Below are 144179 nucleotides of genomic sequence, written 5' to 3' on the forward strand. Positions count from 1 at the left end.
CACAGCTCACACACAAGGGTTCTTTACAAAGCTGGTCCTAAATTGTTATTAATAGTGTTTGGGACTTTTTGTTTCTTTTGGGGTACTGCCTTTCTAAATAAGACTTTTTCTTTCAAAATTTCAACTCTTCTTTCTCTAAATATATATAAGACCCACACAGATATAAAAGTTGCTCTGCTTAGCATACAAAGATGCACTTAATAACTCTGCAACTGAGGATATGGAGATTTAGCTGCCTGAGTATCTGCATTTTTTTATTATTTGAACAAAAGCCAAGAGCTGCTGCTCCTGGTTTTCGGGTGAGAATGCTGGATTTGTGAGCTAAAACTTGTTGCAATTATTGACTCTACAGCTATCACAGTGCCCTGGAATTTCTTTTTTGCACTATCTAGGCAGCTGAATTTGGGAAACTTTGTCCTAAATGTTGCTAAACTACACTTACAGTGAAAAAATTTTTTTTTTTCCTTTTGCAGTCGGAATACCACCCAAAAATGCTGTAATAGACTGGATTTGATCTTTTAAAATTTTATTTTATAAATGTGAAGAATTATAAGAACTTTTTTCTGACATGCTTTTAGTATAGATCAGGGATAGAGGCCACACTCTTAGTGCAAGTATTTAGAAAGGTTTCAAGAGTTGAAGTCTTTGCTGAGAGTAACACAGCTTGTAGAAAGATACCTAAAGTGCAGGGAAGACTGTAAAGTCCCCTGTGATCCTAGGTATGTTGTTCTGCTAACTAATTGCTCTCATTTCTGAAAATGTATAGATGTCTCCACATGGAATTTTCCCACCTTTACTCCGGCCCTGGACCTGGTTGTGCCTTTCCATATTAGGCCAAAAACTACCAATATCGAGGCCTCTGTTTCTTCTAACTAATGAAACACTTTAAGACCCATGAGGGTCTACATGGTACCAGTTTAAAAGAGATGAAGAGTCCACAGAAACTAGATTTAGATTACTAAGAGAGGATTTAGGTCTTGATTATTACATCATTTGCAGTGGTTCTCCCTTCAAGTACTTGCTCAGATAGAGACTGAGAAAATAATAGAAAAATCATTTAGTGTGCTGTGTTTTAGTGGAAAGGAAAACCTTTGTGTTTCCTTGCCTTGTCTTGTAGAGCCTTTGGTAAAGTTCACATGAAGATGGGGGATTGTCTTCTCTAGTTAATATTTCTTAAAAATCAGCATCTTTTTGGGAAGTGGGTGTCTTTGTAAACCCAGACAGCCAGATAAACTAAGACAACCCAAAATAACAGCCTAGGACTTTTATGGCTATTTCAGTGTTAAAATAAAATAGATTAACAAAGCTTGTCTTCCTTGTTGGCAAAGAGATTTTTAGTGCTTCCTTTTTTTTTTTTTCCCCCTTCTTCTCAAGCCTATCACAAAGTTGTCTTCCCTTCGGAGAGTGAAAATATTTTCATATTTTCAGCATGTTCTCAGCAGTTGCTGCCAAAGTCTGGGGTTCTTTGACTTCATACTTCTACTTATGACATATCTCAGGGGAGACTTTCTAGCATGCCTGGGGTGAAAAAGGCACCGGAGACTCTGGCAGCACAGTGCGTCCTGAGGGGAAATTTGCTGTGTAGTGATAAGAGAACAGTTGAGGAAATAGTTTAGATACTGACCTTCAAGTTAGAATGAAGCAAAATCTAGGATAGCAGAAGAAAATCTAGTAATATGAAGGAAACAAAGAGTGAAAGATGTTTGAGACAAGAATTGAAAGAAAATTATTGTGAAGTTTTTGAAGGGAAGGTTTTGAACAGACCCAAACTGTTGAAAAGCTAGTTCAGCAGTATTTTGTGAAACTGTAGTGGAAATAGAGGTTCATGAGCTGTAAGTCTGGCTTTCTGTGGGACTCCACCTCACCCAGACCCAGTCCAGATATGTGTGGAAACATCTTTAATCTTCCCCCATGGCTGGTCCTATCAGAGGTCTTACTCAGATATTCACTTATTTATTGATTACTAATGTTCTGTTTTTCAGATTAAATGCACTCCAACATCGTTTGCAACCACTTTTTATGTCATAGAATCATAGGATATCCTGAGTTGGAAGGAACCCACAAGAGTCATCAAAGTCCAACTCCTACCCCTTCACAGGACAGTCTCAGGAGTCACACCATGTTCCTGAGAGCATTGCCTAAACAATTCTGGAATTCTTTCAGGTTGATGCTGTGACAAATTTACTGAGCAGCCTGTTCCAGCTCCCAGCCACCCTCTGGGTGAAGAACCTTTTCTAAGATCCCATCTGAACCTCTCCTGACACAGCTTCAGGTCATTCCCTTGGCACAGAGAAGAGATCAGTGTCTGCCCCTCGTCTTCCTCTTCATGAAGAAGTTGTAACTCCAGTGAGGTCTCAGGGCTGAACAGATAAAGTGACCTCAGCCACTCCTCAGTGGCTTCCTCTCTAGACCCTTCCTGTGGCCCTTCTTTGAACACACTCTGATAGTTTAATGTCTGTTTTACACTGAGGTGAGGCCACCAGAGCAGAGCAGGACAATCCCCTCCCTTGCCTGGCTGGTGATGCTGTCCCTGATGCCCCCAGGACAGGGTTGGCCCTCCTGGCTGCCAGGGCACTGCTGGCTCCTGTTCAACTTGCCATGGACCCACAGCCCCAGATCCCTTTCCATGGCACTGCCCTCCAGCATCTCCTTCCCCAGTCTGACATTAAAAAATGTCTCTTGTTTGCCCATCTTTAAAAATGTCTCTTGTTTGCCCAGATTTAAATGTGCTACGTTCCTAAGTGTTTGAAAACCATTATAGAGTATCTGTGAAATAAGCATAAAAATGTTTAAAAAGAAATGAAACTATATTATCGTATTTTTTTTCAAGTACCTGTAGACATACTTGTTCTGCCAGATTGAAAACTGAGTCTGTCCCAAGCCTTTATAAAGTAGATTTTGAAGCTCAAATATGTTAGTTTAAGGACAGTATTTTTAACACTTCTTTTTATTTTGCTCAGATCTCTATCTTTGAAAATATTTTATTTGTTGTTTTTCACTATAATGGGTTGAGGACTTAAATTTTCATATTAGAAAATGTTTGCCTGATTGGGGTAATATTTCAATTAGTCAACTACTGCATTTTGCATTTCAGAAGAATGCAACAGTTTCCTTTTCTTTGCCCTACTCAGTTTATTTTGCAGTTTGCAAACACATTTTTTTCCAAGTATCTTGTGAAATGACACCAGAGTAAAAAGTGCCAGAAAGACATCAGTTTTGCAGAGTTAAAAGAGTTTTTATCTTCCTTTGGTGATTTGTTGCCATTCTTGAAAAAGTCCTTTTGGAGTTTTGTTCTTTTGATGTAGAGATCTAGATAAAAAAAAAAAAAAAGAAAAAAGAGAGATGTGTATTATTGGTTTAATATGTACACTCAGGCCTGATCCAATACAGAGAGAAAGAAAAAGCCTTCCATTAGCTTTTATGGGCCTGATTTGATGCCCTTTAAACATTATCATATCCTCCAGTGCAGCAGCTGATAAATTGTTGTTGATTGTGGCCTTTGAAAATGAACCATGCTGGATTTTTTACCACTTCCAGCAGAATCCCACCAAGGTAATCATTATGTACAAAGCTAAGTAAGAGAAACACTGGTTCTGTAGCATATTATTTATGTTTCTCCCCTGTCTCCCAGTATCTCTTTCATTATACTCCCTTTCCCTATTTATTATCTCTGTAATCAGATTCTTTCAGTATGCATAACTCGTTGGAATACAGTTGGTATGAAAGGCACCATAGGAAATAAGGTTTTATTTCATAAAGAATTGTTTTTAAGTGTTGGACATATTGGCCATTGATTTCATTTTTATTGCACTCTGAAATCATAAGCCACTTGAACAGTAAACTCATATCCTTCACAGCAAATAAGCAATGAAGTAGTGAATAATAAATTTTTTATTTATGTTGCTCCCTGTAAATTCCATCTAAGCCCACTGGGTGAAGATTTAATTTGCATTGCACTGTGAAGCTAGCAGTTGTACATCCCTAATCTATCAAAAAATAAATATTTGTTTTGCTGCATTTAAAAACACAAGGAAAAGCAGGGAACGGTGATCCTGTTGAATAAGGCTCTTCTTTTTGTTTTTGAGATAAATTTTACCCAGAGACCCTACTACGGACAGATATGGTGAGTGTCATGTTTATGTTTTATGTGAAGGGGGATGAGAGTAAATTGCATTTAGGCATCTAAGGAAATGCTTGTGGATTGACAGACTGTTAACTTAGGTATCCATGTTGACTAGCTTTGGCAATGAGGGTTGATGTGCTTGCTTTGCAGATGACACACAAGTATTAGAGCAGCCTCTTGATTATTCCTGTCTCAGACATTAGACATATCCACCACATAGGAGCCTTAGGAATTCGAGTTTGTTGCCAACACTCAGATGGTATCTTGATGTTTGTAAAATGAAGTATCATTCTCCAGCACCCTCCCTTTCCCATCCATCCTTCTCTTCCATGGCTCATTTCCTTCATTTTTGCTAGCAAAATGACCCAGGGTTAATCTGAGCTATTTTTGTTTTGTTTTATTTTGTTTCAACAGACAGTGTCTTATCCAGCCTTTTTTGAAAAGCAGATTGAGGAGTTATTGTCAAAATAGCTACACAGACAGTTCTAAAGGAATAAGAAGACAGGAAAAGGCACACACATAGGATCAGAAAAACTAACTGAAGATCAGATGTGGCAGTTTTTCAGGTACTGGAATCTTCCCACTAAGCTACAGGCAAATGCTTGTTTTAACCCAAGTGCTTATATTCAAACCTTCCAGTGCCTGTTCTGCCTTTAGATCTCCTATTTTAAGGATGAGGAACTCTGTAACACAGGAAACATTCAGAGGTGGCCTTTATGATGTCTTAAACCACTTCAGTGGTACAGATGGAACAGAAGCACCCTCCAGTCCTAGAAGACCCCAGAGATCTGGATTCCACCAAGCAATTTTGACCCTGCCCAAGGCTGGGAGGGCTCCAGGTCATTTCTCCATAGCTCAGTTCTCTCACCACCTATGTGGGTGCAACCCCTTCCTAGTAAAACACTTTCAGGGTCACTGAGGGTGGCCTAAAAGCTGGGGACTGTCAAATGGTAATGCAGCATGAGAGCGTGTCCAAAATATTCCAGTGACATTGCAGGTAGGCACTGAGCATGAAACAGCTCTATGAAGATGGTGTGAAACTGATCTGAGGGAGTTTCCTTCTACTGCCAAATCAGACCAAGTAGAAAGGTTCTTCTAAACACAATATAATGTGTATAACAATTCCCTTTCTTTCAATGAACTGACCCTATATCTATCATCTCTGATGCTGATAGGCAGAGCTAGGCTCTTGGTAGCTTGTTCTTCCTGGTTCCCAAAGGATATTGGTGTCATCACATTGAGATTTTCTTCCATGGTTGCCTTTAATACTCATAAGAATGATAGAGAACGCCCCTCTCAGTCCTGTGAGCCTGTTCCAGGGCCCTTTTGCACCCTTTTTTGTCCTACAATACCATAGGTGCTTTCCCTGAGACATGCAGTGTGCTGAAGTAAGACTGTCACTGAAATACAGGGGTAGCTCATGAGCTTCATTACCATATATTCCAGCTACTTGTACTAGTTACCTTCACTTTTATAGGCTTTCCTTCTTGCTGCAAAGGCTAGGATCTTACTTATTTTCAATAGAAGCTGCACTGTGGAATTGATTTTATGCCTCTGGAGCATAGGGCTCTCAGTGTGGTATGGTAATATTTACAATAAGGGTTGAATATTAGGTACTCCTAAAGAAAAAAGAAGATCAGATCAATTGTTAGTTTATCTGGGGAAAGGACTCTCAGTGACTTCTAGTTTTACTGGTATAGATTCTCCACTTGTGATCATTTGTTGCTAAACCTAACCCCTCTTCCAAAGGTTCCTTATTGTTCATCACTACTTTCAATTTTAAATACCTAACCTCCACTTTGAAATAAGATCAAGGCTCAGATCTTACTTCACAGCTTCTCTATCTTTGTGCTTCTTTTGGCCTCTCAATGCCTTTCCCAGCCCATTGCTGTTGTCAGCTGCTGTCTTTTTCTCATCTGCCATGGAAGAGTGACTTCAACAGGCTGAATTAGCATTGAAGTGCATTAGGTGAGTGCCTCCTCAGCACCTGATATGAAGTTCACAGAAAAGGAAATGAAAACTCTCAGTTCTTCTAAATATTCTCGTGTGCCTTTTTGAAGGGGGTGTACATCTTGTACATCTTGATTCTGTTGCTCACCAGCTCTTGGGCCATTGAGGGTTTATTGCCCAGGATCCCTTGCTGACATACACATTTTCCTTGAATGTTGTAGCAGAAGTTAGGATGCAGTTTTGCTGATTAAGCAGTGGTATTGAGCAACAATAGCACTATACATAATCAGGAGTATTTTTCCAACCAGCAGCTCTTGGCAGCACAAAGCCCCCTCTCATCAGGCAATGTCTATGGATATGTGGAATACAAAGTCAGGCTGTGTGCAGGAGCTGTTTAATAGAACAGCACCGAGCACTTTACCAACCATAGACAACAGTGGAAAGGGGACCAGGGCATGGAAACTCAGACCAAGAACAAAACTTAGCTCTTGAACACAGGGACTGAATCTTCTAACTGCTTGTCATGCAAAGACCTGTTCAGTCCAAGCAGTTCCCCTGAAAATGTATTACTGCAAGTGTTCTGCCACAGGAAGAATATGTGTCTGTCCTATTTACCAGATGGTAAATTGGATACAGCACAGCTTTCCATCCTTCTGTAGTAGGCCCTGTGCTACAGGAGAAAGGGTTATCTAGTAATGTCTGTGCAGAGATTTCTGAGAAGTCAGCTCTGGTGTGATGGAGGTTATAGGGCTGCTCAGAAGTACTTTTCACAAAGAAAACTGATCCATGGGATGTGCAGGGGTATACTATAATGCCCATATATAATAACAGCAGGTTTCCTCATATACCCCACACAAATCTCTTTTTCCTCTACACAACTGCTGTAAAAACTTTAAGAAAGGAGATGTTTTTTTAATCTGAATCTGGGCATAAATCTGAGACTGAAGACTTCAGAGTTACCTTCAGAACAAATGCCATTAAATACCTCTTATTATTTGATGGTCGCTTTCCACATGACAATCAGTCATACTTCACTTTTTTCTGCCAAAGCTAGACTGGGGGCTGGGTGGGAGGTTGTGAGATGTCTTCTGGTTATGGTCTCAGCACATCCAGCTGAGTGCCATCAGGTTTCTTTGAGGTTACATTGCAGTGATGAGGGGATAACCTGCCAATGTGCTGTTTCCTCCACAGGGAGTAAATGAGATGAGCACCCACAGGGGAATTAACATGAGATAACCAAAATAATGCAATTCCCTTCAGTGACCCTCCTGGCAGCCTTCTTCACACTGTGATCTTAAACCAGTGCAGTAAAATTGTGCTTAGCGCTGCTTTGCTGTAAACAGTCTGCTGTCCTAGTAAATGAGAACTACTTTAACATGCCTATCCTTGGCTGAAATACCTGCATTACACAGAGAAATTTGCACAAGCTTGGCTGAAGACCATCTGTGTGTGGACAAATCAGGGCAGCAGGACCTCTTTGAGTCCGGGTACGGTGTGACCATGCCGTATCTTTGCTCCTCTGTAACAGCTGGGCTCCTCTAGGCAAAACATTTTCCATGTCCAAAACCCCATCTGCATTCCTGATCTGTGACAGAAACTTCCATTTCCATATGCATGGGTTTACACTCAGATTTTTCTTTGTTGCTGATCATTGCAGCACAGAAACAGATGCAAACAGCAACATATTCATGATCGTAGTATCTGTGTACAGAAGGGCAGGAACCTTCTGCTGCAGGACAGGGATGCAGCCCCAGACTCATGTCTGGTATCTTTAGGAAAGCAGTGAGTAAAGAAGAGGGAGATTTTTCCCCAGAGTACTGAAGCTTCTTTTCACATACATATTCCATCAGTATCATTACCTGCTAGCTTAGCATATTTAAGTTACTAGAAATTTAGAGAATATAACATTGATTCACTGACAAAGACACTGACCAAAGATAGGGTCAGTCAGATGGAGCCAGTACAATTAATGCAAGAAAGTACTTTTGTCTTTTATTGCTATCATATGCTGTTCTTTGTGTTTGAAAGAGACTGTTTGTGTGTGTCTGTGTCTGTGTGTGTCTCTGTGTCTGTGTGTGTGTGTATGTCTCTGTGTCTCTGTGTGTCTGTGTGTGTATTTTTATCAGCTTGGGTGTAGAATAAAAGTAACTTCATTCCCTTGACAAAAAATATTAAACATCTGACAAAAAGTGTACATTCAGCAATTGCATTCCACATCTATTTTCTTTGCCTTTTAAATTATTTATACAATTACACCCCCATAGCTTCATGGTGCTTTGCACTCAATGAAAAAGTTTCTCTGTGGATAGGGTTCACTCTTTTGTCTTTGTCTTACCTCCTATATGAATTGGAGAATCTAACATATAAAATACCATGCAACAAGAGAAATGGCAACTGATTATACAAAAAAAATTAGACTTTTATTACATGAATACCTCTAAGATAAAAATAAAAGGGTTTATTTCTGCAGCGGGAAAACAGAGAAACAGAGAACAATAATATAAACACTGCAGAAAAACAAAGAAATAGATCATATTCCTAGGCTTGCTCTTCTGATTAATTCCTAATAAAATACACAGATTTTTCTGTATTTAATTCTGGACACAACGTGAGTAGCTTTTCACTGATGAAGTCACAGTCTGATGGCCTGAATTTAAGAGAATGGTGGAATCTGAATATCTAGCATCAGTTGTGAATCAGGTTATATGCAGTCAGACAAAACACACTGGTAACATAAAATTATAGAGGTAATGAACTTGAGGCTGCACCTTGTCCTTATCAACACTGATGGCAAACTTCCCACTGGCTTTAGTCTAAATTTTTGCTTGTTTATGAGGCTGGATTATTATTAACTTGAAGCTATGTGACAGAAATGTTGAGAAGGCAAAAAGAAATAACAAGGACACACATTTTAACAGGAAAACAAATCATTATATATTCCATAGAAAATAATTTGTGTTCTTGAACTGTAAATCATCCTTGGAGTTTACTCTTTTGCAGATTTCTCTAAAATCAAACATCAAGAAAAGATTTACATTTTCTCTCTAGGAACTTCCTTGTTGCATTAGAGAAAATTAAGTCTGAGTTAAACCAGAAATTTGAAACTAAGCACTGACATTTTGAAAAAGGAACTTTGGTTAGTTTCAAAATGTTGTTTTGAAAAATGGAAATATTTTTTCAAAATTGGTATTTTCCCAAGGGTGGATGGGACTCTTTAAATTAGGAAATGCAGGAAACTTCTCCTCCACTAATTCATCTACTTGACTTTGGAATTTTAGAATGAAGCTGAGGCAGCTCTTTGAAGAAAAACTGAGTGTCTATAAAGAAGAATAAACTCCAGTGTATCTCTCCATCTGCACAATATTATTTCATGTCATATATTTTCTGCATTTTGCAAAGCAGGAACAGAAACAGACTATACATCTGTGCTATGCTGTATTAACCTGAAGATACACTGATTTTTGCCATAGTGCAAACAAGAACTAAAATGGATTTGTCCAGTTCACTGTAATGTTTAATAAACCACTGAATAGGACTTCTGCACATCCAGGGGAGGTAGATTAAAATATTCACCCTACAATTTTTTTTTTTCCTAAATGTTCCTCAGGGAAGTACCAGGACCTTCTGCTGCTCTTCTACATGTCCCAGGCTGCCGCAGTTGTAGCTGTGTCACTCACGTGTCAGAGCTCTGAGGTCTAACACATATCTGCTCTTTCCTCCTTCAAGGCCATTACTTCCCTGCACTGTGTCTGATTTTCTGCAGATTTTCCTGAGGTGAAAAGAACTCATGCTCCAGACAAACTCTGTCCCCTTGTGCTGGATACAGAGCAGATACTAATCTTGGTAAGCCTAGAAGCTCAGCTCTAATGTCCAATACGGTAAGTCAGTCTCATCCTGTTCCAGTTTCATAGCTAAAGATTTGGAATTGACCTTACATGATAGTTTTCATCCGGAGGAGCCACTTGTTTCAGCTGGGTGCACTAAGGACATGCCTCAGATGACCAAAAGCAGCCAGACAAGGCTGGTGATAACAGTCTGCCAGAGATGTGCTATGCTTAAACTCACTGTCCCAGCCTCAACACTCACAGAAAGACACTGGGATTACCAATGGACTAATTTTATACACACACACACGCACGCACGCACACACACACCCCCCCACCCCTATTATTATAGGTATTATTATAATTATTTATTATATCAATATATATGTAATTAAAATTACCGTCTGACTCAGTCCTTCACAAACCACACTGTTCTGTGTTTCACCTCCTCCTAGTTTTGCCCTAGTAAAGAGATGAGGTAGCCATCAATCCTGGCTTTCCAGCCTGCTCCAGTGTCCTTCCCACCATACTATGCCAGGGTCTGCACCAGGCTTAGGCCACAGCATAAAGGGTATGTGCTCTTGCTCATTTCTCTGCTCTTCAACACCCTGCCCCTGAACTTCAACTTGCTGATAGAAAATCGCAGTCTGTCTCCGTATGTTCCACCCAAATGTTCTTTACAGTCTGCTACAGCCAAGAAGTCAGTACTGATTCTCTGGTGCACAGGAGAATCCAAATTTCCCCTGGGATAACATGTCACTTGCTTTCAGGTATTAGCTTGCAAGCTTTGCACTGTCACAGCATGAAATCACAAGTCTGGACCTTATTTTGATTTTTTATTAGTAGCTGATTGACACTGGTAGCCAAGTAGAAAATAAGACTGTTATCCTGGAATACAGTGAAAAGCAAATGGAGTTGCCAGTTGCTGCAGATACCTCAGGTTATCTTCTCATTTCCTCACAGAATGGGAGTAATTTTTCAGGGTTTTGCTGTCATTTGGCCATGTGAGCGAAAGCAGAGTTAGTACAGTCACATTTGGCTGTACGGGTGCCAGACAGGGCATTCCAGCTCCAGGGCCACCTTGGATGAGCTCAGCACAGCCCTAGGGTGTCCTGTTTCTTCATCACTCATTCTCATTTTTTGGATTATTTTATTTATTATTGGAGGTGCTACACAAGCACCTCCAATATAAGGAAGGCTTCTCTTGTTGTTAAGTGCTAAGTTGTACTGGATAAGGGAAATCCCAACACCTGCAGAACCCTTCATTTCACATTCCCTTACTTCAAAGGCATGTGAGGGAGTGTGGTTGTGTGTGTTCTGTTATAGCATACACTCTTCTCAAATGCAAAAAGATGTTCCTGGGATAACCCCAGGAATATAAGTTTGTACGTGGCTATCTCCTTTGAAGAGGGTTTTTTTCAAGTAGGACTGCCTGTAAAGATAGGAAAAGGGCTAGTGGTTTTAAAGTGAAAGAGGGTTAATTCAGACTAGATATAAGGAGGAAATTTTTCATGCTGAGGGTGGTGAAACACTGAGACAGGTGACCCAGAGTAGCTGGGGATGCCCTATCCACAGAAACAATCAAGTTTGGTTGTATGGAGCTCTGAGCAAAATGGTCAAGTGGAGAATGTCCCTGCTTATGGAGGTTTGACTAGATGACATTTAAAGGTCCATTCCAGCTCAAACCATTCAGTGATTCTGCAAGTTTTTTTTCAGGATAATTCTTTTGGAATATGTATTTTATGCTTCCAATGTATTTTCCATCGTAACACCTATGTCAAGCAAGCAGTCATCATTGGGTTGTGCGGGGGTAGGAAACAGGACTGAAGAATCCCCTGAACTCCTGTCCTCAGAGAGGCACTGGGGAATAGGTAAGTCTGTGAATGTTCAGAAATAATATCATTTGCTTTATAATCATGTAAAAATACCCAGCTGAATAAATTTCCTTCCCACTGATTGCTGTCTGCTGTTGGATTTTTTTAGGATTTATGCTGAACACTTATTTTTTCCTCCAATTTAAACTACAAAAAACCTGAGTTTTAAAATTAAATCCTTCATTCATATGATTGTGTAACTCCTGGAGCTCAAGTTTTATAATGCAGAAATTGTTACCCCAACTGTTTCCCTCAAAAAATTGAGGGATTCAGAGCTCCTATAGCTTTTCAATAGAGCTGCAGTTTAGAGCTGGTTCCTTTATCTTCATCTTTGACTTGCTATCTTTAGCACTCTCCATAGACTTATTTCATGTCTCTGATCTTACATACCCTGCACACTTACATGCTTGGCTCTAGTTTTTTACCCTTTCCTCTTCACTGGCTCTTCTCCCTGACACTCACTTTCTCTCTCTATCAAGATACATCCTCTTTTGGAGTGTGCATCTCAAATCTCCCTGTTTGTCATTATTCTAAACCCATTTCAGGCCTGTATCCATGTACTTTTATCTTTGCCTTGCAAACAAAGCAATTTTTGTCTTCTCTTTTAGTTGCTTTTTTCTTTTCTTTTATCTTCTGTATTTGTGCAGTTTATCTGTTTATAGTCAAGGCTGTACTAAACACTCTTGCACTCATCTCTGATGAAGCATTTTTTTACTCTCTGGATGATATAGCCATATTCTGGTGTTGTGAATGCTATTACCCCTTTCTTGCATGCAGCCATCACTAATAATTTTTTGTTGTTGTTCCTTCCTCCTAGTGATTTATGTTGGTATGCCATTACCTTGATTATGCATGGATGTCATTTTCATACACAATTTAGTGTAGAACGGCTTTGTTCATTTCAAAAGGGGAAAAATTTAGCTGCACTACCCCATCTTTGACCATCCTTTCTCTGTCCAATTGCATGGGAGCAACCATCACAAAAATAGTTTTGTACCTCAGACTAGGCTGCTGCACTGCAGCGTGGAGGTCAGGAAGGACAACATCAGCTGTACCTACCAGATAGTGCCAGGCATGGAGGACTGTAACCTTCCTTTAATTTATTTACACAGATAGGAGTCAGCTGAAGGTCTCATTCCCTTTGTTTCCAAAAAGTGCTCTGGAAAAGCAATTTCCAGATTATAACCTGTAGCTGTCCTTCAATTTTCTAATGATCCACTCATTTTCCATTTTTGTGCAAGATTTTTTCTGGAACTTATTTCACCAAAGTTTTCCTCTGTAAAAGCCTTTGTATCCTAACATCTTCCAAGGTAGACTCTCACTCATAGAATTATAAAATTACTGACGTTGGAAAAGATCTTTAAGATCAAGTCCAGTTGAGCACCATCACAATGTTCACCATTAACCCTGTCCTCAGGTGCACAGTCACATGTTTCTTGAAGACTTTCAGAGATGGTGACTCCACCACCAACCAGAGCAGCCTGTTCCAATGCTTAATACTGTTTCAGTGATGAAATTCTTCTGATGTCTGACCTGAAAATCCTCTGGCACAGCTCAAAGCCATTTCCTCTTCTCCTGTCACTGGTTTCCTGGAATAAAAGGCTGATCCCCACCTGGCTATAACCCCCTTTCAGGAGGTTGTAGAGACTGATAAGCTCTCCCCTTTTCTCCTCCTCCAGGCTAAACAACCCCAGCTCCCTTAGTTGCTTCTCAAAAGACCCTTTTGTGCTCCAGACCCTTCCCCAGCCCCACTGCTCTTCTCTGGACACTCTCCAGCACCTCAGCATCTTTCTTGACCTGAGGGGTCCAGAACTGGACACAGCACTCGAGGTGTGGCCTCACCAGTGCCCAGTACAGGGGTATAATCCCTGCCCTGGCCCTGCTGGCTGCACTATTTCTGATGCAGGCCGGGATGTCCTTGGCATTTCTGGCCATCTGGCACATCACCCTGGCTCATGTTCAGCTGCCGTTTACCAGCACTCCAAGGTCTTTTTCCACCCAGCAGCTTTCCAGCCACTCTTACCTCAGCATTTAGCACTTTCCGGGGCTGTTGTTACCCAAGGGCAAGACTTGGTTTACTGAACCTCATATAACTGGCCTTGGGCCGTGGACCTAGCCTGCCCAGATCCCAAGTGACCCACCAAATCTTAGACAAGAGAGCAGTCCCTTAGGGCTGGATTGTAAATTTCCAGTCTAAGCTGAGATGAATGGAAAGAACAGCATCACTTTGTGTGGTGGTCAAAGTTTAGGCTTTATCCTTACCTCTTGCCCCTTCGTTTGCTTTGGAAAAGCTGATATCACTAGCCTACAGAATTGCACCGCACTGTCGCCTGCCCTTTTACTGTCAGTCCCCCGACAGCGGCTGGCTTCTACAGGAATGGGAGGCACTAATTTTTCTCTGTTCTACTGCTATCCTTTTTCTAAGTCACCCCTTTGCTTCTCGTAGTGTGGGGAGAATGAAGGTATTTTTATTTTCTTCACCCACTAAGTTGGAGCAGTGTCAATTTAGTTTTCAGACAGCAGGTCACACCAGCTGACGAACAAACCCCAGTGATCCCCTACAGCTTTCACAGGCCTGCACTTTGACATTTGATTTCTGAGACTCCCACTGCAGCTGAAAAGGTCTGTTTACATTTTGTTCCAAAGAGCTCTGTATGACATTCAAACTATCTTGTGTACATACAACATGGGTGGGGAATTTAATTGTTTATAACATGGCTAGCTATTCATAAGTGTTTAAAGAATCCCTAGGCCAAGCCACCAGAGTATGGTTGCATTTCTAAGTCCCATTTGTTTTTAAAATCCTTCTTCTTCATATGAAGAAAACTAAGCACTGTTTTTATCACCTAAACCAATTTATAGTTTTGTTTTTCTAGAGTTCATGAACAATGGGTTTGCAAATAGCAAGAGAAGTGGTTACAGCATGTGATTTTAACCAGCAGCTGAGCATGTCTGGATGGTTTGTCACAATCACAGCAACACCAGCTCTACTGCACTCAAAGGTGACAGGCCAGCAGGGTTCTGATGTCTGTGCTGTCACAAGTGCTTCAAAGTTAGGGGCCAAGAGAACAGTTCCAGCACAGTTTGCTATTTTTTGGTGTGGGTTCTGGACTCTGGTAGTGAGTGGTGCTGCAGTGCCTCTGAGAGCCACAGCCCGAAAGCCAGAGTGTTCTGGGGAGATCAGAGACAGAACACTGGAGACACTGTATTCCTGCTGTGCCTTGTTGGCTGTGCTGGACAGAAAAAATAGAGAAAAAATAGTAGGTATTTAAGAATTAAATTCTGCATAAAGTCAGCATTAGATTACTAGTGGGAGGAAAGGTTAGAGTACTGTATTTCAGCAGTACATATTAATATAATATCTATCAAAATGAAGATGAAAACATTTTAAGCTCTTAATTTTACATTCCACATGGGCATTACACAATAGACTAGGTTAACTGAGATCTTGACAAACTTACAGAAGATGAAAATACATAGAGTTTATTGGTCAGAGAGGTTTAAAGAGTGAGCCTCTTTAATAACTGCCATTCTACTGCATGTGGAGAAGACAACATTAGGTGGATCCACGTGGTGCTCTCTCAATACCAATTGCTTTTCAACAAGAAAATTGGTACAGGTACTCTGGGATTGGTACAGGAATAGGAGTAAATCAAAGAAAACTCTAGGAAGATACAGAATGGTACTCTTGAGAAAAGATATTTAAATATGACACCAACAAATCAGCATTCAATACATTTTAAATTGGCTTAATCCAAGAAACAGTGTGATGTCTCACAGATATGATACTCATGATGCAAATACTTCTATTTCTGTCAACAGAGTGCATCTGGAAGTCCCTAAAGATCTGATAAGATTTTATGGGCATAACTTGCTTATTTCTTTCTTTTGAAAATATTTTTTCCTGATGGTAGAAAAAGGGAAAACACACATATTCTTTCACCATGTAAAATAAAAAAAAAAAAATAAAAATTTGTAATGTTAAATATAATGTTAGAATGCTTTTAAGTAATAGGAAGACTCAGTCATTGTTTTCCTCCTGGATGAGTGAGAAAAAGAAAGCCTTGATAGCTTTGAAGAAGGGTATGGAAAATACAAGCTACAAAAGCACTGGAATCTTATTTCATGAGCAGACTGTCCCTTCTCCCCATACTCCTATAAGGTAATGTGCTAGGGCCAGACCCTTGGTCACTGTGAGAGGCACTGTTTTTCTGAAGCTTATGGAGCATCCTAGGAGCTGGCCTGACCTTAATCTACAAAGGATCTGACCTAATAAATTACAGAATATAATATGGCTGATGTAAATGGGATGTATATTTTAAAATATTAATATTTTTATATAATTTTTGGTCCTCTGTATGTTTGGCAGCAGCAAAGTGACCTTAGGAAATGTGGTTGCAAAGCAAAGATACAGGTGGTATTTGTTTCTATGGCAGATGAAACAATGAGCTTAGTTACATAGCAAAAAATTACTTGGTATCTCCTCTTAATAAAATCCCTGGATTTCCTGCACCCAGTGTCTTAGAGATTTTTCTCTTTTATATGGAGGGACCTTTAGTAACTAGAATAAGAGAAATACAGCTTGGTTTGTTACACTTGATCAAGAATTATGTATATGCCCTTTCTCACTGCTCTGTCTTGAGCCTGATGTGAAAAGTGATCCTGAACTGAAAAATAGTACTATAAACCCAAAATAGCTCTACAGAAATGGGTAAAGATAGACAGGTTACTCTAAGCTGTTGTATTTTCCCTTTCAAATTGTGTAAAAATCAGTATTTACTTCCTTCTACAAAGAAGGTAGTTTATCTAATATTTGATAGAGCTCATTTCTTACTAGAATATAAACATGAAAGAAGCAGTTATCCAATGTAGCACAACAATTTTTCTGGCTATTCTTGTTCCTTCTGGAAGTTTTATCTGGACAGAATTTAAAAACTTTTGCGCAGTTTTAGGATCTCTTGGAATCAGGCCTCATGAAACAGCAGACCTGGTGACACTCATTGAGTATCCACATCCCACATGCTTTTTATACCTGTGCAGAGCAGGCACTAGACCATGCACACAGGGCTTTGTTTCTGAAAGAAAAACCTGGTCAAAGCCACAGCAGTACCACTGAAATGATAATCTTACAGAGTACTGCAATTCAAAACAATTTTAAAAAAATGTGGCATATAGGAAGGAAGTCTCTCAAAAACGTGAAGTTTTCAATTCCTATTGAAATTTTTTTAAAAATTAAAAACAAGCATTATTTTATTTTTCCCTTTAGCTCTTTATTTTCAACATTACAGCCGATTTTGTCAGCCTTAGGCTTAACATCCTTGTTACAGCATATCTGTGCAGATATTAAAACTATTTAGAAAACCCTAATAATCTTAGCACGTGCACCTGAAGAAATAGGGCAACCTTTAGGGGGCTGGGTCAATGGCTTCCTCTCTCCTGTCTTGTAAGCCAAATCATAATTTGTTGCTTCTTAACTTTTTGTTAGAAAGTAAATTTGATGGGTTCTTACAGTGTCTATATCAGGTTTCTGGTCTCACTAAGATTACACAAGAGTTTTGTTCTTACACAAGAGCAGTGTAGCTCAGATACCATCATATTCTCTGGAAGCTGGATACAAACTCCTACATATGTGCATAGATCAGAATACAAAGTGGTGTTTCCCAGCTGCTGCCCTTTTTTGCCTTGAGCAGGAACAGAGTGGTTGCAGCCTCATGTATCCCCATGCATACAGGTATTAAAAATCATGCCTGAACATCTCAACATTCAACTGACAAATGCAAAATCCACTAAATTCACTAAAAGGTTTTCAGTTGACTTTACCAGCTTTGGTTCCAATCCGGTAAAGCAAATGTATTAAAAAGTTTTGCAGAACCATGTGGTCTAAGTTACAAACAAAGTGTCTTATTTGTATTAGATCCCTACTAAAAAATGCTAAATCAGATGCAGAATTCATATTCGAGTTACAAGCTGAATATACCATTCTGTTCCCTGTCTCTGATAGAAAACAAATTGGTCTGTTCATTGGCAAGGAGACAGCTGGCCAAATTAATTCATAACTTCAAGTCCAAAACCACTCTCTCATAGTGACTTTGCCTCTGCATTTGGGATGCCTTTCATCTCAGCAGTTAGTAACAGTGAAGCCAATGGTAAGGTGTTCAGCCTTGAAAATGGGGTGGTAATTTTAGGAAAACAAGCTCAAGATGGACTTTGGGACAGGAACACAGTACCCTACATCCCACCCACTCTGCAATATAACAGGACTTTTGAGTGGAAATGCATGTCAAAACTGCCTTGGCATTAGAAAACTGTGCTGGAAAATCTTGCCTTGAATTCCAGCATCAAAGGAAATGGAGATGAATGTACAGGCCAGAAGGCAGCGCAACTGACCAAGACTTGAGACAGTTTTACGTACTCCAGCATGGATGTCACACATGATGTGAGCACACAGCTTTAACGCTGCTCTTGGCCGCACCGGAGCTCCGGGCTAGCTCTGTGGTGCCCCTCCGACACGGGCAGTCGCCAGGAGTGGGGAACTGCAGGGTAAAGGCGATCCCACTGCAGAACCTACAGAGCACCGAATCCTGCCGGGCTCTGCCAGATCAGGTGTCGTGGGTGGTGGTAAAAGGATGATGGAGGAGACTCACTCGGCTGTACTTCCCAGGAACAGGTTTATTAGGGAGAGGGGATGAGCACAAGGCTCTTGGCTGAGAGAATTCAGGACCGAAAAGAGCCCCGAGCACCTCTGTGCATGGGGTTTTATCTCAGGGGTGGGCACAGTCCAGGGTCCAATGGGAGCTCATGGAGGGAGGGGTAAGGGGAGGAGGTTACAATGTCAGGGACCAATGGGGATACAAAGAAGGCAGGAATACAACATAACAAACAGTAACGTATAGAGGAAGGGATGATATACATGGAAGGAGCTGGAAGGAGAGGTGGGGTTTACGATGATGGATGGGGAGATGGGGCAGGGTAAAGGTGATTGACAGGGAATATTCAGGAAAACGGGGAGGGGTTTACATAACAGACAAATGGAACCAATCAAAGCAGTAAATGGGGGAGAACCAGGAACATACCAAAGAGATTAAATAATAACAATTTTAACAGAACTGAATAAACATTCTACAACATAGCTTCCCTGCACAGAAACCTTCAAACACCTTCAGAGTTATGGTTACATCAATGGAATAGTACCCTCATCCCCTGAAACTGCATTGCAGATCAGCAGCATTTTCCTTGTACTGCTTTGCAGCCCACCAAGACACTTGGAACCTGAAATACCACAACATAGTCATTATAAAAATAGATAAGATAGATGATGATATTTCCTACTCCATAAAGTCTGCTGCTCTATGACTACTCAAGAGTTCATTTGGTCATGTGCTCTTAGAGAAACAAAGAATCTCCCAGATCCCTTATGTTAGCTGCCTGGGCAGTTCTTTTGCCAGTGACTGCACCAAGCAGTCACCCTTAGCAGTCACAGTTGAACTTGTTCCTCTAGAATTTTGTGGAACCTAGATATTACCCTATACAGGTAAAGCAAAAGGAAATTGCTGTTTTGTTTAAATCATCTTTCAGCCTAAAAATAAGAATCATGAGTTTAGGATGAGTACCTCAGTAACCCACTGTTCTCATATTTGCACAAGCAGGGGGCTTTTATAATGACAGGAAAGATTTGAGATCATGTCGAGTTAAGCTTGTGAAATAAATAACACATCTTGTGAAGTAATTAACATTTTTTTTTTATTATCATTATTTTCTTAGTCAAAAAATAAAACAGTTAAAAGGTTTCACAACTTATTCACAACTTGTATTTCTATCCTGGTGGTGTTGGTGCCTTTATGGCTGGACCTACAAGCTATTTTTATATAAACATTATTGCTCTGCTAGGGCAAACACTTAAAACTGCTTTTAAAGATGTCTTAAAAAAATTATGATTTTCAAAAGCTCCTTAGAGGCTTGTCAAGTTGTGAGACAGCTGGAGTTACCTCTATGGTATTTTCTCTCTGTTTCAAAACAACAAATTAATATGTTGAAAGTGAAGTTTTCAGTGATCTTTAGAAAGAGACAGAGGAGGAATGTGTTACATGAATCAGTGATCAAAATTAGTTGGAGACCTCTTATTTTTTATATTCATGTAAACTGAGTGGACCATGTGATACCTACAAGAGAGATTTTTAATTTCGGGTTCAAGAGGTAAACTGGTATATGATGCTATATCCATGGCAATGTGTTAGAACACTCAAGACCACGACAAGTTACATGGCACTCATTCAGCAGTTTTCTCCTTGACTTGGAAAGAAAAATTCAACTTTAAAAACTTTTGCTTTTTCCTCCAGTGCTTATGTTTCCCTTTGGAAGGAGAAGAGGCTGACTGAGTGAAAGTGAACTAGCAGATCCTGTAGTCGTCCACTTCTTCAATAACCTTCCCAGAAGTGTCATTTCTTCTGCAAATTAATCTTTTAGTGCTCTTTCTGGCAAATAAGAAGGGAGGAGTGGATGATATCCCAGAATGTTGTACAGCCCTTCAGAAGGGCCTCGACAGGCTGGAAAAATGGACAGAAAATTTCAAACAGCAGTTTGAAATTGCACCTGGGGAAGAACAACTTTGGGTACCAGCACAGGCGGGGCCCAACCTGCTGGAAAGCAGCTCTTTGGAGAAGGACCTGGGGGTCCTGGTGGATAACAAGCTGTCCATGAGCCAGCAATGCCCTGGTGGCCAGGGAGGCCAATGGAACCTGGGGTACCTTAGGAAGAGCACTGCCAGAAGGTCAAGGGAGGTGATCCTGCCCTGCTACTCAGCTCTAGTGAGGTCTCACCTGGAGGCTCTGCTCAGTTCTGGTCTCTGGAGCACAACAGAGACCTGGAGCTCCTGGAGTGGGTCCAGCAGGGAACTGCAAAGGGTGGTGAAGCACTGGAACATCTCTTGTGAGGAAAGGCTGAGAGAATCAAACCTGCTCAGCCTCGAGAAGGGACAGATGAGAGGGGACCTCATTAGTGTCAGTGCCTGCAGGGAGGGGTCAGAGGAAGGACCAGGCTCTGCTCAGTGGTGCGAGGCAGCAGGACATGAGACAACAGGCAGAAACTGATGTACAGGGAATTCCACCTGAACATGAGAAAAAACTTCTTTAAAGTGCAATGACTAGCACTGGGACTTTCTCTGCGATTACCCACAGAGGCTGTGGAGTCTCCCTCACTGCATTTGTTTGGATGCAATCCTGTGCCATGTACTCTGGACCCACAGTGGTCCTTCTAAGCTGACCCATCCTGTGATCCTGTGATTCTGAAATCCGGATCACAAATGTGGGAAAAATACCCAGGGAAATTATATCCTATGCAAGAGATCTACACCTACACACCAGTCTGTGAAGTTAACAGAGGATACATATTATATTAAATACTGGGTGGGGACATGATACATATCATATTATTTTATTAAAGAGAAAAACAATGAAAGACAATCTTTGAAGTCACTTTTCTTTGAGAGCAGCAGAAGGACTGAAATGGGAAAACAAATATGAAGATACTGCCATGAGCTCCTCAAAGCTTTGTGGATTATCCATTTTTCTTTCTGTTACCATTGTCATGAAAAGACAGAAAACCCATCTTTTTTCCAACTCTTCCCAAACTTACAAATAATAAATATTTAATATTTGATACATGTAAACTTTATGAGTGTCAAATGGAATATCAAGTTTGTAGGACTGCATTTCTTCCTTCTGCTGCTTTTCATTGCATTTACCATAGGTCCAAAGAGCTGACTTTGCAAGAGAACAACTCAATCTGCTGAATCACCAGGAATAACCCTGGGAATTATTGATTTATCTGAGGTGAAAGGGTGAGAAAGATGTATAAAAATATGCTTATATTCTTAGGTGAGAATTGTTTTGAATTTTGGTCTTTGTGCTTCTGCTGCTTCGTTATGAGTTGAATAAAGGACACTATAAAGAGTGTTTGAAATCAAAGCAGTGCTTTCCCCACCTTACCAAAACACATCCAAGGGAGACAAAAGGAGAAGAAAAGCAAAGTTATTAAAACAGGAACCTACAAAACCACAAACAAGTCTGACAGAAAGAATAAATAAATAGCTTTCTCATAAATAACAAGTGTCAGGTTTAGCTCTTATAAGCTACCACATGTGTTGCTGGGCCCCATTTCCAAGGGGCTCCTTTGCTTAAGAATCTTCCAAACTTGTAGTTAAATTTACTCAGACTGGTCTTTGGAGATTACTTTGGACATCTATAGCACACTGACACCCTAATCTATGACCAAAGAGCTGTCAAATTTTTGGCTACAGGAGTCAGAAAAAGTAATACTTACCAAAATAAACTACAGGATTACATTTTAGGATTTGAGCACATAGGCTGCAACATCCATTTTGGAGTGCACACATGTGCTCGCTCCTGATCACATTTATTTTAAATTTAAAAAAAAATAACAAAGTTGGCCCACAAACAGAACACCAATTGTTTATTCTGTGTAATCCTATTTTAATAGTGTAATGCATACTAGTTCTAAACTATAAATTATTATAAATTACTGTAAGTTATTACAATTTATAAATACAGATTTTCTTAATTATAAATATACTGCAAAGTGCGACTAATAAAAAATGTATAGTGTATTAGGGAAGAATGCTTGATAACATGATAAGTACTAACATGACATAAAAAAAAGTGAAAATGAGTGGGAGCAAAAAAGTGAGAAAAAAGTGAGACTACAATGAGGAATGCAATGGTTTACACTGGCCAGATGACTGCAGGGCTATCACCACTATTTTTCTTGTTGCTCATCATCCTCCAATCCTTCGCTTTTGTTCTCGGTGCTTGCCTCTGGCATGCTCGGAAGTCTGGGCCACAACAAGGCCTTTCTATGTTGCATTCTGTTTGTTAATTCTGTTTGATTTGATGGTATATTCCTGTCATCCCCCTGTTACTGTCAGGTAATGGTTTTGCCCAGTTGTCAATTTAGTAAACCCCTCCCTTTGTTCTTGAACCTTCCCTGCCTATCACCCTCAGCCTGCCCCTAGCCCCAGTCAGTCATTGTTAATCCTGCCCTTTGTTCCAGCGTTTTCCATGCCTTTCATCCCCTACTCGAGGCCCCATTGGTGTTGTGGCCACCATCCCACCCATGTTTTCCTCCCATTGGTCCCAAGTGTTGTAAATCCCTCCTTCATCTCCTCCCAGGTTGTGTTCTGATTGGTTTTCAGTTTGTACCCTCCCCTCTTTAAATTTGGAAGCACGGAGCTGTTCAGGGTTCAGTTGCTCTCCTTTCTTACTATTCCAGTCCTTTCCCCTGTCATCGCTCCATTTACCCTTCAATAAAACCTGTTCCTGGGAAGACAAAGAGACTCTGAGCCTCCTCCATCCCTTTACTGAAACCTGTGACGCCTGGGATCTACAGAGCCCGAGTACGAGTAGCTCTGGAGGTTCAGCACGTGGACTGTCGCTCCCGTGCCATTCCCCGCTCTTGGCGCTGCCTTTGGCCAAGTGGTTCAGAGTTAGCCCGAGGCTTGGAAAAGAGTAGAGGGCAGCGTCATTTCTATGTTATCTCTTGGTCTCTGTGCATAGAACTACAGGTCTTGGCTGCGGTTTGCAAGTCCTGGTGGAGTACAGGTAACCCATGGAATGTATTTAATAAAACCACCCTGAAATGTCAAGCAAAGAGATGGAGGGACCAAAAAGCAGCCTGGAATACAGCCAGGAGTCAGGGAGGTTAGGAGAAAGAGGTGACAGCATGTGAATGAAGGTTGTAAAGACTCTTCTCTGTAGCACAGTCATAGCTTGGAGGTGCCTCCTGTGTGCTTTCTGCCAATTCTGCAGAGTCCATATGAGAGACAATGGAGGACAGAAAAAATCTGAGCCCTTGGGAGAAGCTGATGGACTTAAAACTGCCAGTTTGGGTAATAAATATATATGAAATATTTATTCATGTGACAAGAGAATCCGATGCTGTTAGTTTGGTCTTTTCAGTTTTCAGTATTTAATACATGTCCATGTGTAGTATGTCTCTGATGTACAGTTGTTTCCATATTAAGATAAGACAAAGGGCAGGCAGGGATTGTTTTATGTTCCTTCCCCTAAATGAATGAAATTATTCATAGACTGTCTTATGGAAAACATAGAGATAGAAAGAGCCTTGAAGGCTCAGTTCAGATCCAGTCCTAAAATAAGTAGATGGTGTCAGAAGCTAAGAACCTAATAGGATAAACTCATCCCTTCACTGTTTCAAGATCATTTAAATTTACATAAACCTTTCTGTGTTTCCTAATAAAATCCTAAGGAAGAAGCCCTACCAGTTCTGCAGGAAAACTAGAATTTCCATGACCCTTGTCCCTTGAGTTTGTTGGGCAGCCTGAACCTCCTAACCCATTCAGATGTATATTGGCGGTAGAGTATCAGAAACAGGTCTACCCAAGACACTCTGTTTAGTGGAGCCAGAAAAAAAACAGTTTATGCAGAAGAACTATGGCTGTGAGATATTGTCATATGCTCTGTATGCATGTCTATGGCATTTTGTAAGTTAAGCAATTACTTGTTATAAAGATTAGAAGAAGCAACAAATATATTCACTTACAAAACATCACTGGTTTCTAATTTAATAGTAAGATACAAATTACCATTGGTTTGTTTGTTATTGCTATAAAACTAAATGTAACTTGTTAAATTAAAGTTTGCTGGTTTTAAGTGATATTACATTTGTGAGGTTTAATTTTGGAAGCTAGTAAGTAATAGTCCTTCCATTTTCCATAAATTTATAAAGTTATTAAAATCAATAAAAAGATCTTTTCTTCTATATAATTCTATTTAACACATATACAGATTGGTATAACTCTTAATCAGTATCTCATTGAAACTAATACCAGGATGGTGAAATAGATTGAGTGATCATAGCATACTAAAAGAACCTTAATAGGTCAAAAGTTTATGCTTTCTTTTGAGAAGAGCCTATGAAAAACTCCTCACAAAAATCTACAGTGGATCATGAACAAATTGACACAATGCTATGTATTTGGAATTTGTCTTTTAAAAAATTCTGGTTATTTAAGAAGAAGAAAGAAAAACAAAAAAGGAAAAAAAAGAGGGAGGGAGAACAATAATTTCTTTAAAGCTTTAGGTAACGAGAAAATAATCCATTCTTCATAATTATGAAAACATTGTCCCCTATACTCTCATCATAAAAATAATTGTAAAGGTATAAAATAACCCATTTCAACATGCCCCCCCCCCCCCATTTTTACACTTCTATCTCAAAATACTTTTCCATTGCTTTTCTTTCAATCCTATTCTGGACTAAATGTATCCACATGTTGAGCAACTCTGGAAAATGTTATAAATTTACACTCCTCTTTCAAGTGAAGACAAGCTCCAAGGCAAAGACAAGGCTCTTTTACCCCCATGAATCACAGTGGAAAAGCCTGCTAACCTCACTGGCCAGATTCTTCTGCTACCCAGTCTCTCCATCTGCTCACTTAAATGCCCACAAACAGAGGTTTCCTTGCTTCTACCAAATAGTTTTGGGGTAAACATCCTGTTTTTCTTCCACAGGGATTTATTGTAAAATCAGGTGTTGAAAATAAGTGTAGGAATCTATTTTTAACTATGAATGAGTAATAGTCTAGATGCCTACTAAACACACTTTGTTTCTTAGAGGGTTCTGACATGCCGACTTTGAAATTTACAAAAAATAATGAAGTCCTCTTACACTGGACCTCCAAAATCTGAAAGGGACGTTATGGCCATACTTGAAAATTTGGTGTTTTGCATTTATATCTATTTTTACCTTTTCAAGGAAAAGAGGTGACTCTTGATTCTGACACTTGCAAATCACACGTTGATATAACAGGCTAATATAATTGCAAGCTGAATCAAGTTGGTCCTTTTATAGCTTTTAGAGGGGTCTGAGTACATAGAAGTACGAAACACACTCTCTCCTGCCTTCCCAGAACATCATTCCTTGCATTGCTATTGCTGTATGCACATGCATTGCCTCTTAAGGAAGAGAGGTGAGGGGAAAGTTCTCTGTGTTGTATCCCTTTGCTTCACTGAGTAAGAAATGATGTGGACTGAAGTCTGATTCCTTCCCAGAGCTATAGAGCAAGAGAAGGATTGGAATATCCAACCCAAACAGAGGGCTAATATATCCAAATTCATGTGCTGGCTTAGTTATAATCTTCCCTGGTAGAGTAGATAATGCTGGAAAACTGCCTCCACCACCACTAGACTCCTGGGTTTATGGGGTTTTGAAAGACATGTCTCAGTCCTTTTCAACAAGTTTTTACAAACACTGGAGAACCAGGCATCTGATGGATATTTTTCACATCTACATCTTCTCAGGAACAAAACAAAAATCTCATCACTAGTATAGAGATGGGTCTGAGGCTGAATCCAATTGCAGACCACTGATTAAAGTCAAATCCAGACAGAAGAATTTTCAGGTGAGGACAAGGAGAAGCAGCTGGATGAATATGCAGACAAGAGGTATCATTAGTAACTGTGTTTTCCTGGTAGAACAGAGTCCTCCATGACAAAAGTAATTTTTCATCTGTAAGATGAGGATGTATTTTACAAGTTGGTCTGACACAGGCACAAAACTCAGCAACAGTCTAACCTCCCAAAACTCAGCACTGTCAAAAGTTCATGTAACTCTTTACTCATCTTTCCATCTCACAGATCAATGAATAGCAAGGCATACATTTATCTTATAAACAAAACTCTAAGCCTTTATTCTATACACTCCACTAAAATGCTTCTCTTGGAAGAGAGACCCATTCTTTGGACAGAGGTTGCATTAGCAAATGTGTACCAAGTTTTATTAATTTTTAACAGTATGCTACTGGAAGACAACAGGGACTATGCCAATGAGGAGAGTGTAAAATCTTGTCAGTGAGAAAGCCACTGGGACTCATATTGTTATTTAGAGGGAATTCAATAGGCTAGTGGTGGATTACCTTTGTTGGTAGGATTTTCAGGAAGAGCACCTCTCCATACATCCAGAACTTAATATCCTGCTCCATGGCAGCAGAAGGCAAGTTGCCAACTTGCATGGCTGCAGAGATAATCTCCCAAAAAGGTAATTAAAATTTAAAAATCTGTCTGAATCTTATAGCTGCCTGAAACTCAGCGGTATCAACTTCGGTGTTCCAATCATTTTGGCCTCAATACGTCCAACTACAACTTAATCACAGAATACTTTGTGTAGATATGTAAGAAGACAAACTACAGTGGTATTATGAGTACTGCCAGAAAAGAAAGTCATAGGAAAGAAATGGGGGAGTGAAACAAGGGAGGAAGAAGATCAAATAAGAAGAAAAGCAGAAATTGTAATGAATTTGATGACAGCACACTGTACAAACCACAATTACTTGGAGTGTATATAAAGGACAGGCTTTGTTTTTCTCCATCCTTGGCTGTGATCTGCTTGCCATTTTTGCCAATGAGTGAGCAGTCCATGTGCCTTTTGGGCAAATATGGAGTCCAGAGTTTGTTCTCTGCCCTGTGAACTGTAGTTTCACAGCACGCCACAGTTACTGACCCTGCCAGGAATTCCTGCCATCAGTCCTGCACTTCTCCTACATGGACTGTAATTCCTCTGTGTCTGCAAAGGCAGGCTGATAAGAGTGTGAGACAGACATACCACTGGCATCTCAATCACGCTAACAAAACTATTCCTCATCTTTAATCCTGTAGCCTTGAGCATACTCTCCTGGCAATGATCACTGTGAAACTTGGATGCTGCCCTTTCTAAGGGGACCAGGTTTCTATCTCCTTTCCTTGTCCCTGACGTAGGCAAGGGCTGTCCTCTCTACTGTCTCCTGTGAAGGCTTTGATTACCGCCTCCAACTCCTTCATGAGGAGCTTGCAGTGCTTTTACATGATAGGGGCTCAAACTCCCTTCCTCTTAGCTTCTGGCCAAAAGGTCTTCATCACCATTTCCTTGTCTTCTCTCATACCCTAAAAGGGTACAGCTTTCCTTATTTTCCTGTATCAGCATTGTTCCCACAGAGAGACAGTTTTTCTTCTGATCTCTTCCTGGCTTTTCTCCTCATGTCATAAAATTGCAGCATGGAACACATTGAATAGAGTATCTGTTTTACAGATTCACAAGAGACTATGTAAACATACATGATTTATATGGCCATTAAACACACTGAAAGTTATCAAAGTAAACAGCAAAATAAACAAATGAAGCTAATTTCCAAACTGAAGCCCACATAAACCCTCAAGACATAACAACTCTAGTGTTTCAGGGTTTATACTGATCTCTAACTAACCAAGTTAGGATGAGACCTGGAGCAGAGGGAAGATAATCTCTTGTCTGCTAATACTAAGAATCTGCACTTCCTTCTGTCTTTTAAATTTCAGAGATGGGATACTGAACCAAATTGATTCGGTCTTTCATCCCACCAACGTTTCATTGCTCTGAAGAGATGCTTTGGATTTCTTGTTTATCTCAGTTTTTTTTTTTTTCTGGTATCATCAAACTCCAGCACTTACCTTTGCCTTCCTCCCCCAGCCCTTCCCATCTCCTCTAATCTCTACTATATTAGTCTGAGTGGCTGGATAGGTCTCAGCCTCCATCTGGGGGGGATTAAACTTAATTTATCCTCTTAATTCAGCAACAATTTCCTCACCAAATCCTCTTCCTAGCTTCGCCTTCGCCCCTGCAGTTGGCTAGCATTTCAGCCCCATACCTTCGGGGAAAAAAAAAAGAGAAGAAACGCTGGTCAAATGCCGCAGCTCCCTGGGGAGGGCAGCACCGGAGTTGGGGTCCCTCAGGGCAGGGGTCCCCGCTGAGGAAAGGGTGGCACACTGCCCCATGGTACCCAGGGGTGGCCCCTGAGCGCGCTCCCCGCGGGCAGGGCCGGCTGCCGAGTGACCCCGCCGGCACGGGGGTCTCCCGGCAGGGGACGCCGCGACCCCTCCGGCGGGGCTGGGTCTGCCGAGCCGGGGCGGCGGCGGCCCGCGGGGGAGGTGCCGAGCCGTGCCCCGCGCCGGGCGGCCGTAATCCCATCAAAGGGCCGGACCCAGCCTCCTCCCCCCTTCCCTCCGTCCCTCCCCGTCCCTGCCCGGCGCGCATCCCAGCCCCGCTGTCCGCTCCGCGCCGGCCCCGGCTCCGCTCCGCACCGGCTGCCGCCCGGAGGGGACGCGCGGCGCCGGCGGCGCCCCTCGCCCGCGGCCACCGGCCCCAGCTCCCCGCTCGGCCGGGGGGACTCGGCGCACATGGAGGTGCCGGGCGGCTGTCACCGCCGCTGCCTCGCCTTGGTGCTGCTCCTGGCTTCGTGCATCGGGTGTGCGGCCACGCCGCGCAGGAACATCCCCCGCCGGCAAGGTAGGACGGGCGGCAGCGCCAGACGACGGGTGCCCGCCCCGCGACACGGGTACACCGGCCAAGTTCCGCGTCCCTTTAACACTGGGGCTGTCCCGGGTCGGGCACAGGCGGCGGCGGGGCCGGGCGGCAGCTCTCGGTGGGCAGTGGTCCCTGAGGTCCCTGAGGGTGGGCTGGGGTCGGGCCGCCGCCGCCCCGGTCCCTGAGCGCGCCGGGGAGCTCCGGGAGCCCGGCGGGCTCCTCGCCCTACCCCGCGAGCCCCTGCCGCCCTCTCAAGGGGAAGAGAGGATGTCCAGGCACCGGCAGGGACCCCTGAAGTTGCGGGGTCGTGTATGACCAGTTTTCTCCCACGTCTTACTCCGAGTGCCGGTGGGATCTCTAGATTTACAGACCAGGACCTGACTGCAGCTACTGCGGAAGAAATCGGCAAAAAATTTGTCCATTTTTCCCTGGATCCCGTTACCTGCGGTACGGCGTGAGCAGTTAGAAGCCAGGTGAACCTCTAAGCCAGTCAGAGGAGACCTGTCGGGAAGGCTGTTCCGTGGCTGCGACATTTCTATGTGCGGCGGTGTACACATAGACACAGAGTAGTAAATGTGAAAGAAAAATTACTAGAGAAGCAATGATTTTGTCTCAGAAATGTAGCTATCGTGTACCCAGCATGATGTGGTGTGCCTTCTGGTCCTGTTCCTGGCTGAGTGCTGTCTGTGTCCTGTGGGAGAGTTCCCACAGCTGTCGGCGGCAGGTTTGCATGCTGATCAAGGAGGTCCTGCACGGTCCTTAGAGGCTGAAAGTTAAAACCCTGAGTCTGTTAAAACCCTTTTACAGTCTGCAGCATATGAAACAGTAAGGTAAAACGTAAACAATGAGATGAGACACAGTGCACAGTGAAGTTTGACGTTCTGTATACTTTACAAACTGCGGTGCTAAGAGAAGATAACTACGCCCAGGACTGTCTCAAACACTGGGACTGTCCTGGAGTCTTTGTGGCTGACTCTTATCACTGAGTTCACTGAGATCAATTCATTTGAAAATACAAAAAGTTTAGTAAGTTCTGCCTCATCTCATGAAGAGTTTGTAGCTTCAGATCCCTTTTGTATCTATCCCACAGTACTGAAAGATTTTTATTGCTGGTTTTTAGAATCACTATTGTGACTTTTCTTGCTCATTTGAGAAGAAAACAAATACCTGTACAGTTGGAAACTTAATACTTAAATACAGCCTGAGCTTAAAACCCTTACTGGACAGATGGCTAATTTTGCTAGTCTGACCTTGTCTCTTAGGGATCTAGCCCCATGATCCTTGGTTGTCATAATAACCTCCATTAAGTACCAGAGGAAATTAGGCAGACAGTCATTGTGAATGAGATGATTAGTAGCTTGTATTAAGAATGCTGGATATGTGAAGTTGGGGAGGCAAATGTATAAATATTTTAAAGTATTCTTTGACTGTAACATACTGTTGTACTTGTTTCCTCTAGTCACAGCAGAATGGCAGACCTGGAGAAAATATATTTCTGTGCATTAAATTAAAACAGTTTAAAGCTTGGAAACTGATTGCAATGTTGTGAAGGAAATGAATTAATATATTAGTATTGTGTTTACCTTACTTTTGTAAGCACACATTTTATGTTAATGTGTTTAAGTCAGATTCACTGACTGATTCAATCATTCCTTTCTTGCTTCTTTTGCTGTATAAGAAGTAATGAGTTTTATGGGGCAATTTTTTTTCAAAATCTACAAACATTTGAAAATCTACTTGTAGCAAGATTCAAAGAGGGGAATCCCCCTTTTCAGTAGATATCATCTATCTATCTATCTATCTATCTATCTATCTATCTATCTATCTATCTATGTATCTATCTATCTATCTATCTATCTATCTATCATCTATCTATCTATCTATCTATCTATCTATCTATCTATCTATCTATCTATCTAATTTTATATATATATAATTTAACTCCCATCTGCGTTTTGCAGGGAGTGTTGGAACTGAGGACTCCCAAGAATCCCATGACTGGGTCCTTACTATGAAACATTGCTCTCAAAAGACTCAGGACAGGTGAAGTTTCAGGTGGCTGGAACATCTCTGCCTTGTTCTGCAGCATATCATATGCTGGGTGGTTAACAGTAGAAAAGAACTATCATTTACTCACACATCCAAAATGACACATTCAGTGAGCAAAGAAGAGACAAGATAGTAAAAAGTTCTTTAGGATTTTTTTTTCTTTCATTTTGTCCTTTTAATAGTGATAGAAGATAGATTATACAGGAATTTTAACTGAGATGGAAGCAAGAGGTTATATCAAGAGAGAAATCATAAAACTAGTTGGTCTTCATTAACAGAAGCTGACTTGGAGGTCCTGTGGATCAAAACAAAAAAATGGTAAGATGGATCTCCATTCTTCCCAAGTTTCAGTTCAAGGCTTAGCTTACAAAGATCAGTTTTGTAATGCCAAGAAAGCAGCAAAGTCAGAAATCTGTTTGTGAAGTTAAAAATATATAGTAAAAGTCCCCCAAATGCAACTTCTTAAATTAATATTCAGAGTAAAAGGCTGTTGTACTCAAAAACAAGACATTCTGATGACTGCTAAAATCATTTGAACATTTATTTACAGTTACATAATACATTTTCTGGAGACAAGGAAACGGGATGACAGACTCTTTGGGAAGGGCTTAAAACAAATCCTTAGACACCGTGTGGTGAATAGTATAGCTGGGAACAGATTAGCCTGGGATTCTCTATATCTTGTATTCCCAGAAGCTGGCACTCATGCTGCTGCTTTCACATTGTTTTCTTGCTTTTGCCTTCTGCAAAGACACAGGTTTTGCCATCTCTGTTTCAAGTTTCAACTGGTTGAAACTGGTTGAAGAATAGGGAGTCTAAAACTAGCTCCCAATGTGTTACTCTGCTACTAATATAAACACAGTATTTAATTTTAATGGTTGTCTGATTTTAGGGGAAAGAGTTAACCTGTCTTGGGTGCTCACAGAATAAAATTGTTGCACTGTATTGCACTGTGCTTCTTTAGTAACAGTGTAAAATTCCAACGCCCTGTAGAATAATAAAATGGGTAAGTTGGTCTGTATGGAGAATAAAAATAATCATATCTGATGCTTAGGAATGCTTCTTTTATAAATATATTATGTTTGCCAGCTAATACAAATAAAGAATTTGGCTTGTATCTCTTTCCCAGATGTCCATAGCAGTAGACATCACCGGCTTTCTGTCTAAGTGCTGGAGGAATCAGACCAGTTAAAGTCTGAAGACTTTACAAGAGAGTAGCACTCAATATCAGGGCCAGAGTTTCAAAAGAGTACAGATCCTTGGTCAGCATTACAGTAAATGACTTTTTTTTTTCCAAAGGATTTGGTGCTGGGATACTTGAATTCTTTAGAAAATCTGACTATAATAAGAGCTGCTACATAAAGAACACTTCTGAAAGTCTAGCTGTATTTATGTATCAAAAAACTCAGCAGTCTTTGGGAAAGAAGGTGCTTATTTGAGTTTTTAAATATTAAAGTTTTTTGGAACAATAGGATGAATTCTTATTCACTGTCATAATAAATCCCACACATAAAGTGTGCAAGAGTAAGGTTGATTTGCTGCTGGATGTGAAGTGTCTGGGAAGAGGAATGACTCTGAAGCTGAATGATTCCTAATGTGAGGGATGTAGAGCTGTCAGAGACACTACATATCTGTGAGCTAGAACTAATAAAGATGTGAATAATTTATTTGAGGGAAGATTAGTATCATTCTCTTACAATTTCAAAAATGTCTGATGTCTTCAACACCAATAGAATCAAACACTAATTATGTATGTATTTGTTGTTTTTCACCTTCAGATGTAAGTTACATCACAACATTATGTGACATTGTCCTTTTGATTGGACTTGCTCTTGTACCTCAGGGGTCCATGGTAATACTTTCTGATAATACTTTCCAGGGCAGCAATAGGAATGCAGTGAATTAGTCCACTTGAACATGTTACTCTCTGTGTCACTGTTACTCATTTTGAAGTATGTTTCCTGACTTTAGTTAGTCTCACTTGCAGCAAAGTATCTTGTGCCCTTTCCACCATGAAATTTCTATCTTTGTCTGTACAAGGAAACTTTCAGTAAATGTTTTTCATTTGTACCATTTTGCTAATGCCAGTGTCTGAAATGACTATTCAGACTTCCACCAGTGTTCAGAAAGGTAAAATTAGCCAAGACATTCTATACCACCTGCTGGGGCTCAGAGTGATGCATCGGAGAGGAAGGGTTGTTTTGGAGTTAGGGCACTACAGTGATCCTTTGGAAATCTTTCTGCCTGGAGGCTGTCACAGACTGTCTTCGATGGCTTGCCACTCCTTCACAGGAAAAATTTTCATTTTTAAAAATGGGATCAGAGTGTTTTTGTGCTTTTATCCTTTTCCTGACATGCCGCTTTAAACAGTGGTGAGACTCCTATAGGGTGCTCATCACAGCTGTACCCCAATTTTAGTCAGTGCTTCCAGGAAACAGTGATAATGTGTAGGTGATTTTCATGGTGTCTTCTGGTGTGCCTTGCAGAAAAAAAAATCATCTTTTTCTCTCAGTGACACTGGACTAGACACAGCACTGTGTACTGTTTGCAGTTCATTAGAGGTGAACACATTCAGCAGTTACACTCACCTTTAACTTAATGGCAGGGATTCTGAATGTCACCCAAAAAATATCCTGAAGAACAGAACAGTACCTTGTTTTCTTAAACCAGAAAATTTCAGTGCATGATTTCTCTTCAGTGCCCCTCAAACTCATTGATTAACTGAGAGTATACTTGGAAGCTTGCAACTCCTCATATCATGCCTATATTGGAACTCAAAGTTTTGCATGTTTCTATTTATGCTCTTCTAATGTGTTTTTTTTTGCTCTTTTAATGCTCTTTTAAATTGAAAATAAAATTAATTAAAAAAAAGGTGACTGTCATTGCTTTATGTCCTCAAAACAGTACTGATTGGACCTTTTCACAATTTCTCCATCACAAGGAAATGAAACTCTAAAATGCTTGTAGAAAGCTTTTCATATTAAAAAGTCATTAAAGAATATTAAAGATACCTGTAATCTAAGCAAACAGCCATGAATGGGTCTTTGCAGAGTTTATTATCTCATTGTTGAGTGTATAGCTGGGTGCCATATTTATCTATTAATGTGTGATAATATTTATCTATGAATGTGTGATAATGGTCTATGATCACATAACAAAAGACTTCCTAAATCACAGGGACACAGGAGATTGTTAGATATCTGATCTTGAATGAAATTTCTTAATTGTTTTCTGTGCAAACCAATGATCTATCTAAAAAAAAAAAAATCCCACAAACCAAACAAATCCCCAAACCTGTTCTTCATTACTAATTCCAGCTGAAAGGAAATACTTTTGGGTAAGACTAGGCAAGATTTGTTTTCCTTTTATTTTTACTTTTAGTGAAGATGCTTACACATGACAATCAAATGAGTTCATATAACATGACCATCCAAACCACAGCAAAAGATCAACATTACTTTTTCAAACATTTCAGAGCCACTGAGCTGAGAACAAGCACACCAGAATTCATCTTTGAAAGTAACTGCTTCAGGAGGGCATAAGCCACTGAAAATTGAGGGCTTAGGGGGAAAGCTTCAACAGAACCAGGTACCTAACTCAAACCTAGATAATGATACACTGTGTGATGATCCATAAAACTCTGCAGGTGAGAGGTGTATAGTGTGAAATACACCAAGTTCCATGCCAGTTCTTCTGTTGAACATAGGGTAGCTAAACGCAGGAGTAAAGATTACTGTTGAGGAAAGTCCCTCAGGATATTGTCCTCTAATGAAAAAGGAATCCACAAAATATTGATAAAGGGAGGCATTTCTTCATAAAGAAGGGGACAGTTATATGATTGTCAGCAAAAGGGAAAAACCTTTTCTTCTTCTGTCTTGGATCCCTGCAGGTTGATAGCCAAAATGCATTGGCTTTCTTTTCTTAAAAAGATGTCTCACTCAAGCATCACCAAAGTTATCCTGGATAATTTTTCAGAGCTAAGAAATATAAACGATATGCAAGTACTAACATCTGAACATGGCTTTCTGAGTGTATCCCCTTATATGTGTTAATCTTACAGCTAATGAACACTTTTTATATAACTGTGCAGACAGCAGTCGTGTCAAGAACAGTTCTGAGAAGCAGACACGGAGTGGTTCTGAGTTCCCCACGTCCTCAGAGAATAGTCAGTCCAGTATTATTTGCACAGAAAGATCTCTGAAGCTGGAAGAATCCCAGCACAGATTATCCTTCACACCTCTCTCAATTTTAAAAGTGGTTTGAAATTTCTGGCATCTATGAAAATGATGGTATATATCAATACATAGCAGTACATTTGCAACTTGCAAAATTGTTTTTTTAAAATGATTGGAAATGAGTGTCCTATGAGTTTTGATCATACTTCTTTCAAATACAAAAATCATTCTGATCTTTCTGCTGTGCCAGAGGTATTGTTGTACATACAAAGTTTTAAATCAAGACTGGCTTTGTGTTGCTGGGCTCAAAAATCTTCTGATAAAAAATCCTAAGGGCAAAAATTATACAGTATTTCACTCAAGTTTAATTGCTTTTATGCATGAAAAAAATTCAACTAGAATATCATTCTAGGAAAAAAGAAGCCAAACTATGAACAAAACCTGTCAAACTGTAGATGATGGAAAGTACGTGTCTAGGACCAAAATTTTTGTGGTGTAATTAGAGATTGCAGAAGCCAGAATCTGTTCCTTGGAACTGAAATGTGAGGTCTCTTTCATATTCTGCTTTCTAGACAATTACAGGAGAAGGTAACATGTTTCCAAAAATAAGCAGGCATTTTATGAAGATGACTGTTTACAGAGATGTTGGCATTGCAGCTGATACTCCAGCCATGCATGGATTGATGTCCTGCTGGCATTTTTAGTTCCTGTTCCCATTTCATGACGTTCTCGTTCCCATGTGAACCTGTGGTGTGCAGGTTGCTAATGTTCCCATCTTAATTGATCAGTCACAATGGCAGAGTTGAACTTTGCAGCCAAGAACTGTTTCTCTGTTCATGTGTAAAAGGACTCACTCAGTAGGGTGAGGTGGGAGTCTTTGAGCTCTCCTTTACCCCTACAGAGCCATAGGGTCATAGGATGGAAGAAGAAACCTGCAGAGCAATTCTCTCAGGGACTTCTGGACAAAGAACAAGACAGCTCTTAAAATGGGTTTAAAGGGGGAAAAAACCAAGCTATTTGGACCAGCTTGGGCATGATTTGCATGAGGTAGCCCTGGTAGAGGTTTGGGACAAAGGCTTGGACTCTACAGGCTGCAGAAGAGAGTGTGCCAGCGAAGCAGGGAATGCCTTGAGAGGATTAGGGAGCATTAGATACTAACTGTGTGGACATCATAGGTGTGCCTGGGTCATGTGCTATTTTCTCCCTTATGTATTTATTCCTTATGCTGCGATATATTTCCATGTCTCAGTGTCTCTTGCACCAAAGAGGGTTTTGTCCTTCCCTGTCACTCTCATATCCTGCTTCTTGTTACTGGTTCTTTGAAAGCACAGGCCATGTCCCACACTAAATCAGTGCAGGAATTCAGGTTTAAAAACAGACAGTTATTTCAGTCACTTAGTAGAGACAATTAATTTCTTCCAGTTTTACTGATAGTGCTGGTGAATAGAGAGACTTGCTGACTGCAGAAGGTATTGAAATGATCCCATTTCTTATAGAGGAACTTATAGAGTTACCGAAAAAATTCCTGCTGAGGAGATTTTCTTTGGAAGTAAAATACTTGTGGGAATTATACAAATGTATATACATGGTAGAGCAGTGATGATGATGATGGAGGTAGGCTTTTCTCTGGTGTCCTGAGACAGGTCTGGAGGCAATGGACACAAAGGGAAAGCAGGAAATTCCCTTTAACATGAGCAAATAGTTTTTTACTGTGAAGGTGACTGAGAATTCAGCCTGAGAGGTTGTGGAGTCTCTGTCCTTGGAGTTATTCAAACCTCTTTATGCAAAGTCTTGGGCAACCTTGTGCAGCTGAGCCTGCTCTGAGCAGGGGTTTGGACTAGGTGATCTCCAAACATGCTTTCCAGCCTCACTGCCTCTATGATTTTGCAGAGTGTCACAAGGATCTTCTGAAAACATCTGTTTCAGCTCTCAGGTTTAGCTTCCTTTGAGCTCTTCTCCACCCTGTCATGGACTGAAAACACCAACCAACCAACACCAACCAAGCTACTCTGTTTTCTACAGAGAAATAAGTGTTTTCTGGTGTTGTGATCAGTATAAAGTGTTTGATGTGAGGTAGCTACACTTTGTCTTGTGTATCTCTATGAGGCCTGTGCCAGAACCACAGGGATAACGAATCCACACTCTGATTTTTGTGATACTTTCTTGGGTGGGACCAGATCATTGTGTCCATGGATAATGAGCTTCAAAACAATTGCTCAGGACTAGAAAGATTGTGGGGACTCAGTCATGCACATTGTGTCCTCCCCCTGCACACTTGTTTCCTGTCACACAGTTCAGTCTTTAATCTTTTTGCATGTGTGTATGTAATGCATGTGTGATTGTCTGGTTGTAATTTTTTTTCTCTCTGACCATTTTTTAGGAAGTTCCCCTTTAATTATTTTCTTGTACCAAGTAATATGTTTCTTCAAGAGGTCTTTTGTTCTGGGTTTCAGCAAGAAAGAAATGTGTAGTAGGTGAAGTGAACCAATTAAGGTACATCAAGGAGAACACTTTTCAACTATTGTGAGCAATTTTGTCATGGGTTCCACTGAGATAATAAGATTTGGATCACAAACACCTGAAAAATAAGTGATATTAATTGATAAATTAAATATAAATTGAATCTAAATTAAATATAAATAAATTCTCAAGTTATTTATTTGGCATGTTTACAATTTCAGAGACCTCTTTGCTTTACAGAGTGCCATGGTTTGTGACGCTCTTCCTGTATTTGAGGTCCTTCCTAGCACCTCAGATGCATAACCCATGAGACAAAAGAGGCTGGAGGAGATGCCAGGGTATGCTGCTGGAATGCTGGTTCCTAAGCAGCCTGTCCCACTGATTACTAAAATCTATTACACAGACAGGGTCATGTACCCTTGCTTGATTTCAGCTACCTTCTGGCTCTCAAGTTAAATCTCTTAGACACGTTTTTTCGAAGTTATTTGAAAACTGCTGAAGCAGCTGATGAGAAGGCAGGCCGTGGCAGGGCAGGCAGTGTACTGGCAGCAGACAGGGCTAGCTGCAGCCTGCCAGTCACTGGGCACATCCACAGGGACAAGGCAGCTTGGAGCCCAGACAGGAAATCCCAAGCCAGGAAAAATGTTGAGCTTTACATTCAAGCAGTTTGTAGGCTGGAGAAGAGAGAGGTGAGCCTGAGTGCTGTCCCTTCTCCAAGAACAGGAACCTGGCCTCTGCAGACCAAGGTGCTGCAGGGATACCAGGAACTCGGATAGCCATGCCCCAGCACTGGGGCTTCAATGGGCAAAGCACAAGCCTGGTTTCAGAGGAGTGAGTGTTACACTTTGACTCAGGCTTCCGGAAATGCACTGGAAGTTATGCAAGTAGAGTGTCTTGGTGGAGGTTTTTACAGGCATCTATACTTCATTTCCTCTGGAAGTGGAAAATGCTTCCATTAGGTGAGATATTTCACCAAGTTATCCAGGTGCAGGTACAGGTTATGCACATATGCACTAGTCTGAATCAAACCAGCCTCTGATCAGTAATTATTAAAAACATAAACCTGTAAGAATTGCCTAGAGATTGCCTGATGTGCTCAATTTTGCCTGTGGCAAGTCAGATAGATACAAACTAGACCTTTGCTCAGAGGTATGATGTCCCCTGCTTTTTATAACCTTCAGCACCAGGAATTCTCCGAAAGTGTGTCCAGGGCACAACCATCCATAGCTAGAAATTTTAATATATATATCTCCAAAAAGTTTTTTGAAAAAGTAGTTACTGCTTTTCCTTTTCACTCCTGGAAGTCACTACTGCCCTGTGCAGAGCTCCCCTCCTCTCTCCTTCCCTTTGCTGCAGGTGGAGACTTTCTGGGAGCAGAGCCTTGCTCCAGGAAGGAGTGTAAGGAGAGAACTTCCCCTTGCTGCCTTTCTCTTCAGTGATCTGCAGGGCCAAGGTACAGCAGGACAAGCCACGACAAAGTCACCAGTGACATGTTTGTTCTTAATGGGATTCGTGGTGTTGCACTGTAGCTTAAGTTCTGAGCTTTGTTGCCTTCATTCCCCTTCCCCAGGCTATTAAAATCCCAGTGACTGTCACCTCAGATGTCCCTGGGGCAGATAACAGATGCTATATAAGTATCAGCAAAACATCACATGAGTCCAAGCCTGTTATTTATTAAAATGCTGAGAGATTTTTTTTTTTTTTGCCTTCGTTGTGGTTTCTTTTGCAGTATTTTTAAAGCACTAATGAAGGTCAGGTTAGTCTCTCCAAAGATCTGTGCACTGTGGTTTGAATCAAAAACCATGGTGACTCTCTAGAGCTGTGTTACCTGCCATCTCTGCTGCAGGATCTGATGCAGTGGTAGGTGATTCATTCAGAGAAACTACAATCAAGATTTTTGGTGCTTGGATGTTGCTGCTCTGGGTGCAGAACCAGGACAGGCTGGTTGAGATTTTCCAGTTTCAAGTCCTTGTCCTTTGTAGTTGTTGTGGCTGAGAAATTCTTGCTCTCTTACGTACTGCTGCTGGGCAGTGGGAGCTGGAAGAGGCTTCAAAGAAATTTAAAGATGGCATATTTTTTTCATTTAGAATTTCCTGACCTTTTCAGTTTGTCATGTTGTCTTCCTTCCACTGTGCTGTTTGCATAACTTTTGGTCTGTAAAATGAAGGAAGCAAAAAACCTTATCACTGTTTATTGTTTAATAAATAAGAATTTCACCAATATCTCAGTGAGTGAACAGGCTGTTCTACACTTTGTTTCACCTCTTGGAGTGGACAAGCTTTTTTCCCTCAAAAGCAGCTATTACAATGATAAAACGCTATTTTAATAAAATTCATGGTGAGTTCATTTGTGAATTGGTGTACACAAATAATATTTCAAACAGAAGAAATTCAGAGCTCTTTCTGGAAACTTTTCTCTTTTTTTTTTTCCTGAAAACTTCAATTTAGAATTAGTTTGAATAGGTTTTCTTGAGTTTTTTTTCCCCCTATTTTCTTACATTGTATCATGTTAGTAGTGAAAACTAGCATTTCATCATCAAATTTCTCTTGTTTCATGGGACACAAATGGGAGACACTTCAACCTGGAAAATAAGGAGCCCTTCAGTCTGTATGTCCTAGCTGTTACCCACAGAGATTTGGAAGTGAAATAGTGAAATGCTTACACTCCATTCCTCGTCTTCTGCTCTCTTGTTAGGTGTAGTACAGAAAATGTAGTATAAAAGTTTTGATTTTCCAAACTAAAAACTCATAAAGATGAAATTAACCATCTGTTTTCTCTTAAATATATTACTGTATTATTTCATGTGGATTGTATCTGTGAATTATTTGCATATTGTTTCAGGATCTGCAAGTACCTGTGACTACCTGCATGCCTTGATACAACAATCTCTAAAAAGAAAAGATTAAATTCAAAAGATAATTAAAATTCTAAAAGAAAAATTTCTAACACAAATTCTTTCAGATATTCCATTCATCTGTATTTAAAATTTAAACTGTTTTCAATCACTATTATTTTAATCTAATTTAAAATTTGAATCAGTTTTGAAATTTGCTCTGAAATAATAGGACTAGTATTATACACTAGTAGGGATGAGTTTTATCCAATTCATCCAAAGTGCTTTAAATATGAAGTTTATAAACATTAGAAATGTATTTGGTTTGAAGTTGAGGTTTTTCTTCATAACTGTTCACCACTGCAGTAGCATTTTGGTGTCAGTCCATGACTAGAAGGGAGGAAGGAAGAGCTGTGCCTGCATAAGCAGTTTTTTTGCAGCAGTTGAAGGGAAGGATCTGGCTGAAGTCATGAGCCCTGCTTAAGGCCAGCATGGCTGTCTTGGCAGCAGAGGGTGGACTCATTGGAAGTGTTTCTACTGTTTCCTCGAGGTAACTGCACAGAATCACAGGGGCAGAAGTGACATTTCTGCTGGTGGGTTCAGTGATGAATGGCAAAGAGCATCCAGAGGCAGTGGTACATAGAATCATAGAATGGTGGAATTTTGCGGGGTTGAAGGGACCTTAAAGACCATCGAATCCTGATCTCCTTGCCATAGGGACACCTCCCACTAGGCTGGGTTGCTCAAGGCCTTATCTAACCTGGACATGAACATTGCCAAGATTGGAGCATCCACAACCTCTCTGGGCAACCTGTGACAATGCCTCACCACCCTCACAGCAAAGAATTTAATCTCTTCATTGCAGTAAAGGCTAACAACACTGATTGGCCCAGGATGGGGTCCATTCCCAGGAGGCACACATTCTATCCTCTGGCCACCCTGATGGTAGTCCATGGTGTTTAATGAATGGGCAGAGGCTGTTGTATGTAGCAGTGAGAGCCACAATGGAAGTGACATTTGTATTGATGGCATGAGCATTTTCACCATTTTTGTGTTGTTCTGTGAAGCAAAAATTTAAATAATGGTCATTATTTTGAAATGGAAAAATTTATTCCATCTCAGGGAGAGTGCTTATGTATTCTTTAGCTTATTTGGAGAACTTGTTTGGTGACTTCTTTACTGGTTTGTTGGTTTTTGCATATTTTTAGACCTACAGAGCCAAAAACATGTATAAATGGGAAGGAAAGTATCTGTAAGCAGAAAAGTAAACACAACATGGTCAACTCAACATTGTTTATCTATGGATAAATCCTCATTAAGTTCTTGTGTTTGATATACTTTCACAATGTATAGTCAAAATATGTCTGAGAGTGCTCCTACTTGATTGATGGCTTCTTTGCATGGCACTGCAGTCATTGCTTCCACTACCATAAAAGCATTTTGGACAATATCAAACTGTCTGTGCCTGATAGGCCAGAAAGGAGGACGACTGTATTTGTACAAGATGTGTTTATTGTTTATATAAATTGGCTCCTTGTTCTTTGTGACCAGAGCCAATCTCCATGCCTTCTTAGGTATTCACTGGACCCAGCTGCAGAGGACACTGGCAGGGGGATCATCACTCAGGCAGATCTTCAGAACATGTACAAGTAGTGGATGTGTCTCACCCCCCTTGTCTGCAGATTCCCAATCCACAGGGTGTAGAGGGGAGGAGGTTCTGTTGTGGTTTTGCACTGTACGTGGTGCTACCAGATTTACAGAGGTTTCCTGCTGAGTTTTGAGAAGAGTATTTCTGACCCCAGTTGTAGGAGAAGCTACAAATACCCCAAGAGCTTTACCCTTGAAAACTCTTTTAATAGTCCAAACAAGACATTTGATGTAAAGACATAAATGTTTAGATCAGCTTCAATATCTGTTTTTAGTGTGCCTAATACATGATGCTCTGTAAAATCATGCAAAATACATTAAGTTCACATTTATCTCAAAATGGCTTGTCAGTAGAGCAGTGGCATGTGCTTCAGCAGTTGTGATCAGCTGACAGACCACTTTGATACGGTTGTTCAAAAGCCATGACATCTCCTGCAACTCAATGCCATAAACAATGCTTGTGTCAGATCCTGCCGTCACTTTGCCATGGCTGCAAAGGGAAAGTTCAGTCCAGAAATTGACATTTTTTACTTTCTGCCAGGTTGTGTGAAATTTGTCAGGTTGTCTGACAACCAGAAGTGACTCTGAATCCCCAGGTGCACATCACTGAGCTGTCAGGCTGGGAGCAGTGACAGCAGGGGACTGTGGGACTGCCATGCTGCATGAGATACTCCTCTCTGCCTTGCCCTCTAGCCTCCCCAGGAAATAACTCTGTGCCTGGGTCGCAGCTGCCACTGGCTTTCTCTTTCCTCTTGGCTCCTGGTCTGGGCATGAGGCAGCAGGACCCAGCAGCCTGTGTGCCATGTGCCTGCTGTGGTCACGGAGAGGGCAGGATGCAGTGGTGAGGGGAGCGCTGGCCGTCACCTGAGGCTGCTTGCCAGGACAGTGCTACGGCTGATGGTGCTTATGCCTGGTTCCCAAGCAAGTATCCAGCCGTATCCCTGTTGTGTTAGGGGAATTCCCTAACTTCTAGGGAGAACTAAACAGGAAGGATAAAAACATAGGCCTCTCTGGCTCCTTGCTCTTGTTTTCCCTGACTTGGTCCAGGGAAAACTTAGCTTTGTATTTACTCGACAGTGACAATTTATAGGCCAGTGTAACTGAGGTCACTGTTTGGCTCTCTGTGTCTCTTTCATCATCTGCAACCTAGAGATAGTACTGTTTTCTAGGGCTGAGTGAATAATTCATTATGTGGCTCCTTATTAAACAGATGTTGTCTCTCTGCTTGCAGGTAGTCTGCAAATGGATTCCATTTTGTTCAAATTTATTTGTTGTTCCAAATTATTCACCAAATACTTTCAGTAAATAATGTTATTGGCCTATAATGCATTCAGAATATGAATTTGAAGCCTGCCTTACATGACTATTTGTCATTGCTGGTTAAAATTTGTTGTTTAGGCAACTATGCCTTCCAGCAAACTTGTCTCATAGAGCTTCTCCAGAAAGTAATACAAGGATGCTATGAATATGTTAAGAGTGAATGTTTAGGGGGTATTCTTTCCTCCTTATTACTAATGCAGCTGAAATGCTAATTTGCCTTATTGGGTGTTGTGAAGATTGGAAAGCTGTTTTCTGAATGTGAAATTCTTCTTAAGTGGACACTGATACCCCAGCCCTGACTGCTCATTCCTGCCACCCTTTTAGGTAGCAGGTGGTGTATGGTACCATACACTCAGCTACTGCTGAGTGCAGGGCAGGGCAGAAGGTCAGCATAAGAGGTGGTATGTGCTGTGTTTGGAGCCCCTGGAACCAGCAGGAAACCATAGGACTAAGTCCATGCTAATGAAGAAAATGGGTGAAGGCCCAGGGAACATGGCATAGTTTGTCTGTCTTCCACACAGTTGGGCTTCCCTTCCCCAGAGATGTCCATACTGACTTACAGATGTGCTGTGTGAGCTGTGCTGTCTTCCAGACCATTCCTGGGACACCTTCCCAGTAGCCTGAATCTGTGCCACAGACTGTACAAGCAGTATGAATGTGTGAATGGCCCTGTCTTTGGGTCCTGGGTAGTATCCAGCATTTCAGGAACACATTGAAAAGCCTACGAGTTGCTCAATGGCATTGTTTGAAGCACTGGGTGCTCCTAAGCTAAGCAATAGTTTGCCAGCTGAGGAGATGTCCCCCTTTTGTCTCCCTCTCCTTCTGTTCCACTGCTACCTTGGAAGGCAGAAGTGGAGAGGGAAAAGTGGCACACAAGTCCAATCTGAGTAGTGGTCTATGTTTGATAGTTTGGAATAATGGCAGCACAGACCTATTCTTCAAAGACATACATGGCAGGAAGCTAAAAGAGAAGAGTTTTGTCCTATGGCTCCTTATACAATGCCATTTTGTTTTTAGCAGATAGGCTGGGGCCTCCTCTGGATATTCTGCTGGATTCACTGAACTGCACAGCGTTCAGCGTGCAATGGAAGATGCCAAAGCAGCATGCGAGCACCATCACAGGGTACACGGTAAGTGATGCTCTGTGCTGCTGCCTGGCCTCAGACTGCACACACTGAAACCAGTGGGACAGCTCCTTCTCCTGACAAACAGTGCCACTGCCCAGAAAGCAGCCAGGGGACAGTGGGATTGAGTGGATTGAGCTGTAACCTTGAAAAAGAAGCTGTTTGCATTTTAAAAACAAGCTATGATGGGAATTTGGGTTGGATACCAAGGGCCTGCAGTGGATATGGATTGCTTTTCTGTTGTGGTTTTCCTGTAGGGCTCTCAGTGCTCTCTGCAGCTGATAAAACCATAAAGTAGAGCAGAGCAGGTTGATACTACACTGTGCAAGTAAGGGCCATGCAGGTCCTTTGACTTATACTTCCATCCTGAGAATTACTTCAGTAGGAATATCTAAGCCTATAAAATTTCCCAGAGTGGCAGCAGGTACAAGATAAGGAGTGTTTCATGGAGTCTCTTCCTGGATTGGCACTGTACTGTGTAGAATCCCTGGTAACCCACCTACAGCCATAAATACCAAAAGGATGTTTGTTTTATTTCCCTCTACCTCAGAAGTCAGTCTCTGTTAAAGAAGCTGAATGATTTTCTTGTTGTACTCAGCAATTTTATAAAGAAGTCCCTGACCCCCATCAACCCTCTGCCATGTTACCTTCTGCCTATAGGGCAAAACAGGAGGGCAAGGCTAAACTGATTACTGTATTTTAGTGTGCAAGAAGAAGAACAATGAGCACTAACATGCCATTCATTCATTTTTGTTAGGTATTTCTTCAACAGGTATTCCATGGCAATGAGACTCACTCCCAAAATGGAAGTTAGTGGGAAATTAGCACCAAAGATGGGAGATGTTGACTAGAATGTGTTGCTTCCCCCTTCGACAAAAACAACAGAAAGAAATGAAAAACAGTTTGTCTTATTAATATTTTCTGTGGATGGATTTGAAATTTCCTGGAATAAAAATACCCAAAATTCAGTGTTATGTAAAAAGGTGGGAAGGAGAATATTACTGAGTACCTTATCAATAATGTACACTAAAAGAATGACAAAAATACTGCAATAGGTCTTTCTGGTACACATGCTTCTTTATCCCACAGTCTTGTCAATGACACCAGTGCAGCCCAGCTGCAGAGTTCATTTTATTGTTATGGAAGAGCTATGGACTAGAATATAGTGGTCAAAAATTCCAAAAAGCACTTGCTGTGGCCAGGACCTGCCTCAGCTAGGCTCTGTGTGTGGCTGGGTCCACCGTTCTGTGCAAAAACAGAGGTGCAGGGAGTAAGGAGCTTAAGTAAACACTTTCCACCCCTCATGCATGCAGATCAAGCATCTGAGCTCCACTTCCTTTTTTAGGCCTTGAGCTGGTGTGTGGCATGTTAATAAAACCAATGACAAACAGCATCAACAGTGCTGTACTCAAAATGTCTTCACTGTAGTATCTTGCCCCTCTGGCATCTCTGGGTCTCTGTGCACAGGAAAGCAGATTGTCTGTCTCATCAGTCTCCAGTACATGGCAACAGACACAGAGAGATGTTTTGTGGTAGAGCAATTTTTATAATGTCATAATCACGTAATGTAAACATCTGCCTTACATGAAGTAAGGTGTCTGTGTTGTGCAGGCTAGTCCCACAACTCTTCACTGTCCGTGTTAACCACAGACAAATCATGCACAATTAAAATTATCAGCTCAGGCCTGAGCTACAAACACTACAACTGTGTTTCATGTTAGGTAAGTGTATTCACTGTGTGTGAATACTGAAAACTTCTAGCAAATATGTAAGGAATATTAAAGGACTTCAGATTTTCCCGCATTTGAAAGGGCAGGGGATCGTGGGCTCAAATTCTGTTGTCAGTGTGAGAATGATACACTGGTGCACTCTTTCTCAAGTTATTCTGAAACACTGAGTTATTGCTTTAACTGGTTTGGCTATATCTTCTTCCCCAGGTTTTTTACTCAGAAGTTGAAGGTGACAAAGCAGTTAAACAGCTCTCACATGATGTTCCCCTTAGTTTGGATATGATTAGCATGGTGAGTATTTCTTTTCATCAACAATCAGAGCACTGGAGCAGAACAAGCAAGTGGAAACTTGCAACTGTCTCCTTGTTATAGTTTTGTGAAATATGGTGAGGATCCAAGCCCCAGATCTGCTCTGGGTGTTGAGAAAAAGGAAATCACAATGTTTTTGTGTTTGTGTGATGCACTTTTTCTCCTTCTTGTCAGACCATTTTATCATGTGAAACTACTGGGATTTGCTCTCAGCTTCCTAATACTGGCCTTTGACATCTACTAAAATAGAACCTTTAATCTTAAATGCATGCATTTTCACACATGGAAGGGGTGGAATTGCATGAGTCTATGCACATTTGGAGAGAGCTGCACTTACACTGTATGTATATTGCAGTGTCTGACACAGCTGTGTGAATTAACACACACTGGTGTTGCTTCTGTGTGAGACTGTGTCCTCCTGAAACATAGCCACTTCAGTTGCAGTTCTGCAAGTTCATATTCTAGAATATTTTCCCAGCTGCTGGTGTTTATTTTGTTATTGAAAGGACTACTTTTTCTCATTGCTCTCCTTTTTTTTAAAGTTATTTTTTTTCTTTTATATCTTCCTTACATTCTTGCTTCAGGTTTTTTTTTTTCCATTTGTCCCTTCTCTTTCCTCCTTCGTTTTTTCTGCCCCACTTCCTCACTAGAAGCATGAGTGAGGAGGATGCTCAGGTTTCCTGCAGGTTTCCATCACTCTGGTTGTCAATTCTGACTTCTGCAGTATCACAGTGAATAAAACAATATTGCTGTCATCATATATTGTTTCTTTATTCATGCATTGTTTTCTCCCTTCTTATTTTTATCCTTGTATTCCTCTCTCACCTTTTTTGTTTCTTAAGAACTATTCTCGCTAGTGCCAAGAAAGATCAAACAACACTGTTTTGTTTTGTTTTTTTTAATCTTAATCCTAGCAGCAGTACTTCTTAGTACTGGGAGAGGAGAGTGTGTCCCAGTACTAATGCAGATGACTAACAGCCACACAGACTGTAATACGCTGCAGGATTGGTCTTGTTTTAATTCCCCGACCCATTATTTATGGGGTTTTGCTATCACTTTTTATTATGTTAGTTCTTAACAAGTCCTATTTGTTTTTTCCCAGGGTCAACTTGAAGGACAAGCAATTTTTGTAAGTATTGCTTCACATGAAATTTGGTCACAGATGTGATTTAAAGTAAGAATTAATGTTTCTGACTTGGTCTCTCCACAAAAGTCAATCTCAAATGTTGATTCTATGTAGCACTTATACATGATCTTTTGTGGTCAAAATGTAGCAGATATTTGCCTCAAAAAGCTCAAAATCCACAGGTGGGCAAGGTGGACACCTGTAGGCAAAGTAGCTCCCCTTTTAGCAATGGATAAACCTTTTTCTCAGTCATCAGACATATTTATGGATGTCTTGTTTTGATGGAGTAAATCTGTGTAAAAAATGAAATACATCCAGGCAGTGAGGATTTAGAGAAGATGGGGACAGTCAAGTAGTCAGACAGACAGTAAAAGGGAAGAACAGAGTCTGGCAGTTGGAGAGGAGATGATGAGGGAAAAACCTGAGCCAGTCCAGAGAGAGCCAAGAAGGAGGAGGAGCACAGGAAGAGGCCAGCCTTGCAACGCCCAGGAGGAAGGAGTGGGAGACTAGCTACTAGTCTAAAACAAGTTTGAAAGAAATACCAATGCTCTTAATGGCTTTGCAGCTGGTGAATTAATCAGATTGATTATTTCCAGTCCTGCACTCAGTCCAGTCTGCTTCCTGTGAGCAGTAAACAGGTTTAATGTATTGTGAGCAGGAAGCAATCGAGAGGTGCTCAGGTTTGGATAGGAGAAGGACAGCAATTGCAGTGTTTAACTGAAATCCTTAGCATCAACAGCCTCTTGCAAATTTTTGTTTTCTGAGAGCTGTTTTAGGAACAGAGAAATCTCACACAGCTGTGGAGCTCACAGAGCTTTGTGGTCTGAAATAAAGGAAGTTTGGTTGGACTACAGGAGGCTGAGTCCTCAGGATGCACTTGAACCAGGACTATCTGGTTCAATCCTAGCTAAACTGAATCTGGGTTATGGCATTGCAGAGCTGAGGTTCCATGCTGGGCACTTTTTTTTCTGCTTGATAAAAATAACACTTCTGATGGGTACTTGTGGAGAAGTATGAATGACTGGGATTAATCAGCTCCCAGCTGTCATTAATCCTCCAGGAAGTGGTGTTCTGGATGCAATGCTTTCTGTTGTATTCATACCAAGCTCAATAGAAAATCTGCAATAGTTTTGTGGTTAAGTCTGCATAGTTAATGTTTCCATCACTAAGCCTCCTCTCCTGGTGCTGGGTATGACCCTACTGCTTTCTTGGAGGCTTCTCTGGGCCACGTGGGACTGCTGTAGCAAGAGCTGATTTGCACTGCCTGTTTCTGTGCATGTGTATGTTCATGTGTCTGTGTGTTAGCAAAGTGGATAATGTATTATTGTGTATTATATCATCATAAAGTAGAGAATATGTAAATGACAGCTGCCAGGAGAAGTGCAGATGCAGTACCATTTAGTACAGGCAGTTGTTCTAACTGGGTATAATATTCAGGAACTCCAGCACACATAGATAAAAACCAAGAAGAATAATAAAAATTAGTAGACTTTAAAGGTGGGAGGTTTTAGGTTGGGCACAGAGCCCTGGAGAGCAGCACTGCTCCCTGTCAAATCACTAAACATACCAGTACAAAATGGGAAGTGACCAGCTGAGACCAGTAGTTCAGGGAAGGAATTGTTGTCAGGGGAGAGAGTGTCATTAAAACCAGCTCAGTTCCTGCAGCTGTTCTGTAATCCAGGGTTTGATGGTTTTTTGGATTAAAACAAAAATGAAAACAGACATTCTTCTGAAAAACAATTTGTAATCCTCGTTTCTGTGAGGCAGTTTATTGAGCCTCACAAACAGTTTCAACACACTTGTAAGGAAGGCAAGCTGTGTGGCAGGGCAGGGTGAGATACATGGGATAATCTAAGTGAATTTGGCTCCTGTTCCACAGAAAAGGCATCACATTGCCTCGCCCCATTCAACAATGTGAGATTGTAATGAGAATACCAAATGTCATTTTTCAGGATTTTAGCAAGAGAGTTGCGCAAGAAAAGAAAGTGAGGCTGGTGACTATTGAAGCATCATCAGCAGTTCATTATTGAGTTTGGAGTATCAAACTTCAAAATATAGAGCTGATCTGAGTGGAGGCGGGGACTGCAAAAATGATGGGTAGAGCTCTTCCACATACTACCTAAATTCATTATCTGTGAGGCCACTCTGTCTCTTCTGAGAGGGACAGAACCTGGATTTAAGACCTGTCTTCTAAATATAAGGCAAAAAAGAAATTAAATATGTACTCCCAGGCTGCTGGAGAGTGGGGCACAAATTTCTTTTCCAGGATCTGATTTGAAAGTGTTCCTGGTGTGAGGTGGGTATTCCCTGGCATTGCCATAGGTCAGGGTAGCCTGATGGTGGATGTCCTGAATTTTTACTTATTTACTGATGTCCTGACCATTGAATATTAGATGTTTGGTTACAGAGATACCCATGCTGTGTTCCAGGGCCGTGTTCCTGGAGTGTTCATGTGATCTGGCACTGCCAGAAGGAGGCAGGTAGACATGTGTGTAAGGCATGAGATTTTGAGGGCACACACGTTGAACTTGTTGAATACCTTAGTAGGTATTTGTAGGGCTTTGATCTTGATTAGCCAGGCACTCAGTGAGATTCCCTCTGTTTATTTTATTGTAGACTGGAGTCTGGAGGTGATAATCTGAGGCACATACATGAACATCCAAGTCTCTCAAGGGCCAAGTTCTTCAATAGTGTCAAAACAGTAAGACAGATAATGAAAGATTTTTCCTCGTAAGCATGAGTGTAATTAAGAGGAATACTGGCAGGAAAAAATGCACATAGTTTAAAGGCAAAGAGACTGTATGTATGCTGCCTCTCTCTGGACAGTTACTATTCCAGCGCTGTTATAATCTCAGACTTGTTCAGATCATTCGAGCAGATCAAGAGTGAATGTTGGAAAAACAAGATAATGGTCAGGTGGTCCATACAAATAGGAAATCAGTGTTGGAGCTCCAAAACCACGTCCAGAGAAATGACAGATGGCAGGGTGTTGCTGAGCAATGTTGTAGTAATAATGTAAGTTCCCCAAAGAGTTGAGAGGAAGTGTTTTTTTCCAAAAGACAATCAAAAGGAAATTTAGCAGTTAATAAAATTTTGGGATTGTTTACTATTTTAATGCAACTGGAAGTGCAGATTTAAGTCTGTTCCTTCTTTTTTCTGAAGAAAAAAGAGAGCTCTGCATTTTCAAATTCACTGTGACTAATGTGTTTAATATCAGAGAATGAAAACCAGAAGAATAATAGCTGTAAAACAGGGTTTTTTTAAGTTCTTATTTTTCACACCTGAACAGCCTGTGGTATAGAACCTGATATTTCTGTTTCTTTGTAAATGTTGTCAAAATTCATCAATCTGGGATTAACATAGACATTCCAGGTAGGCTACATGTAAAGGATACTCAATTTCTTTACACATGTACACACTCTCCATTAAAGATCAGATCTAAATGTCTGAGGCTGATGCATGCTCTGTGAAGGTGCCAGTGACAAAATGTAATGTTTTGGTGATGTTTCCTATTTTCTGGGAGATTTGAACAGGCTCCTCTGAAGAGTATTCATCAGCCCAAGCTCTTCACATGAAACTGAACATTGCCTCCTTTACTGTAGCTTTCTGTGGGTTAATCTTTCTGTGTTTATGGCAGAAGGACAAATAAGAGAAATGCTCTCTTCAGGTCAAGGCTGTTAGCTGAGCTCATAAAATTGTGAGAGATGATGGGATAGGGCTCTGCTCCGTGAGAAATTAAGGATCATCAGTTCACACTGCATCAAATTGCTTCACTCTCAGGAGGTTTTATGGCCTCTGAATTTAAAAGAGAAATAAAAACAAACAAGAAAGAAAAAAGGGGAAAACACACCAGACTGATACCAAATGCTAGCAGTTGGCTCAAGGGAGGGAATAGTATGTGACTTTGACTTCACCAGTGAAAAAGCTGGATATCAAATGCAAATGATCTGCAACCTTATGAGTTATGCTGAGAAATGGGTCCAGGTCAACCTTGTGGATTCCCCTGAGGCAAAGCTGCAGCTTGAGAGGAAACATGATTCTATTTGTGTTTGTTGTTTCTGAGCTGGGCTAGGGACAGTCTTCCTAGGAGAGTACAGGGAAAGCACCATGTAAGATCCCTGAGTCTCAGCTCACAGCACCATCCCCAGTCATCCAGAACTGCTGTCACAATGTGCTTGTCTGCTCTTGACTTGGCAGGATGTTGTTATTGGCGACCTGAAGCCAGGCACTCCACACCGCGTTAGCGTTGGAGCGTACAGCTGGGCGGGCAAAGGACGCCCCAGCATGCCCAGGGAGGTGACAACTTTATCCCAAGGTAACTCTGCCTGCAGGGCTCTATTGCAAAACTGGCTGGGCCTGTAGCACTCACACCTAACCTCTGCCATGTGCGGTATCACGGTATTTCACTGGTACTTTTCCACAAATGTAGGGTTTTGGAGGGCAAGTAGGCTGAGGGGAGAAGCCTATGAATTTGATTCCTAAGGCTGTGGGTGTTGGAGTTATATGTGTAGCAACCCAGCAGATTGTCTAATGCTATTCCTTTGCGCTTCTTCTTAGATAAGTGCATGCCTCCTGCGCCACCCTATCAGCCCCAGATCGTGGTGGTTTCTGATTCAGAAGTTGCCTTGTCCTGGAAGACTGGAGTGAGTGAAGGAAGTTCCCCCATCCAGTACTACACGGTGGAGTTTATCAGGCAAGTGTGCTAGTGGAGCCTGAATTTCAGTGTTTTGGGGCTTTTTTAACCTAAACTGCACTATTTAAATGCACATGGATATGATTTATTTACTTACTGTCTATCATATGCTTTGTTCTCCTCTCAGTATGTGCTGAATGACCATGGAAATTTAAGGACAAAACCAGAAAGGATCCAGTTTGTTATAAAATCACCAATAAGTTGTACTTTCTGATGGAAGAAAAATAAGATCTGATTTGATCTGTTCCCTCTAATAGCGGCCTGGGTGAATGAAGTTTTAAGTTTCTCCTGTCATCAAATGCTGTCAAACCATGCTGAGAAAAGAGTGTTTGGTAGAGTGGTTTCCCTAGGTTGCTATAGAAAATAATCCAAGCACTGAAAAATCAGTATGTTGGACAGTTTTATCTGACAAAAGTTGTGGAATGATAGAAACATCAATATTAGAAGACACCTTCAAGATCATCCAGCCCAATCATCAACCCAACACTACCATTCTAGTCCCTAAACCACTAAGTCACATCAACTAGTGCCAAACCCAGACACCTCTTGAACACAAAGTTGTTTGGGTCTTGAGCTTGCAGCATTTAGACCTGCTTTGTTATGCTAATGCTAATGAAGTTTACATGAAATGTTGATCTTGCTGTTTAGATTTGGGGGGAAAAGTGGGGTGTTGGTGGGATGCTTTTTTGTTCTTTTATGTTGAACTCTTAAAATTCACAGCAGTAGAACTGAACTGTCAGAAGTTGCCAGTCAAATTGCTTTTATAAGCTGCATAAAAAGGGTCAGGAGGAGGTGATTGTATCTGCAAGCATAAACAAGTATTTGTACTTGACTGTTCATATGCTTGTGGGAGCTAATATCTGCATACAGATCTATTTATTTTTGTTTGCCTCAATGTTTACCCTTACAGCGAATGTAAAATTCACCCTTTTAATCCTTTGAGCGAATACTTGATGACAGGTTTTAGTTGAGGTTCGTGGAAAAGAAGAGAGAATTGATTCTTTAACTACTCTGATCTGTAAAAGGTCAAAAAAAATCGTTCTTCAGGAAAACATAGTCATTTTAAAAAAAAATTATTGTTGTTAGAACAGACAGGAAGAACTTGATTTTCAAAGTATGGGTAGAATCTAGAAGATATTGATATAGCAAAAGAGATACTGATATAGCAAAAAGAAGAACCAGACTGAAAACCTACTTTTTAACTGATGCACTTTGTATTTGGGATGAAATTCCCCGTATTTAGTTGGAGGTCTTCCAATGTTCAATGCACTATGAGGCAGGACATGAGGGCTGAAGATACTTATTTCCTTTGTGTAATGTCTGCTGTAGACCTACAATGAAATGTCTTCAATATCTATTTTTTGAACACAATTTTTATCTGAGGTTTTTGCTCTCTCTCCATCTCTTCTCTCTCATTTGTTCAGTGGATGGGGAAGGGGTTTTGTTGAGTTCTGATTGATTGCACTTCTATAATTTCTGTGCTTTTACTGGAAAGTGGAACCTGGAGGCTTGTGTACACTTCTTCATAGCACCAGAAACCTGCTAATGGAAGAAGTGGGCACCATCATCTCCATCTACCACACTGGAAGTGCACCCTTGAATGTTTTTGTTCAGCCAGGGGGTGGAAAGCTGCTGTTTAGGTCAAAAGATGGGAGTGATTGAAATTTCAGTGTCTCATTTGCTTTAGACTTTGGGAAAGAATTTACTAACAGCAAAATGTTTTGATTGCACTGTTTAGTTTGAGGTTTAAAGCTAAGTTGAAAGTGCCTTTGTTAATTTTGGGATTATGGTCTCTTAGACTTGGAAGCTTGGTTGTATATTTGGAGTAAATCAATGAGCCATAAGCCCTAATGGCAGTTAGAGGTAAACATTTAAATTTAAGTTTCGTTGTCTTTTGCTGCATATAGTTTTAATTACTATAAAATATATTTTCATGAGTTAAAGCTAGTAAACTAAACCAATGTAAAATGAATACAAATCTGTTCAAAAAAATTAGGATTTAGACCTCTTATGCCAAAGAAATACACCATTATCCTGTGATTTTGCAAAATGAATAAGTTCCTAATGCAAATCTGTAATTTTGCTTGGGTACAGCACAAATGTTTAAAAACAGTGACATTGTTTAAGAAATTTCCATCTCCTTAGAATAAGTTTTATGACTTTAACCTTAGGAAAAACATGTTGGGACAAAACACTCCTCTCAGTTACTGAGCTGTGACACTGGGGAAATTCAGTACATTCATGAAAATTCAGTGCATTAGTTGTTTTGAGAATCAAAACAACCAGAATCCCATCAGAACTCTGGCTACCCTTCAGCCTGTCTCTACTCAGGGTCTAAATTTGGTGCTTTATTTAAGGACTTGCCTAAGGGGTTTCCCTGGAGACTTTATGGTTCACCACAGGCAGTGGAGGGCTGCAGGCTGCTTCATATATAAGATGAACCTGATTCAGGCTCTGTTCTGCTGCTCACTAAAAGAGGATGCTAAGGAGACCACAATCCCACTTTCCTAAATGCTGAAAGTCAGGAGGGAGACTGTAGGACTCACTCTTCACTGGATAGTTCATAGGGAATGTGCAATAGAATGTGTTAAAACCAAAATATATAGTGTCTGTCCAACTTTGTAGGCTCAGTGTAAATATTCTGCTGGTTAATGGTAAGAGGTATTTAATGAAAAATTACATTTTTGTGAAAGCCTCTTAAGCGAGACTGTGGACCTAAGCATATGAGCTGGCGTGTTTTTCCTGAAGAGGCTATACAAAATGAATTCTTAAAAATGCCTTGGATATTTTTACTCAAGTACTCCAAATACTCAAATTTTTAATCTGTTGAATGCCTACATGATATTTTCAACTTGGTGACTAAATTATACAAGTTTTTATAGCCATGTAGCAGCTACAGAACCACAAGTGTTTCAGCAGCACATGCCCTGAAACAATCAGGTCGCTTTCTTTTCATCTCATTGGTATGTAGATGAAATCAGAAGCTTTTAACATTAATCTTGGCATGCAAAGGAAATTTTTCAGTATCTTGGTGGTGACATGAAACTTCTGCTGCAATGAACTAGGCAGGTTCTGCTGATAAAACTGGAGGATTTATTAGTATTCAGATATTAGGGTGGTTCAGATTCAGCATAGTGTTGTGCACAGATTTCTTGATTAGTTTGAAGCCTTCTCTATCCCTCCCAGAAAAATCCATCCCTGAATCCATTCTCTGCTGAACTGTCTGTCTCTGGCACTGCACTGAACCAGACAACCATTGTTTGCTTTTGTTTGCAAAGAATCTGTAACAACAGATCTGACCAGGGAGACACCTCCCAGTGTCTCGGACAAAAACTTTTATTATTGCTTCCCTGATTATTGCATGAAATAGGCATATATGACTCAGTATTTACCTCACTGCATGTGAGATTAACTCCTTGAAAAGGTAACTGGCGAAGAAAGAGGAGTGAAAGATTTTAGGGAGGAACTGCTTAACAACATTAGAAGCATCAGAAGAATATTTAACAAGATAATGAGTTACTGAAATTGTCCACTTTTCCTTTCCTCAGAGCTGACCTGGCGTATTGGTTGATATATTTTGTAGAAAGTGTCACAATAATGTGACATGATAATAGTTAATAAAAATAATATGTTATGGTACAGTATATTCTACAAGACATTTTTCCACAGCAAATGATGATGGATTGTAGTTGTCATAATATTTATTATTTTCTGGAATATTTTTTAAAAACCATTATAGACATAAATTTTCCTCTTGAGATGACTACAAATACGGCATGGAAGAACAATCATAAGCCTTAGAAAAATTGGGTTGCCAGTGGGTGCCTCACAAATAATTTCCAGGTGATTTTAAAAGGAAGTTCAAGTGACTATAAAATTGCTGTTCCCTGCATCAGAAAGAATTTCCTTCTTGAACTGAATCAGTCCCCAGGTTACAACATAAAGCAATAATCCAAATTTTTAGGTACATTTGGCATGGAATTCTGCCCTTGTTTTTTACCCATCCAATCCTCTTAGTTTTAGCCATACATTTATTATCTTCAAACCACTATGAGATTCTTTCTGCATAGCATTTTTGTGTTGGAGATGCACAGCTGCAGCTTCAAGAGCAGGCAGCATCCATGGAAGTTGTCTGATTTCCCCATTCTCAGGTACAATGTTTGGAGCTGCCCTGTAAGTTGTTGGCCAGAGGCAGAAAGACCTGTGCTGGGGAATGTAGTGCTGCAGGAAAATGGGAAAATGCTATCAGAATGAGCCCTTCCAGTGTAAAAATTGACAACACACTGGTATACAATGTCAAAAAAAGGGCCATGGAGACAGTTTTCAGCAAAACGTTCTCATCTCAGGGAACATGGGAGCTGGCTTGCCCTGGATGCCGTCACCAGCTGAATCTGTGCTCCTTTCCCCATCTGTTTGCCATGTTTTCATCTCATACTGTTTTGTTCACACAGGGAGCGTTCTGGTGAAGTAGCAAAGGTCAAGTGATAAATCTCCCTCTTTCCCTCTCCTTCAGCTGCAGATCCTTACATGTTTGCAGGCATTTCCTTTATTATAAACTTCTGCAGAAGGAAATGTTGGGAGAGACAGTCAGTGTATTTGAAGCCTAGCCTGCTGTTTGTGTTATCTCCTAAATCTTTTTAGGGCGCAATGCCTCCTTTGGGTCTCTTCATCAAAGGCGTGTTGTTTCCACTTGGGTAGACACATGAGCAAGGTCTGTTGCAAAGAGGCAGTACTCGAGCTAGCAGGAATTCCTTGGATGGGAGTTAGAACCAAAAAAGGATGTGTACAGGAAAATTGAAAACACTACTAAGCAAGCCTTGGAAGGAAGCTATGTTAACAGCTTTCATTTGGAAAACACTATATATTTTCATTTTGGCCCAGGCATCAAAAGCTCAGAGGAGGGAAACAATGGAAAAGCAGCCAAAATAAATGCTCTCCTGTCTACCAGGAAATGGTGGTGAAGGGTGACTTAAGATGGTCTGTTTAGCTATCATTAAATCTTGTGCATTGGTCTGATTTTGTTTTTATTTTTAGCAAGACAATGAAATACTCATGTCCTGTGTGCCACTGTGCACTTGAGACAGGCAGCTGGGAACTGCATTTGCCATGCTGGCACAAAGCAATGGAACCTCAGTGATCAATAAATCTTGTATTGACCACTAAAGGAAAACATACATTAACTTCGGTGTTTCCTTCCAGCTGAAAATAAACAAATACAAAATGCCTGCCTTGTGCTATAATTTTTAATTCAAAGACTGTTGGAGACATTTGCAGCTAGTCCTATGTAAACACTGGTAGATTCAGGGTGCACTTGGAGGTTATTTCCTGTAATAAATATTGCAAGAACACTGGAATAATTTTCTCTGAAGGCCATTTCTGTCCTTATTTTACTTTCATAAACTTTAATTTTAATATTTTGGGTGGCCTAGAGTGAATGTTTACATTATTGTGTTGTTTGTATTTGTTTAGCTTCTTATTTTGTTCTCTCTTTGATAAGAGGCCACTTTCAGAGAGAGTAGAAATGGTGCAAAAGCATAGGAATACTCTCTCAGAGTACTTGAAGCCATCCACCCCTTTACAATGTGCCTGGATGCATGAACTTAAAACACTTGATAACAAACTGCCATGTGAATGGTTATACTGATTTCACTTGAAATATAATGGCACTTAGAGGAGCTCTTATTGGCAGATGGCTTCAAGTATGAATCAGGAGCTAAGCAGGCATTGTCCAAAGGCAGATACAGGAATGTTGTTGCAAAATCCAGGTACATAGTCCATGTCCTCTGCATTATTGTTCTGTGGGCTTTGTGGGCTGTCTGTGTGTGTGGTTTTTTGGTGGTTTCGTTTGGGCTTTTTTGATTTGGGCTGGGTTTTTTGTCTGTTTGTTTTTTTGAAGACTTTGGATCTGTATGTTCCTATGTGAGTGGATTAACCTGATTAGCTGGGAGATCAAATGTCGGATTCTCATCTTGCTAATGCTTGTATATGTTTGAAGGGACTTACTGGCATTAGAACACAAACTCTTAGAAATAAATCAAGATCTTCCCCTCTATTACAAACTATTGCTTAGACAGCCACATAGGGAGTTTAGAACTGTGGGTAAGAGACCCCTACTTGAAAACTATGAATCCAAAATCCACAAAACAGATAAACTTCACTGGATTTGTTAGTTTGTCTTCTAAATAACCTCTTGGCTTTATAAGCAAAATCTGAGTAATTTGGTTTGTATGATTGTACAGTTTTGACATCACAGGCTTCACAGCTTGGTAATGGTGGGTTGCAGAGTCTGATTCTTTAAGAGTGAAGGGTTTCAGTGATGATTTAGTAGACTGCTGTCTCATTTATTAGTATATTCCCTACAAAAGTATAAATGAAGCTAATTTATACAGCCAGCTTTAATTATTTAAGATCTGGTCTTTGTTTGATCCTCAAGGCCAGAGCTTGACAGCAACTGGACGGTAATAAGAGAGCAGATCCAGATGGAGTCCATGGTTCTCAAGGGGCTGCTCCCAAACACGAAGTATCAGTTTGCCGTCCGAGCAGCAAACTCCTTTGGATCCAGCCCTGCCAGTGCACCGAGTGATGTCATCCGCACATTCAGTGAGTACAACCTCCCTCCAGTTACTAAAGATAAACCAAAATTAAGTTTATCTGTAAATAAAGTGCATCTGGGCTAGCTGTGGAGGCCTGCTGCTGGAAAGAGTTGCTCTCCAGGCACAGTCACCCTCATTCTGACACCTCTCAGTCCTGTCTGAGGAGCTTGCAGCAAGCACCCTGAGAAAGTCAAGCCACGAGAAAAGATTTGAAAAGACCCAGACAGCATCACATTCATGCCATTTCTTTGCTCTGGAGGTCATTGATGGGTATTTTTGGATCGCTACTTTCTGAATTTTGTGCTGGCTTCATGCAGAACTGATAAGTGAATATCATGGGGAGAAATGAGAGAGACAAGTCTATTGTTCATTTTTTCTGTTCTTTGAAGCTGAACCTTATATATTAAATTTATAATTTCAGGTATTCAGAAAGACCAGATCAAACTTGTATGGTTTTCTGAGGAGTAAGACTCTTCAACTATTTAGCACAGTCACGAAAATAATGATATAAGGAAGTAAGCTTATGTTAGATGAACATGCTGACATACCAACTTGTTAACTATTATATTTAGATTTGTATAGCAATATAGACCATGCACACTGCAGTAAGTGTTGGTCCAGTTGCTGCAGGGCTTCCTCAGGATGCAATCCTCTGCCAGTACTGGTGTCTCTGTAAGCTGACTTTGAGGAGCTGCTGCTCCTCATCACACATAGGGGAATTTGTTCCTCAAATTCATAGCTTGTGTGTGAGAATCCCAATCAAGCCAACACAGAGCATATTGGGAATTGCACAAATCACATCTAACAGCAAAAAACCCAATGTCAGAAAGAGAAGCAATGGAGGAAGCACAGCTAAAGCCAGCAAGGTATGGCCGCTAACTGAGCTATATCATTAATGTTCTAAACTTTTTATATAAAAATGTATATCAGTACTTTTAAGTGCTTTTTTTTTTTTTTTTTTTCCCCTCACTCTCTCAATTGCAAACCATCTTTAATCAACTAGTGAAAATGAGCAGCAAATATTCAGGTAGGACTGTCAGCTCTGCAAGAAAATTTTGCATCCTGCAAGAACATAAACAACGTGCTTAGTGATCCACCAATTTAACCTGATAAATATTTTTTTTCTAAACAGCCTCTCTGTTGTGGAATCCCTTTTTTCATTGACTCTTTCATGGTAATTTCCATTCATTTTGTCTCTCTGTCATAAATTCAGTCACTTGAACAGTTTGCATTTAGTTTGCTATGGCTGCTGAGCTCATAAGTTTAACTTCTGAAGTAAATGTTTGTGAAAACCTCGTGCAGTGTAATCTGGAGTTCCTCGGCCCATGGATCCCCCAGGGTGAGCTCCTGCTGCTTCAGGCACACGTGTGCTCCTTGGTATCTTGTTTATCTTTAGATGTTAGCAGCTGCATCCTTTGGTCTGAAAAGATAAAGTGTTTTTAGCTCTATTAGAAGGGGTGGAATGGTCTTCATGCTGTGCTTATTACTGCAGTACTCCAGGGAAGGCTCTTTGCCTTGGAAACTGCTCATTCCACAGAGGTCTGCCAAGGTATCTCTAAAACATGGTTTTCTGTCATTAGAGCTTGGAATCAAATTCACATCTGGTGTGTATAAGCATTGATTCCTGGAGCATTCATAAAGGACATAAGCTTGGTTCTCTATGCCTGGGTCAGATCTGAAAATTCAGCATATTATGCATTTTGTACTGCTCCTTGAATGGGCTTAAAAGTCTGTGCTGGCCCACACAAGCCAGCAGGTAGGCAGATGGGTGCTGCAGTGCAGCAGAGGTTGGTTTCCCTGCTCCAAGGGCCTGGCAGTGCTTGGTAGAGACCCTCATGACCAGGCAGAGCTCCTGCAGGCCAGGGCCATGTCATGCCTGTGATGTGCTCCAGCCCTGCTCCAGACCACTTGTACTTGGGGCTATTTTGGCACTCTGGACTCTTTGGCAAATGCAAATGTTTCTCTTTTGCCAGTGTGCTCTTTGGAAATAGGCTTAAAAACTACATATAACCACTATGCATGGAAACCTGCATTACCTTGTGGACACCTGTCATCACAACAACCAGATTTGTGTGGATCAAGGAGTGTTGCTCAAAAGTGTCAGTGATGCATGCCTTTAAAAATAAATTATTTGGGTTTCTGAAGGGAGGAGAGTAGCTGAGATGATAGGCCAGCTGATAGCAGCTCTCACTTGTCTTTACTTGTGATGTCTGTGTAGGAGACTGATGTTAACCAGACACATGAGTATACTGTGCATTAGTAGAAAAGCTAAACTTTTGTTGGGAGAAAATAGTTCTTCATTAAAGCTGTGTGTAGCCGGAACATTTATATTTCCCCAAAACATTAAAAACCTCTGAAGAATGATTTAAACCACAGACAAATTTCAGAAAGAAACAGAAAAAAACCCCAAAAAACAACAAACTACACTGTGCTCAAGGGAATCCAATTAAATCTCACTTCTAATTCACATTATATATCTGAAGGTACCCTCCTGCTTCTAGTAGCCAGAAAGCCCAGTGTTTTGGTCCAGTTAATCACTCACTTCAGTTGCTCAGGTGTTCAGCAAATTTGAAGTCCTCAAAGTTTTGTGGTTTTCAACAGTGACTGCAGGAGGGCATGTGCATTCACAGACACCTGATAGTCCCCTGGGGCTGTCTCAGGTACAGTGATGTATCTCAGGTGGCACCAGTTGCTTGACTGTCTCTAAGTGCCAGCAGATACCTCTTAGTCACCTCGTGCTTTTGAAAAGGTGTCAGACATTTATCATCTCTGAAACTGAAGCACCTTTATTCTTCAGAGTGCACTTCATAAGAATTAAAACCTTCGTTACTCCTGTGGTTCCTCCTCCCACCTAAGCAGTGAAACATGCTACATGACACAGATTTCTGATGCTATTTTCTGCCTGCCTATATATTCTTCAGAAATACCTGAAATATCTCAGAAAGCTGGCAGAAGTTCATACAATGTCTGACTCTTTTGCATTACATTTAGCTCAGTGTTTGCATTTCAAAAATTTGTAGTTTTACATTTGTCTATGCTAAATGTTTTATGGCATGACTTGACATAAGTAGTGCTTTTCTGATGTTTATTTTAATTGATTAACGAATTCCCAACATTACCTCAGAAGCAGAAGACCTTCAGGGTCCACGAAGTCTTGCACAGATTCTCTTGCAGCTCTTGTAGGCAGGCTGAGGCAGAGATGAGTCCATGTTACTCCGGAATGTTTTCTGTTGTGATTTATCTCATTCTCACAGGTAATTCACTCATTTTGTTTTTAAAATGGGGGTGGATTTGCAGTTCTCTTGACTACATTGTCAAGGAAAGCATTGTCTTTGTTTTGCTTCACTAAAGGGAGGCTGACAGTATCACCTAATGTGACAGACCTCCCGAGGTCCTTGAAAATACAACATGTGGCCTTGATTATAAGCAGTTACCCCCTTACCTAGTAAAAAATGCATGCTTCTTTAATTGCTCCATTTTCAGGGAGGAAAGAGAGGGCAAGTTTCCCCAAGGGTTCTCATTTATTTGTGATTTGGTTTCATTAATTTTTTTCTAGAGGGAAATGATGCAATAAATCAATTTTTTGTTGCCTTTCTTAATTACAGTTGCACATGGTGGGTATTTCACCTACATGGTTGCTGGGATTTTGTTGTATAAAATCTTTCAAAATGTCATGGACAATTCACTGGAAAATAAAAAGATTGCACATACTCAGTTTAGAAACAACAAAATAAACTGTCCCAAAGAATAAAACAAAAAAAAATTGTCATCACCTGCATTGCTTAAATACACTTCATCTGCTCAGGAAACAGATGGGGTTTGCACTGTGCCTGCAAGGTCACCAACCTTGGGCTTTGCCAGACCAACAGAGGAAGTGTCCTCTGTTAAAAATACCCTCCTGCTTGTCTCCACAGCAAACGTGACAGAAGTGACTGCTTAAGCAGGGCACATCCCTTCCTCTGGTCCTGGCTGTCACTGCCAGAGTCACACAGAGCAGGGCACTGCCACAGGTGCTTGTGTATTCTGCATGGAGCTTGAATGTGTCAGCTGAGGCACAAAAAAAGAGCAGTCTCTGGGGCCCAAACCTTGATTTAAATGGTGCTGATGCGTCCTGGAGATCATAAATGGAGACGGTTTTTCACAGAACTGTTTCCCACACACCTTGAGAGACTTTACAAAAGCAGTATTGGTAATTCTGGGGACAGTGGCAAAAAGCAAGAGACAGCCCAAGTGACATGCAAGTTCGCACTGTGAGTCACTGAAAAGCACAAAATGACTCTTAAAATGCTCCTGATGTATTTTGGATTAAGAGCTGTGGGAGGTTCTTTTAGTCTGTCAACACTTCCATTCAATCTGTCTGTGTTAGAGAGCCCCCTGTTCTACCTTCTATACTCTCTCATGTCTCTTTATCAGTATAATGATGGCAACCTAATTAGCAAAACAAAAGTTTTTGTGGCTTTATATTTGTTTTGAGAAAGATTTCTTTAGTATAACTTAATCCCTAATTGTTTGGAAATTGGCTATCTAAAGTTCATGTCCTCCACAAGTTCTTCAATTATTTGCAAAAGAAGGATTATAGGACCTGGTAGAAGGTCTTAATCAGACTTCATCTTCTTGTACACTAGAACACTGATTTAATTATAAATAGTTTGCTTATAATCTCTGCAGTCATTGTTTTGGTATTTGCAGAGTACCACTTTGCTTAATTGTCCCTGATTTACCACCCATTACATGATGAGCTCTCCATGAAAGCAGCACAGATGGGCTGATGTGGAGGTTTATCTACAAAAAGTCCTGTTAATTTCTCTGCATCCTGTTTTGTAGTTATATTGCATCACATCACATGTGGCTATCATGTTGTGTCAAGTGAGCAAAAGCCAATTGTTGGGAAGAAAAAGGCAGCTGAGTAGCTGATACATCATCAGTCCTGTGTGTACTCGCCTGTGTAAGTTCAGACACAGTCAGGAGTGAGTGCATCCAGCAGCTGGATTGCTCCCCAAACACATTACATGTTACCAAAACTGCTCACAGATCAGCAGGTAGAGAAATGTAGTATGTGCTGGCTGAAATCCAGATAGCTAGAGTCAAGAAGGGGAAAAATTGGAGAGTTAGAGACCTGTGGATATTAGGACACGTTCTGAAGTCACACTTACTCCGGTGACGCCAAACTTACATAGTGAATGTCTTTGAAGAGGGGCCTCAAAGCAGTCTTTCTGCCAGACACAATAAGCCGTACCTTCTTTGTTCTCTCTAGGCTCTAAATGTTGTACCTGTTCAATAATGTGAAAGGAACCATTGTCCAGTTTGAAATAGAGGGTACATTTCGTCTCCCGAGGTCTACTGTTGGAAAAGCATGGAACATTTTGATCTGCAGGGTGAAAGAGGAACACCTGCTGTTTGGGGAACTGCCAGTGTCTCCTAAGCTAACCCATCTCATTGTATGCTGGTGGTTAATGTATTTTAGTGATAACCACTCAAATCAGGAGAGTTACATTTCTGTGAAGCTGGCATGGTATTAAAATCATATCCATACATGCAATCAAGTCTGTTTATCTGAATATGAATACAAGATCTAACATTTTCCTATATATGGATATATAGATACTTAATTTTCTGCATTGCTTCACTCCTGCCATCCTTATCAAACTCACATCCCACTAAGGCAATAGAACGTTTGACTGAAAAGGGATAAAATTATGACAGCATTTTGACCATAACACATGTTTATTTTGTAGTTTATGACTTCTAAGTTAGAAAATTGAGTTTGTGCAACACAGCTTGTTTGGTTACAGATTAGATTGTTTCCCCTGATACACAGTGAGTTTTCCTTTCTTTACTCCCAAATTATCTTTATGCCTTTCATTACACTTAGGCAAATTACACTTTTGTACATTAAACTAACAAAATTAGCTCTGAAATACTTTAAGACATATAATATAAAGGCAATAAGTAGAAGTATTGGAAATGATACAACTTCTAAAATTTTTAACTAACTTTAGTCAGGGGTTTTGTTCATCTTCACCCTGGGGATGGGAATAAAAGTTTCTTTTTAAGATACTGTTCCCTGGGCAAGGCCTGATGAGTTTAACATCTTAATGGACTGAGAGCTGCCAGAAGATGCACAAGAAATAAACGGCCAATAACAAATATTAATGCTTGATCATCCTCCCTGGTGTATATCTCAAAAAGCTCACTGAAAACACATGGAAATTTAGTTTACCTGTATTTTCAGTGAAACTTTGTGAACAGTGTTCAGTGTGCCCAGGTGGCCAAGAAGGGCAATGGCATCCTGGCCTGGATCAGCAACAGTGTGGCCAGCAGGAGCAGGGCAGGGATTGTCTCCCTGTACTCTGCCCTGGTGAAGCCACACCTCGAGTGCTGTGTTCACTTCTGGGCCCTTCATCTTAGGAAGGATGTTGAGATGCTTGGATGTGTCCAGAGGAGGGCCTGGAACACAAGCCCTATGAAGAATTGCTGAGTGAGCCTGGGTTGTTTAGCCTGGAAAAAAGAAGGCTCGGGGGAGACCTTGTCACTCTCTACAACTCCTTGAAAAGAGGTTTTAGTCAGTGGTGGGTTGGTCTCTTCTCCTAGTGTCCTCACTGACAGAACAAGAGAACATGATCTTAAACTGCACCAGGGGAAATTTAGGCTAAATATTAGGAAGAAATTCTTCACTTAAAGAGTAATTGGGCACTGGAATCATCTGCCCAGAGAGGTGGTGGAGTCACCATCCCTGGATGTGTTTAAAAAAAGACAGGAGTGGCACACTGCCATGGTTTAGTTGATAAGGCTTGATGATCTCAAAGGTCTTTTCCAACCTTGTTAATTCTGTGATGCTGTGATTCAGTGAGCTGAAAATTGCTGCAAATGCTGGAAGCCAAGTTAATGCTGCCCTCTCCAGCAGTGTCAAGGTGTGAGCAGGATGAAGCTGAACATCTAATGCACAGCCACTGGCTGCCAAAAGCTCAGGATGAAGCTGAACATCTAATTCCCAGCCACTGTCTGCCCAAAGCTCATTGAAGTGGATGATGGGTGCTAAGAGCATTTTATGAGAAATGAATGGCCACAGAGGTCCTGGCTGATTCCCTTGGTGAGGAGTGGGAGAGATATGTTATCTGGATCAGTGGTTGCAATGACAAAGGCTTCTCCATGAAGCAGGGTGTCCTGCCTCACAGATGTGTGTCTGCCTTCTGCTCAGCAAGGGCCATTCCCGCTGTCGCCCCCGAGGAACTGGAGAGAGAAAGTGCAAATTCTTTCTCGGTTGCATCGTTGATGCAAACTTGAGTGTCCTGAACTCTGTCATAGTGAAAAAGGGTGAAAAGGGCATTCTGGAGCTGGCTGACTCAGTCCTGTCATCTTGGTCCCAAGAGGACCAGCAGAAGCCACAGGCTGTGAAACCTGTCTAAGAGGGATAACTTTTGCCAGTATGTTGTGAGGAAGCCTCTGAACAAAGCGGGGCAAGTTACCCAGAACCAAGGTTCCTAAGATCCAGTGACTGGGAACTCCTCGAGTGCTGCAGCGTAAGCTCAGGCATAATGCTCTGAAGAAGCTCAGAAGAACAAGGAGGAAGCAGCAGAATACAAAGCCCTTGGCTCAGAGAATGAAGGAAGCCAATGAGAAATGCCAGGAGCAGGTTGTGAACTGGAGCTGGCTTTCTTCATTGAAAGCTTCTATGTCTACGTCTGAATCAAGGCAGAAGCAAAGATATTGTATGTGATATTATAAAGATATTGTACATGGTATTACCAATAAATCCCTTTTGTGGTGAACTTTAAAAAAAATCCCAACACTAAAACCAAAGTAAAATCATCACAACATAGGACAAAAATGAACAATTTAAGCAAAATGTGCTCCTTGATCCTACACCACAATTATAAGAAAAATTCCCGATGGTCATTTTACTCTATAACACTTAATACTTTTCAATACTTATTTTGCCTGTTACTTCTCCCAGTTAGTATCCTTACCTCAAAATCTTCATGACTGTCCTCATTCTTTAGTAGGAAGAATCTGGGCAGATGCAGGCTCCCACCAAAGCCACTTTCTCTCTCTCTCTCCTCTCCACAGCTGGACAGAGTAGAGAAAATTTAACGGAGGATTCACAGGTTGAGTTAAGGAAGGACCTGTAAAGACTACATATCAAATATTGTCATGAGAAAAACAAAATCAACTTAGAGATAAGAACTGAATTTTTACTAACAAAACCAGAGCAGGTTAATGAGAAGTAAAACAGGTCCTTAGAAACACCTTTCCCACCCTATTCCCTCCTTCCCAGCTCGACCCCCTTCCCCAGCAGCACAAGGAGACAGGGAGTGGGGGTTGTGGTGGGTTCATCCCCTGGTGCTTCTCTCCCTGCTGAGGGAGAGGAGTCATTCCCCTGCTGCACTGTAGAGTCCCTCCCACGGGAGACAGTTCTCCATGAACCTCTCCAATGTGAGTCCATCCCATGGGCACCAGCTCCCTGCAAACTGCTGCAATGTCAGTCCATCCTATAGGCACCAGCACCCCTCAAACCGCTGCAGTAGTGGGTCACTCTTCCGTGAGGTGCAGTCCTTCAAGGACAGGCTGCTCCAGCCTGGGAGCAGGGCCCTCTTCCCACAGGTCTCCCACAGGCTCCCAGGCTCCTCTCAAGCACCCACCTGCTCTGGTGTGGGCTCCTCCAGGGGCTGCAGGTGGATCTCTGCATCCCTGTGGACCTCCCTGTGCTGCAGCAACAGGGGCTGCAGCAGCAGGGGCTGCAGCAGCAGGGGCAGCAGCAGCAGGAGCTGCAGCAGCAGGGGCTGCAGCAGCAGGGGCTGCAGGGGAATCTCTGCTCCGGTGCCTGGAGCACTTCCTGCCTCTCTTCCTTCACTGACCCTGTGTCTGCAGGGCTGTTCCTCTCATGTGTTCTCACCCCACTCTGCTCTATCAGGAATTAAAAATGCACCACAAACTTTGTTTTCATTTCTTCATTAATACATTCTCACAGAGACATTACCATTATTTCTAATTAGCCCAGCCTTCACCACTGGCATGTCCATCTCTGAAGCCACCAGGGACTGGCTCTGCCACCACAGTAGAAGCTTCTGGCAGCTTCTCACAGAAGCTACCCCTGTAGTCCCCCCACTAACAAAACCAGGCAATGTAAAACCAATCCAACTGCATATCATATTTGAAATGCACATATTCATGGTTTTAAACACTGAAATTCTTTTGTAGAAATGCATGTCTTACAGAACCACTGTTGCCAAAGAAGGGGATTCTGATGCAGTGATGGGTAGAAGATGCTGTTTGACTAGATGATCATTGTGGGTTCTTTCCAATTGAATAATTTTCTAGCCTGCTCTGCTCTACTGTCCTCTACTCTATTCGACTCTACTCTATCCTACTCTGGTTTAGTCTCCCTAGCTTCCTACCTAGAATAAAATTATTCCAGATGATGCTTAACCTGAATGACTATAAAAGTGAATACTGGGAATAAGAGGTTTTGTTTATGCTTTGATAGTACTTTTGTTTCCAGTATGGTGAAATTCATTCCAGTGGTTGAAGAACTGGGACCAGTTAAAAAATGTGCAGTCTGATTCTCTAACAGTAATCCTTTGCCTGTGCATTCACAGCCAGTAGCAGAAATAATCTGGATGTGGTTTGTCCTGTTAGCCTCATCTTGTTACCAGTCATAGATCAGAGGACTCTGCTTACCTCATTTGGTAGAACTTAGTGCTGAATATTTCTGTTTAATGTACAGATAAAATATATTATTAACAGATGACTGGTATATATGTTAGAGTGGAAAGACTTACACACATTCTGTCTCAGTCCTGCATGCTTTATTGGTTGCAAGTGTGTATGCCTCATTACCTCTACTCATTTGCTTCTAATTTTTCTGTATGCTGATGCAATGTGCAAAGCCCATTGATAAGTAACTGCTGCAGAGCATATGGAGTGTGGCCAGCTAGTCAGCCAGGGCACACATTCATCTCTGGTGCACACACATTAGATTTCATAACTGCCAGCCAGGACTTCTGGGTTGCAATCACAGCAAAGGAAGACAGAGTACAAAAAGATTTAGGTAAGTGCACTCACCTCAGTAGAGAGACTTTGTAAACCAAAGGTTGCTTATGCTGTTTTTAAGTGATGGAAAAATACTGTATTGAAAAGGCAGATATATGAGTCTGTTGTTTTAATGGTTTAAAGATACCTGTTCTCAGCCTTGTTGAAATAACAAGTAACTGTAATGATTTGGTTGTTTTTGCTATATTTCTTCATGAACTGGTGAATTTTAATAGCTAAAAAGCATAAACCATTGTTTAGGCAGAATTTGCTATGTCAAGTGCGGAAAAGCACAGATACTTTTTATGAAGTAGAAGTGAAGATCCCCTTACTATTTAAACTTTCCATTCCCAGCCCAGAGTCCTGCAAAGCACAGTTCAGCACTCTGAGAAGTGGCAGAAGTAGATTATGTACATGAAAAACACATGGTCATAGAATCATGGAATATCCTGAATTTGAAGGCACCAAAAAGGATCATTGAGTCCAACTCCAGGACAGCCCCAATAATCCCACCATGTGCCTGAGAGAATTGTCCAAGTGCTTCTTGAGCTCTGCCAGGCTGGTGCTGTGACCACTTCCCTGGGGTGCCTGTTCCAGTCCCCAAAAACCCTCTGGGTGAAGATGTTTATGCATGTTTCTTGTTTCAAGGTGCTGAATTGTATTTTAAAAAGTAATCTAAGAATACACATAGGACACTAATTTCAGAAGTTTTGCAGTCAGTGGAGGTAGACTAAGTCCTAAATAGAGTGTATCTTACCTGTGCACATCTCTTTTGCTTTTCCAGTAAGGCAGATACAAGATTTGTATTTCCAAAAGGGAAAAGTTTGACTTAAAAACAATTCAGTCATTAAAATGTTGTCCATGCAAAAAAAGTCTGAAACCTTTGTCCTGGAAAAAATTATGAATACAAGTCAGTTTGCAAAGGTAGAACTGAGCTTTGTCTGCTTTATTTGTTTCATTACGTAGCAAGGGACTAAATAAAGGTCTTCACTTTGTTTTAAGTTTTGTGTATCACTTGGACAACATTTGCCATCTCCAGACTGACACTTGCATTTTCTGCACAGGATGAACATTGACATCACTTCAGATTTAAGTGTTGTGAATTGGTGGGGGGGTGGCAAGATCTGAATTGCTGTGTGTGAAAAAAAAAAATCTATATGAACTGAATATGCCATTTATGTCTTTTCAGGCTCTGAGGAGATAGGAAGCGGGAGCTATGGGCATCGGTACATCACAGACACAGTGACTGGTGATGGTGATGGATTTGATATTGATGATTCAGACTACGACATTTATATAGAAGAGGTGAATGTTATAATTTCTCTTTGGCATTTCTGTTTTCTTTATAGTCTGGATATTTTAAAGTGTCTGGTCCTGTGAGGAAGTTTAATATCTGATATTAAATGCTTAGATATAGTGATGTGGTCACTTCTTTTTCTTCATTGAGGATGAGTTCACTGCCTCAGATCTGTATCTTGAAAGGTGTTAATTTCATTTCCCCATAGCATTTTAGTTTTACTGAATTAATGTTTCTTTACTTCCTTTCAGCTCAGACCACTTCCTGCTATTAAAGGAGGCAACAGGAAATTTCTGGTTGAAACTAAGGTCACACCAGAGTCTAGTTCCAGGCTCCTGTCACGGGTCCTTACAACCACTTCTGAACCCACTCCTTCCACTCCTACCAGCACACGACCTTCCACCACAGCGAGGGCGACCACGGCGTGGGCAGTGAGGAGGGGCAGCGTGTCCCCTGCCGCGCGCCTCTTTGACCTGTCCTGCGACGAGGCCGTGTGCTCTGCAGACAGCTTTTGCATCAACGACTACGACCGGGGCGGCTCACGCTGCCACTGCAACCTGGGCAAAGGAGGGGACACGTGTGAGGAAGGTAGGCTTCTGTGTGCCCACTGCTGCTGGCTGCTCTTTGTCTGGGTCAAGGAGCAGCTTAGCAAAGAACCCACCAGTGTGCACCTTGGGAATAGCCAGCTGGGCTTTGTGGATCCCTACCAGCAGTAAATTGCAGTTCAGGCATCGCTCCCTTTGCTTTTTTTTTTTCCTTGGTGAGGTGGGGAAAAGTTATTCCTTTATAAAGCTGAATGCAGAACCTGTGTAAAGATGCACAGGGGAGGTTAATCCTCCTTTCTCCACCTAAGAGTCAGGGGTTGATGGAGCAGGTATGTTGCTAATCACCCGGGTGTGGCAGGATCCGATCATGGTACCCTCAGCTGGAAGCTGAGGACATTCAACCCCTTCTTGTCATTCATCTTTTGGCAGCAGCTGAAGCCCTGAACCACCCCCATTTTCTGTGTGTTCCAGATGATGTTGGTCCCACAGCAGGCATGTGAGAGAACTCCCATTGTAAAAACACCTCCAGAGGAGCTTTCCCCATGTCTGCAGGTCTGCAGTGCCACACTCATGTCAGGCAAACTGGGACAAGGGAGGAACAAAATCTCATCCCCATTTCAAAAAAGCTTGTCCTGAAGGCTGAGTCCACATGTGGAAGTGTGTTTGTCAGGACTTGCCACCCATCCTATTGCCTTTTTCAGGGCAGCTGAGCCATGGCAAGAACTTCCTGAGCTGAAGGAAGTAGTCCTTCTTCTTCTTCCCTTGTTGTCTTCCTGTTCTTTCCCTCTAATGACCTAAACTCTCCCTTTCACAGTGTTAACACTGAGCAGATCACCTGGTGAGCCAGTCTGGCTTTCTCACCAGGCGATAAGTGCATCTCTTTTTTCCCCTTGAAGTAATTTTTTCTTCTGGTTTGGTGACCAAGAGGTCAGGTGAATGCCAGGGCTCATGAAAAGGAGATATCCACTGGTGCTGTTCCCCCAGTTAAGAAGGAGTTAATCTGTCCATCCCTCTGCATGCTGATCTGATCTGCCAAAACCTTGTCATACAGCAGGGCATCAGAGAGCCATGCTTCTTCTACAGGGTCACGTTAGACCTTCATCTTGCACAGTGTCAGGCATCAGGGATGCAGACACTGAGGGTGCTTTATGTTCTTCAAACTGGAGTGCTGGAACAAAGAGAGCTCCTTCTGAAAACAATCTGTTGTGACTCAGTGACATGGAACAGCTGCAGATATGATTTTAGGCCTCCATCAAGTATGAAGAGTTGAGGGTTTATTTGAACTGACAAGGCCATATACAGCTTGTAAAGCAGTCTGTTAACATCAGTCCAAACCCTTCATTTTTCACAGGGGAGTGTTATTCCAGAGTAACCATAATGTGCCAATGCTCCCTTGTAGTGAGTTTGTCTTCCGCAGCCAATATTGTTAAAAAATATGTTAATCTGAATGGAAACAGACTCTTCTTCACATTCAACAGCTGCATGGCACTCTGATCCATTCAGTTCTGCTTGTGATCAGGACATGAGATAATTGTTCTCTGCTGAAGTTAATTCAGGTTTATACCACCAGTCCCCTTCACCTCAACCTGAAATATGTATGCCTTGCAAGCAAAAATGCTGAGAGAACTCTATCCAGATTCAAAAACTGAGTGAGAAAAATGCACTCAGTATTCAAATAGCAAAGAGGAATAGGACTCCTCATCCTTCCTTCCTCATTAGATTTAAATCCACTGTAAATATAAAACTCAGGCCTGAAACTGTGTCTGTCCTCATTGCTTCTTAGGAAGATAAGCTGCAAAGGTAATTTTACAGCTGGCAATGGCTAGCAGTAAGACATGTCTGATTTTCATTTTCTCTCAGGGTCAGGGTCTAACACAAGACAGCAAAGGGTGAGGGTTGATAATTGACAAGAAGAATAAAAAGAGCTACTGTTGCAGCCAGGGATGGAAAGATGCCTGCAGGGACTCTCTTCTCCCCAACACTCCTTTTAGCTTCTGCCCTGAGCTGACTTACAAGAAGTGCTGGAAGCTGCTGGGCTGTTATGAGACATCCAGTGATTCTCCAGATGCTGGATACAGCAGCTACAGAGCAGCAGTGACTAATGCTGCTTAAAGTCTGGCCACATTTCCCACGTGTGTTTTTGTAGTCCTGCAGAACAGAAAATGACTTTGTCCTCTTGTTCTTAAATTAATTCTTAAAAGAAAATAAATATAATGTTGATGGGTTCTCTCTTCTATAACAAGGATGAGAACCTGGAGAAATTTCCTCTGAACTCTCTGATTAAAGTGTTGAGCATTATTTGGCCCTCAGTATACTGCTTTTTTCCAAGTTCACCAGTGAATAAAGGAATTAGCTGTATAAAGTGGTGGAAGGACAAGGGAATAGGTTAACTGATTGCTGACTGATTGCTGACTAATGGTTGTCTCTAGAGGAACTCTGCCTTTCATTGGCACCTGATGTTATCAAGTACTAAATGTATATATTGATTTTTATACAGAAGGAAACTGCTACGTAACATGCTTCCCTCTTTGCTTTTCAGACATTAGTATCCAGTATCCTCAGTTCTCTGGCCACTCATACATCACCTTTGAACCGCTGAAAAAGTCCTATCAGACATTTCAAATTACCCTTGAATTCAAGGTGAGTTTAAGCAATTCTCACACTTGGAGTTTTAAATTTTATTTACTTACTCTGATGCGGTGAACAATAGAACAGTAACTTAGCTTCTCTTAGCTTCAGTGTAATTGTGGTGAACCTCTGCATAAACCTTCATCTGCAAAGGTCTGGCTTAACTCTCAGTGAATGTAAATGAAGTCTGTAGGCAGCTGAAGGGTTTTCATCCATTGTTGGTATGCACTGCATGAGAGAATCCCTGGGACTAGTAATTGTGGACTAGCAGCGATGTACATTGGCAAGGTTATAGTCACATGGAGGAGCTACAGGCTGAAGAACACACAGAATTTTTGTGAATTAGGATTTGAAAGTGGTATGCAGTATTTTTGTGGACAAAGGATTATAATCCTGTCATACAGAGCAAAACACTGCCCTATATGTAGTATTCCATCCCCTCCCTGCAGGATTTAAGGATGGACATTATTTCCTCCCTGCTGAAGTCTGGAACATGGGCTACTAATGCATTCAGGATACCATGGTAGTTAAAATGCAGGTCTAAAGTGGGGATACATCCCATGCATGGCTTGTGTTGGTGATGTCTGTTCATTATGGACAGAACATATAGGGCTGCCTCTAGGGAGGGTGGCCAAGCTCTTGGATGCATCCCACCCCCACATAAAGCAGACTGACCTGCCTCACAGTCTGGGAAGGAGACTGCTACTAAAGCAGCAATCAGTTGCCTCAGTGGGGATCTTACATTCCTCTTGCAATTTGTCATTTTGAAAAACAGGATGGCTGCAAAATGCCACTGTGTCAGCTGCTACAAGCATATGGAGAAATGCTGCCAGCACAGGTTGTTTGGCTTGAGGAGTGTCAGTCTCATGGAACGTGTGAAGTAGGGCGTATGTATTCATGCACAGTGAATCTGTTGTGTCTACACTTACCGGGTTTGCTAGGACATTCTTGCTAGACTCTTTACTCAGGAATCTTGTATGGGATACATCTGACAGTCTTTAATACTTCCAGGCTTTTTTTCAGGTCTGGTAGTGTCATACTTTTAGAGATAGTCTTCAATTGTTTAACCATTAAGGCAGTGATTTGCTAGGTTTTTCAAATGCAGGATTCAAAACTGATCAAACAATTTCTGATTCTGCAAGTTAAAAACTCATTCTGAAAAATGATTACTCTTTTCTGGAGAAAAGCCCCCCACTGCTGCTTGCTTTTATCTGTAATTGTAAGGCTTTGATTTTTCGTGTTGACGCAATGATTGCAGGCTGAATCTGAAGATGGTTTGCTGCTGTACTGTGGAGAAAATGAACATGGCCGTGGTGATTTTATGTCACTGGCAATTATCCGACGTAGCCTCCAGTTCAGGTAAAACCTCCATCCTAAATCTGATGTAAAGAGAAGGGGCAATTTCTGCCTCCTGGGACTGCTGTAAGTGATGAATATCTCCAGTGTCTTTGACTTCTGCCCCATACAGTGCACCAAATGGACAGTATAATTTCGTTCAAGAGTTCTTCAGTAGTTTTCTCTCTCTTCCTTCTTTAGTGTGTGAACATGTGCCCTGTTGAGCTCTTTTATTCAGGCCTCAGTGTAAAGGCAAAATGATCAGTTTTCTTTAAGGCATTTGTCTGGGGCTCTTAGCTATATTACCAGAAATGCCAGTGAGCCACTCTATTTGCTGAGCTGTTGGTATATTGATGGCATATTGAGTCAGTGTTTTTATTTCACAGAAAAGGACTTGCAGATAATGTAGCAAAACAAAGGATGTAATGCCAGCAAGGGGACAGGAACTTCATCTTATATGCCTTGTTTAGATGATTCCTTGTTTAGATTTTTTTAAAATGGAGAGTGTTTCTTGCAGTCAGATAGATATGAAGCAAGTGAAAGAGTATTTCCAGGATCTCCTTACTTAGGAGGGGGAGTCCTTTGAAAGTGGGGAATAACAAAATGGATAATGTGTCTTAGTTGTGTTTCTTCACCTGCACTGCATTATAGTCAGGGAAAATGGTACATTTGTGCACATTCAGCTCCTGAAGGCCTTCCTGTCAATCAGTGCTGAGTTTCAAATAGACTAGCAGAGTTATTAATGTAGCACTGCCTTTCACCAGGGAGCTAGCCAAATTCCCAGGAGAAATTACTGTGATAGCAGGAACTCAGATTGTAATACCCTCCACCTTGAAGCAGTTTCAGCTATTGGCAAGCTTAGCAGTGCACTCGATATGGACAGAGAAGGCAAAATCTTCTCCACATTAAAAAGACTGATAGTGAAGTTTGAAACTTGGAACAGATCTGATGTAGACTTGTCTGATTTTCCTGTGCTAATATGCAGTGTGTAACAGAAAGATTCCTGAGTGCAAAAAGAGTATTTGGAATCTAAAATCTACTTTTAGTTATTTGATTAATATAAGATTATCACCTTTCCCTCTCTGTCACATGCTCCCAGGTACAACTGTGGCACTGGAGTTGGAATCATAACGAGTGAAAACAAAATCAAGCTGGGAAACTGGCACAGTGTCACATTGTTCAGAGATGGGGTGAATGGCTGGCTCAGGATGGACAACAATGCTCCAGTGACAGGAAAATCTCAGGTTGGTAATCCTGCCCCTGTGGCTTGATCTTGGGGTCCCTCAAAATTATAATGAAGTTTCTTTTCTTGCCATCAGAAACATGATCAGATTAAAAAGGTGTAGTTTCACTTATTGGTGTTAGAACATTTAGTGAACTAGGATCAGAGTACAAGTTACTCTTCCAAATATGTCATCTAGAAATCACAGAGATAAATATCTCAGGGCTGAATCCCCTCACAGTTTCCCTGTTGTGCTCTATATATGCTCTCAAATACAGGCTGTTAGAAGTTTACTAGATTGTACAGCTGCGGTCCCTGATTGCTTTTTTTTTTCAAGCCTCAGAGAGCTGCACTGCTTCCTCAGACATAAAAAATAGATGCATAGTGTATATAAGTATATATTTATGTATAATATGCATATACTCACAGAAAATTTGTGCACAGAGGTGTAATTAAATGCATATTCTGGAAAAGATTTAAGCATAGTAATGGAGATAGACATTCTACCCTTTACTTATGTTAACACCAGCAAGTTCATACAAAGCTGACAAGATAAAATATAATACAGGAAGATTCTTTGACTTGCTCATCTGTTGCTGGGCCAGAAAACAAAATTAAGGCACTAGAAGAAAAAGCAATTTCAAATTGTTTCAGATGTCTTTCCTTTGATAGCCATCCCTAGCCCTGAAAGAAAGCAGCTTCAGATGTCTTATTACCTCCCACTTTCATGTGCAGGCACTGAGGAGAAAAAAATTGCAGTACATTGAGTTCTCATCAGCTGGAAATGACAGAGGAAAGAATTTCAGCGTGGCATGTGCTGCTGTTACCAATGCTATGAGGCCATGCATAGGGCAGATGTGAATCAGGAGAGATATGGACAGTTTCTACAGTGTACTGTGCAAGTGAACACCTGCAGACTCTGTAACTGCAGCTTATTTAGCCTGGCAAAATACAGGCTGTGGTGACAGAATTTATTGTTATAAACACTGTGAGGGCAGGGCAGGGGAGAAAAATCCTAAAAGATTTTAGGCTAGAGGTCAGTGCTGTCAAAAGCACAGGTTGGTAAAAACTGGCCCTGCATAACTGAGAATTTTAAATGCTTTCTTCCAAAGGTCCATGGGGTTTTGAAAGAACTGTGGAGTAAGAAGCAAAAATCATATTTTGATCAATTTGTGGAAGGAATTTTGACTCAGTTGACCACAGTAGCCTGGAGTTTGGGTCAGTGGTCCAAAATGGTTCTATTGGTTTTTGATGTTTTTCGTTCTTTCCTGTGCACTGTAGCAGTTTTAGTAAACTTGTATATGTAGGTTTCTGTAAATTTGTTAAAGAGATGGGCAGTACATCTAGCAATGGCAAAGTAAGCAGAACCCTGCTGAAATCATTATTTTACTGGCCTTTGCCTTTTCTCTCTTTTTTTTTTTTTTTTACCTTCTTTTTCTAATTTGATTATTATTCAATACTGAACACTTGTTGGGTTCTGTCTGAAAGACAACACTTCATTGGTCTGTCCCTCAGGGCTTAGGGTTTAGAAGACAAACATTTTTTGGCAAAAGAAAAGGAAGAAATTGCAGCAAAAGACAGACCACGCCCTCTCCTCAAAACAGTGATTTTTAGCCTTTTTTATTGTGTTTTTAGTTCATGTTATCGTGATGGGATGCAGATGAAAAAGGTTGATTTCAAATGGTGGACTGATTTGGGGAATGACTAACAGGAAAGAATTACCAATGAACAACCTACATATTCTCTGACACAGTTCTTCACAGAGGAAAAAAAATTGATTGTAAACCACTGTGGCTTAATGAGTTCTCCTGGGTTATATCTGTTACACAGCATGCTGTGCTCTGCTCCCCTTTCAGGGCCAATACAGCAAAATCACGTTCCAGACTCCCTTCTACGTTGGCGGTGCTCCCAGCGTGTACTGGCTGGTCAGGGCCAGCGGCACCAACCGCGGCTTCCAGGGCTGTGTCCAGTCACTCAGCATCAATGGCAAGATAATCGATATGAGGCCCTGGCCATTAGGGAAAGCTCTCAGTGGTGCTGACGTTGGTGAGTGTGATGGTGTGGGGTCTTTTATCAGTGACCTGGGGTTACCTTTAATCCTATTGGAACAAATTGAGCGACGGTCCTGCTTTGAGAGATGGAAGATGCAGTCTCTGTTTCTGTCCTGGTTTTCCTCGGTTCCTTTGCTCATTGCTGTTGCTGGGTCTGTAGCAGGACAGTTCCTCACACTGTGCAAGCAAGCCCTTTGTGGACACACTTCCTGTGCACAATAAATAGCAAACCCATTTTCGTGAGTGAACAGTAAGATCTGTGTTGCAGATATCATTACAACTGCACCAGTGTTTCTGCCAGCATCTCTCAGGGCACCTCTTCATGCCCCTGACTGACACAGTCATGTCATCAGAAATCAATGGTATGTATGCTGAGCTTGCACTTGAAAAAATACGGGCCCAACAAAATGTGTTTTGCCTAGAGACATCGCTGCACTTGTTCAAAGTAATAGATGGATCTCTCAGACCCACAGCAGTCCTGTGGATATTACAGAGGACTTTCTGTGTTACACCCAATCACTGCTGAAGCATATAGGCTTTCCTGTATACCATTCTTTGTTTTGCTTTCCAGAGTCATGGTATGATTTAAAAATAGCTTGGAATAAACACTTCCAGCAGCTTTATGAAGTGTTATAATAACATTATTTTCCCTTCACAGAGTAAAAGATGGAGAACTAGGAAAGCTAATTAACTAGTCTTGTCTTATTTATTAATGTATTTCATCCATTTAATGGGCACTTGAAAAAAGGCAAGGCAACAAAATACTTGCTTTAATGATCTCCCAGTCTAAACAGTATAAGAGTAAACGCAAGACAGAAGGCAAGAGGTAACAGTGAGAAATAGATTCCATGCCACCAAACTCTCCCAGCCATGCTTCAGCCACAAAGCCATCTTTCTTCTCTTCTGTATCTGTGCAATTGACCTCCCAAGAAAGAAATGATTTATGAGAAACTTCTTAACAATTGCTCTGTATTCTCTAGATAACATGGCCAAACTTCTGTGCAGTATAGGGGTAGAACAGACTGGCTCAAGAAACAGTTGCTGCAAAGAGTATGATTTTGGAAGCAGAGTGTAATTTCATGATAGAGTGAGAATCTATGGAATTTAGACAGATGAAAGCCCTGCTGAACTTCTCTAGCCCTAATCTCTATTGCCTTTTGGGATGCAGCTTGCTTCATTCCCATCCATGAATGCTCCACATACTACTGCATTAACAATCAACATCAATGAAAATAAATGCTATGCTCTGCCATGTGTGACTCGAAACTGACTGATAAAGCCTTACTGTCCTTGTGTGACTGCACACATTTATATGAAACTGTACCAGAAGAGACTTGCAAACAATAGGTCATGTAAGTACAACTTAAAATAAAAAAAATGCAAGTAAACTCTGCTAGGGTTTAGGAGTTACTTTTGCCAGTCAGTCACTTGGAGTTTCTTTTCTGTTGGCACACTATATGAATCAGGAGTGCTGTGCTACATGGCTCACAGAGGGTGGGGACGGTCCATCCGTCTCTGTGCTCTCTCTTCTGGCTACAGCAGAGGTGCCACTGATCCTCAGCTGAGGGATCAACAGAGGAGGCACCACATGTGGACTGGAGTGGGCATGGCAGGATCTGGGACTCCTGCTGCAGCTTCTCTCCTTCTTCATCTGCCATTGCAGCCAAGCACATGCAGCCACCACACTTGCAGTTTGCCTCTTCAGCACAGTCACCTATGCTGGCCCAAAGGCTGTGAAAAGTCACTGGGACATTGGGAGAGCAGCCTGTCCTTAAATACCAAGACTGCTCTAGTTCAATCTGTTTCTCAAACCAGGGGGTCCCATGACTGTCCTACTGCTGTGGTCTTCCTTGTTCTTTTTTCTTTCTCAAAAGCTTTGTTTAACTCTCATCTGTATGAACAAACTGCCAACATTGATTAACACTGGAGCAGATGCAGCAAAGATGAGCATTATCTTGGTTTTCTGTTTGTATCTTCACACTTGATGCATAGAGAGTCTTGTTTGCACACGTCTTGACTCTGTTTCCTTGCCTGTAAAATATAGCTAGTGCTATTCTGTCAGTGTCACAATAATTGGTGAGTATATGAGTGATCTGAGGGACAAGGTAGCTGTCCTGCCTTGGTTCACCTGTGGCCATTACAGTGCAGATCAGAAAGTAGATCAGTGAGCACTGCCAGCACCCTTGATCCCATGTCTGGGCTTGGCAGATGTAACTATCCCCTTCCATGGAGAAGGTGCATTTTTTCCCTTCCAGGGGACTGGTATGTTTTATCTGTGCTCCTCAGGTTAGCCCTGGAATTCTGTGTCATGGCTGCTGTACTCAGACCTTCCCTCCATGCAATGAATATTGGTCCTGGCAGGAGATTTGTAGATGTGCAGTGTGGGACAAGTCTGGTCTATCAGGGAGTTGTACCAGGTGACCTGTGAGTTGTTACTGCTTCTGCCCTGATTTAGTTAGAAAAGATTGATTTCTAGTGTGGAGAGCAGAGTGATTGGGATGGACCAGCACACCAGCTATTTATATCTGCATATTTGTTTGTGGTTTTCTTTCTGGCTTTGGGATGGGAATTCTAACTGTACAAACACCAGTGCCTCACTGAAGATGTGTAGAGACCTGCTCTTGAAACTGTCCTTACAATCAGAGTACTGTATTTAAACAAAAAATACAGCAATAGTTTTTCAAGACTTCTCTTAATCACCTCAACTTGCAAAACTGCTCCTCACTGTTTATTGTCAGATCTGCCTCATGAAACCTTTGTAATCTCAGAGGTGATAATTCCATGTCCCTCAAAATAAATGTGTAGTTCTTAGTTTGCTATAAAACACTAAGCCCCACCAAATGCTGTGCTTACCATTGAACACCACAAAAGTCTTTCTTGGTCTTTCTTACTTTATACAATCAGTTTGTTACTATTGACAAAGAGAGAGTTATTTGATCAGAAACTAAATGAGAAAATAAATTTGACAAGAACTTCAATTAGATGTACATTTGATGGTTGCATAGTCTGACTTCACAGATGTCAGTTTTAAGAAGCAAATGAGAATTTATTTTTTCTACAACAGGTTCAGCTAAAATCCAGCAATAAGAAATAACCTCCTTGTTGCTTAATTTGATGTGCCAGCACAGTAGAGATGCTTCTTAAAAAGCCCATATGTTGATGATATGGATCCCTTTTAGTGTGGACAAGAGGGTTATAATTTTGTCTAACAAGATTAGTTGATGATGATTAACACCTCCCATGCTCAGCATGGCATGAATTTATGGTGAGCAAAGAAGCACTTAAGATAATTGAAATTAAACATGGCATGGTGCTTGTAAACAATTTAGAGAAATTTTTATCTTATGAGAAAACAGGAATAGCAGACAAGAAATACTCCAGGGAATGACTGAAAGTTACATCTATAATGTTTTGCTTTTAAGATTTTTGCTACTTTTTGCTATTTATAAGGTGTCTTGCTGGTCAGATATTAAAAAATATATATGAATAATCAAGTTCCCTTGTCTAAATTGCACACCATTTGATAAATGGCGAAAAAATCTAGGCAGAAGAGCAAATTGTGTTGGTTAGTAGCAGTGATCAATACCCAAATAAATCTTTGACACACTTCTCCAATAAATTGACTCTCGTGTTTAGGTGAGTGTAGCAGTGGCATCTGTGATGAGGCAGCCTGCATCAACAGTGGCACCTGTACTGCAAGCAAAGCAGATTCTTACATTTGCCTTTGTCCTCTTGGATTTAAAGGTCATCATTGCGAGGAAGGTAAGTGTTTGCTGGGATGCCTCTATTTCTTTGTGTGTGTTATTTAGTGTACAATGTATTTTCCACTTAGAGACACCCAAGGAGGTTTCATACAGTTACACTGGCAGAGGACAGTACTTGTCACTTCATCTTTTTGAAGTCACATACTGAAACCCTTCCCTTACTGCTTTGGAGCTACATCCACCTCCTATGTAATCTGTGATTTTCAGACCTCTTTCCTTGTTTAAACTAGCTGTACCTAAGCACCTTGAAATTCCTGTTCAGAAGTTTAAAAAGGTACCACTCCATGACTGCATGTTAATTATAAAAAAAAATACCCACCTTTCTCCTGAAACCAGTGTCAGTTATATATTTTGAAATGTAAAGGACATAATGTCAGTTTCCTGCTAATATCAGAGATACAAGTACTAAAATACATGTGGCATTATTTTCTATGCTGTAGAATTTTCATACCACCACACACTGTGTGTATGTTTACTACTTTAAAAGGCACTATTATGAATCACTAAAGAAAAGGCACACAATGCTTTACAGTACAAATACATCCATGGAAAAGGAAGGGAATAAGTAGTATTGGGTGGGATTAAAAAATATTTTTAATTTTGATTAAAAAAAAGCAAACAGGCTGTTTTGCTAATTATTAGCTTAAATACTTAACACAAAGAACAGTTGGTAAGGGTCAATCCTTTATGTCTGAGCCTCAAGTGACCTGCTTGTGATTTCTGGATTTCCAGCACTCACCTTGACCATACCTCAGTTCAACGAATCCTTAAGATCATTTGCTAGCACACCCTGGCCCTTGGAACCACAGAACTACCTTTCCTTCATGGAGTTTGAGCTGACATTTCGTCCAGATTTAGAGACTGGTGTCCTTTTGTACAGCTATGACACAGACAGCAAGGACTTCCTCTCCATTACCATGGTGGCTGGCTATGTGGAGTTCAGGTTCGACTGTGGCTCAGGAACCGCTGTTATCAGGTAAATGGTGTTGCTTGTGTTTCCTTCCCAACAGTGCCACGGTGCTGATCCAGGAGGAGAGCACTGGAAAGAGTCACAGCCTATGATGAGGTGTGAGAGCCCCTTGGTCCCTAGTGCCTGTGCTAGGGAAACACAGAAGCACCAAAACTGGGGTCAAGGGGACAGGATTTTCTTTCTACATCAGTTTACGTTTCAGAGCTTTGTGCTTTGTCTTACTGCAGATATTAATGTCTGTGTATGGTATTACAGTAATTCCCTTCTTGCCCCTATGACACTGCACCATAGCCAGTTGGGGGTCTATAAGTATTTTATGCATATACTTTCTAGCCACAGGGTTTCACAATATTAGCACTAATGTGAGCAACCTACATTTTTTTGGTTTCCAGTTCCAAGCAGGAGTGCCAGGCTGGAGGTAGCACAAGAAGATACACCTCCAGGTTCCTCCACTTCCTCATAGTGATGTTTTTTGAGGGACCTGAGCCTAGTATGCAATTTGTACAATGTCAAAAACATAAATATTTTGTTTAACCTAGTCACCGAGATTCCCAGAAGGACCTTCTGTGAGTGACTCATTGCATCCTAAAATTAATGTCTAGGAGGATAGATGCAGTAAAATGCCTCACAAACACCTCTCTCTCCCTGTGTTGCTGAATGCTCACTGGGCAGCTGTTCCTAGGCTTTCTGAAAAGGCACTGGGCTGAACAGAGGCACTCTGTATCTTGGATATGGCCCAGGAAGCTGCCAGTTTGACCAGGCTGACCTGATACTTAGAAATTATCTATATAAAGCTTATGGAAAATGTGTACACTGTGCAAGTCTTGCATACCAATGATTCCTGTGGATGAGCATCAGGAATTTTGACTATACTGTGATTAGGGGAAATGGATTTTACACTGAATGAGGACTGAAGCAAAAAAACTCATTCAGTTTTGTAGACAAAATGGGATATGAAATTTCAAGGGAGCAAATGCAAAATAATGCACAAGCCTAACAATGCACAGCTGTGGAAAAACAGTTAATGTTGTCAGACAGAGAAACATCCTGGAGTCGTCATGGATAGTTCTGTGGAAGCAACAGCAAACTGTTTAGAGACAAATACAGAAACCTAAGTACAATGCAGAGAATTATTAGGAATGGAAGAACAAAGAATGTCTCTGCTGAAGCCCACAATACACCCTGTCTTGAAAACTGGCTGCTATTCTGGTCACATTATTTCAAAAGAAATTAGCAAAATTAAAAAGGGAGAGTAGTTTTGACATCCAGGAGAGAAAATGAAACATCTTCCACAAAGCTTTTCCACAGCAGGACCTTTCAAAAGAAAGAGTTTGGTGGAAGTATCATAGAGGTTTTTAAATAATGAGTGGCATGGAGATTAATGAGTATTCTGTATTTTTTCAGTATGGAAAGAAAATAAAGAACCAAAGAAAATAAGACTTTTTTCTTTGGGTTTGGGTTGGATTTTTTTTTTTTTCAGAGGAGTACATAAATAAGTTGTGGAAACTAACTGTCACAGCAAGTTACAGATGCTGGAACTATAAATAGGTTTTAAAAAATGGACAAATTTGAAGAAAGATCCATTGAGGGAGATCAAACACAATTGTACGGATGCAGCCTCTGACTCAGGAAATTGCTAAATGACAAGTTGCCAGAAGCTGGGAGGATATATCAAAGGAAGAACCACTTCATACTTGCCCTATTCTATTCTCTTGCTGAAAAGTGACAGAAATAGCTAATTTTGGAGACCTTTTCTCCAACTCAGAATAGCCCTTCTTACAACAGCCTTCAATCTTTACTGATTGCAGCCTTCTAATTCCTGTTACTGGCAACCATAAAATATTAAAGTAGAATTATTTTTTTTTTTCTTCCAAGAATGTTGTGCCACTTGAAAACACCTTGTACTAAAGTTTAACTGATATGTAGGGCTGTGAGAGCCACAAGCATATGCCTGGGAGTAGAAACTGCCCCTTTCTGTTGGAAAGCAGAAGAGCAAGCTGGATGCCAGCTACTGCCTGAGCTACCTGCACTGGAGGAAAAGAGCGTGGTGAGATAGCTGGGTGATGGGCAAACCCAGGAGAACATCAGGCTTCATTGAAAGTTGTCAGGCTGTCCTGTTAGCTCCTTTTTCTAGATAAAATGTGCAACTTGCTCCCTGTCATCAGCTCTGTCGGTGATTAAATAAGAAAAATAGATTCCCTGCTTTTCATGCCTGCCTGGTCAATGTCCACTTTAAATAGTCTGTCTTAATCATACTACTTCATGCCTACCCTTTAACAGGGGTATAGGTCTGATCATCCTGATTCCTCTGCCACAGGAGCACCAGGCTGTTAGATAAAATATAATCAAAACACTGCCATAACTTTATAATTAGGATGAGACAGGCTTATTTGAGTATGTCAGCAGCAGCAGTAGGAGAGCTGATGCTGGTGAAGGTTGTGATTTCCTGATGCATCCGAGGATGGAAGCAGCACACTGTGCTCTGGGGGCTCCACAGGGAGAAGGGATGCTGAGTGGGTGGCCAGATGCAGAACCTGAGCCCTGAAATGTCTCAGAGGAGAACTCCTTGGGATTTCCCTTGGCCAAGTTTTCACAGGATCAAGATCTTCATGATCTGTGATCTTTTTTAAACTTTGGTTTACATGGGGAAAAGTAACCCCACAGCACATGAAGAGGCAGGAGTGTTCAAGCACCAGAAGAAAGCCCATGATTTGAAGAAAGAGCTTGCAGCTCTGAAGGGATGACTCTGCAAGTCTTAATAATCCCTGATTGTAATTAAATCTAGCAAAGCAGAGGGGGTTAGCACGATGATGACCCAAGCAGCAGAGAGATAATGTTTGTATTGCCACTTACTATGTAGCCAAACCTATCTGGTTCCTTTATATGTATACATTGACTTCTTCAAGGTGATTAGATTTCCTTAGCTGTTGATTCACCCAAGATAGTTAAACCTTAAATGGTGCTACAGAAGAGGAGGACTAGTCACTGCCATTGCTTGATGATATTTTTAATGGAGGTTTTCTGGACCAAGTGTCATTCAGAAGTGTCAAGTTTTACTGCCAACATCATAAAAATAGATAAAAATGAGCTTTAAGAAAATTTGAAGGATTAAAAAAACCACAACAAAAAGGTTGCAAAACTGATGTTGACTCTTCAGGGAAAAAAAAAGAAAATATTATTTTCATAATTTCAAAATTATATGCATTTTTTAATCAGCATTTGAGTCACTTTTGTCTCACTATTTAAAATTAATTTTTTTTCCTTTTTTTTTTTTTTTTCTTTTCAAAATGTGGGGGGTTTTATTTTTAAATTTAAGTATGCTGAAAATACAAAACATTATTTCATCCCTTGAAGTGTGTATTTTTTTCACTGAAGCTAGGAAGTCTGAGAGGTCCTAGATAACACAGTTCTGATTTTTCCAGCTTGGCTTGTAAATCAAGCACCAGTTTCCAGTCCTCCTGGAGGAAAAGCTGCAACATCTCATTTAGACATAAAATGCTTTAACCAGTGTAGTAAGATGACATTGAAAACAAGATACAAAGATCTACAGAACTTGAGAAGGGGAATGTGGTTTTGCCCTTCATACAGGCTGCTATTCATATTAGTGCTGTGCAAGTAAAGATTGTAAGAGCTGTTTAAAAATGCTTCCTTTGAGACTGGTGAATACTTTGCACCACTGGGGATTATTGTTCCTAGCCAAGATCTCATCACATCATTAGGATCATTTTTTAATTACTTCCCTTTTATGTACAGCATCCGGGCTGCACGTGTGTGTCTGTAGATGTCAATGTAACAGGATGCATAAATAGAGCTGATAAGACAGCACAAAGTAGTTCTGTTTTAAAAGAGGATGAAGAATGTGGGGCTAGATCAACCATTAAGTGGGAAGCTTTTAGTGAAATTAGGATGTACAGCTGAGACAAAAGTTCATTTTTACATGTTATAAGTGACTGAGCAAAGAAACTAGACAGAGGTAGCTAAAGTGTGTACTGGGGATAGTGTTTCATTTATAAATAAAACTAGAGTGCTTGTTATTTGCTCTAGAAATATGGTCATTCCTGATGGGACACAGAGGATTGTTACTTCCTTATAAGGGAAGAATCACAGTGTCTGATATTTATTTTTATTTAGAAAATCATCCCAGAGGACCTGACTTTTTAACATTACAGAGTATCAGAAAAGCACAGTGTGACATGCTTGAAAGTTTTCTTGCCCTTACACAGGAGTGAAGAACCTGTCAGTCTGGGTCAGTGGCATGAATTGCGAGTGTCTCGCACTGCAAAGAATGGTATCCTACAAGTGGACAAGCAGAAACCAGTGGAAGGGATGGCAGAGGTGAGCTTATCACAGACTTGTCTTGAATGCAGCTGTTGGACTGTAAAGGGATTGCATGGTAGACTGCACACCCTGCTCTCGAAGCTCTTACTAGCTTAAAACAGTATATTCATTAGGGCAACATCTTCTTAAGCCCTGAGCTGGGAATTTGTGTAAGATCTTCCCCCTGAGGACAAGGATACCTGTAAAGGCAGGGATCCCACTGGAATCCGACTGTACCTGCTCTTGACATGTAACTGGACTCAGATTTTTGTGTCTGGCTCATATATCTTCCGAGGTTCTTTTCCTGGTGCTTGTTGTGCCATAGTCTAGTTGTGGTGTTAGGACATGGGTTGGACTTGATGATCTTGAAGGTCTCTTCCAACCTAGCAATTCTGTTGAATTCTGTTGAATTCTGTTGGATTCTGTTGAATTTAAGTTTGTTGAGCAATGTGTGCACTATGAGAGCTGTAATTTAGAGAAGTATCATGCTGAAAAGTATGTGCCCAGTCTTTTTTTACCTCTTTCTGAATTTTATCCTGGAAATGTAGGTCTGAAGAGAATTGTTTCTTTGTCTTCTTCTTGCAAAAGTGATTTGCAGGCCAGAGAGTAAGGGCTGGAGTAATCAGACAGTTGATGACTTGCTTTTTGTTCTTCACTCACCAAGTGATCATAGTGAGTCAAATTTACAATAAAGTGAAATTGTACTTGTACCAAGCAGGATATTCACTCTAAGAACTCAAATGCATGCACAAAGGTACATTTTCTGTCTTAAAAAAAGCCATGTCTAGACTTGCTTAGAAAATGTCTTTTACCCAGTGGAGAGTGCAGTCAGAAAACCAGACTCCAGATCCCATAGCAGAAAAATCCCATATCAGGCCTTTCAGCAAACTGGGAAACTTTTATCAAAGCTTTGACTTTTCTTCAAAAATTTAAATAAATTGAAATTCCAGTTGTCTGTCAGGAAACAAATTGAGTGACAAATATTTGGCTGAAGCACTCAAGACTTCATTAGATAGATGGGTTAAGGTGAACACTCCCAATTTTTTTTTCTTAAGTGCTGCAGTGCGGTGCTCCAGGAGGAGGGTGGCTGGGAGCTGCCAACCATGAAAGCACAGAAGCTTCTGCAGGGCTGGAAATACACAGTTATTCAGTCTTTAGCAGCCAAATATCTTCATGTTTATTCCATGACCCTGAATATTCCCATCTCAGGTATCCTGAGCAGCTGCTTCTGGTAATTGATGCAAACTCACTGTTTCTTTCATTTAGCCCCACAACTTACAGTAGGTTATCTCTTAGGTGTTGGAAATACTGAATGAGTCTCTGTTGCATGAACTTTGCTCTGATTTTGGCTTTATGAACCTAATTCATAGATTAGGTTATAGATTTACATTAGTGTACCTCAAGTCTTCGCAAATAAAGCTAGATGTCCTGTCAGAAAACATGATGAGTCAGTTTCCTTTCTTTCTTCCTTCAGTATTGCCATTTTTAAATAGTTGACATTTTTCAGATACTTCTGACTGGGATAATGTAAAGTCACTCAAGAGTGTCCTACAATGTCTTTCTTGATTGTACAAAGAAAAGGCACTGAAATATGCTATAACAGGCTATGACAACTCATGTAGGCTAATCTGAAGATACAAGCATGGTTCCAGCTACTCTAATAAAATGTTATTTTATGTTTCCTGCAGGGGGCTTTTACACAGATTAAATGCAGCTCTGAAATATTTGTTGGTGGAGTCCCTAATTATGATGATGTGAAGAAGAACTCTGGGATCCTCAGACCCTTCAGTGGGAGCATCCAGAAGGTGTGTGCCCAGAAAAACACACTCCAGGCATTTATTTCCATCGCATCCAGTGCATGTTTTTTGTGCAAACCTGCCCTTATTCGACTGGTAATACTCAAAATAATCAAGAATTTCACCTCAGGAGCTCACCATAAACTGGTTAAATTATTATTTTACAATGAAAAGTCCACCTAGTGCCTTCTTACACTATGGTGGAGGTGCACACTGTACTGCTTTCCCCTCTTATAACTTTATATGGGGTATATGAATGGAGGAGATATTTTCCCATGTGGTCAGGTGAGCATGAGTGCAGTTTATATCAGGCCTAGTAAATAATCAAATGAAAGTGCAAACTGAACTTAACATTTTTCTTTCTAAACATACTTAAATAACTCAGGTAAAGTTGGAAGGCTGGCCCTGAATCTTCACAATTTTAGAAGAGTGAATTATTGGATCAGATGAATGTAAAGAAATAACAAATAAAACAAAAATTTTAATAGTTTTTATTAAAAAAAATAAACATTTCTACAGGTAAAAATTGCTTGGGGACAGAAAAGTAATTGATGTTCAGTGTAAATGGTTTCATTACTTGGTCTGACATTTTTAACTGTCTTTGTCAGCTGTCCAGCAGAAAACATCAGTTTCCAGAAGTTCAAGGAGACTGGAGGAGGGAGTCACAGTGATAGGAACAGGTCAGACACATGAACATCATTGAGAAGGTAGACACGATGCATTTTGGGGTGCAAGATAGAGAGCCTAGGAGAAATTAACAGGGGTTACAATTACAATTACAAGGTGAGGGGTTGTATGCTACGGTAAGGGCACTGATAAGGACTGGGAAATGTGGACTGTGAGCCCTTATCTCTATGATGTACCTAGTAAGGTGGATTTGTATTCTCAGAGGCATGAATGGGATGCCAAGGAAAAGCACTGCCTGCCTTTTGGGCACTGGGAACACTTAGTTGCCTGCCTCACCCATGGTAGGATTTTGGAGAACCATACAGAAGTAGAGCTGCAAACATCACCAAGTACTGGAAAATATGCAGTGTAAAGAAAGACCTAAGATCTCAATATGTTTAGTTTAGCCAGATAAGGCTGAGAGGTGACTTTATAGTGGTCTTCCAGTTCCTAGACTGAGGGTTAGATTTCTTTGGATGGTGCTGGAATTATGAAGAGAAAGACATGAAGAGAGACAAGGCCTGGAAACTGAAGTTTAAAACAAGAAACAAAATTAATGTTTTTTATGGGTGGAGGCTTTTTAACCTCTGAAACAACGTAGTCAAATTTAGAAGGAAACTGAAAACATACTGGAGTCACATTACGTGACAGGACTGGATGTTTTTTCTGCTGTTACAGTTGTGCAGTGCTTGATGCAACCTCTTCTCTGGGTAGGATCCCCTAAGGTGGATTGTCCGAGTTATGCAGGAGCCAGAGCAACAATTGCCTTTCTCATTTCTGGCCTTAAAATCTATTGTTTGTTAATATGTACTTATTTTGATGTAGCTGAAATCAGATGCTGTGCCTGCATGCAATCTCTCTTGCCAAGATGTCAGCTGAGATTATACATATGTTGGTTTATTTTGAGAACATATGCTGCTGACATATTGGAAAAATCCCAGCATTTAGCAGTTCTCTTCCATTTATATACAAACAGTTATGTGTAGTCATTATTTATGTTTTTCATTCATCTTAACTCTAGCTTCTTTCAGGCAAGATGAGATACTAGAAAGCAATAGAAATTGTGAAAAACAAGCTGTTCTGCTTAGTATTTCTGTTGTCAACACTCCTCTCCTGGGGGGTTTTCTGATCTCAGAAATACTTTTCCTCAGCAGCGCTCATCTAATTTTACCATCCCAGCTCATGGTTCAGCTACAAAGCATCACATCAGTGTTCAGGCACAGGCCTGGTAAATTCCACACTGTTTCACCCCTTACAGGGGTTGCCTAAGGCTGTTTCACAAGACACAAAAGAGATTAATCTCCAGTGGATCGAGGGGAGGAAAAGTATGAGTTGGACCTCTGCAACTGGAAAACACACAAGAATAGGGTTTGGGCCAAGTTTTAAGAGTTACAATTTCTCTGAAGTCTTTCAGAGGAATCTTCTAACTAGCAGTTTGATCTCTGGATTTGGAAGTTTTTACAATGTGTTTTCACACCTTTCTTCTTTTTTTTAATACATAGATTATCTTGAATGACCGGACAATTGATGTGAAACAGGATTTCACTTTTGGAATCAACCTAGCAAATGCTGCCCACCCCTGTGTGACCTCACCATGTGCAAACGGAGGCACCTGTGTTCCCAAGAAGGACAGCTACGAATGTGACTGTCCCCTGGGCTTCGATGGGCAACACTGCCAAAAAGGTAACAATGGCTAGATATCAACCCAGGGATCTGGAGTTGGTCACAAAAATGAGGAAGATTTAACACCTACAACTGCTGCTGTCCACATGCCTTTAAATAGAAGCCCCAGAGGCCAGAGCTCCTCTGTCATCCGTGCATTTTCCATGTATCTAGGGAAGAATTTGTTTTGTTATTTAGGAATGTGGTAACAGTTATACCAGCAAGGGGCTAGGATCCATAGATAGCAACCTGGTATCTGGTTGCTTGTGGTGATGAACACTGAACACTAACACTTCATACACGTCCCTAATTGTGCAGCGCTGTGAAAAGGGGGAATTCCTGCCAGGGTCCTCCAGCCAGCAGTTATGTTACATCCTGAAGCATGAGCATGGATAACCCTTGTAATTTTATCCTCTATACAGCTGACAACAAACACTGTTCTCACACACAGAAAGGTCTGCTCCTGTTTTAGACACTGACTACTCTGATGGAGATTTCACCATCTGCAGAGATCCTGCCTTGGTGAGGCAAAGGAGACCACCAAGGAGGAAGACTCATCCACATGCACATTACTCTCTTTTCTTCAGAGCCATTGTAATAGTTCAAATCTTAGATTCAGGAAATGGGTAAGAGTGCAAGAAGTGTTTAAAAAGTGCGCTTTGGGTTATTCCACTAGATGGAGTCGTTTAGCTTCTGTCAAGCTTGAGCTTAAAAAACGCCTGAGGGAAGGTTTTGTAATGTAAGAGTAAACTAGGTTAAAAAGAACTGGCTGACATTATTGTCTTCACCCACTGTTTCATTTCTCACAGTCATAAACTTAAAAGTTAAATATAGTGGTTTTGGTTAAATTGTGATGAATAGATTGGCCTTTTTTTCAAAACAGACAATATCTTGGAACAAAAGCATTATATTAAAATGCAATGCAAGAAACCCCTTTGCTTACGTTGTTGTGGTCTAACTAAGAGCTGAAACAACGTCATTTACCGTGTTTTTTTTGTAGAGAGGCAGGAGAATTGGGATTTTGACTGTCTAGGTATGTGCAGGGTGCTAAATTCCTGACTTCAAGATGGTATCTGCAGATGCACTGACACATCTCCAGGAGCAGTCAGTCAAGGGAATGCTTTGCAGCCTGGGTGTGTGACTGCCTGCCTGTTTGGTGTGCAGTGCTGGGGCCACAGCTCCTCACCTCTGCTCAGCTTCTGGCCTGTGCTGAGCCCAAGGAACAGTGTCTGAGCTCATGGTACCAGCAGTGGTGCTGCTTGGCTGGCAGGTCCTCCCTGTTGTCACCTCAGTGGGTGTCCAGGCTTTCAGAGACAGGCTGAAGCACCTTTTGCCTATGACTTAGCCAGAACCTAAGGTGCTGCTTCCTATGTGAATCCAATTGTTAATCATTTTTAAGAGTGTCCAAAAGCATGAGCCACCTGGCTTCTGTTCCTGCTACCTGTGGCTCCTGTTCAGGTGCAGCTTAACCTGGTTGCACTTGTGCAGCCTCAACTGCCACCAAAAATTGAAGAGTTTTTTGATAGGTGTGCAGAGAGCATGGAGATTGCTCCTGAACCTCAATCTGTGACAGTCTTGATGAGAACCCCCCGAAGTAGATTCCTCAAAATAATCCTTACCTGTGTCTCTCTTGGGGTGTAGACATGATTAAAGCGAGATGCACATCTGTGTCCATTTCTATTTCACAACAGGGTTTTGGTTTGTGTACTCAGAAGGTATGTGAGGTGAAGGTGCTGTCTCCATCCTTCTTGGTGGTAGGCTGATGTAAAAAACCCAAAAAGGCAAAGTGCTTGTGAGGGACTGCACCTCATTCTTCAAAATACACACACCACTTAAAAACTCAAGTAATGTTGGTATGAGGTCTATGAGATATTGATTCATATTGTACAGGATCATTAGCTGAAGATTCAGTAGAGTTTTTGCTGGCATTGCTAGGTTTTATATCTTCTGTCCAAGCTTGGGGTGTGCTAAAGGTATTTTTATACTTTAACTGCAAGATGGAACAGAAGAGCAAACTCTTGTTTTCCCTTGGCTAGAGCTGATCCCTGGGTAAAACCTGGTGGGTCACTGGCATTTGAGAAGCAGGACTAGCAAAAGGATTTGCTGCTGGTCCCACCTCCCTGTCCCTTTTTGTGTTTTGAACAGACAAATATAGATATTAGAAACAAACCAATAATGAAAACAGTGTATCTTTACAGGTGATTGTAGTCACTTATGCAAATGGTAGATGGGATATTACACATTTGCAGAAAAGTGGGCATGAAAATGGACTAAAGGAGATTTTTATGCTTTAGAATAATAAACTCAGAATGTTCTTGTTTTGTTTTGTGCTGACTCACTGCAGAGTGTGGAAGTTACTGCCTAAACAGTAAGTACTGCAAATTCTGTGGAAACTGCTCTGTCATTGTGTGATTGTCTGGATGCTGGGTTTCCATTAAGCCTGGCAAGTTTCTGTCATTAAGCCAAAATATTTTTTAAGGTTATATAACACTTCCTTAAACATTGTGTTTTTGATATTTCAAACTGCATCCAAAGCATTTGCCAAACTCAGAACAGTGGTTGTAGAGCTGGTCCATGTATTTGCAGAGCAGAGGGGCCAAGCAGCTGGCTGAGGGTTTTGTGGTATGACTTCAGGCTTCCCTGCAGTCCAGAGCTCACTCCTGCTTGTCATGAGAGCTTTGGTGTTTGTCTGCTGAATTGTGATGAAGAAAGCACAGAAGTGCTTAGGCCTAGATCTCCTTACTGGCCCTGCTCCCTTCCAGCTGCAAAGATCCTGGCTGCATCAGGAGTACTGCTAAAATGTGCTTGTTTTTCTGCACTCAGATTCATTGAAACAAATGAAGAGGAAGCAGAGGTAAATGCCCATTAAGCTCTCTAGAGGAAATCAGAGTACTCTGGCACAGGCAAGGGTTGTTGCATGGCATGGGCACCTTCCCCAGCTGAAGGCAAGAGCAGTGGGGCTCTAGTGCAGGAGGTGATAGGGGAACAAGGGCTCCTTTCATGCTCTGGTGCCATCAGAGGCTGTCCAGTGCAGGAAGTGTTGGACCTGGTGAGGAAAGTTTGGCCAGTGTAACACAACTTTTGCAATCTTCCAATTACATTGGCAGGCTGCAGGCTGAACATGGCCTGTGGTGGTTTCTTTATACACATTAGGCAGCTTTCCTGATTTCACTACGGATGAAAACAGTAATTCATCACCATCTAAAATTCTCAGTCTTGGCACCTAGAGCTAAATTTCATATTGCTGTTTCTGGCTACCAGACTACACCAATTGTTGCATATCTGTGTCACAGTGAGCTCTAAAAGACCAGCCAGACCCTGTGTTGTATAAAGAAAGTAAGCATCCTTGCCCTGGAAAGCTCAAAATTTATATAGATTACTGAGATTAGCTGTTGGTCGAAGGGATTATTCCTCAGTAAGAAAATAGGATGAAGGCATCTATTTTAAGTCATTTATACAACTGGCTTGTATTACTGCAGCAGTCAGTTGTGGAAGGTTACCAGCAAACTGTAGGATGTTCACTCAACAAAAAAAAATGTTTGGGCCCGTGCTCATAGCCTGGTGAAGGGCTCTGTATCAGGGATGTTCCATGATTTTTGTCACACAGCTGAGTTATTTTGCCAAAGTCTTCTCCATGGGCAGCAGTGCACCTACTCCAGTTCTGGCTGCAATGTTTGTCACTGTCCCAGGTGTGTCACAGGGATGCCTGTGCTGTCCCTAGAGAAATGCTGTATGGGGGCACAGAGAACAACCCCCAGGGCTGCACTGCAGCGTTGAATGCACCAAGGGGCTCTGCAGCCTCTGCCATGCAGCCTTTAGCATAGCCCCTGTTGTTTTCCATAGACTAAAGTGACCTGGGGCTCTGGACTCTGTAACTCCTCCCTGGAGACAGCGTGCCCCCACACTGCAGCCCAGGGCCGAGCTCGGAGCAGGCAGCAGCCACTCTGTGCAGTCACTGAAAGAGAAAACAGCGAGCTCAGGGGCTGTCTGTGCTGCCTCTCAGCCTCCCTCTGCAGGGTGAGAGGTCCCTAATGCTCTGCTGGCAGCTGGGGGGGAGTTTCTTAGTCTGTAAACAAAGGTGGTTGATGCATAAGCTTTGGCAGGAGGGAGCGCTGAACCACGTGGAGAATCAGGGAATGTGGAAACGGGGGTAAAGAGAAAATTTGCAATGTTTTCCCAATACTTCATAATTTTCTGCACTAACATTTGTGGTGGAGCAATTCTTTAGGCTCCTGACATGGAGGCTGTAAGTAGAGGGACTGCCAGCCATTCAAACTCCCTTAACTACTGCCCCTACATTCAGATAAAACCTGGCAGTGCCTTTTTGCAAAGCAGCGTGTGTTCAGCTCAGTTCCGTGCCACTGGAAGGTACCTGTCACTGCAGGAGTAAATCAATAAAAGAGTCTTGTCTCTTTTTTACCTTCCATTTCCAAGTCAGCTATCTGACACTCATCTTCATTTTTGTATTTACTTCTCAGCCATTACAGAAGCAATTGAAATCCCACAATTTATTGGTCGCAGCTATCTCACGTATGATAATCCAGATATCCTGAAAAGGTAATGTATCTCCTGTGGACCTAAGTATTCTGTTTCTTAAGTGTTACAATGTTAGGAGCCTTATGTGGGAGAGCATAGTATATTTACATGTTTTAAGCTGTATTTATAGTATTTCTAACTGTGTTTCTGCCATATTTTTAAATTTCAAAGAAAAAATACATTTTAAGTGCATATCCTTGTGGCTTAGCTTGTTATATTTGAGCATCTTGCAGCCTGTAAAGAAAATAGCACATGTCTGGCATGGAGAGGGGCTGGCTCTTCCCTGAGGGCAAAGAACAGACATACAGAGCCTGTGTCTCCAAAGAGACTAAGTTTCTTAACTCCTTTTTAACTGCTGTGTTAGTGTAACATTTAGATCCTCAAAGTTACTTTTTTGACTGCTCTGTATCCTAGAACATCCCCAAATTCCAGCAAATTCCAGCTTGTTTCAACAAACTCCTCCGTCTGCCTTTATTTCAGCCACTGAATAGAGAAGGGTTCACCACTGTCCTCACCTGCCATTTGGTACCTCTTACCTACTGCCACTTTCTGATTTGCCCTTCTTGTTCTTCTTCCACTACCTTTTGAGGGCATCACATCTACTGGGCATTCTCAAAATATGGTTTTTGGGCTGGATTTCACACTAGGCCAGAGGAGAAAAGGATTTTCTCTTATTTGTGTGGAGTAACCTAGCAGCTATCATGTTTGAGATTATGGAAAGATGAGTTAAAGTCCCCTGCTCTGAAATTATGGAAATGGGGATATGAACCAGAATCCTTCACAGGTCAGCATGTAAATGAGTTGCAGGACAGTAACCCACCAGACCAGCAGAGAAGAAATACTGCATCATTTTTTATTTTTTTTTTTAAATAAAACTGGCACAATGTAGTATTTTACTATTCTTTCCTACTTCTGCATTAAACAGGGTATCAGGAACAAGAACAAATGTGTTCATGAGGTTTAAAACCACGATGAAGGAAGGCCTTTTGATGTGGAGGGGAAACAGTCCCATGCGACCCAACAGTGATTTCATCTCTCTAGGCCTGCAGGAGGGAGCGTTAATATTCAGGTAAACTTTCTCTCCCTTGTTTGTGTAGCACACAGGGCTCAAAGGAGTTTCTACAACACATACAGAGCACTTGTCCCTTGGCATAGTGTGAGAACTCTCATCCTCAAAGGTTTGCTCTATGTTGGGTCCCATCTGCAGTTTAGGGAAGGATGTAAATTGAAGAGGTAATGTGCGGCAAGATTTGCATCACTCCTCCTTCCCGATATTTCAAACATCGAGGCTTTATTGTGATTTTCTGAAGGATTTCTTATGAGTGGATTAATACTGTTGGTGAGTTCCCCAGATGCCTCTTAAATCCATCTCAGTCAGGCAGAGCAGATCAGGCCTGGCAGGGCTGGAGGACAAACTTTGGTGGTGCCGGTGCTCACTGTGGGCTCACTCATGGGAGCAGGAGCAGGGCTTCCACCACCTCAAACATCCAGCCCTGTGACACACACACAGCTGTCACCACACCTTGCTTCTGCCACCATCCTCGGAAACACTTAATTAAGCAGTAATACTGCTGTCAAAATGGTGAAGTTGGGGAGTATTGGGAAATGCTGGGGTCTTGCTCCAGAATCTTTCTCCCCTGCAGACACTCAGGCAGATCCTGTGCAAGTTTTTGTGTGGTGCTTTTTGGAACTCCTGTGTTTTGAAAGCCTTGTGTTTCCTCATGGTGCACCTTTAGGTTGCATAAGACCAATACTGAAACTGCAAACTACGGATGCCATCACTGTAGTGGGACACTACTAATCATGTGGCAGAGAGCTCATTTTATAACCTAATTTTTTTTACTTAACTGGCTGCTCTTTGTTACCATGGATGTATAGATAAGCTACATGTTTCTACTAAAATTAATTTCTTTTAAGCTCTTTTTTTTTTTTTTTTACATGATTTATCAGTGGCTAACTTGGCAAGAACTCTTAGTTTCCTCATTGATTTATAAACAAGAAACTAACTCTGCAGAAGTGGTGCATTTTTTAGATGTCTTTGGGAGGGAATGTCTTTCTGAGATTCATGGTAATAAGTGGACACTCTATTCTGTTTCTGAAGTGCAGTGCAGTTTTTATTAGGTTGTTGCTCTTCCCCAGAGATGAAGATAGTCAAAGGCTTCAGACCAAAGCAGCTGAATTTTGCTGAAATATTTTTACCTTCCACATTCATTTAGTATGGTAAAAAATTAAGATATCAAAATAAAACCCTCATAAGCAATCACTGCTTACTGAAGGGGAGCATCAAAAAAGATGGTGAAAGGAAAAATGCAGAAAAAGAAATCATTCTGAAAGATTGATCTCTGTACCAGTCTTTTGAGAACTGAGGTAAAGAGACTGTCAGGACTGTGAATTGGTCAAAAGAACTTTCCTGCACCCCAGGTTTAGATGCCTGTGTTCTGATCCAATTTGAAATCCAAAACACACTTTTATTCCATGTTTTCTATGGCCTTATTCCTTGTATAGTGTACCTGCTGCTATAAATTCTTTCTGTTGCTCCCTCCTTCTGTCAAAGATTATTTCACTGCTGTAGGGGGATAGCTGTTGTAGGAGGATTCATTAGGGATATGAATTTCATTTCTGTTATAAAAGGCCTGACATTTTGATGCTATCCTGAATACCTAAATCCTCTTGTTTTTAACCTAGACTGGTATCTGCAACCTGGGTAAAAGGGGCTGCTTTCCTGGAACTCACTTAAACCCCTGGAGAGGAAACAAATTTAGGGTAACCAATTTGCTCTGAGCAGCTCACAGTTTAATGTGCTGTCCTTGAGAACCCCACCCTGACCATGAGTTCATTCCATGTTCAGTCTTCTTTAAGAGACAGGGATGTTGGCTTTAATCCCTCCTGCTCTGTACAGGCTGAAGTCCAGCAGCAGCCAGCTCATCCTGAGCCCTCAATAGCTCACTGTGCTGCAGCAGCTACTTCTCTTTTGTTAAGGTTGGCCCAAGTTTCAGGGACCCAGAGATTAAGATGGCTGAAGTCTAAACATGACGGGGACATAGTATCTGCTGAGTAATTTTAATAGAAGCAAACACGAGGAAAAATTAGAGCAGCAGCTGAAGCAATCACATTTATTAGACTTCATCTTTTCTAACATCACAGGTCTCAACCTTTCATATATTTCAGATGATTTCTAGATCTCTTATAGGTCACATGCTTATTTGCTCTTGTAAAAATTTATTTATTAACCATGTTTGCAACTTCCCCCTCATTAGGCCAAAGGTCTGTAGATCACTGACTTTCATAATTCCCTGCTTTGGGGAAGAATGGCCATGCAGAAGCTCTCTTCTTGCTCCCATGGGAAGGTGGTGATGGTACCCACTCTGACTCAGGGAGTTTTTCCTCCTTGTCCATGAGACCGACTTGGCAAAATAAGAGCACTGCTGCTGAGCCTCCAAAGGACTCCACTGGTTGCCCCAAAAACCAAGCCAAAATGGAGTAAGGATGCCTGAGCAACTTGGCAGGAAACCAGTCCTTTCAAGAAAGTTGGTAACATTCAATTTTTTTTTATTGTAGCTACAATTTGGGCAGTGGCATTGCTTCCATCACGGTGAACGGCTCCTTCAGCGACGGCCGGTGGCACAGAGTCAAAGCTGTTCGGTAAGTGGCCAGGCTTCATCTGGGAGGCACTTGGGAGCCACCCTGCTGTTAAAGATGCTGGCTGGCATGTCTGGGTGCTGGTGGGGTGTGAATCACTGAGGCCCCACACTCACACGTCGCTTAGGAGTGGAACTGTTAGCAACTTGGCTGTTTCAGGATGATGTACACAAAGATTGCTGTATTTGAGGTGACAGTGCCAGCTCGGCACAGCTCGAGGCAGGCTGCCAGAGTCATGCAGAGCTATTCTGGGGCTGTGACAGACATTCTACTAAACCCCTACCATTTCAGTTAGGAGTATTTTTCTTTAATGCCTGCATTTTAAAATTCCCTGGTGAGCATTTTGCGGGCTGGCACAAGCACTGGAGCACAGACAGTGTAAACCTAGTTTTTCTATTTGGAGGAGGTGCAGACATCTTGCAGTGTATATATAACTCATATTTATAACTCATTACCTCATGGGAGGCAACTGTGTCCAGCAGGGAAAGCATACATTCCCTCTCTTCGTGAGAGGCTGATTCCCTAGAAATCAGTCTGACATTTAGCACAACTTGTTACCAAATTCAGTGAGAATAGGAACCTGTCAAGTAGCTGTCAATACTGTTATTGACCATATGTAAAATGGCCCTAGTGAGAAACAAAAACTACCAAGAAGTAAGTTTTACCATAGCTTACCCATTTTTTCCCCTGCTGTTACGTTTGATTTTTAACAACAGGTCAGAATGTGCCCACCCCCCACCCCCCCTACCTGTTTAATTTGATTCTTTTCCAGCACTTTCTGCTCTGCAAATGTGTCTTGTACACTTTGCAGGTCTTTGACATCTATTAAAAAAATCCTAAAACCTGAAAAGTCTGGATGTCCACAGTACACTGTGTCTGTGGGACTTCCCAGTTCCAAGCCTTCACCATGAACCCTGCTAAGCTCTGAGTTGCCCTGGTCTCTCGGCATGTGGAAGATGCTGCTGCTCCTCCTCCTGTCCAGTTGTAGGCTGGATGAATGAGAGTGGTTTGCTTTTTGTTTCAGGGATGGACAATCTGGCAAAGTAACCGTGGATGATTATGGTGCCAGGACCGGTAAATCCCCTGGGAAGATGAGGCAGTTAAATATCAATGGAGATCTCTATGTAGGTGAGTGCTAATTATTTGCATTCAGGACACAGATGCAAGGTCAGCTGCAAGGCAGGGACCAGCTCCTGGTGGAGGTGTCATAGAGCAGCCTCTCATCTGCACACAGCCTGTTTTATGTGAGGAGACCTCTCTGAGTGGGATGGGGGAATGAGTGTGGGAAGGGATGAGCACCATGGGACACTCTAAGGTACTCCTGGCGGGTACACAGAGAAACAGAAGAGGCAGCTGGAAACCCCGCACCTGGGCACAAGCTTATTCAGCTCTTACTGATGCTACAGTTTCTGCAAAAAATAATTAGCATCTTAGTTCATTACCTTTGTACTTTCAAGCGCTTATAATTGTTATTTAAAACAACACAGGGCAACCTATAAATTAAAATTCCCTTCTGAGGTGCACTAGGAATGGCACTGCTGGGTGTGCAGCCTGCCAAGCAGGAGCAGATACCTGTGCTGGTGGAGAGTTTCTGACAGCTGCCTTTCCCACAGGTGGCATGAAGGAAATTGCCCTGCACACGAACCGGCAGTACCTGCGGGGGCTGGTGGGCTGCATCTCCCACCTCACGCTCTCAACTGACTACCACATCTCGCTGGTGGAGGATGCTGCCAGCGGGAAGAACATCAACACGTGTGGGACCAAGTGACAAGAGAGGAATCCCGGTGCTGAGGACCTGTCGTGTGCTTGTGTGTGTGGCTGAGTGAGAGCTGGCTGATGCAGTCCTCTGCAGCCGGACCACGTTTGCCATCTGGGAAGGTGATAAAGCCAAAGGGAAACACAAAAACAAAAAAAAGAACATTTTTCCCTTTCATTCCCTCTCCTTTCCTCTCCTCTCCTGTCCAAATGAAACCAAGCATTTTGTGTATGAACCGTGTCCTCTACCCCTTAAGTGTTTAGTGAACGCTAAAGGTTGTGCGTCAGTGCAAACTGCAAAGTGTGATGTTATGAGTAGCCAAATGACTGTGTTTTGTGGTCCTTAGGTTATCTTTTGTAGTATCAGAGAAAGCAATCTTGAAACACCTGCAATCATCCCACCCTGCAGTGATACGGTGACTGTGCTGTTCAACCAATGCACCATGGGGCAGCATATTTCTGCATTCACATCTAGGTCCTGGAACAAGCAGTTCTCCTTACCACTCTCTGATTCAGCTAAATTGTGTTTCATCCTGTGTAACAGGATAACATTTACAATGACTGGTTTCAAAATGTTGTTGTTTGATGAGGAGGAAAGCTCTTACAAGTCTACTTTTTTATTACAAACAACCAAAACAATGAACCAATTTTGTAGAAGTAATTTTATACTTGTCTATTTTTTTATAGCAGCAGCAGACCTGCTTACATGGCATCACTTTTAACATCTACATGTACTATACAATTAGCTCTTTGCACACTTTCCTAAAAATAGAAAAGTGACCTGTGGCTTAATGTCTGTATTATACAGTTTTAATGGGGATATTTGTGAGTTATGACCAGTTTTACATTTGACTCTCTTTGTTCTGTAAATTTTGACAGTTTAAAATTGTACATTATGAAGCTTTCCTGTCTTAAACAGATTAAAAGATTAGGAAAAAAAGAGCAAATACTTGCTACTGTGGTATTATAAATTTTTGTTTTGTTTTGTTTTGTTTTTGTTTGAGAAAAATGAGTAAAGAGATTGCAAGAGACCTTGGTAGGTCACAGTCCTCTTAAAATGTTATGTTTTCTAGGCACTGGACCAGCATTTATGCAACCTTGATTGCCAAAATATAATTTAAGCAGGCGAACAGAGTGCTATTGAGACACTGAAAGAGTCACCCAGAATTTCATAACTTGGAGATTTTTCTTCTTTAATTCTCTACTCAAAGTGGATGAGGGAGCCTTTGAAGGGGTGGGGGGGAGGAAGAGAGATCAACCATGCAGAAGGTCACTCCTCAGCCTGCCATGTGCTTGTGGTGGGGGAACTACAAACTTTCTCAGGGGCACAGGCTCATCATGCCTGTGAGCTGAAAGGACCTGATGTGGTGAAAACAATGGAGATGAGGAGGTTTCTGCTGCATTTTTACTGTGCTCAGAGTGCTCCTGGCCCCGAGAGCTCACCACACATTCCCTAGATTCATCCCACCTACAGCAATTCTAGATAATGGCACAGGCAAATAGCTTCCAAGGGTACCTCACCTCCTGTCCTGCCTGCTAAAGGGACACCCTGATCTCTTAGATGAAAGATCTTGTTCCCCTTTTATTAGGCAGCAGTGGTCAAAAACAAATGCAGGCACTTACTGGAAACAGAAAGTAAAAGAAAAATACGTGGTGGTGCCATCATGTGGTGGGCACCTGTGCTCTGCCCCCTGTTCAAATGGCACTTCAGAGAAAAATGTCTGTAGAAGACACGGGCAGCTTACAGAGGAGCCGGAGACACTCGTGGTTCTCCTTCCAGGAGAAGCAAAGTGTTGTTTGACTTGGGGAGCCCCACGGGGAAGGAGAAACCCTCTGTGGCTGGGAAAATGCAGGATAAAATATACCAGATCAAGATGTGCCTTTGAAAGGAAAGTAGATGGAATTGGATGCCTTGGGATGTAAAAGGAAAATGAGTAGAGTTTGAAAAAGGATGAAAACCAAAATCTTTGGAGGCTGAAGGTTTTTCTGTCTGCTCAGTGTAGCCCTGTGGGAGTGGCTGGACACAGCCCGTGCTTGGGTCATGTCTGAGCCGTGGCTGTCTGAGAGGGAAAATTCACATCTTACGGACCTGACGGGTTTTCCAGACGCTGATGCTGTGTCCTGACCTGGCACAGAGTAGGGAGATTTGACTGGCTATGCCCAGCCTGGCTGCTGATGGGGCTGTACCAGGGTCCGCAAACAGCGTCACCCTCCCTCTGTCTTCGGCGCCTCGCCTTTCCCATCCTTTCCTTTCTGTCACGGGGTTTGGAGACCTGTTCCAAGACAAACATCTGGAGGGAGAGGTCTCTATTTTAAGATAATGTACTACAGAATACCGGGCGCTTTGGTACAAGGCGGTGCTTCTCCAAAACAAAAGCTGCTCCGTTGAAATGCCGGGTAGGGAGGGGCGTGGGTAGGAAATACCTCTGTTGTTGTGGAAAAAGAAGAGCAGCAAAAGGCAGCTCCCCAAATGCCTGTTTCCATCTCCGATTTTCACCGCACGGGAATTCGGGGCTGCGACATCGCCCTGCAGAGACGGGGGCTGAGCACGAGCAGCAGCGGCGGGAGGCGGAGGGGTGAATAGCAAAGATATTGAGCGGTTTAAATATTTAATTTTTTTTAAAAAAGAGACTTTCTGCATCCTTTTAAAGATAATCTGAGATTATCACCTACGTCTCCACTCTTCCTGGTAAAGCTTGGGGATGGGTTTTCGCTGTGGTTTCCACTCCAGGGGCTGAGCAGGAGACAGGTACCAGAAAATCACATGTGGAGGCTCTGTCCCTCCCGCTCGCTGCCACCCTCCCCAGTGATGCTGGGTCAGGGAAGGAGAAAGGAAAGGTGGACAGTGCATGGCCGAGTGATTAGTCATTTTCCCAGGAACTGGCCTGCATGTGCTGCTCGCTGTCTCCAGGAATGTTTATTAGTCACATTACTCATTGCTCGGGCTGACTCAGACGCCAGGCATGACCCCAGCGCTGAACAGGGTAAGTTCCTGCCGCTTTGCAGAGCCGTGTCTCTTTTGCTGCAGTTACCTGTGCACTCCAGCAGTAAAAGCAGCAGCCACAAGTGCTTGTACCTCTCTTTGCAATTTTCAATCTCCTTCCTTAAACTGGAGCTCTTATTTTTCTTAGCAGTTTTCCACCTTATTCCCAAAATACGTAATATTCCACTCAGTAGGCTGAGCACCTGCCTTGATGCCAGCTTTGGCAGGCTGAGTCAGGCTTTGTGCTGAGCACTGGCTGCTGGCCAGAGCTGCTTCCTGCTTGCCCCTCACTCTGCCAGGGCAAAGTGTGTCTTGCTGTTCTTCACTGCTCCTTTATCTCCATCACTGGAAACAGCAACTGGGAATCAACAGTTAGGTTTAATCTGCTTTATCCTAAAGGAAAATAAGGAAAAAAGAAAAAGAAAGCAAGTCAAGGGGTTCTAAAGCCAGATGAGATTTTGCAATGCTCCCTATGGTCGGTGAATCCTTGCTCCACTGGTTTGTCCTGGCTCGGTTAGGAGCTCATTTCCATCCCAGTCCTCCTAGCCTGGCCCCAGGGAGCAATAGTGTGAAGATGAGGAGGAGGGGGCTACCAGGGTTGGGAAGTTGCCCTTTCCCTGGTGGAGTATTATACTGCAATAGCTGCCTGGTAGATGTTACTGTTTTGTCAGCCAGGCTTTGTTTTAGAGAAAAAGTTTTCATTCTGATGACACAGCGAAGTAAACTGGGTGGGAAGTGTATTGTTCCAGCTCTGCATGTTCAGCTCCCTCCATGACAGCATCACCCCCCCTTGTTTACCCAGGGAAAGCTGGGTACATCCCATCAGACAGATAGATCTTTTATCACCATTTTATTTCTTGGGTGGTGGTGGTGGGGGGTGGGTGTTAGGTCCCTTTCCCCAACTGTCTCCCACTTCATTTTTGAATTGGTTTGAGTCATTGTGGGCACTCTGCTGGAGCAAGGGATGTCGTGCCCTTGATTCTGCACTTAGGCATTTCACTCATGAGTAACAGCCTGGTGCCAGCACCTGTGGTCACTGCAGCTCTGCAAGGTCCTGGCTTTCTGTCCCTGTGGACAGGACTCGCTCATCTGTGAGTGTCCTCTTGTCAAACCCCTTGTGATGGAGACTGCCTGGCAGTGCTGTGACCGACTGCCCTGATTTCTTTTGAATATCCATTCACTGTCACAGCATTTTGCTTTGTTCATTGTGCACTAAGACAAAGATGACATTGTTCCTCGTCCCCTGCTCTTTCTTTTTAAATCTTGCCTCAGTCTTTCTTTCTAGGAAAACAACCATGCCAGTTCTTTCAACACCATCCCCACAGGCCATGTTTTCCAGCACTTTTTGTTACTGAGATGCACAGAGAAGCATGGAAGAAATGGAGCTGCAGAGCACAGACACTCCATGTTCTGTCTCACATAACAGCAGCTTTCCAACCTAATTTTTTTGTTTTTCAGACCGTTAAATAGTTACTAGTGGCAGTGTTGGCAGCCTACATCATTGCTTTTTCTGAATGTGGCAGAATTTTCCTAAATTTTTCAGTCTTTTGAAAACACAGGAGGAGCAATATCTAATATTTTCTTTACCATTTCACTTGCTTCCATTTTTTTTCCCTCTACAGTTTTTTGTCTTGATGTCAGCAAAGCAGAATTTAAAAATGTTACCACCAATTTATCATCATGTTCAGGCAGCTTTAATTTGAACTGATTGTTCTTATCAAAACAAAAATTTCTTTTAATACCTAACAAATGATTCATACAGAGGGACTTAAAGTTCTATTTATGTGTTGAGAGAAACTTTCTGTGGTTGCAAATCCAGGGGAGTGGCTGTAATCTTACAGCCAGTGCCATCCTGGGAGCAACCAGGGCTGGCAGCACAGGGAGAGTCTAACAGAAGATAAGGATGTGTGCTTGAAACAGAAAACATGGATGGTTTGACTCCCTCTCTCCACCCTCATTGTAATGGTGACATATGGGACAGTTCATGGTCCCTGCAAAAAACCCTCCTGCTTTCATGCTGCTGCTGTTGTGCAAGTATCTCCCTGATGTTTGTATATCTACCTATTCCAGCTCTTCAGGAGCTGTGTTAAATATCCAGCCCAACTGGATTAGCCTCGTATTGCCAAGGATTGAATGAGCTATATCTGAACACTTGCAGTATCTTCAGAAGATCTTGCAAAGCCATCATCCTGTTTTAGACCTGAGACACAGATGACAGAGTGAGACCAGTCTGGAACGGTTCCCTGGTCGCTGCTCTGACCAGATCAGTAGCAGGGCTGGAGAGGGCAGCCGTGGGTTTCACTTTTGGAACAGTTAAGCCTTTCCTCATTTCCGCAGCTCTAAGTTTCAGTCTTTTCAGGGCAGTGCTCCTCAGTCCCACTAAAAGACCTTAACCCCACACCTCCCCAGTGCTGAGGAGCTCCTATACCCTGCCTAGTTGCTGTCACATCAAGCTGCACCAATCTGCTACTGTGAGGCAAGAAACTGACTCTGACTTTCAAGGATGCCTCCAAAGAGATGGAGAGAGCACAATGCCACCCTGCCATGATGGCCACACGTGATGTGCTGTAGCAACTGTGATTACACATATTGCTAAGTTCAGGTGTCATTCCCAAGGTGCTGTTGGTTAGATTAGCCACAAAATTCTTTGGTGGTCACTAAGACACCAAATGACAAAACATAAATGGCCTCAAACATAAGGCCTGTGTTACAACTACCATATTATTTATTATGGTATATTACCGGTGAACTCAAATCCACTAAAAAATGCTGAGAAAGTGTCCTGTGCCACCCAAACCAACCCTGCAGGGCACAGCCTGGGCCCCTTCATCCTGCTCCTGTACCCTTCATGCTGGCACAGGGGATGTCCCCTGTGCAGTCTGTGCAGCTGATGTCTGCCCACCCTCAGCCCAGGCACACAGGGGGATCAAATATCAACCCCCAGCTCTGTTACAGCCACGAGCCAAGGAGGACACGGGTAAGTGACCTGGACTTTTTCCTATCATTGCATCATATGGCAAGAACAGGAGGGCTTCAGTGGGCCTTGGACATGCTGGGGTCTGGTGTGCAGAGGAGAAGCCGCTCCGGGAGTATGTTACTACCCACTCTGCCTATCAGGAAGCCACGGCTGTGATTGCTAGATCCTGTGGTTATTTACTCTGGCACAAAATTCAAGTAAGTCTGTTTGTACTGGAGCACAAGCAGAATTTAACTCTTACTTAAAAAATAAATAGGAAAGCAAAAAATATGCAGACATGTAAGAGTGTAAGAAAATATATTTATTAAATTTCATGGCAATACTATGGCAAAATTGTTAAACACATGCTTACTTTTAGACACCCAAGCAATACAACAGGAGTTACAACAAGCAAGCCAACTAGATTTAAAATGTATGCAAAGTTGTATCTTAGTGTTAGATTTATATGTCAATTGCCACACTGAAATATTATATCCCCAACATGATCCCATGCTTCCTTTTTTAAGCATGCATTTGTTTAACTGCTTAGCTGATAAATTTTCATATTGATACACTTTGTTGAATCAGTATTTTACTTGGCATGCTACTGCTTCATTAAAGTGCCTTGTGATGATTTTGCTGAAATTGTGAAAGAAGTAATTTTTCAACAGCAGATTTGGAAGCTGGAAAATTTCAGTATCATTCAGCAACAAAAATGTGCTGAATGACTTATTAGATTTAGTGTGTTATGAAGACTATTTTTGTGAGCTCAGTCTATTGATTTATTCTCAGAATTAACATCTACAGATGACTATGTCAAATTGGCAAATAATATTTTCACTAGTATTAAACAAAAGTCCATTAAAATCTTCATAAAAACAGAACATAAAAAATATCTCTAAGCAAATTATTTATGCTGTAAAAAATATGGTATAAAAAGAGCTAAAAAAACATTGAACCTGTTCACAGTATATGTTTTAAAGTTACAGCATTATAGTACATTGTTGTGTGGTTTTTTTCAGGTGACCTGTATGATTCCACCAGTTCTGATGTTTTGTGTGCCACAACAGGCTCAAAGTTCAAATTACTGTTACCTTCAAGTAGGATTTCAGACATGAGTTGATTCAGTTGTCTTCTCTTTTTGTTATCCCCAGCTTTACAAACTTTTGACATGCTATCAAACGTAAAATGTTGTTCATCCAAAGCCATTTTTGAGCCACATTGGGAAAACACTGACAGAGTGATATTCAAGGATTCTTTTATTGTATTACTACTAAAGAGTGTGACCTTTGCCCTGCTTGAGCTGTTTATTTTTACATTTTTCTTAACCCAAGTAATGAAAATGAGAAAATTTCACAATTTTGCTTTGTTCCTCGGTTAGTTTTACTCACTAACTTTTGTACAATGTGAGACCAAGTGAGTTGCAAAGGTATTGAGCCTTCTAGTGGAGGTTGTACATACACCTCCACTGAAGCTTGCTTTCAGTCAAAAGGCAGATTTAGGACTGTCCTAGAGATTTTGTTAGAGATCACATTGAAAAGCAAGGATTTAATCTGCTCTGATGCACCACAAAGTGCACTGGACAGTGCTGTTACAAGAAGAGGGTGAGACTGGAGAGGGATTAACCCCATCCTCTCATGAAACACCCTGCCATCAGACCAGCTCACCTGTGTGGGGATGATGAGCCCCTGGCCTCCAAAACCCAAAAGCCCTCTGGAGGTATCTTTTTTTCCACTTGTAAAAGCAGAAGGAACTAATAGATGTTTTTGTGGGGGAGAAGCATTGTCACACATCCTGGGACAACTTATAAAGTTTCAGAAATCCTGCCAGTATCATCTGAGGTTTGTTTGCATAATACACAAAAAAGAAACAAGCACTGGCCTATCTTAGAAACACTGGGGAAAATCCAGAGTTATATAAATGGGGGAGGGGAAAGAAAACTGTGGTGGAAGAAACTGTTTGCCAGCTCCTAATGAGATATTTAAGACAGTCTTAAACAGGGAATTAAACACTCCAACATTTCTGAATCCTTGTCTAGCATTTGGGGTCTGGGACTGTGTTTCCAGGCTGGCTAAGGAAAAGGCAAGGGAAAAAAACAACAAATACTGTGAACTGCCAACAGCATCTTTGAGCATCAGCCATGCAGGGCACCACTTAATGCACAGCACCGCAAGTGTTGCAAAGTGTGATGGGAGAAGCACAAGATGGCAGGTGCTTCCTCTAGACAAAAGTGTCTCAGAAGGTATATATTCATGTACAGGACTCCAAAAAAGTCACTTTGGCAACTGCAAGCCAACATCCTCTGCCATATAGGCACACGATGATGCAAGCACATGTGTGCATAAAGGGCTAGGACTTGGTGTTATAAAATATTAAATGTCATTTGCACTGAAGTCTTCATCAAAGTCTGGGCAGAACAGAAGATGCTATTTACATGGGAAGCTTGTCATAGACTTATGGTACACAGAGCCTTGTTAGCAATCTCATTCTCTAAATGTTAAATTTCTTTAATATATTTCAAATTATTTTACTATATTTCTATCTACTTGTAGGGATACAAGTATTCTATTTACAAAGCAGTATTTATTTTAAAATAGAGCACACAATTTATCATTGCCTTTTCAGAGTGATGTCTAAACACCTTCTCTCCCCAGTGCACCCAGTTGCTTTCATTTTTGCTCCTATTCATGTTCAACTGAGTGTCCTGGAGGATATGATCACAGGAAACACTGCAGCACTAAGCTTTACCCAGCTAAACCTATCAACAGCAACAAAAAAGGTGGCTTGAAAATGCCTCTTCAGAGCAGCCTGAAGCTCGAGGTCAGCAGCAGTGTGCTGCTGCCACGTTCCTAGCAAAAGAAAGTTCTGGTCCCCCACATAAACCAAAGATGAAGAAACACGGCACATCTGCCACTTGTGCCATGACAAACAACACAGTGTCTGGCTCCCTTTGGAAATGGTTTACCCATTAAAGCAGCAACTAGAGATAATAAAGAGAGCAAATGTTATTTATCAGGTTCTAGGTCTGCCTATACAGCCACTGCATAACAGGGGAGGTAATTCACTGCCTGCCTGTAAAATTAGCTTACTATTTTGTTGATATATTAACTAGTAGTTCTGTGAGGTATATCACATGCAGATCTACCATCCCAAAACCTAACACACAAACCTGAGATCCCAGATCTCATGCATGTCAGAGAAACAAAAAAAATTAATGTGTCAAATAGGAGAGTGCACAATGAGACATTAAATGTGACTGATGTTTCACATATACAATGAACAGTACAAAAATCCATTACAAAACTTAAATTGTCACATATGACAGGCATGGCTCAAAAATAAAAAGCAGCAGAACCAACGACTTTCTTCAGAAAGCAACTGCTTGGCATTAATACCCTACATCTCTGAACACTGATCCTGGAGGACTGAAGCACTGAGTTAGGCATGACAGTGACTTGGACACAATCCCTTCTGACCATATCCCTTCTGGAAGTTGTTGGGTTTTGCTTTTTGTTTGGTTCTTTTTTGATTTTTTTTTTTAAAGCTGCACTTTCTACTCTTCTAAAAAATGAAGTAAAAAGCCAAAAGAAGTAAAAATAAATGTTCAATAAAGGATAAGGACTTTCACAAAATTATGGTAAGAAAATGCAGTTTAAACTTTAGGATTCCTAAGATATTTTCCAGAAAAAAAATTCTCCAAAGAGGCTCATCAGGAAGCTAGAAGGCACTAGTACAAAGAATCTGATCCCCTCTGAAGCTTACAATTGTTATCAAAGTATTTAGAGGCTATGAAAGAGCACCATGCTTTGAAATGGTATTTGGTTCAAAGACATTCCTAAAGATGCTTCACTGGTTTAACATGGCACTTGGGCTCAGAAAGCAAGTCTGTACCCTTACAATCCTTGTCACTCATCCCTACTGCTCCATGCACCTAAGGGTGGCTGATCACATTAGCACACCACCTCTCCCTAAGCATCTGAATTCACTGCTGAACATCTGAGACAGGCATTTGAAAGGCAGTACTGAACAGACTCATAGAAAACCACAGAGGTGAAGCAGCTGAACTTTCAAGTGCTGGAATGACAACTGCTTACTGGCTCATCAGCATTAAGCAACAGTGATGCTACAGATACTGCACAAGACTTTCTCTCCCACATCTGACCCACTCTTCTGTTATTGAAGCCATTGCTGTGAACAACATCTTTCTGACCTGCACCCTGAAAGTCAGAACACTGGGTATACAGTCAAGAATTAAAAAAAAAATAAAAAAATAAAAAGAGAGATGAATAATTAGGTAAGAGTTTATAACATCAAGGCAGAACATGCATTTGTGGAGCTTTTCCTTACCTAATCACTAAGAAATGAAGCAATTAAAAATGCTGCTGTCTTTACTGAGTAGGAGGAGCAGCACACTGGGAAACCTGAGTATGTGATGCTTATGTGTAAGTGATTCACCATGTGAACACTGAGAATGCTCCTAAACTGCTTCCTGCGAGCTCTGTGTGCTCTCTGCAGCTGCCCTGATTTCCAGTCTAAAAATTAAAAATTGCTAGTACTCTCAAACGGCATTGATTTTGGTTTTTTTCAATATACATATGTATATGTATATATATGTATACAGCCATATGAAAAGCACAGTTATTCTTCATGGTCAGCTGTTCTGCTACAGAAGGTTTTTTTTTTCACTTGGATCACCATACAATACTGATTGCTCCTTTGCACTGAGAAATTGCCCAGTAAAAAAAACCCCAAACCACTGCCCATACACATTGTCCATGACATCACCTGCCTTCAGTTAAAAGCATATCGCAGCTCAAGCTAAAATTCATCTCAGGAGATGGACACATTAAGCCAAATCTACACTGGTGAAAAGAAATACTCTAAAAAGGAGTAATTATGAAAAACAGTTGTTACTATTAGGATTTAGCATTCTCCCAGCTATCAACCACAAAGGGCTTAACTGCTTCCTTTCATGAGTTAGTTCAATGTTCTAAGTAACAGGCTATGACACTTCCCTTGTCCTGATGCCTGGTCACAAATGTCCCCCAGCTCTTTGCACTGCCTGTCTTTTCACACACAGCCCTGCTAATTCAAAGACTCAACAGATGAATCCTATGAGCACTTTCTGTTTTTGCAGACACTCTGCACTGTGCCAGGCCTGCAGACTAATCTGTTTTTCACTTCACAGTTCACTCTTACAGGAGGCACACATAGGAAGTTGTTACCTATTATGAGAACTATTTAATGCTTTGCCTTTTTGTCAGCTCTGAAATACCTTTACACTTTCACTTTAGGGAGATGGCAGAGACATGCCAGCCTCTGAAATGGAACAATCCATTGCTGTGATTAGGTTTAACCTTATGCTCTTGGTTTTATTTTCATGCCCAGATCATGTGGTTTGGAGACCAAATGTCTGTCAAGATAAATCATCCTCCCAGTCTACTCTCACACCCCTACAGCTAGCAGCCTAGCCAATTCAGTCTCCTTACCTGTTTTGTTTAGAAAACCATTCCCATGTCCTATTTATTAAAAAAACAACAAAAAATTGAAAAAAACAACCAAAACCAAACCCCAAACAAAACACTTAAGTAGTTAAAGAAATGGAGATAAAAAAAAATGGTTAGAACTTTATGGAGACCCTTTTTGATCAAGCTCTTTCAACATCTGATGCCTCCCCACTGCTTAACAGCAAGAAACAAGTAAGTTTCTCACGAGTTTCTCCTGTGAGCTAGTGAAATTCATATATGCCACAGCCTGAAATTTACAGTGAAATGTTACAGTTACAGTTGTCTAGAGATGCACATGTGAAAACAAGCATTTTAAAAGATGATTGTTCTAAACACTCCTTTAAGCACACAAATCTACATCATTTAAAATTTCTTTGCATCACATGTCTGGTAAAGGAGAGGTAGAATTAGCGGCACTAAAACCTCCCTGGGTTTCTCCCTGCCACTAGAGAAATCCTACCTGGTACTCCCAGGTAGGATTTGTATAAAAGGTCCTGTTGGGTAGACACATAAGATCACCTAAGGCAGCAGGTAATACAAAGCTAATACAACAAGAGCATCCAAAGAGCAATTTCTTCTCAAGGAGCTAGTCCTGTTACCTCTAATTTAATATGCCAAACTGCATCAGCAGCTGAGTAGACAGAGATTTCCCCTTGGTTTACATTACTGCATAGTGCAAAGACTGCTGAACACTGAGGGTGAATGGACTACTGTACCACTTCAAAGCAGGAGATCTGGAGCAGAAGCTATGAAATACAAAATGTATTAGTGCAATACATTAGGAAAGGTTAACTCTTTAACCAAAAAATAGAAAAAATATAGAGCATTCTAAGTTTTTTTTTTTAAAAAAAGGAAGTTTTAAATTTTATGCAGTTCTTGTTGAGGTTTCAATCAGTGTTACACTTCTTTTCCCCAAGTTTGTACCCCTGAGTCAAGCACTTAATAAACATTGTACAGTAGGTACAGAAATTAGTGTCTAGTTAAAAAGCAACAGATTTGAATGGCCATTGCTTTGTAAGTGTTAAACAGTGATAATAACCTTCCATACAGGAGAAGAAAAAAAAATAGCACTCTCATTTGTTCTTAGTTTATAACTAGGTAAAAGATTTCACCAGTTTCCCACCACAATGTTTCCATGTCTTAGGCTGAGATTTGCTATAAATTAAACCTTCAATAAGGAAACCTGTTGGCGCTGCATCATTTGAGTCTGCATGATTGGGAACAACTACAACAAAGCAAAGCAATCTTTCCAAGTTATAAATTGCATGAGACCATGTTAATCTTGGAGCACTATGTGAAGGTAGGCAGAGTTCTTCAACTATAGTTATCAGGGGCTGTAAAATCAAAACCCCTTTACATCCAATATATTTTACTAGAGTATTAACTAAATTGCTATAATTTTGGCCTTTTAGCCTCTATTACAATGGAATATTAACACTTTGACTAACTTAAACATGGTAACACTCAGCTCACTAGAACTTCTGCTGACTGTCTCCAAGAATAATTTATGCCTTTTGCACTTTCCTTCTTCTTTTCTTTATAACATCAGGAATAAAAGCTTATTCAGAAGGCAGGTTCACATGCAATGAGGACTTGCTGTTAATCATTTGGCTTGTTCTGAAAGAAGTGTGTGAAGGACCACCCTGTGTTAATGGGTTTAGGAGAGTCTTCATCATCTTTTGGGGGAAGCAGAAACTGTCGGGAATTAATTGAACATGGGCTCCCAAAAGATGCATTTTCATTGTTGCTTTCAGCTGATCCAGGAGAGTCTGGAGTGCTCATGTTCCAGGCATTTGTGTTTGCTTGAGGTCTATAACCTGCAGTTTTATCCAATTCTTCCTCCACAGGTGAATGACCCTCTATTTTCAGAGCATTGATAGACAGCTGCATTTGGGGCTTATAGCCTGCTGTAGTCACTATGTCTATTTCTGGCTCCCCATCTGGTTTAATTTGAGGCTGATACATTGACTGGATGTCAATGTAAACCACCTGAGATGACCCCCCAGGTTCATCTGTAAGGGGATTTGAGATCTCCTCTTCAATGATAGGGGGGCAGTAGGACACAACAACGTGGTTCTCCATTTCTGAGTCAGAGCCATCTTCAGGCACAGAGGTCTCTGCTGCTGGGGACATCATCTCTGTGTCTTCAATCTTTGGAGCTGTAGACTGTGTTTCCACCACTTCAACACTGTTGGGGGTGCACGGGTTCATTTCCAGTGTTTTAAGTGTCTTATTCCCCTGAAATGAGAAAAACAAAAAGGAAGAGACACTAAACTAAAAGACCTGGAAAACCTGAAAGCAACAACTTGCCCAAATTACAGGAGTTTGATGGCTTGTGGACTGTACTCTTCCCATAGCCACTAGTACAATACATTAAAAAAAAGAAAAAAGTTTATCATTTTCTGGCTCCCATTCCTGTTAATGTTAGAAGTATCTTACAGAAATTAAAGAATTTTGAGATCTTGAAGTAAGTGTTGGAGAACTCTCCCTATATCTCATCTTTGTATAACCCATTCCTGAAGACTGTTTAACTATTATGCCCATTTCCAACTAATGTATCTACCAGGAGGTAGACAGAGAGGTAGATAGCATGGATATGGCAGATCTCCATACTTTCTGCTTTAAACACTTTGACAAAGCTGGGTGTGTTACTGTATCAGACACTTCTCATTAGCTGGAAGAAGAGAAATGCAGCAGTCCTTTCCTAGTTTAAACATTGCAAGTAACTACATTAACAAAAACAGAGGTCTAGACAGCACCTGATAGAAGTTACTTAATAAATTGTTTTGCTTCCTTCTGCTACAGAGTTTCTTCTACAATTGGAACAGATGAGTCGAAGTTTGCAAAAAATTCTTTAACTTGTTTTGTCTTTTATAAACTTAAAATACAAGATTTAAAATAAGGGTTACCTCACAGATGTTCCTCTGAAACTGCAGCGCCTTACTGTTTTCAGGATTTGGGATTTCTGGATAAAATGTTTCCTTAATCCTTTAAAGAGAAAAGAATAAACTATTTTAAAGACAGCAAGGCCTGAATCAGATTGCGAATACACAAAAGGAGTCAGGACACTTCCCTTTAACTCAGAATACTGAAAACATCTGGTGCAAAGATTTAGTGTGTTGAACTTCCACTGAGTATGATGGAAAAAAACAGCAACCGTTTTTGGTTTTTTAAGTTGGGAATTTAATATGCCACATTTACTGAAAGTTGAAGATAGTATGTCTACCTTTGTTTGTAGAGGGCACACAAATTACAGTATGCTGCCAGCTTATTTCCATTTGGAACTATTTATAAAAGGTGCTCATTGGAAGACAGGCTCCTGCAAAAACTTTTTGCATTTCTCCCTCTGACCTCTTTCCAACTCAGTTTCTCCCTCACCTTCTACCATGTGTTTTTGCCATCTACCTTTAAACAAAGCCCACTAACATCTCTGAGTATTTAGAGAAAACAAAGAATTACTAAAAATCATGGAAAACCCTAGCACTGAAGCAAACACTTCCAGGAAAAGATGAGAACCCAAGGTAGGCATTTACCATTCCCTCTTTCGGTAGCAGAAGATGCTGGCCAACACTCCAAGCAGCACCACCACTGCCACAGGGATGAGAATTGCAATGATTAATCCTACAGCTGGGGGATAAGAAAAAGAAAAGACAGAAAATATATATACAATGTTACCATCAAGTTTTATGCCTTTTCTAACATTCCCCCCAATTAAAGACCATTCCATTAAACTCAGCTAATGCAGTGGTCTGCCAGCTGTGACCTACACAATCAACCTTCCCCTTTGCTGGAAGGGCAAAAATCCATCCATAAAGAGATTCAGTGACAACTTCAGGAATTAGCAGATATTTCTCTCTGATTGTTTAATTACAGAAGGCTTCATGTGCAGCCCAAGACTCCCTGCTAAAGTGATTCTGTTCTCACTATGCACTGGCACTGCACTTTCATGCTACCTGAGTTGGCCAAGTTTCTGCTAATGGCTCTTCTAGGTCAAAAACTAATTGCATAAACAGCATTGTCTTTTATATGTTTTACTGCTGTGTTGTAATGCTTCCAGTCCCTGGGCTATGGCTGCAACACACCCCCAGTGCCTTCTTCCATTGATATTAAATGCCTCAAGACTGATTTTTCATGCATTTTAGTTGCACCTCAGTCTTTAGTCCTTCATAGAAAATACTTTTGTTCTCTCATTCTCCAAAGCCAATCTCTTTTTCATTTTTTTGTAATTGTCTTTCTGTGTTTGCCTCTGTCCAGGGATCAATAAAACTGAATTCAAAGCAGAGAAGCATCTGTTTACAACTCTGAAACTGATAATTATTTCCACACTGTCTTTCTTCCCACCCTGTATTAACAGATATTCATCATGGGATATCTGACAGAATCAACTAGCTGTTTGAGAAAATTAAGCTCAGACTCCACTGTATTTAGTAGTAGGTTAGAAGTTATTTTTTTATGCATATATTACCAAGAACTATGAAGTAGCTGTAAGAGGAAAGGATATTTCCCTCACTCTAAGCTGCACCAGTTTTTGCATTTACAAAAAAAACCAACTAAATAAAGGGGAAAATAAGACTGTAGACCCAAACCACATACAGCACCAGAAAAAAGCCCACAGACCAGCAAAATAAGCTCAGCTTCAGATACATCATACAGCACCTGTGCTAAAGACAGGGATTTATCTCAACAGGAATCATCAACTTACAGTCCTCCTTTGTCACCACATAGAGGCTGTTTGGAGGGCTCAACCCACCAGCAGTGTAGGCTTGCAATTCCAGCTGGTAACTCGTTTTGCCTTGAAGATCAAGTATTTTCATAGACTTCTTTGTTAAGTCAGTGATATTGTTAACTTTAAGTTCTGGATTCCCTGTTTGTTTGGAAGCAGTAAGAAAAGCATACCTTTGTAAGAAAGGATTCAAAAAGACAACCTCAACCTTAGCAAAACTTTCTTGAAGTGAGCAGGTGAAACCTGAATAACAGTCCATGTAAAGAAAAACTGAAATAAAACACCCTAGCAATGCTGCTTGCTTACACAGCACCAAACAGCACAGGAGCGTGGTGCTGCTGCTGCAGATTGACTTAATTTCCTTACCCTGCTTGTGCTCTTACGAATGTGAGTCAGGCTTCAGTCCTGACAAGACCGGCACTGGAAGAATATACACTGTTAAATATAGCCATGTAACCCCCCCACCTCATCTACCCAGGGTATCTGAGCACAGGACAGCATGACACATTGCCACTTAGTCACTGCATTGCTTTATGGCTCCAGTGAGACACAATTTTCTCCAACTTCTGTTTTATATCAAAAAACAACTGTGCTAATCACACAAGGAGGTGATTAATTTAAATGCCTTTGTCACATATCAAGGGCCAATTATAACAGTGCAACTGAATTATTATTTAAGATTCTTCTCTATTAAAGTGAAATTAAATAATTAAAAAATAAAAAAGAAATATGTAAGCAAGGAAGTTGCAATCTACACAATTAACATACCTGATTCTGAAAGTCTAGGCTTTAAAGCATCTTTTTCACCTTTTGCAAAGGAAAGAAGATATCCTTTTAAAAACCCTCGGCATTCTTCAATAGGAATGTCTTCCCATTTTACCAATATAGAATCAGAAGAAGTTTCTTCAACAATAAAATTTGGTGCAGTTTTTGGAGCTGTAAGGAGAATTATGAAGGAAGAAACTGGTAAGAAATTACCTTATCATAAAATGCTGAAACCATGTAAGTATTTAATCAGTTTTATTCTGGAGCTAGCATTTTCCAACCATATAAAAGTTCCTCAAGACTCCTCAAGTACATGTGAAAGCAGGAGGTGCTACAAAAATATAGCTATGTTGGACTAATTGTTAATAATTAATGCTGTATTAGCTACTAAGAGGTGCTAGAAGAAAAATTTCTCTTTGGTCAGACCCATACATGTAAATACCTTTCTTCCTGTAACAAACCTCAAAAGATTGTATAAACATTCAAAGGATACATATTATCTTTTACAGGATTTAACTCTGTGACATCATAGCTTGCCTTAAAACCAAAAAAATCCACATTCCTACCATCTCAGCTTAAAAGAACTACTCTCAGCAGTTTACACAAGTCCTTATTCCAATACCTGAAGCCTACTGAAAGTGTTACAGCAGATAATGCATACAGTCATGTATAATGCTGGGGCTTAGTCTGACATTTGGCTTTGATCTAGCAGGGCTGCACTCATGTTTAGGAAGGCATTCATTTTTTTCTTGATGGTTATCTGTCCAAAGGCAAATCTGGAGTTTTAGAATGAATTTATGCTCTCGTGGATTTCTCAGTTCCTAATAAATTTCTTCTGCACGTTTAGTGCATTTTTAGTCTCTCAAAGTCTTTATAGCTTGAAAGCTTTTGATCTGTTCATAACACACATGGAAAACTCTTCTGGGAAAACTTTCAGAATTTTTACAGAGATACAAATGGCTGAAAATTGAGTTTCTGGTAAAATTGCCTTAACCTCACCTTCAACCTTAGCAATGAAATAAACAACACCATTTCCAATGACTTAGATTATGTCAGCAGCTTAGTTTTCTAAGCAAAGTATTTTAGCAGAAAACACACTAAACTTCAAAGTGAAATGGGTGCTGTAATTGCAATACAATTGCAATACAGTACAGCTGTGGTGTTAAGGGGTAAGGTCATGTCCAGACACCTGGGAATAGAAAGTATTCAGACACTAATTCATCCTCAGGCCAGCCAGAGCTCAGCACTGGGTCAAACGCCAGTTACCCAGACAGGGTTGATGTGAGACAAGAATACAAATGCAATTCTCAAAGTGGTTTGTGCTCTAGGATCTAGTTTGGATTGAAGAAGTGCTTTCAAACAGAAAAGTTATAGATACTTTTTACACTTGCTGAGCTGTACCAAATATACTTGGAAATTTACTTGGACTTGATGAATCCAAGAAGTTGCCTCCTCTTGTGTAGAAAGGACCATGGCCACGTAGTTCAAATTATGGCTGAGAACACTGACTCTGTGTCACCACCCAAGCTGGAGAACCCAGGGTTATTGCATATGCTTGGAACTGGAAGTGTCTGGAGAAATGTGTTACAGTTATACACGGAGAATAAACAGAAGTCAGTAGTACTGCATGGGGATTCTAGTCTCAGTCTTCTTCTGCCAACACTGAGCTAAAAATAGACACAGACTAAGTTCATTTTGCAGAGATCCTGAATTATAAAAATGCACTTACGCAGCTCTTTCATATACCCAGTGATGTTTTTCAACAACTGATAACCCATGGATTTGCAGCCATACAGAGAAAAGTTGTATCTCACGCCAGGTTTGAACAGAGCTGCAAGAGAAAATTGCTGTAAGAATATTTAATTTCAGAAGAATGATGCCTTTAGATCTCACATGATGCAGACATATAAATACATATTAAAAGATTACTAAGTATAATGATATAAATGCCATCCCTACTTGTAATTTCTATAAAAGCTATGCCATCAGATGTGGTTTAGAAGCAGTAACCAAATCTAGCTCCCAGAGAAGGTTAAGTACTAAACAAAGAAGATTCAAAAACAAGCTACTCAAATTGCATAAATTGCCCTTTCCATGGGGAAACACAAATAGAAGTTACCAGAAATAATCCCCTTCCTTTCCTCCCACAGCAGACATGTAGATCCTGCCTCATCAGAAATACAAGTGCACTTTGAAATAACCAGGCTTACTGGAGCAACAGTACAAAAGATATGCAGAAAATGCTCAAAAGTGACAATGAAGCAACTTAGCAATGACCTTCAGTCTTGAACTAACTTTAAAAATACACATCGTCATCAAATTTATGCTTCCCATGTCTTTGGTGGAAGCACAGATATTTGATGCTATAATATCTAAATAATTTACCACTTTCTGGGATTTTCTCAAGTCAGGGCTGTACACTATCAAGACTTTTTCTAAGCAAGATACCACTGTGAAACTACACAGAAGTCAACTGGGTTTTGCAAGAGTTCAGGTCCAGCCTGAGAGATTCTCCTAGCAGGACTAAGAGCAGTAGTATTTGCCAGCTTGAGCCCAGCCCTAGTATCTGGATAACTCACACAAGGGTCACATGCTGCAAGAACCATCCCAGTGAAGAGCTCAGGAGTAAAGCAGTGCATCATTGGACAGACACACTATTGTCTGCTTAAAAGAAAAAGTAATCTCTAGCTAGCAAAAACGGAAACAACATGGACACAGTGTTGTAATTACAGACAGAAAAACATATTGCTCCCACTCTCCGAGGTCTCGCTCCCCCTCAACTTTCCTATATGCACAGCTCCAAGTTGTTTTCTTGAATGGAGCATTTAGAAATTCCTCTAATAGGCAAATATATACTCTTACAGACACAGAGAAAAAAAAAAAATCCCACATCTTTAATGGGTTCTCTCTTTCCTCTTCTGCTACTATAGTCCCACCACAGCTGAATTTCATTTCCCTGATCTGCCCACCAGCATCTAGAGACCTGGAATGTGCCCTGTTCCAGGAAATTTCAATAGCTGACAGCAAGCCAACACATGGAGGTCACACTTAAAAAAATCTGCCTCATGTGAAAACAACGGATTAGTCTTCTCCCATCCTGAGCAGCACTGTTTATGCTTAGAATCCAAATAAAACCCCAAAGTCTAGATTAACCATTATGCATTAGGCTGAGTTAGGAAATCGTGGGGTACAGCGAAAAGAGGTAATTTCAAAACAATTAATAAACATAGGATGATAAAAGTTAAGTCAAGACTGATACTTGGATTTGGCAAGACTGTATAAGAAATTAAAATAAACACAGTACCAGGAAGAATTTCATTTATTTACACAAGTACACAGCAATCAAACAATCTGCAACCTATAGCTTCATGCTGCTCTTATTCCACTTGCTGCTCAGGATCTCAACCAGGAAAACTCAAAGAAATTATTTCTGACTTACCAGATTTTATCACTGCATTTGTTGTATTTGAAGGAAACTTCTGCCAGTCCACACTACAGGGCTCAGACCCAGATGAATGACACCATTTTACTATGTAGCCACATGTCATGTTGGGGTAAGAATCCCAAGAAATATTAATTCCATTCCCCATTGCCACGGCCTGATCTGTTGTGACATTGTCTGCAGCAAAGATGACACAAAAATCCATCAAACAGCAGACATTTATCTATAGCCCAACATGAAAGAGCCTTCCAGCCACAGCACAATGGCTTTATAAACGGCAGTCATTTCTAAGAACTGTGAAATTCGAAGCAGTGCACTCAGCTGAGCTTTCTGGAGTGCTCAGAATCAGACATAGCCTGCAGCAAATCCCTCAGCCAGTCTTAAATATGATGATGAGAAATGCAGCAGCTCAGGAATGGCTTAAAAAGCACTTTTTCAAGGTAGGGATTTACAGCAGATGTCAAGTTCAAATATGAATTGACACCAATCTGGCAGGAGCCTCCAGCTATAAATTCCTGCTGTCATTTCATCAAATGGTTTGCTTTATGTTCCTTTCAAAGTGTCTTGCTGTCACTCGCCCAACCACAGACAACCATTTTTCATGAAGAATCAACAGCAATAATCATGTCCCTGGTGAACTTTAGGGAGGCTTCAGTCTACACCAAGGGCAAACTATACAAGAAAGAAAAGGAAAAAAAAAAGGCTTTGCCTTTAGTCTATTTTTCTTGTTTCTGATTATCAAAGGTTTAGCTGCCCCTGAAGTGATCAGATCTGAGAACAGCTTCTGAATCCTGCAGCTGCCCTCGATGGCTGTCCATCAGATGGGATCCCACAGAGCTGAGGGATGGTTTCCAAAGGCCACCACAAAAGCAGTGGCCCCATGACATATCTGCAAAAACAATCTCAGGGTTTCAGTTTTCCTTTTTCAGTGTTCTCATTTATGCTTCCCATTGAGTCTATTATTTCATTTTATTAAAGCCATAAAGTATGGAAGGCTGAAGGGCAAAGAACAGTTTTTAAGAATTTGTGCTATGAAAACTTTACTCGCACAGATGTGCTGTAAATGGACTGTCTATTTCTAAATAATCTTAACATACAGTTAAGTGTACAATTATTTTGTAGCTTGCTCATGGCCAGAAAAAGACACATGAATAAAAAAAGCAAATCAACTCCAAGGGCTTTGATACTTTCCCCAGAAAAAACACTATGCGTCCAGAGCACTTTTCAGAGACAGTGACAAATTAATTACGGCAGTGTATCCTTTGTTTGTGTTTTCAGTTGTCAGAAAACCTCAGCAGATCTCCAGCTTCATACCCTCTGCTCTCTTATGGACATGAAAAGCACTTACAGACTGCACACAGGAAGCAGCCAGAAAAGATGTCTGGGCAGAAATGTCATCCAGTTCTTTGAATGAGTCATCTTTTATGACTCCAGTCAGTGACTCAATTCCTATACCAACTCAGGAGAAAATCTTCAATGAGTACAAGTTGGGTAACACCAAAGGGAACCTCAGACATCTAATAGCAAGCTATAAATGAATGCAAAGCTCTAGCTGCCATCAGCTATCCCAAATCTATTACACCACAAACCTATTACAGAGACCTCTTTGACTCCCAGAGCCTCACTATTTCTCTGCTGAAGGAGAGCAATAAAAGCATTTTAAATCAACTGTCCTATACAATTACTTTTCCATCCAATGGGCAGACTAAGAATACAGTACCAGGTATTAGTATTGCTGCTGGGTTCAGTTCTGGGCTCCTCAGGACAAGAGAGACATGGAGCTCCTGGTATGGGTCCAGTGGAAGGCAACAAAAATGCTTAAGGGACTCTCCTCTTTTGAGGAAAGGCTGAGGGAGTGAGCCTGTTCAACTTTGAGAATAGGTGACTGAGAGGAGACCTCATTAATGTCTGTCAGTGCCTGGAGAGAGGGGTCAGAGCATGGACCAGGCTCTGCTCACTGGTACTGAGCAATAGGACAGAACCTATTCTGTTCCACTTGAACATGAGGAAGAATTTTCCTGTGCAGTGACTGAGCACTGGAACAGACTGCCCCAAGAGGTCATGAAATCTCCCTAACTGGGGATACCCAAGCATCATCTGGACACAACCCTGTGCCATGTGCTCTGGGATGGCCCTATTTGGGTGAGGAGGTTGGACTGTGGACCCTTCCAACCTCACCTATTTTGTGATTGTTTTGGAGAAGCACAAGAAACATATTTTACATGGTTTTCCTTCACACAGAAGCAAACTTGTTTTTTCATCTCACTGTGAATTTCATTCAAAACACATTTCTTCTTCCGATGAGAGATGGCCATGTCTTATAAGAACCTGAGTTGCCAGACAACCAAATGTGACACCTGTTCTTCAGGTGGGCAAGGAGAGCAGACTCATGAATGCTCCTGGCAACCAACCAGAGATGAGGCTTGCTGCATAAATCTGTCCTTCCTGCAGAGCACCAGCCGGATCTGGAGCTACAGGTTTGGGTTTTGGTAGATTACACTGTGTGGCGCTCAGGGAAGAGTGGACTCTTAGTAACTGCTTTGCAATATTATCTACTCTCCAAGCTCAGTGTTAGGAGCAGAAAATCATTATCTGGCTCAGCTATTTGCCTTTACAAAGCCCTCAGCAAGAGTAGCAGTGTTTTAATTGGGAAGCTAAAGCCCTAACTCCTTTTCAAACACTGGCTCCCTAACACAAGGATGCCAACACTTAACCAACCAGCCCAATTAATATTCTCCTGCAGAGCTCACAGGCATTGAACTGATAATTCTTGCCTTAAAAAGCCACACAACACCTCCAAAACTTCTGAATCTCTTTAGCATGTAACACTTCTCAGTCTTAGCAGCACACAAAAATATACTGAGCTCCCTAAATACCAGGGATCTACACCGGTATACTCTTGAAGCCTCATTCTTGCTTCTGAAAAGTGCAAATAGCTGTAAAGACTGAACATTATCATCTTTATTTTATGTAAAGAGCACGAATAATTTGTGAGACACTACTCTAAAAGCAAAGCAGCATTTTTTTCCCCTCACCCAGCAGATTTGTGTGGGGAAATTAACACAAACAAACAAAGCATTATGTTTCAATAAATGAACTCTCCCAGGTATTCCCCAAGCTTTGAAGGTGTTTAACTCTCAGCTGGGAGCACTCACCACTTGGAATCTCCACACTTGTTATCCTTGAAGGGGGAGATGAGCCCGCATGGTTTCTGGCTACAACGCTAATTACACAATCACTTTTTCCAAGTTTTATCTCAGTACTGTTTGAGGGTTCAAAGACTACTTTATGCTCCAGTAGTGTCTCTAGCAGGTAGCAGGACACTTCATGAGACACTATTTTTCCATTGGTTTCAGAAAGGGATAAGGGCTATGAACAGAAAAAGAGTACATTAACACCAAAATGCAATATACATAGGATAATAAGAATTTACTGTTCTTGATCTAGTCTGATGATGGTATAAGGCAAAAATAGTAACTCAAGTGTGACTTTGAGAATTAACACAAAAGTTCCTAAGTTTTTAATTTTCAACTGAGATGTATAAAACATTTAAATCTTCATGTGAAATGCTTCTCAAAGCAATGTTTAAATTATAAAACTTTAATAACATTCTTATTTGGGGAAAATATTTGTCTCAATGGATGGTTCTATAAAAAGTTAAGAAACGCGGTCTGGTTTATTGACTATAAACTTCACTAATTTATAAATGTGTAAGTAAATAGTTTTTTGTACAGTTACATTACATATTATTTTACATGTGTATGTATTATCTACCTTCCAGAAGACTATTAGACTTTCACCGGAAGGACTTCTCTCTCTCCAGATATCTGGTCCTCTTGCAGGAGCTAAATAAAAAATTAAGAGTGGTAGTTTTTTCCCCAGTTGCACAGTAGACAATTTACAATCTATGAAAAGTTAGGTTTCTTTAGATGACTAATTTTAAAATATGGATCTTCACAATTTCAACATTTTATAAGCAAGAGTTAGATGAACTTACGGGCTTCTGATGTTGTCTGCTCCACTGCCCTGCTCCAGTCACTCCATCTCCAGAAGTGGTCAGCAGCCGAGCAGCGCACCCTGAACTGGTATTTGGTGTCAGGGTGCAATGCACTCAGCTGAGCTGTGTAAGTTGAGGATTTCCGACCAGGCACGGAGACATTGTGCTGTTAAAAATTTACAGAAATTGACAGGATACATGTATTTTTTTATCCTAGATTATACTGCTAGTCAACACCTAAAAAGGTGGGGTTTTTTGTCCCCCAAAAATATTGAGTGTCAAAGCTGCAGTCAAGCCCCATGAAGAAAACAGTGAGAAAAAAAATGTCCCATGGAGTCACCCTAAACAATGAAACTTCAGAGATCCACCATAAAGCATAAAGTTCTATATAGCCAGAAACTGAAGCATACAGTAGGCGGCACCTTTGAGATGTGAACAGTGAAAAGGAGAGGCAACACAGATGATTCGTCAACAGGATGAGCTCTGCACACAGTAGCGGGTGGCTGTTTCCCAGTCCCCCTCTCTCCCATATGCAGCAAAATTGCTCACATGGGGCAGGCCAGGATTTCACCTCTGGTGTTTGGAACCCACACTTCCATGGAACACATGCACATCAGACTGTGGGGACAAAGGCCTTTTCTCTGTAATACACACACAGAACTGCACTAAAGACAGTCTGTTTGAGCAGGATGTTTATCATTCAGTCTGCTGCCTTCATTTTTCCTTCAAAATATAGTATCCAGATCTTACCCAGGTGATCTCAAGTAACAGCTCTTATGACAGGACTAGTCTCTTCTATTACTCTTAAAGCGCAGTGAGTCTAGAGAGCATTTCATTTTCACAATTACTTAAAGAAGGCCTAAGCCTGGGAATGTTTTTTTACTGAATGTAATTATAACACATGTGCATCACAGCTGCCAAAAACTGGACTCCAAGTGACTTTAAGATGAAATTAATTGTGCATTTCTAAAGCCAAATGACAACTTGAAAAATACTAGAAAAGCCAACAATCTCTCATACGGATGGAAATGCTTCTGAAAACATCCTCAAAATGGCATGTAAAACCCCATAACAATTTCACAGCTACTTTTGTGACAGGGAACCCCTGGAGGTTTTTTATTAAGCAACCAGTGACCATAAAACAAAGCTAGGAAAGCTCCTGCCAAGCTGTTTGCTGTATACAAAATATCTGTGGGTGAGAGCTCTGATACAGGTGAAGGGAATCAAACTGCTGTGGAAGTATAAGTCCTGACCCTCTCCCACTATCCCAGATGATGACTGATGCAGTAGCAGGGTTCACGACTGAGTGCATGCTCCAGGTTTTGAGCTGCATATTCCAAAAATATCTAAGCTCCTTTTGTAGTACCTAATCTCTGGTATTACTTAACACGTGTTATTACAGAGAAAATATAAAAGCTTAAGGCTCCTGCACTCATTAAGTGCTCTGAAAGTATTTTAAAAATACTCTTCCAGAGCATGCACCCTATTATTTTGGAGGCATGTACATAATGATTATCTTCAGTTTTAGCTGCAGCATTTCTGTGGCTTGCTTTACATTATTCAAGGCTGTGCCAAGCTGCCAAGTGCAAAGGGTAACAGAATACTGCTAAAAATCAAACAGGCATCACAAAAACAAGCCTCTGAGGTTAATGTACTCAAATTAAAAATTCAGGCTCTGTGCATCAAGACCTACCTGAGAATTCAGGCAGGCACATGCCTACCTGAAATGATCAGAGATACGTATGCACAAAGAAACTGGGAATAAATCTCAGGCCAGCTGAAAATGCACTTCTCATTAGGCTTCCCCAGTGAGACAGGTCACCCCACACTAAATCAGGCAATACAGAAGAGGCTACATTCACATCACCTATATTCAGTATCTGATGCTAGTGTCCCGACAGTCAGCAGAGTAAACATGCTCCAGTCCCTGATGCAAAGCATCAGGTAGCAGCTGGAAGCCTAACCTGAAAAGCTGAAAATTGGTACCCCACCCAAAAATACCATCTTCTATAATGTTGCAGAGGTCCTCACTGGAGTTTACCTACTGATACATCCCATAGGAGAATCCTCCCTATCCTGCTTATATATCACTGACATATGAGTAGGTTTAGCAGCTGCCTATTGTGGCCACATGTGTGTCAACTGCTGACAGCAAACAAATGAGCTATTCTCTGAGGGGAAAAAATAAAGGGAGAAATTCAGCTGCAGACTTCAAGATCTGAAACAGCCAGTGTGGAAGTCTGCAGGGCAGCAATGCATCCTATTAACACAAGAGTGTGCTAATACAGCTTGCACTAGGAAGGAAAAAGCACAGGGACTGTTACCTAAAAGATCAGCATAAAGTGCTATGCACCCCCTTGAAGTACCAAATAACATGATGCGTAATTTGACTTTTCTCTAGTGTTCAAAACAAAAAAACCCCAACCAACCAACCAACCCAGGCAATTACAGAGATGAGCAGGATTTTTTCTGATTCTAGTAAAGGAACTACTGATTACTACATTAACAATTTAATACGATCACTAGAATTAAGCTGTTAGTGAGAAAAGAATTTGAGAAGTGATTAGTTCAGTGAAAGAGATCAGCATTTGTTCCAAACAAATTATCTTTTAAAAGCAACACTTACCAGTTTTCTCTCAAAGTGACTACTGCTAATTTCAATTTGACACAGAAGCCTGATCTCAGCAAAGCTGCCATTTATAAACCAACGCAGTTGGATACTTGTAGAGTTGTTCCCAGTAACAGTTAACTTTTCTGGGGCTTTTGGATGAACTTAAAAAAGAAATAAAAATCCTTCAGTTATAATAAAAAAAATACCATTTACTTTACTTCAGAAAAATATTATTTTAGAAGATCAGAGAGAATCAAATGGATAAGTGTTTCAATCAGCAACTGGGAAAACTGGTCCTGGGAAAGCACCTACAAGCAGTCTCATTCCTGACTCTTCTCAACTATCAAACATGGAAACAGATTTACTTAAGACTGGGTATACTGCACACATGATAAGGAGCTGAGACACAGAAAAACATTTTTCCTCTTACTGATCTTATCAAAAAAGTGAAACACCAACTATTTCAGATGACAAGTGACGGATGAATTTACTTAACTTTGTTCAATTTCTGTGAAGTTTCTTAGTTAGGACTTAAAATCAGCAGACCATGACAAAGGAGGATTCCTAAATGACCCCACCCCAAAACTCCCTTCACAGAATTTTTCAATAATATTCAACACTAACATTCACAGCTATCAGAGAAGAAAAAAAATCTATTGTTAGATTTGGCCCAGATACCTTACATAAATATGTACTGTTTTGGGATTAAGTGGACAATGCAGAAAAGAAAGAAAAGGAAACAAATAGGAAACACCAGCATATCATCTGGGTGTGAAATAGCCCAGTTTATAATCAATAGAAACAAATTCTGCTTTTCTCAACTCTGTCAATTTACTCTTACAATTCTAATCTCAGGCTAGCTGAACTGAGATCTGGACAAAAAAATATGCACTGTCCTCATATTTAATTCAGCTTTTTGGAGAACAGAATGTATTGGTTACATACTGCAACCTGAAACCTCAGCTATGATGGTGGAGGAGAAAAGGGTGGCAAAGGCAGTGTTAGAGAGGTGGTCTTTCTTTCCCTTTTTAAACTGAAGGTCTAACAAGAGAAGTTATTTCTTTCTCCCAACCCTGACAGCAGATAATCATGGCTATTACAAACAGCACACAATAGTCTTGCTATTACCTTCTGTCTTTTCATCTTATTTTTTTTATGCCCCAAATCCTGCTGCTGTAAAACTGTGTAATAATTTGCCCCATAAGCAGACACTGAAATACAGGATCATTTACATACAGTTATAACTGGTTCATAAGCTACACCTAAATTTTAATTGTTGATGTGTAATAGAATATGAAACAAAACATAAACTTGCCCAGAGAAGCTGTGGATGCCTCATCCCTGGAAGTGCTCAAGGCAAGATTGGAGAGGTCCCTGAGCAACCTGACCAAGTGTGTGGCATCCCTGCCCATAGCAGGAGGTGGGGCATGGGGACTGTGTGTGCTGTCTTGGAACTAAATGATCCTTAAGGTCCCTTCCAACACCAGCCACTCTGGGATTCCATGATAAACAGCAGCTGGCTAATTATTACATCCCAGATTAGCCTTTATCACACAGCAGTCTGCTGTTGAGAACTGGCATCTCCCTGTACAGTTCATCACATGCCCCGGGTCATTTTCATGTTCAAATTATTGAATAAGGCAGTAATCTGGTGACAACTAACAAAAAAATGAAAAGTATACCATGTCAGAGCTCTGCAAACCCAAAACAAACAGCATGTAGGAACCATCTTTCTCCCTTTGTAAGTCATAAGTCTTACCTCTTTGAGTTATATCAACCAAAAGAGATGACTGTGCTTGCCCAATAGGATTGGAGACGCCTAATATGAAATCATAGGTTTTTTTATCAGGCAGTACTGGAAAGCCACAGGCATGATCTCTGTTCACTTCATTGACTTCGCATGAAACATTTTTACCAGATGTTCTATAAAGTAAAGAGAGGAGGGAAAAGCTTCATTTTTGAATAAATTAATTCCTAGCAACAGTCAGAAGTCTAGACTGAAAACATGGTACAGAACAATGGGTTCAGTTCACATGGCTTACAGAATGATTTGATTGCAGAGGCATATCTAACACCACAATGCAGGTTAAAGTGGCATCAGTCATGACTTGCCCTGTTCTCACGTGAAACTCTCCTCTTCCACTAGCATAAATTTCCATTCTCTCACTTCTCAAAAGCCTGGAAAACAGGTAGGTCCTGTAAAACCACCTCACAAGCCACAGCTAAGATTCTGATTTAAAGTATCTTTGTTCAGATCAGCATACATTTGCATTTAAAGAATTTTCTTAATTGCTTTCTGAGCTAGTGAGATGCTACACACATTGTCTTTCTACAATCCCTGTCAAATATGAACTAAGGTTTGTTACCTGGAATACATCCACTAGTCCCAGTTGTCTTTTAATCAAAAGCAGGAAAGGCAGTCCGATAACAGACAAGAACAGTGGTGGATCTTTAGGGATAAAATCTAAGATGTGTACATGTACATATGTACATGTATCTGTTTAATCAGTGTTAAGCCTGATTCAGTAGCACAGGTTTAACTAACTTCTTTTTTCAGGTATTTTTACTGTGCTCCAGCTGATCTCTGAGCTTCCTCCACACCACACTACTTCAATAGTTCAGTGAGGGCTGACAATAAGGATGAGAGTATTTATCCCAAAATGCATCACATTAATCTCACTGGGCTGACCAAAACAAGACTGGACAACGTTCTTACTTATAAGATGAATATGGGCAGTCATTGACTGAAGCTCCTTTCCTTTGAATACCTGCCCTATTTTGTCCACCTCTTTGCACCCTACCCTGTGGCTTTTTTAGCACCGGCACTCTAGATGACATCTGTGACTGTTACTCAAACCTCATTGCCTCCAGCATGCTTCTAAGCCGCCATGAGACTCCATTTCTCATCATTCTGTGTGACTCAGGCCTCTCCTGGCTTCTTTCCCTGACTGCTCCTTTGGAATGACACAGGCCCTCCTCTCACCATGGGAATTTTGTTAGCTTCTCACTGACTTCTAATCACAACCACCAAGGAACTGGTTGCATTTTGCAAGTGCTATTCCAGTGTAGAAACACTTTTTTAAGGTTTTACATGTCCTGGCCTTAAAGACAATGTAGTAGGACACTAGTTGACTGCTTCCTGGGAAACCAGTGTTATTTGTCTTTTCAGTGTTTTACGGATAACATTTCCTCTGCCTGCTCTAATTCTTAATGGCAGGAGAAGAGATGGAGGTCAACTGCTGTTTTCTCTAGTGGCATTTGGGATATGCCCCACGAGCTGTCTTAGAATTGCTACTCAGTGAACTTCTGTCATCCTGCTGAGCAGAAGCTCAGTGAATGTCTGACATCATCTGACCCAGGTTTCATATAAAAAAAAATCAAAAATTAGTGCTAGACTCCTACCATCTCCCTGTATTTTCATGCTGGCCTTGTATACATGTTGGCAGTAGTCTGATACATTAAGCCCTTTATCTAATTGTGGTTTCATAATGGTGTAAACCTTTGGGAAAAGCCATCTTTAATTCCCATTGGAATTTTGCAGGGCTAGACAATGGTTTTCCAAAATTAGTTTAGGTCCAGCTTGCTGAAATTCTTGGAAAGTATTTTAGGGTCTAAGCAATCACATTCAAATAGATATTGTGCAGTAAATCCCAGGCAGCAGTGGAGGTATTCCAGCTTTATCCTTTTACTCCTTGTAGTGCTGATTAATTTTACCTTTCAAATAAACTGTACTTTGTTCTTCGTTCTCCGTATAGCCCACTGGGCCTGCCTGGTTTCCAGGTGCATTTTATTATCAGAAAGTTGGGTGTTTCACAGCTGAGGTTTTGGGGAATATCAGGAGCATCTGTAGCATGAAAGGAAACCAAAACAGTTAACTGATGTTTTGTCATCCTGGTGCAACATTTGGCTTACCGAAAGCATTGCTCTTTTGTTTACTGGGTCTAGACTGAGTGCTTCAAAAATACATGGCAATAGCTACACCCCAACCACAGAAGTAATATGCTTTAATAAAAGACAATAAAATAGATGGATAATTGTCATCCCCATCTGACTAACACTTGACTCTAGAAGTCTAAGTAGGTGGGTAATCTGGCAAATCACATGCTCACAAGCTCCAGTCTCTGACCTGGAAGTATTCCACTGAAGCTCTGCCAAGAGTTTTCTGAAATTCTGAGCATCAGTTCAGCCACTGAGCAATGCAGGAATGCTGTCGGCTGTGCGTCACATTTTCTAACATGCCAGCCCCACCACTGCTTTGAATTCTCCAAACAAGTCAAGGAAATGTCAAGGAAATGGTCCTTTCAGCATGAATTCCACACTGAATTTGAAAATTAAAGCAAGCCCTGAATGGCTCATCCTCTTCACCATGGCTCTCCCACCACTTTGGAAGTGCCCATCTTTTCCTTTTAAGTCTTGTTCTTTGTTCCCATACTAGAGCAGTGCTGAGTGCCTTGCTGGAAAAGACAGGCAGTGCTCCCAATACAGAGGGTAACCATGCCAATGTGAGACTAGGCAGTGCACTTATTTCAGGTCTGGTACACTTGAGGTACATAAAGTGGAAAGGTGTATGCCAAAGGTGGAACAGCAATATCCATATATTCCAGATATATTCCTTTCTCTCTGCCCTAGAGAAGGGCAACTAACACAAAAGGCAACAATGGCAGGCTTAGTTCAGATTACGAGCGGTGAGCCAGAAAAGAGCATGTGTTTTGCTAGGCCTAGGCTTAACTAAAGTGTTTTGTATACATATTTACTTCCTCCACCTTTTCTGCCCCTCACCAGCAAGAGGATCATAATAAGAACTCTCCTCACAAAGGAGGTACTACAAGAAACACTGACAAGAAACATCCCATTTAAAAAAAAAAAAAAAAAAAAGAAAGAAAAACCTATGGGATTGTCACAGCTTTCATTCTTGAACCACTAACTTATTTACTAGATGATATTCCCACAAAAACAAATTCTGCACAAATAATGTAAAAATGGGATTATCACTGAGAAGTCATAAAAAGCTGAATTCTGTTTGGCATTTCCTAGTGCACATTTAACAGACTAAGTCAATGACAGTATGCACAGTCTGGAGAGTGGAACACACTTTCAAAATGATTCCAGTTTCTCCCGTCCTTTTCCTCAACCCCAAGGACCTTAAATTCAAAGGCAGGAATTTGTAACGGGGAATGGGATTCTATGGAGCAGCTATTGGAATATGATAACTCTCAAATTCCCTGTGAGGAAAAAACACACTAAGCTTTAAAGTGACCAATTATGGGGAAGAAGAATTAGGTACAGCAAGTCATTTGTTTTAATAGGTATCTGTTTCTGGAACACATGTCTGAGCCTTGTATGACTACACAGAGAAGATGCACAGCCAGTCAGTACCTTTAAAGAAAACACTGAAAGGAAGTTTTAGAAGAATGCCCAGGAAAGAGAAATTACTGCCTGGTTTTCTTTGCTGTAATTAGCTCCCAAAGAGCTACCCTGGATGAGCATCTGTTGCTGCAAGTTTTGTTGTCTTCACTTGACTGCTTGGTAAATTAATGTTTGCACTTAGAGTTCTTGCTCTTTCTCTCACCTAGTCATGGACTATACTAGAACAGATGTAAACCTAAACTGATAGAGACTGGTGGAGAGTTGAATATTCATATGGAAATAAACTAACTGGCATTCCAGATCATGAAAAAGTACCTTAGACCAAGATACCAATCAATGAGAGAAGCACTGGGCCACGTTCTAAAGAGGGTTTACATGAGTACCTTCTTAGCCTTCCAAACTTGGAACTCTATGAGCTGGCCTTTTCACAGTGAAATCAAAAAGTACAGTCCCCAGTTCAACTTCAAAACCAAGGGCCAGCAGGGCAAAAAAACCACAACAGTACTTTTTTTCCTAGCAGAACCCTAAGAGTCTCAAAACAATTTTGTTTTTCCTCAGGTTAGTAAACATGATACATACATCCTACAAACACGACACTTCCTTCCAACCCATTTTCGAGTCTGCACACTACATTTGTCCCGCTGCTATTTGAAACACTGGCATTGAGGACTCTGATGGCATGGCTTCGACTGCTCAGTTGCATCATTGTGTAGGATTTTGATCCATAAGTCATATTTGTTACACGCTGATCTTCTTCATGGACACAACAAAACGTCAAATCTGAACCTACTGCCACCACAGGGTCCAGAGGAAACACTCCACTCCCATCAGGTTCGGTATCTTTTCCTAGCAGAGAAAGAAGAAAACAAAAAGCAAGAAACCACACATGAACAATTTGTAAAACATGACTGAGGAGTACTCCAATGCATACAAACAAAAGTTTGCTAGGTTTCACTAACTAGTGATTGCATTATTTCTCTAATCAAAATGGTCTCAAAGGCAGCCCATCACTGATTAAGGCTCTTCTTCTACCTTGGCTTAATTCTTCTAAAGAAATAAAAGTCTGTGTGGTTGCAAGGGAACAAACATACCAGGGATCACTTCTGCTGGGCTCCAGTCACTCCAATCCTGGGGGCCAACAAACTGTGTTGCATTAATGTAGCAGCGAATCTTCACGTAGTGTGACGTGCACTCCAAAGGCATGTCTGATGTCCAGTTCCAAGAAAGAATGATGTCTTCATGAGTCAGTTTTGAGTAGTAAGTAACCTGGAAAGTTTTTGCACCAAGAAATCAAGACAGAGCTTATGAACACCTGTGAGTAATGACATATAATCTCCAAAGCGTCAACAGAATGGCGAATCAGGTGAAGTAAATCATAAAATCCTCATAGATTATTGGAGTGTTCTACTTAACTTTTAGCTGCACTGCGAATTTACTGGGACAACAGCCCAAGTTTCTAAAGAGCCCACCAGCTAGGTACTGTCAGCCAGAAATACCAGAGGGCAGACATTAGAGCGAGAGCAGGGAATTTAGAGAGAGGTATACTGTACCCTGGGCTTCTCATAGGCAGTAAAATGTTCCAACTTCTTCAAAATAAAACTTTTCTAATATTAGCCCTAGGCATGTTCCATCTTTTTTCCATTATTAAAATTTATAGCACAGAGCTACAAACTGGCCTGGAAGAACTCTGGTTACAAAAAAAAGGAAAAAGAAAGCTGAGCATTTAGAGATGACCAAGACCGTAGACACTGTTGGAGATATAGAAACAATGGTGTAAATTATCTGCCAAAATTGTAATTAAGTTCTAATTACAAAGTTCATACACCAAAAAAAAAAATATGCTGTGCCTAAGTGCCAATGGAACAGTAGCTAGTTTTCCTATTACTGTGAAACTTAACAAGAAGATACCTGCCAGAAGCACTCAGGCCCTGCAAAGCTCTACTATCTTCATCATTCCCAGTTTTTTTTCAAGTGACTTCTCAGGATATTATCAAGGGCAAAATCTGTACATATATTTTTCATAAAAGAAGAAAGGGACCTACTTGTGTGACTATTTCCATTGCTTCTTTTCGGAGTATCTGAATCTGCCAAAGGGCATCCAGTCCATATGGGAAGACCGATCCATTATCACTCCACTTCAGATTTAATGTGGAAGTTGGAAAGTCAGGCATTAAACTAAGAATGCGTGGAGTGACAGGAACAAAGGCTTGAAAAAGAGGCCGAGGGAAGGAGGGAAAAAAAAAGCCATATTCAGGTCATTACTCAGCAACACCAGCCCTACAGGTGTTTAACAGCCACAACTCTCTACTCTGAACTGGCTAGTAGCCATACAAACATGTAACTCAACCTGTATAATTAGAACAAGGCTCTGTGGCTACTTGAGCATGAGAGTTCTCAGGAAAGCACAGGTGTTGATGAATCATCAGGTAGCATTTTCTTCTAATACCTCAGCACACAGAGTAACTGATTGTGAATATGACTTTCACAATGCATACCAGGGAAGATATCCCATCTTTCCCAGCCTTCCTTCAATACCACAGTGATAAAGGAAATATGGTGTCAGTCTTTGAAGTGTTCATGAGAACACTTCTAGGCAGAATGTTGGAAAAAGATCCCCAGAAGTATGTTTTAGAGAGCAGTAGGGAAGTGGGGACTTGCAACAAAAGGGAGAGTGACAAGGAAGGAGAGCAGAAGCACAGAATGGAAGGTGCTCACATGAGGTTCTGAAGATCACAGAGAAAATGACTTTAAGTTACAGGAAGTATTAAGGGCATGATATCCTGATATCACGGAAAGGGGGAAAGAACAGGGGGATTAAATAGAAGCATGTCTTCTACAAACGTGTTGTGGTGAAGCAAGAGGTTGCAAACAGAGAGGAACCTTGGTAATACAAGGGTTATGGCAGTCCACTGGGCCTGGTGCAATCTAAAACATTTTTAAAATATGTGTGATATATCCAACTTCAGTCCTGACCAAGGATCTTATCTGACTCTGTTCAGCACAATCAATACACTGCCTATGATAACCTGTGATGAACCTGAGAGACTCGTTGTATTGACCAAATATTTTTGAGCTGCATTTTAAGTTCTTGAGCTGCTCTTGACTGTAAACAGAACCATGGATAAGAAGTGTTACTGACATTAAAATTTGACTACACTGAAGGAGTAAGCAGGTAAACCAAAGGCAAAAACTAGAAAAAACATGGCAGGTTGTGTCACTGCCATCTTCTGTTTACAACTTCCTTCTTTGCCTGGAAGGAAGTGGGAGAAAGTCTGATTTACTTATGTATGTAGATTAGGAATTTGTTTACAAATGCTTTCTAATTTATAACTAGGACAAAAAAGGACAAAGAATGAGGGATGTAACATTGTTGTATTTTATTTTTGTCCTCACATTTTGCCCTTGATTTTTTCTGCTATGAACTATGGATAAGAGGAGTATTCCTTCTCATGAAGGGTTAAAGAAAACAACCTATGATATATGGAAGCTTCACAGGGAGCCAGCATATCAACATTCTACATAAAGGAATGCTGCCAAAGAAACCTGCAAGCATGTATACATTTGAAGAGTTCTTAAACAGTATAGACACCTTAGATAGACACATATGACCTGATACTTACAGATGTCTTTCTGATGAATTACAAATTCTTTGGTAGCAAAAGCAGTTCCAGAGCTTTTGATTGTCACTGTGATGGAGTTCTCTGGGATTGGAATCTCAACCCTCCTCTCTTCAGTTTTAAAACACACTTGAGGGGTAAATTCACTAAAAAGACAGAGAGAGGGTTAAGCAGTTATTTCATAGGAATTGGATAGGAAGCTAAGGCAAGTTAAAACCTACTCTTGCACACTAATAAAATTCAAATTCTCTGTAATAAACAGAAAGCTCCATATCGAGTTTGTGAAGGAGCCAGACTTGCTTGGGCTTTTGTTAATCTCAGATTAATGGCATTCCTTCATCTTTCAAATCACTTTTATCACAGTGGTAGGTTGTGCACTGTCTATATAATGCAACCAACTAGTTGTTAAGAGAACACTTCAAAGTGAAAGCATTGCTTTTTAACCAAAATCATAGAATCAATAAAGTCCAAAAGAACCTTTAAAGTCATCAAATGCAACTGCTGACCCAGCACAAACACCATGTTCACATTGTCCAACATTCACCATGTTCTTAAGTGCCATATCCATGTTTTTTGAACACTTCCAGGAATGGTGACTATATCACTTCCCTAGGCGCTGTGTTCCAATGCTTCACAACACATTTTGTGAAAATTTTTTTCTTAATGTCTAATTAAACTTGAGGCCAACAAAAGACATATTTCTGAAACCTAGTCGCCATGAATCAACATTTCAAAACAAGAAAAATAAAAAACACTAAACCAAACATAATAGTGCTGTCCCCTCCCTTTGTGTTTCCTGACTCACTCTCCCTCCATTTCTTTTCAAAGTGAGGGCATATGGGTTGAAAGAGCAGGAATACCACTTGTGTCCACATCTTAGAACAAATCTTTTAGCTTCCTTCTACTGCTCAGCTCACAGGGAAAGAGCAGAGAGGATTAAGATCCCAGGTGAAAATGTAGCCTGCACTTAACATATGTGCAGTGCTCAGCACAATGTGATCTGGCTTTTGTCTTGAAGATGTGGATGTATACAGGAAATAATAATGGATGGATGAAGTCCCTTTGCTCATTATCACTGAGATGCAACTAGAAAGGCAGAAAGTTTGGAAAAACCCAGACCTTCCTCTTGGGGGAATGATGGCAGGAAGGAAAGCCGAGAGAACAATGCCAGACTTCCTGCTGAGGGACAGTTACTCACTTATGAACTGGAACAGGACCCTGGAGCTCCCATCAGCTGGAGTCAAGGGCTTGGGTTTAACTCTTAAGATTCACATAAGACTCTGGGCTAGCAAAGGCCAGCTGAGACTTGAGAGCTCAGAAAGGCTGTTCCTCTTTGGTACTGAGACATTAGATGATATTTGGGCAAATGAAAAACAAAACCTCTTTCCCTCAGGGACTTCTGCACCAAGCTCATCTCAGACTCTGCTTCAGGGACCCCAGCCTGTCCTGCTTTGTTAAGGAGAAACAGCAGCAGCTACATGGTTGTTCTTGTTCAGAGGACAGTACCTCATGAACTCTGCACTTCTGAACTCTGGCCACAGAGTTATATACATGGTGTTTTTAAGATAGAAATGATAGCTAGCAATACAGCAGGAATAATGAGACACAGAAAATCAAGCATGTAGGTGTACTAAGTGCAGCCAAGCCCTGGGACCCTAAGGAAAAGTCTGGGCTGCCTGCAAAACTTACAGGAAAAAAAGACAGTACAAGTATCTGGACTAGGGGAAGGATAAAGATGCAAAATGGATTTGAACTCATCCCTAGCACATGATAAGCATTTGGCAGACCCACAGCATGGGGAATTGAACATGTAGTTCTCATTAGTGAAAAAAACACACAGAAGATTTAAGGTTGTTTTTTTTTAACTTTTCTAAAAATTCTCAACTTACATTCACTTCAGAAAAGCTATTTCAATCGTGAAATAATTTTTACGTGTCTTCTAATACAGCTCAAAATTTTTATAAAGCTTGTAAGGCAGTCACTGAGAGATTGTTCATGTTTTTCCACACGAAATCCACGTGAATCTCAACACTTGTGTCATATATTCTACTGATTTGGCCCACAACATCAGGATTCACTGCTTCCAACTCTCATTTCCTTTTGGACTGAACCTGTTTTGAAGATATCCCTCATGAAAACTCTGAGCAAGGGATAGGCAGACACACAGAGAAGTCTGAGTAAATAAGAGGATCTTCCAGTCCTTTGAAAACAGCAAGCAGATTTTGGCAGGCAAGCTGTTAGCATGGAACAACTTTACCAGAATCCCTGCCATTGCCTGAGTTAACAGGGCCTAGGGGGAGCACCACCCAAAGAAAACTGATGGGGAGATGCTGGGAAACAACAGCATCACAATTTCCATGGGCAGTGACTGAGGAAAACTTGTACTTTCATCACAATTTGATATTTTTTAACCAGGTATGTGGGGGGACTTACTTGGTAGTGTAGCAAAAGTCAGTTTGTCCATGGCTTCCTCTAGAAGAGACATCCCAAGTACAGAGCATTTTGCGTAAATTGTGCGTTACACATTTCAAATTCTGGGGGTCCCCTAGAGAACCTGAAAGCATGTAAGAAGTACAGTCAAAAACTGCAGGTCAAAAATGAGCAACTGCAAAACAACTGCTATTTTTCACATCTGTAGCCACTCTTTTTACATTTTTATTACATGTATGTCTGGCCAGTATTTTAAAACTGCTGAATGATTTGTGTGCCTGATTAGACAGCCACAGACTGACAGATTTCTAGAGGTACCTGAGATCTGGATTTATACTTGTGTAACAGCGGCACTGCCGCTTTCCACAATACCCATTCCTTGCCTAGCCTAATAAGCAGGCTTTGGGCCAATGGCAAAACCACAAGCTTTGATTTTAACCTAATGAGATTTTTGGACTCAGCCATGTCATACATGGAGGGCAATTAATGACAGAAGGGCAGTTAATGATAATGTGTGAAATGGCTGAAGAGAGCCAACATACACAGCAAAAAGGTTTCAATGCAGACATTTACACCAACGCATATGTGGACTATCAGTGGCACTATGGAGAATTTAACACCCAGTTTTGCACTGGTTTGCAAGATGCTGCTGGGTGCTGGAAAGCAGAGACCAGGCCTGGCACTGCCTCTAGCCCTAGGATGGTGCAGGGCCACAGAGGTGATGGCTTTTGAACACATGTATAGTAGGAAACCAATGCAATTACAAGGTACAGAAGCTACAGAAAAAAAGTAGTTAGTGAATCACATCACTATAAAACTTACCTATTTCTTGGCTATATATTAAGCTTCTTAAGCATAAAACAGCTAGTGCTAAAAGGCAGCGCAGGCCTGAGTTCTTCCACATTCTTCTACTGTTTGTTTTAAGAATAGCAGCTTTAAGCAGGAGTAAACGTCATCTTCCAACAAGCTGGTCAGTTCTAAAATTAAATACAGAAATAAAAAAAAATAAAAGACCAAAGTTTTAAATTCTGGACCTGGTATGCCACAAATGGTGCTTTTTTGTTCTATATACTTTTCCTCTTCAGTAATGCTCCCAGGCATAGCAACTTCTTTCCCTTCATCTGGCAAACAAATCTCTGTTGCAGCAACTCCTTGATTCATTAATTTTCTGTAAGGCATTTCCTCAAGAATCATAGACATACAAAACTCTACAGTTCATAGGAACTCTTCTAATATCTTAGATAGGACTATTTAATATCAGAACAGATGTGGCAGAGTATTCCCCTAGGATAAGCCTCTTCATCTTAGATGAAATATCATATCTACAAAGGATATTGTATATTGTGAATGGAAATGCCCTCTGATTCATTTATGCACTTAAGACCAAACACACCATCTTTTTTCTTCTTTTCTCTGCTCAATTTTCAAAAAGCTGTGATTCAAAGCTTTCAAAGCTTCTGGCATGTGTGAGACATTGCAGAACCAGACCTGGTCACCCAGGATCACTGGTTCAATACAGTGTTAACTAATAACCCCTGGAAGAAAAATAACGGGGGAAAAAAGTGAGCCATTTCTTTATCAAAAAATACTTGTTGCTGCAATTACTGACCTTAGAGTAAAAACTTATCTGGAGTATTATGTTGAGTGTGTTCATTGAAGATTAACAGGTTTCTTCTTTTAAAAAGAGAAGCTCAGCTATTCAGCAGGACCCTGGGAATACACTCAGTTCCACCCACACACTGAACACCTTCAGATTTTATTCTCAAAAGGGAAAAACTGAAGGAAAAGTTATCCAAAAGCCCAGTCCATATCTGGTGCATGGTTTACCTGCTACCTGAAATCTGTGAAGACATAAGCACCCTTCCAGAGACCAAAACTCTCATTTAGCCAGAGGTCATCTCTCAGCAACCAACTGCAAGAGCTGCATCATTTTCATGTTAGAATCTGACCAAACTTACCTGTCCTACAGAGCAACTTTACCATTTTGTCCAGACTACTATTTTGAAAGGCTCCTGCCCTTGACTGAGAAGTATCTTCCAAAGCCATATGAACACTGTCAGAACAACAAACTCTGTTTAAAACCCTCTGTAAATTTAAAAGAAACTCCTTTACACTTAAATTCCCTGTGCCACCATGATTGTGCTCCCTCATCCCTGTAATACAACCATGTATTTTTATGTTTGGTTTTTCATTTGTTTTAAGCAATCTTCCCTTAGGGGACAGCTGGAAATGTGTGAAATGCTCTTCTGTCTGTTACCAATCTGCAGTATGAGAGGAGAAACATAGCAGCACTATGCCAAATAATCCAGAGCTGCTCACAAGACGTCATTTCCTCTTCTTTCTCTGGTCAATAACCAGGTTGAAGGAAAGATACAAGCAGCACAAGAGATGAGAGAAATGCTATAGTCAAGATCACTGTTGCATATGGAGGGGCACCCATAAAACTTAGTAATTATCCTGATTTCAGTGTGTTCTCAAATCACTTGAAAACCTCATGAAACACATACTAATTTAAACTATGCTGACCCCAGAGAGTATCTTTCATCTATTCCTAAATTGCAATATCCATGCTGTGCAACATGTTAAAAGCCAAATCAGGAGCAGAGGTTGACAAATCCAGGTAAAGATGAATCAAGAATCAATCAGCGCATAAAATATATTAATCTCTGTGCCAAATATCTGCATTCTGGTGTTCCTCAGGGTATTCATATTGTATTTTTGCATGTTATTAATGAAAATATGGGATGTTATTCCAGGTTTAAACTTTGCTCACAAACCTCTTAACTTTGTAAAAACTGTGAAAACCACTCACACAAGCCCGGGAGTTACATTAATAAAATGACTGATTTCTATTTCAGTCTATGAAGTATATGTAAATTTTATCTGTTTCTGACAATTTCTTCAAAGGCTATTTCTGGTTTGCAGAGAAGTCCAAACCCAAAATTCCAAGCTCTATAGCACAATCAATTGACAGTCCCCAACCAGCTGGCAAAGAAAAGGAAAGAATAAAAGGCACTGATGCCATTTGAAGAAGAAAGAACTGAGCCGTGATGTTAATTAAATTCCAAGTCTCTGAACACATTACCTTTGTAAATTTGTGCAAAACACATTTGGTTATGCCAGGCTTATGAGGTAGCTTCAGCAGCTATGTGTGTGTGTGTGTATATTTTAAGAAAATCTGGTTTTCTGCACCTCTTTCAACACTTAGTTCACCAAGTTGTCCTCCTACTGCAGAAGTTTCAAGAGTAACATCACAGCAGTGCATTACAAGAAATCTGAGTCATACCAAGTTCTCCTAAATCAAGCATAGTTTTAATTTCAGTTCCAGAGTCAGGCACAGAAGTGAACCTATGCAGTATCATGCAGGGCATGGTGAGAGTCTTGTGAACCACAGTCTTTCATAACAAGAATAGACTCCCTCGCTCTTCACATTTTATAACTTGCTGAAAAGTTGGGAATTAGAAGCCTCATGTCACATAATTAATGCCATTAGTCAGGAGAAAAGATTCCCATTTACAGACTTGGTTTTATTAAGAAGTTACAAAATAATTGAAGTACTTTAAAAAAAGGAAGTTTACTTTCTTTGGATGAAAACAGCCTTCCATCAGTTCAAGACTAACTCAAACAAGGCTTAGATATTTTTCCTTACCATGAAAGATACTAAAATTATGTTATCCTCTAGACAGAGGTGCTCTTAGGAGCAGTGATATTTATTTAGGACAAGACAGTTCAACATCGTCAGAAGAAGATAAAACCTTGCCCATGTTTGCCTGGAGTGCAACAAGAGCAGTAACTAAATATGAATGTCTTTACACTGCAAGTTTTTTTAGAAACAGTATGAAGAGGGTTAAGCCCATTGTCTCCACCTGAAAAAGCTACTGGATTTAACAGTTGTCCATCTTAAAAAAAATATCAGCAATAGCACATTCCACAACAATCTCATTTCCTTGGGCAATATATTCATATATGTCACTTCACTGGCACAATCATCAGTGTTCTAAATGTGCTCCACAACTACCTTTTGCTACATTTTAAGCACTTTATTTTGTCCTATCTCCAGCAGACAAAGAACAGTTTATCCTCTGTCTTGCAACAACCTCTTACATAGAAGATGACTGATATCAGATCTCTAATAGCTCCTCCCTTAAAACCTCCAATTTTTTTTCACCATTTCCCAGTCTCAGTTTTTACATTTCCAATCATTCCTGGAATAAACATTTCTCTGTGAATCAAAGCTGCTGTATCCAGTTTTGAAATATCTCTGCCCTGAGGCCTGAGCATTATCAAGAACAATGAAGGAACTTACCTAAGGCAAACCTATGTGTTTACACAGCCCATGCCCTATTTGCTTTCTCCTACATTCAGACCTTGTTGACTCAATTTCAGTGTGTGA

General features: G+C 41.0%; 2 protein-coding genes across 6 annotated transcripts in view; one reads left to right on the forward strand and one right to left on the reverse strand.

Annotated features, from left to right (window-relative positions):
- The first annotated feature begins 28774 nt into the window (after positions 1–28774).
- On the forward strand, positions 28775–102419 carry EGFLAM (EGF like, fibronectin type III and laminin G domains). 2 transcript variants are annotated; one of them, XM_015615282.2, is made up of 23 exons: positions 28775–29099; positions 44619–44731; positions 46663–46746; positions 47867–47893; positions 52088–52205; positions 52448–52583; positions 59017–59183; positions 70395–70510; positions 70754–71090; positions 73587–73687; positions 74934–75034; positions 76110–76254; positions 78089–78278; positions 81920–82045; positions 82780–83023; positions 87241–87352; positions 89023–89139; positions 91299–91479; positions 95937–96015; positions 96920–97063; positions 99553–99636; positions 100658–100761; positions 101247–102419. In XM_015615282.2, exons 1-23 carry the CDS (start codon positions 28991–28993, stop codon positions 101399–101401), a joined length of 3090 nt encoding a protein of 1029 aa, XP_015470768.1. In that variant the 5' UTR covers positions 28775–28990; the 3' UTR covers positions 101402–102419. The 2 variants fall into 2 exon arrangements, with proteins under 2 accessions (XP_015470768.1, XP_015470769.1); XM_015615283.3 differs by having other exon boundaries at positions 28904–29099; positions 44622–44731.
- A 5209-nt stretch (positions 102420–107628) lies between these two features.
- Positions 107629–144179, reverse strand: part of LOC107216358 (leukemia inhibitory factor receptor-like) — an 87143-nt gene continuing 50592 nt past the window's right edge. For all 4 annotated transcript variants that reach the window (XM_015653408.2, XM_015653405.2, XM_015653407.3 and 1 more), the window contains 19 exons: positions 140609–140763; positions 139790–139910; positions 137360–137502; positions 135782–135945; positions 134831–135005; positions 134319–134585; positions 132087–132216; positions 130132–130295; positions 128388–128533; positions 125762–125927; positions 125539–125609; positions 124920–125133; positions 121762–121941; positions 120052–120153; positions 118326–118493; positions 117537–117698; positions 116368–116461; positions 115744–115822; positions 107629–115072 (listed from right to left, as the gene is read on the reverse strand). In XM_015653408.2, the coding sequence (XP_015508894.1) occupies positions 114434–115072; positions 115744–115822; positions 116368–116461; positions 117537–117698; positions 118326–118493; positions 120052–120153; positions 121762–121941; positions 124920–125133; positions 125539–125609; positions 125762–125927; positions 128388–128533; positions 130132–130295; positions 132087–132216; positions 134319–134585; positions 134831–135005; positions 135782–135945; positions 137360–137502; positions 139790–139910; positions 140609–140690 (3267 nt within the window). In that variant the 5' untranslated portion in view covers positions 140691–140763 and the 3' untranslated portion in view covers positions 107629–114433. The remainder of the gene's footprint in view (positions 115073–115743; positions 115823–116367; positions 116462–117536; positions 117699–118325; positions 118494–120051; positions 120154–121761; positions 121942–124919; positions 125134–125538; positions 125610–125761; positions 125928–128387; positions 128534–130131; positions 130296–132086; positions 132217–134318; positions 134586–134830; positions 135006–135781; positions 135946–137359; positions 137503–139789; positions 139911–140608; positions 140764–144179) is intronic.

The sequence above is a fragment of the Parus major genome, chromosome Z (genome assembly GCF_001522545.3).
Source record: "Parus major isolate Abel chromosome Z, Parus_major1.1, whole genome shotgun sequence".
NCBI classification, from domain to species: domain Eukaryota; kingdom Metazoa; phylum Chordata; class Aves; order Passeriformes; family Paridae; genus Parus; species Parus major.

What these genes read in the sequence shown, in the direction of transcription:
- EGFLAM (XM_015615282.2), top strand. Translation starts at nt 28,991, where the DNA reads ATGGAGGTGCCGGGCGGCTGTCACCGCCGCTGCCTCGCCTTGGTGCTG. An exon ending in TGATGTCATCCGCACATTCA is followed by an intron (nt 59,184 to 70,394) that starts GTGAGTACAACC and finishes ATGTCTTTTCAG; the next exon opens with GCTCTGAGGAGATAGGAAGC. An exon ending in CAATGGAGATCTCTATGTAG is followed by an intron (nt 100,762 to 101,246) that starts GTGAGTGCTAAT and finishes CCTTTCCCACAG; the next exon opens with GTGGCATGAAGGAAATTGCC.